We start from the raw sequence: 144,179 nt of genomic DNA on the forward strand, positions 1-144,179 counted from the left end.
TATCATGAAAGAGAAGAGGGAAAGAGAACTCAAGAATCCGAAGGGTAACACGACGATGGTAGAGAGGGAGTTGGAGATGGAGATGGGTTGAGGGAGAGAGTTTAACTCCAGCGTTATGCCAAGAGAGCTTCCGCTTTTGGAACTTCTGTGTGTGTGTGTCCTGAAAGTGAGGGAAGAGGGGTCTTTATACAGGCTCTCAAAGCCAAAATCACAAGCTAAGAATAGAGAAAAGCAAAGAGAGATAAGTTCGCACGCGTTCGCGACTGTATTTTTTAATTTATTTTTTATTTTTTTGGGACATTGATTTCGATGCACGATTTCGAGTCTCCAAGTTTAGAAAAAGCTTGGCTTCCAAGAAAAGAAGCTCTAAACTTGACTCTTTCTCTCTCTGTTTAAAAATACTCCTTCTTTCCTAAAAGTACTTCTCCTACTCCTTCTCTTCTAAAAGTATTCCTCATTTCCTAAAATTTACTCTCTCTTTCCCAAAATTGCTCTTTCTTTCTTAAGGTCAAGTCTTATCTTTAGATACAATCTTGAGAGTTAGGTTTCTCATATCAGCCTATTGTTTTCAAGTGAATAAGAGTCATAATTAATAGTTCTAGAGTTCGATTTTCAATCCGATCGTACCATTAGAATGCTCTTTGACTTAATAAAATGCAAACCTTAAATATTTGCAAAGTAAATGAAATATTTTTATTGAAAAATGTTGGGTACATTACAATCTCCCCAACTTAGGGATTCGAGATGTACTCATCTCGAGAAAAAATAAGGATACTTCTACTCTAATGGCTATCTCAATCATCATTATATCCAAAAGAGTGGTGTCGTTAGTCTACTTCAGTTATTACTCCTGCTCCATTGGTCAGACGTAGACAAGCGTTCCGATAATGTTCTATCTCTTCACATTCAAAGTATCAAATATTCAAGCGTGGAGGATCTTGTGCATTGGCCGCATAATCTCTTTGTGGTTATCTATCGTTGAATCTTTGATTCTGTTCAATGCTTCTTGTAATCCCTTGGTCCTTCATTAAAGGTTTGGCTCGTAGTAAAGAATCTTCTACAGTGGTAGGCTTCAAGGCTTCCAATTGCGAGCTAATTGGTTCTCTCAAACCTTGACAAAAGCGAGCTATATGCTTCTCTGTGGTCATTCACGGTGCGTAACGTCTAAGCCTTACAAACTTTGAGTAGTCCTCTTCCAAGGATAAGCTGTATTGTTTAAAGCTAAAGAACTTACTCACCTTTATCGCTTCATGGATAGGGGGTAAGTATCTTTCCTTCAGCGCTTGTTTGATTTCCCACAACCTCTGAGAGTTCTCCAACACTCCCATGTCACGACAATGTTTTTTTCACCATAATTTTGCTTCCTCTGAGAGGCAAAACATCCCTAGCATCGCTTGATTTGCATATGTCGTCCTTGCAACAGAGAAGTAATCATCCATAGCTTCAATCCATACTTCTGCATCTTTCTCAATATCAACACCCCGTCCTTTAAAAGAAGGTGGTTGCATGTTTGAGCAACAATTTCTTTTCTTAAGTTTCGTGTAAATAGCATCGTTCTGAGGGTTTTCCATTTTCCAACGTAGAGTTGATTTGAGGATTCCCCTGAGTGTACATCAATGTTTATAATAACTCAAATCAATAAGTATTTTTCAAACTTAGACTTATCCAGTCCACTAAAAGCTCAATCATATGACTTAACCAGTCATTACTTATCTGATTCATTAAAACTCAATGACATGACTTAACCGATCTTGACTTATTAAGTCCATCAAAACTCAATCACACGACTCAACCAGCCATGACTTATCCAGTCCATCAAAACTCAATCACATGACTTATTCAGTCATGAATTATCTCATTCACATGACTTAACCAGTCATGGGTCATTCAATCCACCAAAAAATTTCACTTTCATTACTTAACCAGTCAAACAATTTCTTTGTAGAAAACCAACTGAATATTCTATTCATAAAATCATCAAAATGTCATATAGGGGTCTATAAAAGATCTCTCCATGAGAAAACATAATAGAGGTTTCAACCATAACTATGGTATACATCAATCGGCATAATGTAATATCTCTGTGAGTTAGATAATGGATATAGAAAACCATATACATGAGGAAGCTTGAAGTAGCCAATTAAATCTTTTTAACATAGGCTCTGATACCAATTGTGAGGTCCCCAACCCCGAGAAGATTGGGGTGATTTGATCGATGGGCTTCCCTTATTCTCAAGTTTCATTGACAACACTCTACTCTGTTTTCACGTAGCAAAGATACGAGTAGCAGAAGAGAGGAAGTCCTCTATCCATAGTGATCATGGTTGTAAGCGTCAGACGCCACAAGCTAGATCGATAAATAAAGGATTCTAATGGAAGCTATTTCCTATAACATAGAGATGAGATCCCATTGACATATTGAAAATCCATAAACAATGCTTTTTTCCCCACGTTTAAGAGGCATGGCCGCCATTCATAAACCCTTAATAGATATGAGACGTAGTCTAAACTAAGTAGTAATCTTGTGAAAAGTACCCGACTAATCGAGTCCATAGCTTTAAGTGTTGGGGTATAAAGCCCAATGTGGTCGCCCAGGTAAGTGGGCGGGCCGCCAGGTATGTACACATATTATTTTGTTAAAACCTAATAAGAACTAACTATGCTCTACACATTACAATAGAGCGAGTTCACCATATCGTCGTGCTCTTCTTCTCGCACTCTCTCTCGTGTCGCACTTCCGCTCTTACTCCTTCAACTGGTATAAGAGCTTAGATCGAGGCTTGGGGCAGCATTGCAGGAAGCCAGAGTCACCTGCTCAGATTGGAGTGAGATTCGACAGGCGAATATTTCATTCTGAGGTTATCTCGGCCACCGTTCGGCTTCGACAAAGTTCTGCGCATGCCATTTTCGACTACGTGGTCTCGGCGACTGCAGGTGCTGAGGATATTTGCAGTTCCAGAGTGCTGATTTGTGGCTGTCTACACATCAAAGGATGGCTCAGGGTTCTTGGAGGCATGTCACATACAACACTGGCGCATCTACACACAGACTGTAGGCGACATCCACTAGTTCATTAGGTAGCTTGTGTTTGCTGCTTGATATTCCAGATTTCATCTTGACATTGCAGGTACTTCCACATGGGATGTATTCTCAGAGATGATGTATGTCTGTTGAGGGTTTGCTGGCTGTGAGTCACGCAGCAAACAACCACCACAGCAGTTACAACATACAGTGGGAAATTTGTGGATGTATGACTTTGTGGGAAGTCTATGTACTGTCAGATTTACTGCAGCCTTTGTTGAGGGTCGAGTGAGGTTTTATTGAGCTGGGGGATTCTCGAATTTTGAGATCCTTTGGGTGATACAGGTCTTGGAGAGATCCCTTGAGCACCCTTAGATAGACAGCTAGGATGTATTGACTGTGACTTAGACAGTTGGGATTGCATCTTTGCTATACTGCCGTTGAGGCGTTGTCGTAGTCTATGCTTACAGGAAAGTGAGAGACAGTATAGGTGCAGGACAGGTTTACCTGTAGCTTACAGTGCTAGAGAGACAGTGTTTTTTGAGCTGTTTTTGGTCTGTTTTTGAGTACACCATAGCCATTTTACAAAGGAGACTCTGCCGAAATTTTTGCAGAATCTGAAGCTTTCTTGGTTCATTTGACAGGTTGATATTGGTTCAGAGGTCAGTTTACAGGGGAAACTCTGCCGAATTTTTCCCAGGAAAGTAAACTACTATGAAGCGTAGCTATGGCTGGATCACATGACACTGCTCTTTAGAATATCAAGAAGCTGGATGGAACCAATTTCCCATTGTGGAAGAAGCAGATTTGGCACGTGTTGGTACAAAAGAAGCAGATAAAACCTATAAAGCTCAAGGGGATAAAACAAAAAGATATGGACGAAGATGAATGGAGCGAAATGGATGAATTGGCACTTTCTACCATTATGCTGACTTTGGCAGAAAGCGTTTACTTCAATGTAGTAGACAAGGTGTCGGCTTATGAAGCATGGACAAAGCTGAGTGATCTTTATGAGAAGCAGAGTGCAGCTTCACAGGTATACTGGCTTAAGAAGCTTGTTGACTTGAAGATGAAAGAAGGGACACCTATGTCCAATCATCTCGATGAATTCAACACCATCTACAGTTAGTTGTCAGCTCAAGGTGTCAAGTTTGATGAACCTGTTAGAGCTATGTTCTTGTTGATCACATTGTCGGAAAGTTGGGACACTTTTCGCACAGCTTTGAGTAATTCTGCACCTCCAGATGGGTTGACCATAGCAGGTGTAGAGGGCAGTCTGCTTACTGAAGAAACCAACAGAAAGACAATGGACAAAGGTAAAGGAACAGCCTTAGTTGTCAGGGGAAGGACCAAAGAAAAGGACAAAGGTGGAAAGAGGAATCGGCCTCATAGAAAGTCCCGCAGTGCTAAAGGCAAGAGTGACATAGAATGCTACCATTGTGGCAAGAAGGGTCACATGAAAAGAGACTGGAGAGAATGGAAAGCAGAAAAAGGCAAAGAGAAAGATGAAGACCATGGTGAGAAGAACAAGTCCTCAGTGAAGATTCAAGAAATAAATGTGACAAACACTGTTGCAGAGGATGACAGTCTAGTGTCAGGAGACATCTACTTCTTGAAGAATACAATGGAATCAACTCTTCTTATAGCATCTAATGGACATGCACTGAGTGACTGGATTATAGACTCAGAGGGCATCACTTCATGTGTCTCAAAACAAGGAGTGGTTTACCTCTTATGTGACCACTAAAGATCATGTTCGGCTAGGCAATTGGCAGACATGTGAGATCTTAGGTGTTGGAGATGTTCAACTGAAGTTTCAGAATGGCCCTTCTTTCACGCTGAAGAATGTGAGAGATATTCTCGCAATTACAAAGAGCTTGATCAGCACAGGTTTACTTGATGATGCTGGCTACGTGACCACTTTTGGACAGAACATGTGGAAGATATCCAAGGGTTCTATGACAGTAGCACATGGAGTAAAGTGAGGAGCACTTTACATGATTTATGTATCAAATGTCTCTAAAAATGTAATCAATGTAACCGAGCAGCCAAACGTTTCTTTGTGGCATAGACGGTTAGGACATATGTCCAAGAAGGGAATGGAAATATTGTCTCGTTCTAGTTATTTTCCTGGCTTTTCATTTAATGATTTTGAATTCTGTGAACATTGTCTGTATGATAAGCAAACACAGCAGCCACATAAGCATAGAAGCAGTAGAAGAGATACACAGTTGGCACTTGTTCATTATGATTTGTGTGGACCTATGCCTAACCTATCTTTAGGGGGAGCTTCTTACTTTATGACATTTATAGATGATTACTCGAGGAAAGTATGGGTTTACTTTCTCAAGCACAAGGATGAAGCGTTTATTGTTTTCAAAACGTTTGTGACACTTGTGGAGAATCAGAGTGGCAAGAAGCTTAAATGCTTACGCACTGACAATGGTGGAGAGTGTGTTTCAAAGGCCTTTCAGGACTTTTGTGAGTCAAAAGGTATAAAACGTGAACTAACTGCTCCTTACAATCCTCCTGAAAATGGTGTTGCTCAGAGGATGAATAGGACCATACAAGAGAACGTCAGAAGTATGTTGTCTAATGCACAACTGCCAAATGGGTTTTGGGCTAAAGCTGTATCAACAGCTGTTCATCTTATAAATAGATCTCCTAGTAAGGTTTTTCAGAAGGATTCAGTGCCAGAGATGGTATGGTCAGGCAAGGTGCCCTCATACAAGCATCTCAGAGTCTTTGGCTTTGAGGCATATACTCATGTTCCAAAGGAATTTAGGAACAAACTTGAGCCAAAGAGTAGAAAGTGCATCTTTCTAGGCTATGGTAATTCTGGTGAGATGGGGTACAGACTTTGGGATCCTGAATCCAGAAAGGTTATCTGCAACAATGATGTTCACTTTAATGAAGCCAAATATCATTCTAAACTAGAGAGTGTTGAGGAGATTAGAAGAGTTGTATTCCAAGAAGATGGACCTGCACGTGCAAGACAAAATGTCAGGGCTCAAGAGGAGCAAGGACAGGATAGAGTGGAAGCACAGGTTGTGGCTGAGCCTGAGCCACCTATTTTGCGTAAATTTGGACATATCTCACGACCTCCTGATCGGTTTGTTCCATCTATGAACTATGTCATGTTGACTGATTGCAATGAGGCTTCATGTTACAAGGAAGCAGTGCAAATGAAGGACTCCGAGAATTGGCAATTGGCCATGCAGTCAGAGATGACAGATCTGCATAAAAACCAGACATGGAAGCTAGTTAAATTACCACAAGGCAAAGAAGGCTCTACCTTGTTAATGGGTTTACAGGTATAAGATCACCACTCATGATAGTCAGCCAAAGTACAAAGCAAGGCTTGTTGCCAAGGGCTTTAAGCAAGAACATGGCATTGACTTTGATGAAGTCTTCTCTCCGGTGGTCAAGATGACTACATTGAGATGCTTTCTTGCATTGGTTGCCATATTAGATTTGGTGTTGCACCAAATGGATGTCAAGACAACGTTCTTGCATGGTGATTTAGATGTGGAAATTTACATGCAGCAGCCAGAAGGGTTTGTTGAGAAAGGAAAGGAAGATTTGGTATGCCAGTTGTTAAAGAGTCTTTATGGCTTAAAACAATCACCGAGGGCATGGTACCATAAGTTTTACAAGTTTATGCTTTCTCAAGGCTACAAACGTAGTGAGTTTGATCACTGTCTATATACAAAGAAGGCTAAGGATGGCAGTTGGCTGATCCTTATTTTGTATGTGGATGACATGTTGATTGCTGGCAAGCACTTGGAAGAAGTTTCAGCTTTGAAGTCAAAGATGGCAAAATCGTTTGACATGAAAGACATGGGTGAGGCAAGTCATATACTTGGTATGCGCATTGAGAGAGATAGATCAAAGAAGTTGATCTGGTTATCTCAAACAGAGTATATTGACAAGGTTTTGCAACATTTCAATATGCAGAAGGGAAAGGCATTGAGTGTTCCATTGCCACCATATGTGAAACTTAGCAAACAAGATTGTCCTGTGTCTGAGGAAGTATAGGCTGAAATGGATAAGATTCCATTTGCGTCTGCAGTGGGTAGTTTGATGTATGCAATGATTGCTACTCGCCCAGACATTGCATTTGTAGTTGGAGTAGTAAGTCGATACATGTCAAACCCAGGCAAGAAACATGGGGTGGCAGTGAAAGGAGTATTGAGATCCCTGAAAGCTACAAAGAGTATGCGTATATGCTATGGGAGTCAGGAGCTAAGTGTAAAGGTTTTTACAGACTCAGATTATGCAGGTGACTTAGACAACCGAAGATCTACGTCAGGGTATGTCTTTACATTGGCTGGTGGAGCACTATCATGGCATTCTAGATTACAAGATTGTGTTACTCAGTCTACTACAGAGGCTAAATATGTTGCAGCATCAGAGGCATGCCAAGAATCAATTTGGCTTAATCGACTAGTAACAGATTTGGGAATTAAAGAAGAGATGCATGTGTTATATTGTGATAGTCAGAGTGCTATACAATTGGCTCGCAAACCAGTTTATCACTCAAAGACAAAGCATGTGGATATGAAGTATCATTTCATCAGGGAAATGCTCGAGGATAAGAAAATTCAGCTTGTCAAAGTTCACACCACAAAAAATCCTGCTGATCTACTTACAATAGGACTTCCCTCAGAGAGCTTTGCGCACTTTCGCAAGCAATTGGGTGTAGGGTAGTACATCACTTCTCTACATCTCTTGTATATTAGCTTGTATAGTAGCTTCTCTCACACTTAAAGTACCACATGGGACTTTAAGTGGGAGGTTGTTTGGGTATAAAGCCCAATGTGGTCGCCCAGGTAAGTGGGCGGGCCCCCAGGTATGTACACATATTCTTTTGTTAAAACCTAATAAGAACTCACTATGCTCTACACATTACAACAGAGCGAGTTCACCATATTGTCGTGCTCTTCTTCTCGCACTCTCTCTCGCGTTGCACTTCCGCTCGTACTCCTTCATTAATAGGTACGTATATTTGGGAGATTAATTTTGCTTCCCCTGAGAGGCGAAACATCCATAGCATCGCTTGATTTGCATGTGTGGTCCTTGCAACAGAGAAGTAATTATCCATAGATTCAATCCATACTTGTGCATCTTTCTCAATATCTCCACACCGTCCTTTAAAAGAAGGTGGTTGCATTTGTTTGAGCAACAATTTCTTTTCTTGTAGTTCCGTGTAAATAGCATCATTCTGAGGGTTTTCCAACGTAGAATTGATTTGAGGATTCCCTTGAGTGTATAACAATGTTTATAATAACTCAAACAAATAGAGTATTTTTTAAACTTAAACTTATCCAATCGACTAAAATCTCAATCATATGACTTAACCAATCATTACTTATCCAAGTCATTAAAATTCAATCACATGACTTAACCAATCTTGACTTATTGAGTTAATCAAAACTCAATCACATGACTCAACCAGTCATCATGACTTATCGAGTCCATCAAAACTCAATCCATGACTTAACCAGCCCTCATGATTATCTCATTCACATGACTTAACCAGTCATGGGTCATTCAATCCACCAAAAAAGTTCACTTTCATGATTTAACCATTCAAACAATTTCTTTTTAGAAAAACAACTCAATCTTCTATTCATAAAATCATTAAAATGTCATATAGGGATCTACAAAAAATCTCTCCATGAGAAAACATAGTAGAGGTTTCAACCATAACTATGGTACACATCAATCTGCATAATGCAATATCTCTGCGAGTCGGATAATGAGTATAGAAAACCATATACACGAGGAAGCATGAAGTAGCCAATTAAATCTTTTTAACATAGGCTCTGATACCCATTGTGAGGTCCCCAACCCCGAGAAGCTTGGGGCGACTTGATAGATGAGCTTCCCTTATTCTCAAGTTCCGTTGATGACACCCTACTCCGTTTTCATGAAGCAGAGATACGAGCAGCAAAAGAGAGGAAGTCCTCTATCCATAGTGATTGTGGTTGTAAGGGTCATACATCGTAGGCCAGGTTGATAAATCAAGGATTCTAATGGAAGCTATTTACTACGACATAGAGATGAGATCCCATTGACATATTTAAAATCCATAAACAGAGCCTTTTTACCCACGTTTAAGAGGCACGGCCGCCATTCATAAACCCTGAATATGATATGAGATGTAGTGTAAACTAACTAGTAATCTTGTGAAAAGTACCCGACTAATCGGGTCCATAGCTTTCAAAGGCACGTATATTTGGGACATTTCGAATCTTGGCACAATGAGATGAGTCTCTAGTTTTTCTTCTCTTAATAAGAGGGAGTGGAGAGTTTCTCGACTAATCGAGACCACCCATCCTCGACTGGCAACCTGAGCCAGCCCCCACTTTTCACCCCACACTCACACTTTTTAGTTTATTTTCTAATTATTCCCACACTATTTTACATATACAAACAGTGTTCCTTAATTTATTCCAAACACAGTTTCTTTTATACAACCCTTCAAACAATACTAAAACAATCCAAACAAGGCCTAATAAAGACAGCCCTATAATTCAACAAAAATAACTTTTTAAATTTTTCATGAGTTGCCGCTACCCGCGGACTTTCTCTGTCTACCAATAGAGCCTTTGCAAAGGATTTATTCGCTTACTGCGAATTGCGCAACCTTTCCATGTTGCTAACCACCAGGCATCGATACCTCCGCTTAAGTTATGTTGGAGTAGATGATACCTTCTTTTGCACCTTCCTTGGAGGTGGAACGACATGAGCATCCTTCGAGCTTCGAGTCACTCACTTTGGGGCCATTGTATCATGAAAGAGAAAATGGAAAGAGAGAAAGATAACTCAAGAATCCGAAAGGAAACATGACAATGGTAGAGAGGGAGTTGGAGATGGACATGGGTTGAGGGAGAGAGAGTAACTCCGACGTGTTATGGCAAGAGAGCTTCCGCTTCTGGAACTTCGGTGTGTGTGTGTGTGTCCTGAAAGTGAGGAAAGAGGCATCTTTGTATAGGCTCTCAAAGCCAAAATCACGAGCTAAGAATAGAGAAAAGCAAAGAGAGATAAGTTCCCATATGTTCTGTGAGGTCCCCACCCCGTCGTATCAAACAATGGATCTGATGGTAAACCTGGTGGCCACTAGATCTATAGCGGAAGCAAACAAAATGGTTCAGGGTTCAACTAGCGGACGATCTCTCATCACAAAGTGAGTTGAGTTCGAGCCTACTAGCAACGAGATCTAGCTCCACCTCGCAGGGGAAGCGTACTTAACTATCTAGCGATCCTAAGACCCACCTTCCAAGAGGAGAGAAACCTCGAGTGCCTTTTTCCCCATGTTTCAAAGGCACGTACTCTCGAGATTTCACCGCTCTCGGGGCAATGAGTATTACTAATATCGAAGTAAGCACAATGGGGACAGAGAGTTCCCGACCAATCGGGACCACCCATCTCGTAGGCATTGGCAACCCGAGCCAAGCCCCCACTTTCCACCCCCACACTCACACTTCCTCGTGTGACCTAATTACTACCACAAAGGTTGTTCGACATAAATATTCCTTGTTTAATTCCGAATCACATGGTTCGTTAAAACAACCCTTCAACCAGTATTGCAAACAACACCAAGACAGAATTCTAGTAAAAATTCTACTCAAACTTATTCATAAAAATTCCAATGTTCTGGAGGTACAACATCCCCCCTCCAGCGAGAGTTCACTCCTCCCGTTGTCGCCTAGCTGCCCATACAACTAGGTATGTCCACCGCATAGAAAGCATGTCATGGACACTCCCACCGCATAGAAAGCAAGACGTGGGTTCCCACCGCATAGAAAGCAAGTCGTGGGTATCCACCGCATAAAAAGAAAGTCGTGGATTCAAGAGCCCTAACGAGGAACTCTGCCCCCTGTGATCAGTAGGGGGGTCAGAACTGATTCAACATTGGAAATAAAATGAACATGCCGAGCTAAATTTTTCCTAGCAGACATTCTTTCCTCTTGCAAACAGCATACCCATCAAACATTACCTTCCTACTTTAGAACTTAATGTATAATGATTTCAATACCGAGGTTTTCGTCGGATTTCTCCAACATGTTTGGGGATATGAGCATTCCTAACTAGCGTATGCAATGTTAATTTGAACAACTTGAATAAAAATATGATCTACCTCTTCCACTTCTTCATCGATGGCCCGTGAGATGGCCGGTATTTGTTCCTCCATGGGAGCCTTCCCCTTCCTGTTGACATTGCTCGTTCCTGCTTCGCGATCATGGGCACCACCGAAGCGCGTCCTCTTAACCGGGGCCATTTCTCACTACTTTAAATGATTAGCTTGGAGAAAGAGCTAAGGTTCACAAGCATCATAATAGTCCAATGGGTAGATTAGTGACATCAATTAATCCCTCCTATATGAGAGTCTAGATTTCTTTCATAAAGCAATCATTAAGGATGGCACATAATCCAATGGGAACCGGCTCTAAGATAATTATCCGGCTTACATGATCAATAATAATTAGGATTTCACTATTGGAATTACCAGAGAATTGGATTAAGTATGATTAAACTATTTCTTAGCAATTAGATGATGCAGATTTACCCTATGCATATGTGTGAGGAAAAACCAATTCTTAGAGACTTATTGACGGATTAATTTCTCCTTAATTACGTCTTAATGCATAAGAGAAATGAATTCAATTAAGCTATAATGTTAATGAGTGATTACAATAGTGATTCTCTTCAATCTGCACAAATACTAGCTTACCGATTAATTACTATGCTATCTAGAGAGAAAAGATTTTGATAATTATGCTCTAATCATTAATCGAGAGTGAAGAATGGCTGATAATTCAGCTATGGAATGATGATTACATAATAGAGTACGAATAAAGAGAGTTTAGTCATAGAGATTTTCGGCTAGGAATAGGCATAATGTACGAGAATTTTTTTTGGTGGTAGAGAAAGGGATTTTCAGATAGCATTAATTAAAATGTCGTTACCGTGATTAAGAGATGGTAATCTTCTCAATTTTCTGATCTAATCGAGCTTCTTGGGATGAAAATTCGGCAGCACCTCCCTCCTAGCTTCTTCTTCAATAGGTGTGTGATTCGGCAACACCTCCCCAATGTATGTGGGTGTGTGTGTATGCACTGTGTGTGTGTGTGTGATCATAAGTGTGTGTGTGTGTGTGTGTGTGTATGCAGGTCTTTAAATAGGCTCCTACAGGCTGAAAATCGATCTGGGTTGCTAAATGCATCTGGGAGCTTCTCTAGTTAAGCATGGCAAGTCCAGTTCTCTGCCCACCAAGTGTCAGGTTGGCTTGGTTAACTGGTTCTGAGACTGAGTTGCAGGCTTGGCAGCTTTCCCAAAACTCCCACAAAGTAAGAGGGCGCCCCCTAGCTGCTAAAGCTGATCTGGGGTGGCCTTGGACCTGTTCCCACACAGTCCCGGGCCCCCGATGCCTCCCCGGACAATTTTTAGCAAATTTGGTTCTAGGCTAAAACGGGTCATACGAATCGGATTTTGATGCCGTAAATTGCCATACGAAGCTCTAACTAAGGCGTACTGGCCCGAGTACCTGCCATATTTAGCAGCCCCTCGGGTTCAAAAATGCATTTTTTTCAAATTTGGGGTACGGGTGCAATTTTTCGAGACGATCAAAACTGGACGGGTCGGGCGACCAAAAACTTACTATTTTTGGAAATTTTTCACAAAAATTATTTTAATTCACATTTTGAAGCTTTATAACATTCTAAACATCATGGCACTGACAGAATCTGGAAAACTGCTAAAAATAGTAACTTATTCCACTGTATTCATTTCGTGGTACAAGGGTGCTCTTGTGATCGGGTCAGAGACCTTACAACCTCCCCAACGTGAAAAATTTGAGATGTCCTCATCTCAAGAATGAGTTTGGGTAATCTTTTAAGAGCGTCGATTCGTCCTCCCAAGTTGCATCTTCTTCAGGGTAATCCTTCCATTTTACTAGATGCTCCGTGATAGTTCTGTTGCGTAACTTTCTTTCCCTTGTTTCAAGTACATAGTCAGGTTGGAGCTCGAGAACTCCTTGTGCTGGCATGACTATCTGATCTGAGTCCAAGAATTGATCAGGATTGGGAATATAGGGTTTGAGTAAGCTGACATGGAATACATCATGAACCTTCAAGTTTGCAGGTAACTTTAGCTTGTAGGCCTGGTCACTTACAACCTTAACGATCTCAAATGGTCCACAATACCTTGGGCTTAGCTTCTTGTATCTGCCTAGCGATAAATTGCTTTTCTTAGGTCAGACTCGAAGAAAAACCTTATCTCCTTCCTTGAAAGTTCTATCTGTGCGGTTCTTATCTGCATAGTGCTTCTGCCTATCTTGAGCTGCCTGAATGTCCTGGCGAATGGCTCTAGTCTGTGCTTCCATATCTTCTAACATCTTTCTAGAGACTTCTACTCTGATGGTTGGATCTGAAAAGTTCAGTGGTGCTAAACAGTCCTGTCCATAAAGAGCTTTGAAAGGTGACATTCCAATGCTTCTTTGTTCGGAAGAGTTATAAGCATATTCTACCAAAGGTAGATATTGTAACCACTTCTTTGGTTCTTGCGAACAATAGGCTCTGAGAATTTCCTCAATGACTTGATTAACTCTTTCAGTTTGCCCATCTGTTTGTGGATGGTATGCTGTACTGAAAGCTAATTGTGACCCAATAGATTGGAAAAGAGAAGTCCAAAATTTTGATGTAAACTTGGCATCTCTATCACTGACAATACGCTTGGGTAGACCATGTAGCCTGAAAATCTCCTTGATGAATACCCGACTAATATCTGAAGCAGTAAAGGTTGTCTTTACAGGTATTAGATGAGCCACTTTTGTGAGCATGTCAACAACCACGAAAACAGAATCATAACCTCCTGTAGAAGGTAACCCTGTAACAAAATCCATACTGATGCATTCCCACTTCATCTGGGGTATGTCAAGAGGTTGAAGTTGCCTTGGTAATTTGATCCTTTCGGCCTTTATCCGTTGACAAGAAAGACATTGCCTCACATAGCGAAGTATGTCTCCTTTCATTCCAGACCAGAAATAACTCCTTCTAACGGCGTGAAGAGTTTTAGCATAGCCTGGGTGTCCGGATGTAGGGCTATCGTGTGCTTCATATAGAATGGCCTTCTTTAAAGCTGGGTCTCTGGGTACACAGACATAGCCTCCCATAAGAGAGTAATCTTTAGCTTCAGGCATCTTATTCTGCTGGACTAATGAAGCCATACGTTGGTACTCTGGATCTTCGAGGGATGCTTCTTTGATTCCATCCCAGATAGGGTTATTTGGAATAGAGATAGCTCCGAGAAACGATTTTCGGCTAAGACCATCTGCAACTGCGTTTTCCTTCCCTGGTCTATACTTTATGTCAAGGTCATATTCTTGTAATAGCTCTATCCATCGCCGTTGTCGCATATTGAGAATGGGTTGAGTAAAAATCCACTTTAAACTCTTGTGGTCTGTAACCAACTGAAACTTGCGTCCAAGAAGATAATTTCTCCATAACTTCAGTGCATGTATAACTGCTAAAAGTTCCAGATCATGAGTGGGATAATTCTTCTCATGATCCCTCAGCTTTCGCAAAGTATATGCCACCGGTCTTCCTTCTTGAGTAAGAACTCCGCCTAGAGCAGACTTACTAGCATCTGTCGCTACTTCAAATTCCTTACTGAAGTCTGGAAGCTTTAAAATAGGAGCTGAGACCAAGAATTCTTTTAGATTAGCAAAACTAGACTCGTGTTTGGTCTTCCAATCGATCCTCATTCCTTTCTTCAGGAGTTCCGTCAAAGGTGCAGCAATACGTGCATAATCCTTGACAAAAATCCTGTACCATCCCGTTATTCCAAGAAATCCCCTTACTTCGCTGACAGTGGATGGTTGAGGCCAGTCAACGATGTCCTTGACTTTGTCTGGGTCCACTGAAATCCCTTCAACCGAAATGACAAATCCAAGATAGTTGACCTTTGGTGAGCAAAAAGTGCACTTGCTCTCCTTAGCGTAAAGTTGGTGTTTCCGAAGAAGATCAAGTACTTTGCGAACATGTTCTTCGTGATCTGCCTTGTCTTTGGAATAGATCAGAATGTCATCAAAGAACACCAAGACAAAATCATCGAGGTAAGGTCTGAAAATATCCTGCATAAGTCGGTTGAAGCTTGCAGGAGCATTTGTTAGACCAAAAGACATTACTGTGAATTCGTAGTGCCCATACCTAGTATTGAAAGCTGTCTTCGGAATATTTGATTCTTTGATCCTGATTTGGTAATATCCTGACCTTAGATCTATCTTTGTAAATATTTTGGCGCTGTGGAGTCTATCCAAAAGTTCGTCAATCCTTGGAATTGGATACTTTTTCTTGACAGTTACCTGGTTCAGTCCACGATAGTCTATGCATAGCCTTAAGGTCCCATCCTTCTTCTTCTGAAAAAGAACTGGAGCACCCCAAGGAGAAGTACTGGGTCGAATGAATCCTTGCTCAATGAGTTGCCTAAGTTGTTCTTTGAGTTCGATGGCCTCCGGGAGTGACATTTTATAAGGTCTTTTTGAAATAGGTTCACACCCAGGGATAGTCTCAATCTCATGATCTACCTCTCTGTGTGGTGGAAGATTCGTAAGGTCTTCGGGGAATACATCATCATACTCTCTCAACCAGTTTGGTCGAAGTGAGGTATCTGATTGGTCCACCTTGTTGAGTTTAACTACATATATTTGCTGACCCTTCCTTAGTCCCTTCAAAAGTCTGCTGGCCTTAACTAGAGTAGCCTTAGGTCTCCCAAGAAAAATTTCGATGCGCGATTTTGAGTTTTCAAGTTTAGAAGAATCTTGGCTTCCAAGAAAAGAAGCTCTAAACTTGACTCCTCCTCTCTTTTCTAAAAATACTCCTTCTTTCCTAAAAGTACTCCTCCTACTCCTTCTCTTCTAAAATTACTCCTCCTTTCCTAAAATTACTCTCTCTTTCCTAAAATTGCTCTTTCTTTCTTAAGGTCAACTCTTATCTCTAAATACAATCTTGAGGCTTAAGTTTCCCATATCAACCTATTGTTTTCAAGTGAATAAGGGTCATAATTAATAGTTCTAGAGTTCAATTTTTGATCCGATCGTTCCATTAGAATGCTCTTTGACTTAATAAAATGAAAACCTTAAATATTTGGAAAGTAAATGAAATACTTTTATTGAAAAATATTGGGTACATTAACAAAAGGTAAGGGAACATGATGCCTTCATCTTGTTTGACCCTAGCTCTACTCACAACTTTATATCAATGGAGTTGGCCACTAAGTTGGGCATTCAAGCTTTCAAGATGGGAGATATTATAACTGTCAATGGAGCTTTCAAGGGACAGCAAGCCTTCGTTACTCCCTTGATTAGGAAGTTGAGGCTTCATGTCCAAAGCTGTGTCGAGAAGCAAGACTTTTTTATCTCTCCTCTTTAACATGAGGTTGTTATCCTAGGGGCACCATGGTTCAACCACATGGTTGCCAACATGAAGTTCCTTGAAAGAAGAATCTACTTCACCTACTACAGGGACAAGAGCATGTCTATAGATGTTATATCCTTGGTAAATACGCTTGCTTTTGTGTCAGGACAAGGGTCCTGCGGGGCAAGGCCCAACCTAGGGGGTCAGGGACCTAGGCCAAGGGCGGGTTGGACCACTGTGGACTGGGGATCCGCTTAGGGCAAGTGCTAGGAGCTAGCCTATATAAGGGGAGGTAGGGAGGAGGATCCCAGGTTCAGTTACCCTAGGTCTTATATTGGTATTAGAGCTCAGGGGAAGGGGGAGGAAGAAGAAGGAGGCAGGGCGATCACTTCTTGCCATGGATCTTCTCTCTCTCTCTCTCTCTCTCTCTCTCTCTCTCTCTCTCTCTCTCTCTCTTCATGGAAGCTCCGACACGAAGGGGACGAGTAGCAGACAAGATCGAAGCTCTAGAATTCATGTTCTTTATTTCTCGAAGCGTTCTTTCTCCCTCTCGAAATCGAGGTGTTCGTGGTATGTAGCCCCTGCAGACACGAAGGGGGGTAGGTTTTGGTGGGAAACGGTGCTTGTGGGGAAGGAGGCCGTCGGCGGACCTGCACCAAAACCCAAGATGTGGGTGTCTACGGCAGCGCAGGGGACTGTGCGGCAAGTTCCGTCACTGTGGGGCCACATGTTGCGCAACCCAACTCCTCGCATGGCTCAGTTTGTTGATGAGCGCAAGGCCGCCATCGCTGCCTGCCATACAGGGAGTTATTTTCGTTTTTTTTTTTTTTTTGGTTAATTCACATTTCTTGTTTACAGCAGGTGCCCTCATTTGGGGCACCCACATCGGATAAGGGTAGGGACATACTAGGAACCTCAGCTCTGGCTCATGAGGTGGTTATCAAAGGCATAAAAACATCTGATTTTTATTTTTTTTGGCTCGGCATGCATGTTGTTGATACTAAGCAGATTACCCGAGGAGATTGCTTTCAGAGTCCTAAAAAGGGCTTAAGCATTCATAATACACCTTCTTCTGTACAAGCGATTCCATGCGGTCATGATCCTCTGCAGGAGAATCGTTCAAGCCCATGCAAGGTGTATAAAGTGCCGAGGAATACACAGTGCAGCATGGCCAAAGTGGCCACATTCTCTAAGTTGCTTGAACGCAAGCTTTTTGGGCTTCTCTGGTTAGCCCTTGTCATCATCCCTCGCGGGGCTAATCAATTGAAGGAGATTCGAATCAAGGTTGCAGGAACCCGCATGCAAGGCATGCGAGTAGAAGAATTGCATGGTCTTCTTCTTGGAGATATGGCATGCGACGGACATCAGATTCAATTGGGCGTGTTATCATGATTTGGACTAAGGAGCAAGGCTCCAATAGAGCTATCTTGACAAGGGTTGCAAAGAATACCGATTTGGCATTGATTTAGCAAGCGAAGGGCAACGTCTACCAAGGATACCATGCACCAACGGCCAGGACGGCTCAACAAGTTTTGAATTTTATGTTTTTTGGGGTTCTTCTTGATGTCTATATAATTTTACACTGCAGGAGCCCTTCAGGATATTTGCATAAGTTAATTCTTGATCCAAGAATTACTCTTGTCCAATCACGATAGTGGTTGCAACGAATGTCGATGCATCGCACATTGCTTCTTTGTTGATTATTGACACGATTGTCTAGTAACCGAGCCAACTCAGGCATGCCCTGTGCCTTATAAGGCATCGATGATTGGCATGGCCGATTATTCTTTCAAATTCTAAGCATTAGGCAATTGGAAATGATGAAGTTGAATCGACAGTGACCGTGTCTACTGAACCAAACATTATTATCCGGCAAATCACTACTGGGTTTTCTTCTTGCTGGTGACTCATTTGATTCTTTCGGCAGCAAGCTTCGTCACTAAGTGTACGGGATAAGGTATGCAATTGATTTTTTTGGTTATGCAGCATCTGCTTGATAGCTACGATATGCCATAGACGTGCATATAATATGCATACACTTTAGGCTCACAAGCATGGCCTGTGAAAATTACTGTAATTACCAAAACGTGGATTTGTTTAAAGATTGGAATGAAGCATGGCAAAATTGCAATCTTTAAACAGACATGGATGGCCTTTTACGGCACCTGTTTTTGAAAGAAGCAAGGCTTCAATTTAAGACTCTTACATTAAGCTGTTTCCTGTTTGGGGTATGCTATGAGCACACGCCCTTGGGAAAGTTCTCCCTACGCCTACAGTATATTTCAGGCCAACTTTCTCTCGCGCAATGGAGATGAAGATCTACATTTGAGCGAGTTTTTCTTCCCACATCTCAAGACAACTGGTTACAGCAGGATGAACAGGTTAGACCATGTTTAGCATTCTTTATTTTTTTCCATGTTTATACATTTACATTGGAAACTAATGCTTGTGTACAAAGCAAAGTTCTTTGACAATTTTTCATGAAGCAAGGCTTCTCCCTTGTGCCAAGGTACTGCCCAATGACTTGGAATCACGAGCAGTGGCACACAAGATTGACAAACTGAAATAGGGAATACCACCTCACAAAATCCCTACCAGTTTAAACTATGCAAGGCACTAATGGTTTTGGCTCTCATGTTGTCGAGAAATTTGTGGTCTTGCCAGGAAAGCACCGGGCTTATGGCTGTGAGAGTTTGTGAGAGAACTCAACAAAACTATATGAAGGAGTTAAACCATAGATGCCATGAAGACTAGGGTTTGGAAAGAAGTGCAATCAAAGAAGACTCACTCTTTCTCTCTTGCACTCACACACACAAAGAAAGAACACAAAAAAGAATGTCAAAACAATACGAAGATGAAAACATCAAGGCTATGGTCATATCGTATCATGGGTAATATGAAAGGGTTAATAGATGAGTTAATGGCATTCAATCTTGGCTGACCAAATAGGCTACGAATTGTTCTTTGGAATTGTAGTTTTGTGCTTACCATAATATATATATTTTGTCTAGTGATTGGGATTAATTGTGTGTACAAATCCTCTTGGTTCATAGCAAGATAACTACGCTTACATCAAAAGAAAAATTATAGTGTATGAGAGGTAGTATGGTGGGATCCGGTGATAGAAGTATTTCATTGAGCCTTTCTGGGCCAAAGAGAAACACTATACGTTGTTGAAAGTGTATTTTACGGCTAATCCATACGTTAATTCTAATAGATTGTACAGAGTGAAAGCGATAGAAATTATCATCATGTGGGTTATTCATCTAGGATAGTATGTGAAAAATGTAGATATGAGAGAAGTGAAGAGATGAGAAGTTTCCCTCCCAAGCCCTATTCTTGCCCGTAGGCAATAAGGATACTGCGGGGAGAGATGTACGTGTAGCAAAGAGAACCTAAAATTTGTAGAGAGGATGAATTACTAAGAGTGAGAGAGATAGATTTGGTTAAGGAGATAATATTAGATGTATATATATATATGTTGGATTAGAGATGAAAAAGAAAACAATAAGAAATCAAGAAAACATCAATGTATAACACATCTTACTTGACAAACCCTTTGGCACCATTATTGATGGAGAGAAAAGAAGAGGGGAGAACTCCACTTTGATTGATACGCCAAGTGCAAGACCTTCTTTGATTAGAGTTGATCTTCCAAGGATAGCGTACAAGAATGGCTAGTCTTCCTCTAGGAGAAAGTGTAGGCTTGGGCTTATGTTAATGGCTAAGTACAATTAGGCATTACTACTCACTCCCTCAAGAATTCCTCTCATCAATGGCTTGAATGCTTGACTTCCCTTTCAAGGAAGAATAGGTCACCTTTTATAGGTGAAGGGAACTTTTACACAAGAAGAGAGGAGCCGGTGTGAATAGGAATTGGAAAAGTTGGAAATGAGCTGTCCCTGCATGATGTGGGCAGACTGGGGTCCAATATTTTGATCATATCTCCTCAACCGTGGCTCCAAAAAAAAAATAAAAAAAATGGACAGAAACTTCAGCTCATTAGCTACGATTTTCATTCTAAAATCATTTTCCAATTCGGATTGGAACCTTGTGTAAAAAATTCATCAAAATCGGGTCCATTTCTGGCAGCAAAAGTCTTCCCGTGGTCCCCTTAGCCTAGACTTTCATTTAATTCCAAAGGACACCTCATGCCATATGAAAGCATGAAATTGCTCCTTGACAAAGTTTTGTAATCATGCTTGCAATAATGCATTAAAATAAGTGTATCTTTGAAATCATGCCACCTAGTGTCCCACTAGGATTTGATTCCCTCCTAGTAGTTATTTAAAAAGAAATATAAGAAAAGTATAAAAAATACATAATATATATATATATTGGAGTTTACCCTAGATATAGGATCTAGATAGGGTGTGAGATGATAATGAGATAGTAGAAATAAAGAATCAATGCTTTTCGCCCCAAGTTAAAGAGGCGGAGCTATTGAGCTTTTCCCATAGTATTTTCTGATGGTAAAGTAAGGATAGGTTACCCTTGAGAAAAATAATAGGATGAGATAGAAGGCTTATTATTATACTTAAATATGCATATGTACATTATAGGAAAGATAATTATGTATCTAAAAAGTTACAAGATAGATCTTGTAGCATGCGTTCCCACTATGTACGTGTCACAACACGACAACGTTTGACGCCATCACTCTCGCCAAGGGCTTCACAATCTGTATGCATGGCATGCTAACTAGGTGGCATAAATTCCACCGCTTCAAAGATTACGCTTCCGCTATCACACCAGGCACTCTGTCACAGATATACTAAGTTCTGGATAGTTTAAATTTATGGTTTCTGTCAATGCACACTACCACTAAATGGAACCTAAATCTACGACATATTTCACACGCAAAGTGCCATTTTAAGTCATTTTTCTACAGTCACGACCCCATACATGGTAAGAGGGTCAAGCTGTGGCTTGTGTTTTCTATCCCCTCTCTCGATGAGAGCGTTGTACAGGCAAATGGTTGCATGCTCATAGGATAAGTTGCACATCAGGCATAAGATACCTAGGAGCACACATTCTGGCCACACACTCTAGAAATTGAAGGAAAGTTCCTCAGCCCAGCATGCTACTCTTCTCTCTCTTTTTCTTATTTCTCTCAAGAATAATGAAAACTTCCTAAGAAGCTTTTCATACAGGTTTTGTTTGAAGTCAGCATGAGCCAAGGTGCTCTAACTCTCAGCTAGGAATGGGCTAAGATGCCATTTACATTAGTTTTCATCGATTTATCGATTGAACACTAACTATCGTAAGAGCTAGGAGCCACACACAGGCTGGCTAAGAGCCATTGGCAGATCTTGGGTAAGATCCAACTATTGCCATTCCTTGGGTTATTGTTCTTAGGATCGAACATGTTTGCCCAGTGGAGTACACATCGAACATCTTGACGTTAATTGACGAGCAAGAGTCTCTTCATTTTGGAGGATTTCTTGCTCTATAGCACTACGAGTGTCTATGGCATCACAATTTTGGGGCATGATCCAGCGGGTGCTTACTAAATCACCCCATAGGCATTAAGGATCACAATTTGATCTGCATTGAGGATCACAGTTGATCTCTTCTAGTTATACTATCAAGAAAAGAATTTTGCAATCTACCAAACACGGTAGCAGACGGACACACTTTTCAAGTTGATTCCAATCATTCTGGACACGGTGGACTATGTTGGTTATCGTTATCTGCTAGTTGAGCAGTTTCCACAAAGAGTCTTACCAAGGGGTTTGACTACGTAGATTCTAATCCAAAGGCTTGGATTACAAAGGCAATACCCAGGTAGGGGACGTGCTCCTCTCCATTTCTATACAGGTAAGTGTACATTACGTTCAAATCTCCAGGTACGCATCTATTGATTTGGTGTTATTCCATTTTTCGTATGCTTTGCTCGATTTTTCAAGACGTATAAGTACGCTTGAATGTTACAGAGCCATGCCAAGGGCATGTCGGCACAAAGTATTTTGGGCCAAGTGTCCAATCTATCTTTCTGTCTTATGCTGTTACAAACCTACTTGTAGGGTTCAATTTGGCACATGTTGTCACATGGGATATGACATGGTCTAGGAATTCAAGGAGTTTGGTTTAGCAGAGCAGGATAATGAGGGTCCCTCTCGCTCTTGTCGTAGAGTATTTAGCGTTACCTCCACACACAAGTACATCTTGTACTTGAAGGATGTTCTTTTTTACACATCCTTACATGAGACATATTCCACATGTGGAGAATATGAGTCTCTGGACTGACATTGGCACCATTATTTCAATTATGTGTCACGACAAAGTCCCTAGGTGCTGGTCACATCTGTTTTCTAGACCATTTTTAGCACGACGTATCAGGAGCAATTTCGTGGCCAGAAATTGTCGGATACTTAGAATGACTTGTTAAGGTACAAGTACTGCTAAACAACATTACAGATGGTTGTTTATACATATAGCAAGGCTATAAGTTGTTAATGAAAAGTTTCATTGTCTGTACCTAGAAGTGATCAATGTTTCACCTTCTATTGTGACTCACACGTTTCAGCAAGGCTTGCAAAAGATTGCAACTAAAAGTATTTAGTCCTTTTAAGAACTATTTACATTCCTTTTAATGTGTGCTAGGGGCATCACCTTTGCCATCAGTATTGGCAAGGACCATTATGGATATACAGGTTCGGGTTAGTTTTTGCTAAATGCATGCACACTAGGTGTTATGGGCCCTAGTGTTTAGCAAAGGCTGATCTGGAACGGCATGCATATTCCTCAGGTTGTTGCTTATGAAGCATTTTGCACTCTATGTGCACTATCTCTATGAGATTACTTTTGGGTCTACTAAGGATTTCATCCCAGAACCATTTCTTGAAGAAGCATTAGAGCCACTAGATTGGGAACCCATCTTGGATACTCTCGATGTGTGCACTATTCAAGATGGTCCAAGAACGAAATTTTGTGATAAAGATGGCTTTGGTGTTGTCCCTTACTTTGCAGAGAGCATGATCTAGGAAAACAAAGAGAACCAGGTATCAACATGTTTTGAAGATGAGGAGCAAACAAAGGAATGTCGCAAACTAGAAGATGAAGAAGAAGACAAGTTCTATGACTTTGTAGAACACTTGGAGCTTCAAGAAGATGTCGACAACAAAACTCCGGACAACCCAATAGGTGACTTGAACGACACTTTAACTAATGCACGGTTTTATGATTATCGAGATAAAATATCCACGAACCAATGTTACTTCTACAAGAATAAAGTGCAGCAAAAGTGGATTCCAAAATCCCCGGTGGTGATGCAATCGCAACAAGCACCTCATATGTGGCTCCTCTACAGAAAAAAAAGACTTAGCCAAGAAGAAGATGACCATGGCCGAGCTAACAATGTGCTAATCAATTGGCTCGAAAAGTCCTTCTAGAAACAACAATCCAAGAGCAAACAAACAGTAACTTTCCATAACTAGCCAAAACACCAAGGGAAAGCATCAGATATCAACATTGCTGAGGATTGTTGGAATTAGGGTTGCATAGAAACACACACAACTTGGAGAAGACGAAGGAAGCTCAAGGCACACAATAGAGAGTGTATTACTTAGTGTGCAATGGAAAGATAGATAGCCCTAGAGTGATAGGCGTATATACAATGCTCGGGGGAAAAAACCTCCTAAAGGGGGAAAAAATGCCCCAGCGGTCCTAGTGTGTTCACACACATCACTACCACATGTATATGGTAACAAATCCCCCCTGGAGTCATGTGGTGAACGAGAGCTGGCACATGAGTAAAGGGAAGTGCCATGCCCTGAGGACAGGATCAATCCACAAAGGGGAGTAAGCCCAAAGCTTTGCGGAAAGCTTCAAGCTTCTCACGAGACAATGCCTTTGTGAAAAGATCTGCAAGGTTGTGCCTGTGTTGGCACATAAGCCAAGCTGATCTCTCCTGCTGAGAGCCTCTCCCTGACATAGTGGTAATGCACCTCAATGTGCTTTGTGCAAGCATGAAAAACTAGGTTCCTCGCAACTGCCAATGCGCTTTGACTGTCAGTGTAGATAGTGTTGGCAGTGTCCTGTCCAACACCCAATTCAACCATAAGGCATCTGAGCCATACACACTCAACCGCATCTGTGAAGACTGCCCTGTACTCAGCCTCACAACTTGAAGTGGCCACAGGAGGTTGCTTCTTGCTCAACCATGATATACATGAACTGCCAAGCATGAAACAAAAACCACTTGTGGACACTTCCATGTCAAAACAACTAGCCCAATTTGAGTATGGAAAAGCATGTAAGTCTAGCGGCAATAATCCCCCCTTGGGATAAAACAAGCCAGGATGTAAAGTGCCACTAAGGTAGCGGAAAATCCTCTTAACAGCCTGCCAATGCTTAGACCCTGGGCTATGCATAAATCTGCTGACCTCTGAGACTGCAAACTGACTATCGGGCCTCATGTTGCATACATAAATGAGGCAGCCAACAGCAGTTTGATAAAGAGTGACATCAGCAGGATCGCCAGCATCATGTAGACTCAAGTTCAAACCTGTTTCCATGGGAGTGGCAATAGGTTTGCAATTCTCAAGTCCAAACTTACATAGCAATGTCTCTATGTAACTTTTCTAACACAAGGCAATACCACCATCACACTACTTAATCTGTATACCCAAGTAATGATGCAATAGCCCCAAATCTTTCATTTTAAAGTATCATTCAAATCAGCCTTAAATTCAGCAATATGTCTCTCATTTGGTCCAGTGATCAGCAAATCATTGACATAAAGAACCACAATGAGAAATACATCACCCTCACGCTGTGAGGAGTTTTTTGGAGCAAGGGATTGCGCATATGTACAGACACATGCATGGTGCATCGAATAAAGGATTGCCCATTTTCCAGAGCCAGGTGGTTACATGGGGCCCACATGTGTACAGGTAGGACAGGGTGTACATAGTGCATCGATTTTCACTATCACCAGTACCAGTGTGTATTTTCTACAATAATGAGGAGTTGGTAGCGCGTAAAAATTCTCAAGGAAGCTATCTGCGGGCCAAAGACATGAGGTAAGCAGGTACGTCAGATGGCATCTAGTGGTGTCAGGAGGCCGAATGGGTTCAATACTTGCACGTGGATAAGTACGGATACAACGTGGGTGTTTTCTTGTGATAATTATGTAAAAAGGTCATCATGAGGACCATCTTTTGGGGCCACTTCACATGGTTGCGAGATGCATTATTGGAAAAAGCTGAGTGCCAGGTGTGCGGATGATGCAAAAAGGTGACAACTATGCACTGCCAGGTCAGGTTTCGGCCTGTTCGGGGTCCGTTTGAGGTCAACTAAAAGGCCAAGGGTGCCCAAGTAATAAAGCTAAGTGTGGGAACTGAAAAAATAGAGAGAAGACCAGAAAAAGAGTGGAGAGAAGAGGAGAAACAGCCGCAACTGTGTTTTTTGCTGTTTTGGAGCCTGTTTTGGCCCTGAACTGCTCATTTGAGGTCGGATTTGAGCACTTTGATAGTGTAGACTGGGGTTTTGGGCCGTTCTGGACGCGATGGCGATATCCATTTTGCCAAATTCCTCACCGTTTTTCTGATGTTTTGCCTGTGTAAGTTTCTCCTATGAGCGAATCTTCTGCTCCAGTTTGTGATTGTATCTGGCATATTTTACCCATATGGTGTGAGCTATTTGCCCATTGGTGTTGGCCCAAGATCATTTGTATCTAAACATCAGAAATTCTCCTCTTTTGAGCTGAGTTTTTGGGTGTGTGTGTGTGTGTGTCTCTGTGTTGAGTGGGCAAGTGGGAAGTCTCTCTCCTCTCACTCCATTGGTGTGTTCCTTGTCTCGGCCAGGTGGATTGTGTAAGCCGAGTGGTGCCCCATAGTGTGTGTGTGTATATCATTCCAAGAGTATGTGTCGGGTCAGTATAGAGACATTCTGTGTGTTTCCATCCCACTCACAACGCTTTACATACAATGTGGTTTTTGTTGGACTGTTACGAAAGCCTCGTTTGACCAAACGAGTGTCAGCTTTCTCATACCAAGCACGAGGAGATTGCTTCAACCCATACAAAGCCATCTTACATCTGCACACTTTGTCCTCTTGTCCTTTTATGACAAAACCGCGAGGCTGCGTTACATAAACTTCCTCAAATATGTCACCATTCAAGAAAGCTGTAACAATGTTTGATTGATGTACATCCCAACCAAAATGAGCTGCCAATGCACATAGAAAATGCACAGTAGTCATACGACAAGTGGGAGCAAAAGTCTCTTCATAATCTATGCCTTTTTGTTGTGCATAACCCTTTGCAACAAGTCGAGCCTTATGGCGATCGATCTCACCATCCAGCTTGTGTTTCAACTTGTAAACCCACTTCGTACCAATGGCCTTTTTGCCAGGAGGCAAATCACATAAAGTCCATGTGTCATTTTCTATAAGTGCATCATATTTTGATTGCATGGCAGCCATCCAATTTTTTGAATTCTGTGCTTCATCAAAAGGCAGAGGCTCCTCAACATCATGTAAGCTAGACACAGCCAAGCATAACAATCTGATGCATAAGATGCATGGTGAGAGCCTGAACGAGTACGACTAGACAAAGGTGCATCCAATTTACTGTCACGCAAAGTGTGCACCGACATTTTTGGCATACCTCTAGCCTGCTCATTTTCAGCCCTTTCCTCATCAAGTACATCATGTACATCTGCATCAGTAATAGGCTGATCTGTAACATTTTCACAAACCCTTATAGGCTATACATTTGCCTCATTGGAACTTACATTCGTATTTCCACCATTGAAAAGAGGCAACATAGTGTCATAAATGTCCTGTGAGCTTACATTGGTGTCTCTAGTACATGACAACAAGGGCTGAACAGAATCTTCCACAAACACTACATCCCGTGAAACTAGAATACTTTTTATTTGCGGATGATACAAGCTGTTACCTTTGCTTTCAACACTATAACCAACAAAATACATTTGAAAGACTTATCATCCTATTTTCTGCGCTATGTTTGTGGCACCAAAGCATATGCCAAACAACCAAAAACAGGCATGTGCTTCATATGGAGTAATGGACTGCAAAGCTTTCGTAGGACACCTGTTTAGTACATAAGTGGCACACATGATGGCGTCAAGCCAAAAAGAATGCGGCAAAGCTTGACTTTTGACCATACATCGTGCCATTTCCGTAAATGACCTGTTTTTCCTCTCAGCAACACCATTTTGGTGAGGTGTATAAGGCACTGTACATTGGTGTTTTATCCCACGACTAGCCAGAAATGCATTGAATTCATGAGACATATACTCCCCCCCTTGATCGAAACGGAGGGTGCCCATAGTACATTTCGAGACATTTTTCAGCCATGGCCAAAAATTATTTGAAGCACATAAAAACTTTGGACTTTGCTTTAAGCGGAAATACCCATGCATGCCTAGAGTAATTATCAATGAAAGTCACGAAGTAAAGGTAATTGCCCAAGGACGGAGTTTGCATGGGCCCACAAACAACACTATGCACAAGATGCAACGTGCATGTGGCCCGAACTGAACCATCCCTTGGAAACTTAGAACGCTGCATCTTATTCAAAATACAGCCTTCACAAACATGTTTGATAGGTGCTTCAAGAGGCAGCAAAGAAGCAACCATATTAGATTTCTGCAAACGAAGCAAACTGGAAACATTCAGATGACCAAACGTGCATGCCAAAGTTTTGCATCTGAAATAGCCCTTGAATCTACAACAACATTTACAAAATTTTATCCACACTTGTCATACAAAGTGAGATTATACAGCCCACGATACAAAAGTCCAGATGCAACAATTTCATCACCAAAGCTGAGATCATGAACTGTACATCCGTCATCCACAAATTTGACTACAAGTCCAGGTCTAGCAAGTGCGGAAACAGAAAGGAGATTCTTCTTGATCCCAGGTACATAAAGTGCATCAACAAGTGTGAAGGAGCTGCCATTTGTAGAAGTAAGCACAATCTTTCCAACTCCCTGAACTGAAAAAGAGGCATTGTTGGCACAAGTGATAGAATTCCCATGAGGGACAGACTCGAGAGAGGTGAACAATTCACGATGTGAGGTAATGTGCTTTGTAGCACCACTATCAAAATACCACACATGTGAATCTGCAGCAATTGACAAGCGTGCATCATGGACAGCAGGATTGTAAGTGCACTCTGTGCTAAAAGCCCATTCTGCATCAACGCTAGCATTAGAGTCTCCTTTTACAAAAGAATCAACAATGGCTGCATTTGTAGTGGAACCAACATTTGCAGTGGAACCACCCTCTTTCTTCTTAGCCTCTTTGGTCGTCAACTTAGTACACGACTTGATCAAGTGATCATTAGCTTTACAATAATGGCAACGCATCTTCTTTTTGCCCTTATCACTAGAATTGCCAGACAAAGTGATGCCAGCAGAAGCATTGGGAACAGAAGTTTTGCCACTCGGATTAGAACCATAAGAAGTGGATGCATTGCTGTTACCACCCTTTCTTTGAGAAGCAATAAAAGCCTGTTCAACTACACGCTGTCTAGTCCTGTTTTTTCTGGAAAATGACTCTTGCAACAGCAATGTGCATAATGCATCAAACTTGACAACTTCTGGATTTCCTTGCGTCATAAGTCTCCAAGTACTAGCAAAAGTCTAGTAAGAATCTGGTAAGGCATCAAGAACAGTCTGCACAAGGGAAATATCTAAAATGACTTCATGTGCAGAAATAAGTTGCTCATTGATATCCTTGATACCAGCAAGAAAAGTGTCCATATCATCTTCCTCATGCATAATCTTTGACTCCAGCTCTTTACGCAGCAAAGCAATTTTAGCCTCATTGTGGCTTGCATAAGGACCTGCTAAAATATCCCAAGCCTGTTTTGCAGATTTTGCTGAACGGATGTGAGGAACAATGGTGCACTTCATAGACAACACAATCAATGCATGAGCCTGCGCATCCTTTATATCCCAACGAGCTTGTTCTTCCATAGGCAAAACAACTCTAATAGCAGCAATCCTTGCAGCAAGACCTGCAACATCCTCAACATTGCCTACATCCTCAGAATGAGGACGTAGATCATTGCTCTGCACAATATTCCATACGCCCTTTGACACAAGAACGTGTTGCATCATGTAAGCCCACATAGGGTAATTGTCCCCATCCAACCTGTCCTCAGCAGCGAACATCTTGAACACATTTGTGTTGCTGTGAGCCATGGAAAATGCTGCACTTGATGTGAAAACTGTCCGAAAATAGGAGAAACGGAGCGGGAACAACACGTGCTATATACCACAAACAGTAGAAGACTGTAAGGCACCTGTTATGCAAAAATTTCCACTAACAAAAATTCTACACAAAATGAAAAAATAGCCTGTGCAGCACTGCTTGTAGTGGAAATGGAGGCCGAAATGAGCCCGAAATATTTACCGACCTGCGAACGCTCGCCAAACCTCATTGTAATCGGAGAAAGTGAGCAGGCGTGTGCTGTAGCAGCTGGCAACTAAGCCTGGGAGGACGTAACCTGCTCTGATACCAATTGTTGGAATTAGGGTTGCAGAGAAACACACAGCTTGGAGAAGATGAAGGAAGCTCAAGGCACACAATAGAGAGTGTATTACTTAGTGTGCAATGGAAAGATAGATAGTCCTAGAGTGATGGGCGTATATACAATGCTCGGGGCAAAAAAACCTCCTAAAGAGGATAAAAACGCCCCGGCGGTCCTAGTGTGTTAACACACATCACTACCACATGTATATGGTAACAAGGATAGTAGCGATAATGATGATTCTTATGACATCCCCCACCAAGAACTCAGGTCATCACTCACTAGCAACTTCCATAATAACCATGGAAGGCCAAAAGCAAAGAACAACAAGTGAGAGCCAAAGAGTTAGGCAAATGTGGATACCCAAGAGCCAACTGGACCAAAAGCAGGTATGGCTCAAGAAGATGAATATCTTTGATGAAAAATCACAAGTGTTGGACGGATACGCCGCGACGGACGTCAGCACAGCGAGAACTCACCTAACAAGTAATGTCAGCTAAGGACGAAGCTCGACCCGCAGGCGCGTGGAAGCAAGCATAAGGTGTCAACTTACACTCGACCGACTCCTAACTAGTTCCTACAGAGGCCCCTACCAATTGTCTAAGTCACAGTCTTCAAGAGAACAAAAGAGGATGCTTCCTACAACGCTTGCTAGAGCCGAACACCTATGAAACACTTTGGAAACACCACAGAACTTGAAGGAGACCCTACGAATACCTATAGGCCACTCTCCCTAAGGTCTGTGAACCAAAGTAAGGACCCAAAACACCCGGTGCAGAAACACGTAGGATGTCTGGCCGAAATCTGCAGGTCTTCGTTTCCGAAATCTGAAGTGCCTAATGTGTGGTTCTACTCAATGTGAACGTGTGGATATGCTGTAATGCAAAATCGGACAACGTATGCTCACCCAAACTGTTGGAATTAGGGTTGCAGAGAAACACACACAGCTTGGAGAAGACGAAGGAAGCTCAAGGCACACAATAGAGAGTGTGTTACTTAGTGTGTAATGGAAAGATAGATAGCCCTAGAGTGATGGGTGTATATACAATGCACAGGGAAAAAACCTCCTAAAGAGGGAAAAAATGCCCCGGCGGTCCTAGTGTGTTCACACACATCACTACCACATGTATATGGTAACAAATCCCCCCTGGAGTGATGCGGTGAACGAGAGCTGGCACATGAGTAAAGGGAAGTGCCATGCCCTGAGGACAGGATCAGTCCACAAAGGGGAGTAAGCCCAAAGCTTTGCGGAAAGCTTCAAGCTTCTCACGAGACAATGCCTTTGTGAAAAGATCTGCAAGGTTGTCCTGTGTTGGCACATAAGCCAAGCTGATCTCTCCTCCTGAGAGCCTCTCCCTGACATAGTGGTAATGCACCTCAATGTGCTTTGTGCGAGCATGAAAAACTGGGTTCCTCGCAATTGCCAATGCGCTCTGACTGTCAGTGTAGATAGTGTTGGCAGTGTCCTGTCCAACACCCAAGTCAGCCATAAGGCGTTTGAGCCATACACACTCAACCGTAGCTGTGAAGACTGCCCTGTACTCAGCCTCACAACTCAAAGTGGCCACAGTAGGTTGCTTCTTGCTCAACCATGATATACATGAACCGCTAAGCATGAAACAAAAACCACTTGTGGACACTCGCGTGTCAAAACAACCAGCCCAATCTGAGTCCGAAAAAGCATGTAAGTCTGGCGGCAATGATCCCCCCTTGGGATAAAACAAGCCAAGATGTAAAGTGCCACTAAGGTAGCGGAAAATCCTCTTGACAACCTGCCAATGCTTAGACCCTGGGCTATGCATAAATCTGCTGACCTGCGAGACTGCAAACTGAATATCTGGCCTCGTGTTGCATACATAAATGAGGCAGCCAACAGCAGTTTGGTAAAGAGTGACATCAGCAGGATCGCCAGCATCATGTAGACTCAAGTTCAAACCTGTTTCCATGGGAGTGGCAATAGGTTTGCAATCCTCAAGTCCAAACTTACATAGCAATGTCTCTATGTAACTTTTCTGACACAAGGCAATACCACCATCACACTGCTTAAACTGTATACCCAAGTAATGATGCAACAGCCCCAAATCTTTCATCTTGAAAGTAGCATTCAAATCAGCCTTAAATTCAGCAATATGTCTCTCATTTGGTCCAGTGATTAGCAAATCATCAACATAAAGAACCACAATGAGAAATACATCATCCTCACGCTTTACATACAATGTGCTTTCTGTTGGACTGTTACGAAAGCCTCGTGTAACCAAATGAGTGTCAGCTTTCTCATACCAAGCACGAGGAGATTGCTTCAACCCATACAAAGCCTTCTTACATTTGCACACTTTGTCCTCTTGTCCTTTTATGACAAAACCGCGAGGCTGCGTTACATAAACTTCCTCAAATATGTCACCATTCAAGAAAGCAGTAACAATGTCTGATTGATGTACATCCCAACCAAAATGAGCTGCCAATGCACATAGAAAACGTACAGCAGTCATACGACAAGTGGGAGCAAAAGTCTCTTCATAATCTATGCCTTTTTGTTGTGCATAACCCTTTGCAACAAGTCGAGCCTTATGGCGATCGATCTCACCATCCGGCTTGCGTTTCAACTTGTAAACCCACTTCCTACCAATGGCCTTTTTGCCAGGAGGCAAATCACATAAAGTCCATGTGTCATTCTCTATAAGTGCATCATATTCTGATTTCATGGCAGCAATCCAATTTTCTGAATTCTGTGCTTCATCAAAAGACAGAGGCTCCTCAACATCATGTAAACTAGACACAGCCAAAGCATAACAATCTGATGCATAAGATGCATGGCGAGAGCCTGAACGAGTACGACTAGATAAAGGTGCATCCAATTTACTGTCACGCAAAGTGTGCACCAGCCATTTTGGCATACCTCTAGCCTGCTCATTTTCAGCCCTTTCCTCATCAAGTACATCATGTACATCTGCATCAGTAATAGGCTGTTCTAAAACATTTTTAGAAACCCCCATAGGCTGTACATTTGCCTCATTGGAACTTACATTCGTATTTCCACCACTAAAAAGAGGCAACAAAGTGTCATAAATGTCCTGTGAGCTTACATTACTGTCTCTAGTACATGACAGCAAGGGCTGAACAGAATCTTCCACAAACACTACATCCCGTGAAACCAGAATACGTTTTGTTTGCGGATGATACAACCTGTAACCTTTGCTTTCAGCACTATAACCAACAAAAATACATTTGACAGCCTTATCATCCAATTTTCTGCGCTGCACTTGTGGCACCAAAGCATATGCCAAACAGCCAAAAACACGCATGTGCTCAATAGAAGGTTTTCTATCATGCCATGCTTCATATGGAGTAATAGACTGCAAAGCTTTCGTAGGACACCTGTTAAGTACATAAGTGGCACACATGATGGCCTCAAGCCAAAAAGAATGCGGCAAAGCTTGACTTTTGACCATACATCGTGCCATTTCCGTTAGTGACCTGTTTTTCCTCTCAGCAACACCATTTTGCTGAGGTGTATAAGGCACTGTACATTGGTGTTTTATCCCACGACTAGCCAGAAATGCATTAAATTCATGAGACATATACTCCCCCCCTCGATCAGAACGGAGGGTGCCCATAGTACATTTTGAGACATTTTCAGCCATAGCCAAAAATTGTTTGAAGCACATAAAAACTTCGGACTTCGCTTTAAGCGGAAATACCCATGCATGCCTGGAGTAATCATCAATGAAAGTCACGAAGTACAGGTAATTGCCCAAGGACGGAGTTTGCATGGGCCCACAAACATCACTATGCACAAGCTGCAACCTGCATGTGGCCCTAACTGAACCATCCTTTGGAAACTTAGAACGCTGCATTTTACCTAGAATACAGCCTTCACAAACATTTTTGACAGGTGCTTCAAGAGGCGGCAAAGAAGCAACCATATCAGATTTCTGCAAACGCAGCAAACTGGCAAAATTCAGATGACCAAAACGTGCATGCCAAAGTTTTGCATCTGAAATAGCCCTTGAATCTGCAACAGCATTTGCAAAATTTTGTCCACACTTGTCATACAAAGTGAGCTTATACAGCCCACGGCACAAAAGCCCAGATGCAACAATTTCATCACCAAAACTGAGATCATGAACTGTACATCTGTCATCCACAAATTTGACTACAAGTCCAAGTCTAGCAAGTGCGGATACAGACAAGAGATTCTTCTTGATCCCAGGTACATAAAGTGCATCAACAAGTGTGAAGGAACTGCCATTAGCAGCAGTGAGCACAATCTTTCCAACTCCCTGAACTGGATAAGAGGCGTTGTTGGCACAAGTGACTGAATTCCCATGAGGGACAGACTCGAGAGAGGTAAACAATTCACGATGTGAGGTAATGTGCTTTGTAGCACCACTGTCGAAATACCACACATGTGAATCTGCAGCAACTGACAAGCATGCATCATGGACAACAGGATTGTAAGTGCACTCTGCGCTAAAAGCCCATTCTGCATCAACATCAGCATCACAATCTCCTTTCACAGAAGACTCAACAATGGCTGCATTTGTAGTGGAACCACCCTCTTTCTTCTTAGCCTCTTTGGCCTTCAACTTAGGACACGACTTGATCAAGTGATCATTGGCTTTACAATAATGGCAACGCATCTTCTTTTTGCCCTTATCACCAGAATTGCCAGACGAAGTGCTGCCAGCAGAAGCATTAGGAACAGAATTTTTGCCACTCGCAGCAGAACCATAAGAAGTGGCTGCATTACTGTTACCACCCTTTCTTTGAGAAGCAATAAAAGCCTATTCAACTGCACGCTGCCTAGTCCTGTTTTTTCTAGAAAGTGACTCTTGCAATAGCAATGTGCATAATGCATCAAACTTGACAACTTCAGGATTTCCTTGGGTCATGAGTCTCCAAGTACTAGCAAAAGTCTGGTAGGAATCTGGTAAGGCATCAAGAACAGTCTGCACAAGGGAACTGTCTGAAATGACTTCACCTGCAAAAATGAGTTGCTCATTGATATGCTTGACACTAGCAAGGAAAGTGTCCATATCATCTTCCTCATGCATAATCTTCGACTCTAGCTCTTTACGCAGCAAAGCAATTTTAGCTTCATTGCGGCTTGCATAAAGACCTGCTAGAATATCCCAAGCCTGTTTTGCAGATTTTGCTGAACGGATGTGAGGAATAATGGTGCGCTTCACAGACAACGCAATCAATGCATGAGCCTGTGCATCCTTACCATCCCAACGAGCTTGTTCTGCCGTAGGCAAAACAACTCTAACAGCTGCAATCCTTGCAGCAAGACCTGCAACATCCTCAATATCGCCTACATCTTCAGAACCAGGACGTACATCAATGCCCTGCACAATGTTCCAGACATCTTTTTGACACAAGAACATGTTGCATCATATAAGCCCACATAGGGTAGTTGTCCCCATCCAACCTGTCCTCAGCAGCAAACATCTTGAACACATCTGTGTTGTTGTTGTCAGCCATGGTAAATGCTGCACCTGATGTGATAACTGCCCGAAAATAGGAGAAATGGAGCGGGAACAACTTGTGCTATATAGCACAAACCGTAGAAGACTATAAGGCACCTGTTATGCAGGAAACGGCACTGACAGAAAATCTGCACAAAATGACGAAATAGCCTGTGCAGTACTGCCTGTAGTGGAAACGGAGGCCGAAATGAGCCCAAATCAAAATTCTGAGCAGACCGAGCTCTTTGAGTTCTCCCAAAATATTTGTCGACCTGCGAACGCTCGCCAAAGCTCACTGAAATCGGAGAAAGTGAGAAGGCGTGAGCTGGAGCAGCTGGCGACTAAGCCCGGGAGGACGTGACCCTGCTCTGATACCAATTGTTGGAATTAGGGTTGCAGAGAAACACACATAGCTTGGAGAAGACGAAGGAAGCTCAAGGCACACAATAGAGAGTGTGTTACTTAGTGTGTAATGGAAAGATAGATAGCCCTAGAGTGATGGGCGTATATACAATGCACGGGGGAAAAAACCTCCTGAAGAGGAAAAAAATGCCCCGGCGGTCCTAGTGTGTTCACACACATCACTACCACATGTATATGGTAACAAACAACCGATGAAGCTCGTAGAAGAAGCTCCCGAAGCCGGACCGTATGCGTGCAATGTTGGTATCGACTTGTAGCTCTAGTCGGGGGCAACACGGTGCACTTCTCCGCACTCGATTCCGACCATCGTAGCACACGTAGCGTCAAGACAAAGCTCACACTCTCTCTCACGTACACAGTACGCTCACTCACAATCTTAAACTTGTTTAAAATGACAAAAGGTCCTTCATTAAGGTCAAAAAGTGATATATATACCTTACAACTTCTCAAACCCTAAAGTTCCAAAATCATCCATCTACGCCTTCTAACTATCAAAACTGGGATACAATCTGGAAATTTCTGTAAGTCCCAATATTTACAAGGTGAAAAACCGGGTTTTCCTCAATGAATGACTAATTACAAAAAATAATAATCCGCCGAGTAGTTAGATGCCGTGGGGTGTGTCCAGCTTCTAACATCCCCCCCCTCCTTGTTCATGTTGTCCCTGACATGGCCTTGAACTTTTTGCTTCACCTTATGGTCTCCCGCATCTTTAGCAGCGATTCGTACCGTGCATGTAGATTCAGCATTGTTGGGCCAAAGATGTCTGTATGCATGGTAAAGAACCCCGTGTAGAAAGATTCTTCAAATGCTTGGAGGTGATAAGATGGGAGAAACATGATTCTTTGATATAATGCATGTATCACCTCCTTGGAAGGTTGACCTGACATCTCATACGCACATCTGTATGTGTCCTGGAAGAAGAATATGCTGTCAGTCACCTGTCCTGGCTTGAAGGTTTCAAACACTGCTAGGATGGTCCTGCAGATCTTTCTCATCATGATGCATGTAAGGTCAGGTGAGCCAGTGAACAACTTTATGGCGCCCGTTAGGGTTTTCACCATGTATTGTACACTTATTCTCTCACCTGCCTTCACGCCGGGCAGCTTTGGGTAGTTCAGCCAAGTGGGTTGGCTTCTCTGTAAGATTTCGTGTGCTTTCCACGTCCTAACCCGTGGTAGAGGGAAGAAGCTGAGATTGTCCCTGATGTGTTTAGGTGCCTCTACCAAGTGTATTAGGTACTGCGGGTACTTGGTAAGGCAAGCTTTCCTCCACTTGGGCTGAGAGTCTACTATCAGCCTTACTCCTTCTGGCCTCGAGGTGTCTGCGTTGTAGAGAGGGGCCGTTGGTTCTTCTCTGATCCGTTGGTTTATTGTTGCCGCTTCATATTTAAGCAATGGATATGGGAGAGAGGGTTGTAGCCATTCACGCCTGAGATTGCTGGCGTCGATTTTTTGAATTGTCATTGATTTGAAAACCCTCTGTTCCCATTCCAAGGCCTCTTTGGTGCTATTTCTGAGCTCTGCCTCTATTGCTTTTCACAATTTTTCCTCTTCTTCTTGTGTTAGATCCTGGGGCTCTTGAGAGGAGCCTGCTATGCTTTCCTCTGGCATGGGTGTGTCCATAGGATCCAACACATTGTCGAGGTCAATCCCCTCATTGGCAGCTGGCCCTGAGCTCTCTGGTTCTGCTTGTTGTTGGCTTTTCAACTCCTCTATTTGCGTGAGGAGTGTATGCTTCTCCGCTTCTGCTTCACCGCCCATAGTCACGAGGAGGTCATTGAGTTCAGCATTTACTTTTTCTGCCTCCCCGAGCTTTATCTTGATGCTTGTCAATTCTTCTTGTAGGGCCTTTTGGCTGTCCTCCAATCTGGTTTGCATTGCAATAGAACCTTCAGCCATGATCACCCTCTGCTTCTTCTCGAGAGTCAACTGCTTTTGGAGTTCTTGCATTCGCTCTTCATACATTTGACTCTCCGAAATAATTTGAGTTGAGCTTGTAGCTCTAACTCGCACAGGTGATGCTCTCAGCCTCTGGATGGTTTTATCTTTGACTTTTAATTGGTCCTTGAGCTCAAGGACTTCATCTAGGCTTGCTTCTTGTTCTATTTCCGCCTTCTCCTTAGCATTCCTCAAGGCCTCTACTTCTTTTGTTTCTTCTGCTAGCTGGAGTGTCAGATTATCCCTTTCTTTTTCTGCATCTCGTATTGACTTGTTGAGTTGCAGGCACTCCTCTTCAGCTGCTTGCAATTTCTTTTCCGCTGCCTCATTTGCTTCTTCCTTTGTTTGGCAGTTTTGTAGAGCAGTGGCTAGGCTGGCCTGGAGGTCAGCTTCTATTTCTTTGTGTCCTTGGCTTTTTGCCTGCAGTAGATCTCTTTCCATTTTGGTCTTTACTTTAGTGGCTCTTAGAGTTATCAACTCTTCGTCTGATGCCACAGATTGTGCCCTTATTCTAGCTAGCATTGTCATCACCACATCCCAATCATTCGAGGGCGGGTGCAGGTCTACCGTGTCGGTAGCAATCTCCTTAAGTTCAACTAGCCGGATGCCTGGAAGCTGTTCTTCACTTCGTGTCCTTGCCAAGTCGAATGCGACTGTGGCGGCTTCTTCCTTTGAATAGCCTGCAGCTAGCAGGTCCAAAAATTCATAGTATGCTTCCTTGAGCTTTTTTTGTTCAGATGCAGGCTTGGCTTCTTCTTTGTGTTCAGGTTCTGTCCTGTGCTCTTGCTCTTCATCCTGGTGTTCTTCTTGCTTGTCTCCGGCCTTCTGATCTTCTGGAGGAGGGCTGCTAGGAGGTGGTGATGGCGGTGGGCTAGGTTTAGGGCTACCTGGTAAAGCTATAGGTTTGCCCTTGAAATCCCTATCTGCTTTCGTCTTTCTTTCTCTTTCCTTGTTTTCTTGTTCATCTAGCAACGTTTGCCGTATTTGCTCCACTTCTTCCTCGGTGAAAGGGATGTGTGGAATGTTTTCCGCCGCAGCATCAAGAATCTCAAAATTCTTGATATAGTCTTCGAAGCGGTCCCTCTGCACTCTTCTTGAGGATCCGGACATCGACTCAAGGGATGGCTTCCATAATTCGTTTAGATCGCCCTTGAGGGCTCTTTCAGCTCGGAAACTCTCCATTAGCCTCTCGAGTCTAGCCGCTTTTTGTGATCGAGTCTCTTTGGCTGGCACTTGAGCAGATTCTTTTTTTCCTTTCTTCTGCTCAGGTTGCTCCTCTTCCACTGGCTCCAGTCGTCTCTTCAACCTTGTAGCCACCCTTGGTGCTCGTTGTGGCTCGTCTTCTTTGTCTTCCTTTATCCTTAGCCAGTCATTCTGAGATGGGGGGTCATGCCACCTTCCCTTGGCATGTAGTGCTACATAAACTACCTTGGTTATCATCTCTCCTGGAACTATGTAGGTTGGCTTTTTGTTTCCCATCTTTACCAGGCTGTCTTGTATGTATGCCGCATAATTGATTATCTTTGGGGTGCCCTTCGTCATTGCCCAAGTAAAGGTTGTGGAAATTGCACGTGGTGGCATCCTGTACTTCTGCGGCCTCTTCGTGCACATGTGGAAGTATTGGTTGTACAATTGGCTCATGATCGCCACCTTTGGGTTGGCGATGTCTTCAAAAGTGTAATTAGCCTTTTTCTCTTTGTACACCTTTACTTCATCCCTTCTCTTTGTCACACTGTCTCCCTGATTGGAGAGATCTAGTGCATGGGCGACAACCCTTTCCGTAATAATGATCTCTGTGTTGGGTCTGCCGTGCAAATCCGTCACCTTGGCCACTCCATCTTCTCTAATGATGGTAACAAACTCCCATACTCTTTTGACGTCCACCCCTGCTGGGATTGCTTCAAAATAGTTATGGAGGTCAATTTTCTCCAAGTAGCCGGCCATTTTGCTCCGGACAAATTCATTGAGCTCCCTTGGCAGCATTGGCAGCTCTATTATATTTCCGTCATTGTCCTTGAATACTCCTTGGTAGATTTTTAGGTCGTTTGACTCTAGTAGATCTTCCTTTATCCAGGTGCTTGTAGGCTTTAATGTTCCCTGTGGAATGACAAATGGTTCCACCTCGTCTAGATAGTCTTTGATTGTCATTCTCTTCTTCTTTGCCGGGGACTTCGAGGCTGCCATATACCCTGTTGTACTCAGCAATCCAAAGTTTAGTGTTTTTTTTTCATATCAGCTGCTAAACTGAGTTTTACCTATCCAAATGACTTGAAAATTGAAATCATAGCTCAAAAGGAACTTGTGAAGCTGTGCATGTGCTCACAATGCAAATTTGACCAAAAAAATCCATCTAGACATCCTACACGTAGGATGTCTTTTTCTTCAGAACTGGTTCATACTTGACTTGTAGGTAGTGTAAGGCTCATGGAACATGGTTATAAGCTTGAATTTGAATTTGGATGTCAAAAAGTGGATTTTTGGGCTGATTTAGGCTTTAAGTCACAATTTTGGTAGATTGTCCATCATAGGAAGCAATTGATGTCCAAATGGGTTGAAACTTGGTATATGGGCTCAATGCATCATGGTATTAGCTCCTATGATGTCATTTCTTGCACAGAAGTCTAAATCTAAGCTTAAGACATCCTACGCGTAGGATGTCTTTTTCTTCTGAAATGCATGAAACTTGATCAGTGGGTTGTCCTTGACCTGTGGAACATAGCCATGTTCTTGGATTTGTATTTGAATAATATTTGATGTCTGTAGGGCTCTATGAGGTGTTTTTGGGCTCAAAAAATGTATCTTGAAGGTGTTGGGGGTCAAAAGTGATTAGAAGGGCTTCAAGCTTGACATATGGGCTCTTGTTGATGAGGTTATTACTTCTGAAATGACAAAACTTCTCCTTCATGCCCAAAAGGTCCATTAGACATCCTACGCGTAGGATGTCTTTTTCTTCATTTTTGCTCCCAGACCACACAGAAAGTTAGCTGATGTGTATGTGAATGTGTTGTGCAAATTTCATGAGATTTGGAAAAGATTTGGTAGGTTAATGGCCCTTTAGTGCCTTTATGCCCTATCTTTGCATTTTTCCATGCATATGAGGTCCAATCTCTTCCAAAGGTGATGAAATTTGGTGTAGGGCTTGTGAATGTCATTCTGAACATGTGCATGCCAAGAATTGTTGGGTTTTGTGCCAAGAATTGCCCTTGAGACATCCTACGTGTAGGATGTCTTCTGGTGATTTTTCTCTTGTTAGTGCTCCCAGTGCTTGCCCTTTTCTCCCCTAAGTCCCTTTTAAGTCTAATTTCAACAAAAAAGTCAATTGGGTAAGTCAAAACTCCCTGTGTGGACTTCAAACTGAGCCGTTTTCTGACTTTTGGAGTGCTTTTTGGCGATGAAATTCCTCGATGTTGGTCTTCATAGCTTCCAAATCCTTTGGGGATCCTTGCCGTATGATTTTTGTCGACTTTGGCTTCACCGGAGCTTCATTTGGCAATTTGTCGCTCTAGAAGCACCCGTGGAGGCGTTTACATACCTTTGATGATTTGTGGTGGTCCACCACCATAGGACTTGGTTGTTGATGGTCTAGGAAAGCCGCTCGTGAAGTTTGGTGGCAAACGGACTTGCGGTTTGACCACAAGTGCATTTTGACGCTTTGTCTGTCTGATGTCGTTTCTGAGGTTTAGTGCCGCTTCGGGTCACTTTTTGGTCATGCGGATCATATGGACTTGTCGAGCATGTCGATATGCTCCTACCCGTAAATTTTGGTAGCATTTGATCGCCGTTTCGCCGATTTCCCATTTGGTGGCCTCTTGCGGGTATCTGGGAATTAGGGTTTTTCCCGATGTTTTCCCACTGCCATTGGCTATCCAGGAAGGGTCTCCTAGACTAGGGTAAGCTGCTGATGAAGTCTTGTTCCTTTCGGGTTAGCCGTTAGGCCGCCATTTCTACTTGTAGGTCTCTACCGCTCGCTTTGTGTGTGACCTCTACGCTAGTTTTCGCGACAGAATGACAAACATGCGCAAAAAGCTCAAGGTGGTGAGCCTACCTCTCATGTCTAGAGCTGGTCGGGTAGACGTGCACGTCGTAGAAGCTGCTGGAAGGTCGATCCGCTCTAGGTGGCAGAAGCTCTCTCCACAAGGTCAATAGTGAGAATGAGCTAAAAATAGGGTGAAAAATTCTTATAATGGAGGTCCCCGAACCATTTTTCATGAAATTTGACATGTGCTCCTATCTTTCTGCAAGATGTGGTTTAGGCTCAAAAAATTCTTGATTTGGACTCCATTGCTCTGTTTACCAAAAATTTGTCATTTCGGTCAAAACCTGGCCAAAACACACTTTCCGCTTCAGTCTCATAATTGCACCCCCACTGTACCGTAGGTTGTTCTTTAGTCACTGGTCATCCCCATATTTTTTGTTTTTCATTACGACTGTTTTTCACCTGCTTTTTGTATTTTTGAAGTTTTTCTACCAAAAATTAGCAAAATTAAAAGGAAAATAGCAAATCAAACCCAGAAAATCCCCATAATTCATAATAGATCACAAACATCACCGCAACACATTATAAACACTCTCATGCAATTTTTGTGGCCAGATTTCTCCGTTTTACCAATATTTTGCTTGAAAAATGGCTATTTCTACATATATACACACACCTAGGGGCTTAATTTGGCGTTTAACCCCATATTCCTGTAGCTTCATGCTGTATAAGGGCATATATACTTGGGTTACTCCAGAAAATTTCGCAATCAAACGTCAACCTTGAAAATAGTCAAAAATTGTGCCCTTATTTGCTATTTCTGTTATTGGTTCCGCATTGAGAATGCCTCCCCCCCTCCTAGTCGGAGTCCTCCTGGACGACAAGGTTTCACCTCGGAGTATGTGCCGTGCATAGGTTGAAAAAGTCGTGCTAATGTGTGGCCGATTAATGTGGCCCTATTTTATGCATTCTCGGTCAATGCATGGAAAAATTAATGCTGTGTAAGAGAAGGGAATAAGCAAGATGCTTATTGGCATTCGCCGTCGAGGTTTCCTGTTTTCTTGGCAAGTAGCAGCTGTAACTCTACTGCTCTTTGTTTAATGGTCTTTTTGGTCAGAGGCAACTGCGTTGCCGACACTGTTGATGGAGTCGTAGCTATTTCGGAGGATGTGTTAGCTATGGGCCGTATGGCCTTGGCTTTCCATCGGTAGTGTGGTGCGGCCAACTTTGCCCCTTGTTGGTTTGTCATCGGCACCCACTTATATTTGTTTGCCCGGTTGACCTGTAGATGTTTACTTTCCATCGTTGCTTGTACCGTAGGTATTTGCTTTGTCTTTTGCTTTGGTATCCAAATGTGAGTGACATGAGGGTTTTGGCTAAGCATTTTCTTTGGAATCTATATCTGCTTGGTTACCCTGGTTTTTGGTTGCACCATCTGCTTTGTTAGAATTCGGTTGTCACATTGGGTTTTCCCCCTCATGGCGTTTCTATCTTTCCGCATCCATTCTTGTTTACCTTGTTGTGGTAGTCTAGATTTTTGCAGTGTAGTCGGTGATTTCAGCTGTCTGTGATGAGCATGGTTGGCCGTTAGCTGGTAGTTGGTCTCAGGTTTCGTGTTGATCGTTGAGGGTATTTGTTCTTTGGTATTTGTTTCCAGTGATTGCATGGCTTGCATTTGATCCGGATGTTCCTTTTGAGCAAAAGCTACCACTTGCTGTTCGTTTTCGTGCTGGATTTTGACCGCCTGTGCTTTCCAGTCTATTGGACATTGTATGCTTTTTGCCAAGGTTGCCCTAGCAGCATTGGTTGTTGTGTGCTTTCATCTGTCACCACATAGAATTTGTGTGGGTGATGTAACTGTATATGCAATATAATCCACCCTAATGTTTTCAATGGATGTGATGTGCTACTTTCCAGCACTTGGGGAGTAGGATGAAGTTGATCTGCGACTTGGAGCTGTTGGTATAATCCGTAAGAGATCAAATTTGCTTGAGCACCCGAATCGAGCAAGGCTGGTGATTCAACTTGATCATTGCCCACCTTGACTGTAATTATTGGCTCGACTGTGTCTTCTTCCAAGTTCATGAGTCGAATGGCATTGATTCTCAATGGTGGTTTACTTTGTTGTTGTTGTCGCAGAAGCCGTCTTTTTGCAATGCGTTCTTGTGCTTCGGTTTGAGCTTCCTCCCGTACTCTCTCTTTTTCTTTCATTCTTTGCTTTCCTTGATGAATTTGTTGGAGCATCTCCTGTGTGAGTGGAAGGTGATATCTCCTTAGTCGACACCCACTAATCGAGTTTGGCATTTCTTCACCTGCTAATGTAGCAAGCTTGACGGCCCCACTTTGTGATAGATCATGAATCACAAATGGTCCCATCCCTTGCTTTTTCAGTTTCTTGGCATGTTGCTTCAATGTATAAACAAGTACGTAATCTCCTGTTTTAAACTCTTTGGTATGCACATGTTTATCAAAAAACTCCTTTTGCCTTCTCTTTTTAGCATAGATCGAAGCGACCGCTTGTAAGCGGAGTTCATCTAGCTTTTCAAGATCATTAATTCTTGAAGAGAGTTCATGCCCTGTCCATTCCAAGTTTGTTGCTACGCGTAGAGTTGGGATTAAAAACTCTATGGGTAGTATAGCGTTTAGCCCAAACACCATGTTGTATGGTGTTGTTCCTATTGAGGTTTTGTAAGCTACCCTGTATGCCCATAGTGTTGAGTGTAGCTGCTGATCCCAGTCGGTCCTTGAATGTGACACTATTTTAGTGAGGACCGTGCATAGTGTTTTATTTGTGGCCTCCGCTTGCCCATTGGCCTGTGGATGGTATGGTGCTGATTTTCAATGTATGACCATGAAATCCTCTAGTAGATATTCAATGACTTCATTGAGGAAGTGTGTTCCACGGTCACTGACAATTTCTATCGGTAACCGGTAACGTACAAAAACATTCTCATACAAAAATTGAGCCGTGGTGCGTGCATCAGCTTTTTGTGTTGCTTTGGCTTTGACCCACTTTGTGAGATAATCCGTAGCCACAATGATATATTGGGTATGGGTGTGATATGCAGGGGGTGATATAGGTCCCACAAAATCAATTCCCCACTTTGCAAATGCCCTTGCCCCCATCATTGGCCTTAATGGCATCTCATCTCTTTTGATTGGTACCTTGGTGCGTTGACATGCATCACAACGTTTAACAAACTCTTCGGCATCCATTTGCAATGTAGGCCACCAGATTCCTGCAGTTAAGACAATTTTCGCCGTCTTATCGCCCGAAAAATGGCCTCTACTTACTCCGCTATGTGCATGTTCCAGAATCAGCAGGTATTCGCTTTCACTTGCACAGATTCGGAGTTGGTTGTCATTGCCCCGTTTATAGAGTTGATTTCCAATTAACTGAAAGTCACGAGCTTCCAGCTCTATAGCTTTCTCCCGTGCTCTTGTAGTGTTCTCAGGGAATGTCCTGGTGGTTAAAAAGTCAATGATATATTGACTCCATGCAGGTGCTATGTTCACCCGAAACAATGTTGCGTGATCCACTGGTCGCTTGGCACTACATACTGTACAATTGGTAACGTAAGAATGTGTATCCGCATACATAGTTGGCCAATAAACTCCTAATTGTTTCAGTCTTTGGTGTGTTTTCACTGTTGAACAATGAAATGCACAACCCTGGACATGAGCCTCTTCCAGGTAGCACTTGAATTCTTCCGGATTTATACATAATCATAGGATTAGGTCAGATTCAAGATGATACAGCCGTCCTGCTATCAACTGGAAGTTTTTTGTTTGTAGAATTGTTCGTTGTTTGTTTCTACATCCTGTATTATCAAACTCACTTCCAAAGGATAGAATGCTAACTATTTCCTGAGACCATTTGGGTACCATTTCGATGTTGAAAAGATAAGCATCTGGTATGTCATCATCTACCCCTTGAGGGGCTTCCCCGTTGTGTATTCTTGAAAGATGATCAGCTCACAGATGAGTTTTCCCCTTTTTGACCACCACTGTGAAGTCAAATTCTAGCAATATAAGAAACCAACGTATGATTCTCCCTGTATTGCAAGGTTTATTTACTAGTTATAAAAGAGCTTGATGATCCGTGAAGAACACAAATTTGTTTGCAAGCAAATAATGCCGAAATTTCTTCACAGCATAAATCATTCCTAACCCTTCCCTTTCGGTGGTTGTGTAGTTGTTTTCTGCACTGTTTAACTGTCAGCTCGCATAGAAAACTGGAAAATCCATTGTTCTGTCTCCAGGTTGAGCTAGAATGCTACCAATGGCATACGCCGAAGCATTAATGTGCACATGGAATATCTTGTCCCAATCTGGTGCCTTTAGCACAGGTGCGGATATAAGGTTTTCTTTCAGCCTTTGGAATGAAGTCTCACACTCATTGGTCCATTCGAAATTGACTAGCAAATGATACAAAGGTTGTGCGATAACCGCATACATGTATATGAATCTTCGATAATATCCACAGTGCCCCATGAAGGATTGCACTTGTTTTGCATTAGTAGGCCTGGGTAGGTCTACAATGACTTTGACTTTGTCGTGGTCTGTGGTTATGCCGTTTCTTGAGACAATGTGCCCTAAGATTTGTCCTTTCTTAACCATAAATACACACTTTTCTGGGTTTAGACAGATTCGATATGTTCTGCACTTTTCAAAGAATTTTTGCAAATGGTCAATATGTTCTTCTCGCAGAAGAGAGTGTACACATAGGTCATCCATGTAAATTTCTAAGAATATTCTTAGGTATTCCTTGAAAGCGTGAGTCATTAACCTCTGGAAAGTGGCTGGTGCATTTGTTAGGCCAAATGGCATAACTCGATATGCATAAATCCCCCATTCTGTGGCAAAAGCTGTTTTGTGTTGATCCTCCCTTGCTATTGCCAATTGGTTGTATCCTGAAAACCCATCCAGAAAGGAATAAGCCCGTTTCCCGGCCACTCGCTCAAGGACATGTTTTGTAATTGGCAAGGGATAATTATCCCTTACGGTTGCCGCATTCACCTTTTTGAGGTTTACACACACTCGCAGTTTTCCATTCTTCTTGGGAACGACCACAATGGGTGAAACCCAGTCTGTATGTTCAATTTCATAGATGAACTCTGCGTCCATCAGCTTATCAATCTCTTCTTTGATTCGTTTGGCAAATGTGTCATTATATGTATAAGGACGTTGTTTGCTAGGTTTTGCATCTGATTTTAAAGGAATTGTATGTTGGCATATTAATGGATCAACTCCTTTAAGGTCTTTATAGGACCAAGCAAACACATCTTTATATTTCGTTAGAAGTTGTGTAAGCTGTGCTTCCTCCTCAGGCTCTAAATCATTAGCTATATAGACCGGCTGAGGCTTTTCACCTGGTTCTGTGAGGTCTATTCTTTTTGCGTTTTCAGGCCCGTCGTAAGATTCTTGGTTGGTTCTCTCCCTGATTGGTGGTGTCAAGATGATTTTTCTTTCCTGGATAGTAAATTTCCTATAGTGAGGTGGTACGTTCATGTTGCCCTTTTCTGACTCCCCTTTACCATCACTATCCTCTTCAGTGGTCCAGATCTCCCTCAAAGACCGTTTCAGTTCTTGGTATTTCTGTTTACGCTCTAGTTTGGCCCACTCTTGGTATTTTTTTGGTTCTTTTTTGTTTTTTTAGATTTTTGTGATTTTGTTTGAGCCCGAGCTTTTCTTTCCCGATTCGCTTGTTCTTGCATTCGTTCTTTTTGATTTTCTGAGAATTTTCCTGATATTTGATCTTTCACACAATCCTCTACTTTTATAAGCATCAAATAGTGAGTTTTTCCTTTTATCCTGGGCATCAGGTTCTGTCTCACTTTATTTTCGGCTCTTTTCTTCCTATAGCGTTCTTGGCGTCTAGGGTGTTGATTAGCAAAATCATAAAACTTGATATTCTCTGCTTCATTCCCACGCTCACTGGAGGTGTCCGAACACTCATTATTTGCCTCATCATTTACTTCCACTTGCTCAGAAGAGTTGTCAAACTCTTCTTGTTCTGGAGGTGCTACCGTCTCTTTTTCTGGCATCACGCTTACCATGTAATAGGGTAGCACATCGTAACCATCCTTATCGTAAAATTTTGTTGTTGGACTGTCGGTAATGGTACATACATCTAACGTTGCCAGTATGTGTTCCCATTCTAGAGGCTCCAAGGCATCTTGAGGGAATGGCTCTGGAATATACTCTTTGTCTTCAATTGCTCTTTCTAAGATGCAATCCTCTTTTCTTAAGCTTCCACAATGTGAAGCTCCGCACATCCATAGCTCTTTTGGTTGCCCCAACCATGCTGGTAGTTCTGATCCTGCTATTGTAGCCGAATCAAACTCTTCCATAGGTGTTTGGTTTACATCCTTGTAACTATGGTCTTTCAAGTGTATTTTAGTTGTCGTCTCGCCATGTCTGAGGTATATGTGGTGATAGCCGTTTTTCGACTCTCTGTGATTGCCATAGTGAGTTATCCCCCCCTATCAAATCACTCAAACACTGTGGTTACCCTCACCCTTTCACTGTATATAGGTGCGTGTGAGTTAGGGGACTTTTCCCATATCTCCTTATTGAAATAAAAAACCCTCAATTAGCTAGGCATTGGGCTAGTTGAGCCAAAAAAATAAAAAATATAAAAAATATAAGTATATTATGGCCCATGCGTATGTAAATATTTCTTTGTATATAGGGCCTAAATAAAAGTTTTTTTCATAATTATTTTGGTATTTATTTAAATATTTTTACCTAGGTGTGTGTTATTTATGCTCTGTACATTGCCTCACCATTACCACAATTTTTCTTACCATTTTTCATACTCTTTATTCCATATAGAAATATTTTCATGTAAGCTTCTCTTATATTTGGTGTAACTCCACCCCAATAAAAATCCAAAAACACTAGTTTTATTTATGTGTATATTTTTTCACTATTGTGATTTTTCCCTTCCTACATCTATTTTGTTTTTTTTCTAAAAAATTAGAACACCAAAAATATTTATCTTTTTATGGTAGCCTCATAATGAGAGAGATTTCTTTTGACCCCTTTAAATTTTTTCCACTTATATTATTTATATTTGACATGTACATATTTTTTAGACCCCTCAATATTTGATTTTCTTAGTTGTACTATTCACTTATATCATGATCTCAACAATATCTTCAATTATAGACCTACCAAATAAGATCAAGGGTAGATGGCATGCATACATGCACTATGGAGGGCTCACTCTTGGAGGTATTCAAAAGAATCATCCAAAGAAGGACCCCACAAGGACCTTGTGCAGTGGAAAAAAACGGTCGGTTTTGCTGAATTTTTGAAGTTCACTTGCTCTCCGAATTTGAAAAGGTAATACACACAAAAGTTGTAGCTCATGGGCTGAACGTTTGCCTCAAATTTTTTCATATTTTTTTGAGCTATGAGCTGTGAGCTGTGAGCTGTGAGCTACGATTTTATTAGTGGACCCCAGTTTTCCCATGCTATGCAGCCACACTCTCTCTTCCACTTTATCATTTTCCTCTTTCACACACACTTCTCCACTCATCATCCCCACCTCTCTCACCACTCCTCTCTGCACCCTACTCACCTTCTCCTCAACCTTGAAGAATAAGAGAAACCATGGTGAACTCATACCTCCCGCACACAATTCCATTCCAAAATTGACCACCTAGTTTCATTTTTCCTCCTCCAAATTACCCATATCTATCAAAAAAACCACAGAATTCAACCTCTTCTCTTAAAAGACAGCATCATGGTGGTTGATTACTCAGCTTCAATTACCTTGTCTCTCAAGGAAGGTCAAGAGTGGAGAAAAAATGTACCGTCAAAGCTAGTGGACCGTCAACAAGCGTTAAAATTGGCCCTACTCAAGACACTTGGAGCATCAACCTTGTAAGAAATCCACCTTTTCTTACCTCTTAAGAGTTTTTCTTCCTTATTTGTATCCTACATGGATACTCCCATTTTAAATATCCAATTCCATTTGTAAATTAATACTAACTCTACTAACACTAACCCACTATGAAAAGTCCTATCACCTCCATTTCTCTCCTCTCTCTTTCCCCACCAACTTCTTGATAATTCCAAGCAAAAGAAATTAGATAAATTGTTGAAAATCTAACCCAACCATGGTTAGAGGAGTAACCCTAGCCTTCAAAATTGCTATAAAAGGAGGGTGTAGCTAGCACAAAAAGGGGGGAGAAGAAAGAGCACTATGCTATAGCTTGAGAAGCCAAGCTCAACCTCTTGAGAAGGAGCTCTTGAGTGGAATCTCATTGGCATTAGGCATATGTATGTGTTGTATTAGGGGTGATTAGCAAGGGAACTCTATGCCATTGTAAGAGAGAGTGATCATTAAATTGAGAGTAGGAAATCTATCATTTCTCCTACTAGAGTAAGCCCAACATTTGCTGAATCAAGGAGGGTGAATTTGGACTAAGCATGGATACCTTGTCTCCCTTCCAACGTGAAGTCATGGACAATAATGATGTGTAAGTGTCTTGGTGTTTTATGTAAGTTCTTGATAGCTTGTCTCTGGGTACTGTTATCAATTTAGCCATAAATCCCACATGCTGTAAGAGGGCGACAGGGTGGAGAGGACTCCCCTGGCCTTAAGACAGTGATTGGGGTGGCTTTTTTCTTGTGATGTGTTGTGGTGTAATTTACTCAGGCTATGTTGAACAAATACTAATCTCACTTTAATTGGTCATGACAGATTTGTAAGAAGGGATTAGTGCAACAAGCACCCCCTTCCCCCTTCTCTCTCTTTCTTACATATATATATATTTATGTTTGCTTGATCATTAACGATACACTTCAAAGAAGCCCGAGCACCATCTTCCCCCTTCTCTCTCTTTCTTACATATATATATATATTTATGTTTGCTTGATCATTAACGATACACTTCAAAGAAGCCCGAGCACCATCTCTCTCTCTCTCTCTCTCTCTTTTTCCTTAAAACTCTACTTTCACCTTATTCACCATCAATAATTCTCTCTTTTGAGCCCACACCCATGACTCAAGCAGACAAAGAAGGCCCACAATGTTTTGATATTAAAAAAAAATCATAATCCTTATTTGTTAGCTTGTAAATTAGGATTTCCAATAATCTTAATGAGGGGTCTCCAACCTATAAATAGGCCCCTCTCCTTCTTGTAAAACAACCTCCAACATCTCACATAGCACCCCAACACTCTATGCGTGAGGAGAGACTTAGGTGTAGCAACCACTTGTGAGCTTCACTCTTGGTGTGAGAGAAACCTTCAAGCTACACATTGCAAGTGAGAGAGCGTGAGTTCCTCAAAACCACTATTGTATATGCTCCTTCATCATCAATAAATTGAGGTTTGGTGCATCAAAGGCGTGATTTGACGTTCAAATCTTCGTCCTTCCATTTGTGCAATACGGTTTGGTGAATTCAAGGTGACTTGTGTATTTGAGTTTTTATCGGTTGATCTTGATTTTAGAAAGTGTTTTAGTGTGTTTTTTCATTGCCAGTTTTGTGTCCATTGTAAGAGGGTATTGTGGTGAGAGGTCTCCCACACCCTAAGACAGTGTGTGTGTGTTTTGGCAATGTTTAGCAATCACTAAGCATTGAGTGAGTTTTATACAAGTTCTACGATAGCATCATAACGAACCATCTCCATTTGCAAGTCACAAATAAGGTATTACGTAAGATCCTTTTCTCTCTTTCTTCCCTTTGCTCTAGCTCTCTCTGGTCCAGTTTGTGTGCGTCTTGGTGTGAGGTTGTTTATGTGTGTTGTGTGGTGCATCTTCTTGGTTGTGTCAAAATCTCTCTTGCGTCCTAGTTCGCATACCATAACTAGGTGGTGCCCCTATCTTGTTTGGGTTTGGCTGTGGGTTTGTTGTTGTGTTGTGCTTGTGGTTGCCCCAGCCCCAATTGAGCAGCACGGGAGCCTTGAGGGGTGTTTAGAGGTCGCCTCTCTTGTTGCCCGCCCTGGACCGCCTCAATTTTGGTGCCCCCACAGAGGAACGGCTTGTGTATGTTTTGTGAAGGCTCAACCTTTAACATAATCAAGTAGCTTGCACGAATCACGAGAATTTGTATGATCCCTTCATTCCCATTGCAAGGCGAAAGGTACACATAATTGTTAGTACTAAGTTGCAATTTCAACGAGTAATTCGTAGAATTTTAGGTCCTCTTAGGTTGATAGAGATAAACGCATCAGTAAATCCTTTTATTTTGCCTCTCATTAGGTACGACCTTAGTTTGGACGTCTATATTTTTGTTTTGTTTTGAGAATTAGGTCATGCATAGACCATGGATAATGGCCCAGGAATACAGGTTTTTCCCTTTCATTTCACTCCACACATTAGAGTAAACATTGCAATTAGTAGAAAAATCCATTTTCAACAACGTATGGTATTCATGTTTGGTGCCCAAAGAGTAGGAGAAATTCTCGCGTCACCAAACCCTGTCATTCTACCTGTTATTGATTATCATAGGTCATTTGATGTGAATATTTTTATTTTGTTGTAGAATGGATTGCAATTTAGAAAATATTATTGTGTAAATCTTTTAAAGAAAGAAAAAACAAAAACGCGTCACTTTGAAATCAATTCAATGGAGAGCCAACGCCAAATGTCTGGATATCCTCTTTTCTTTGGAGAGCTTGGAGAGGATGCAGAATTATTTCTAGCGAATTTCAAGATGTCTTGCCATATCAAGAGGATAGTAACTGATCAAGAACGTGTAGAAATGTTTATGGTGGTCCTTAGGAAAGATGCTAGCACTTGGTTTGACTCTTTGCCTGAGGAAGTTAAAGGGAATTACACGGAAGTTTTGAATCGTTTCAAGAAATACTTCTTTGATCCCCAAAACACTCAGAAATTATGGCAAGACATTGTTTCTCATAAGCAAAAAGACTTAGATGACTACTACTTGTACAAGCAACAGTTCCTACGTCTTTGGGCTCTATGGATACGAAATGTTGCTAACCCTGGTGATGGTGCAGAATTTCTAAAGAAGGAGAGGTTCATAGCCGGACTCTTTCCTGACCTTAAGGTAAAAATTGAGGCGGGTACACCTGCTACCTTTGATGCAGCTGAAACTAGGGCTGCTGAGAAATATAGGAAACTCAAGTGCTTAAGGGGGGAGGTTCCAATAGAAGGTCTTAGACCCAAAGGTAAGTCACAAGCATCAACATCTAAGGAGCTTCCTGAGGTAACGGCGGAAGTGATTGAGAAGTTAAATGAATCTTTAAGCAGCTTGTCAATTCACCTCGCACAAGCAGTAGGTCCAAAGGGACAAGCAAAGAAGTCTGAAGAGCGAGACCCACGACCTAGGAGAGTCTTGCAATGTTGGAATTGCGGTGAGTCTGGACATGGGATGTATAATTGTCCTTGGCCCCGTGGGGAGCCAGGGAGACCTAACTTGAATTACCCAGTGATGAATGCAGGTGAAGGAACTAGTCAGCAACCACGGCTTATACAAAGGCCAAATGGAGCAAGACCACCTCCACAAGGAGAGGAAGGAGTTCCACCTTTGCCAGACCCAAACGTGCATGTGGTAGAGGTGACAAATTCAAATGAGGTTGACATAGAAGCCAATGGCATTAAGCGTGGCCGAGGAAAAGGTAAGGAGAAAGAAGGAGTTACATCACAAAGCGACCATGGACGAGAAAAGAAGGCAAAGGAGACCAAGGAAGCTAAGAGGACTCGACGTCGTATCAACCTCCAAGACTTTCCTCTTGGACATGGAATGGCTCCATACAACCTGTTGGAAGACATGAGAGGTAAGGGTCCTGATATCTCATGGCTTCAATTTCTTGCATTATGTCCACAAGTTAGGAGGGATTTAACAAGGGCAGTTAGCACTAGGACAAAGGTAAAAGAGAGTGTGCCTGTTGTAAAAATTGCACAAGCTAAAATGAATGAGGACATTACACCTGTGCTAGATTGTTACATAAAAGGGAGATTGGTTAGGAAAGGTCTAGTGGATGGGGGTGCACAAATTTGCATCATGACAGAGGGACTCATGCAAAAACTAGGCATGCACATCCATGAGACACCTGAAATTAAGGTCAAGATGGCAAACAATAGCAAGGCTAGGTGCGTAGGCATTTGTAAAAATGTTTTTGTGGAGGCCTTTGGCATTAAGAAGGCAGTGGATTTCTATGTCATGTCTACCAAAGGAAATGGTTACCCATTTATCCTAGGGAGACCATGGCTAATGAAAATGCGAGCTTTGCAGGATTGGGAGAGTGGAAAGATAATTTGCAGGAACGACAATCATAAGAAGGTTGTCTTTGACATGAAGGAGCAACGCCAAGAGGAGCTCCATGAAGAATCATCTCAAAGTGAGACGGAAGAAGGTTGGACCGATAACACTTCAGAAGAAGAAAGTAGCGGCAGCATTACTGAAGAGGAGTTGTCCATCGAAGTCATGGGGGTAAGGTTTAAGCCAACCAACCAAGAGACCTCTTGTCAAGGTTTGGAGGAGGTAGGTTCCCAAGAGAACCAAAAAGTGAAAGATGAAAGAATGCTAGAAGGTATGCTATCTACAACACTTACAAAGGATGAAAAAGAGGAGTTCAAATGTGTGCTAAGGAAATTTCCTAGGCTTTTTGCTAAAGACTACACCGATGTGCGTGGAGTAGATGCTGTTCAACACAAAATTGAGTTGAAGCCAGAGGCCACACCTAAAGCTCAGAAGCTACGAAGGCTAGGAGTTATAAAGGAGCAGGCTCTACTCAAGGAGGTAAGAAAGCTTCTAGCAGCAGGTTTCATTTATCCAGTGGAGAATTCAGAGTGGGTCTCTCCTGTCGTTGTCACTCCTAAGAAAAATGGCAAGTGGAGGGTGTGTGTGGATTACCGTCCACTGAATGAGGCAACAAAAAGAGATCACTTTCCCCTCCCATTTCAGGATGAGATTCTAAATGAGGTAGCTGGTCATGAGAAGTACACTGTGTGCGATGGTTACTCAGGTTACCTTCAAATAGGGATTGCATTGGAGGATCAATTGAAAACAACCTTTATCACTCCTTGGGGTTGTTATGCTTTTAGAGTCATGCCATTTGGTCTGACAAATGCTCCTGCAACATTCCAACGTTTCATGAATATGGTGTTTCAAGCATTCTTTGGAAAGTCAATTAGGGTGTTCATTGATGATTTCTGTATTTATAGCTCAAAATCATTGCATCTACAAAGGGTAGAAGAAGGTTTAAAGAAGCTCTACGACATGGGAGGTCAATTCAACCCCGACAAGTGCCATATAGGTGAGGATGAAGTAATCTTGCTTGGTCATAAAGTTTCTTACAAAGGCATTGAAGTGGATCCTTCAAAGGCAAAGGATCTTATTGAGCTACCATCACCCAAGAGTCTTAAGGAGGTCATCTCATTCATTCAAAAGGTGAAGTATATGTCACGCTTCATTCACTTAGCCTCGGAGTTACTTCACCCTTTGCAAAAGTTGACACAACAAGTAGAATTTGCATGGTCTGATGAGCTTGAAGAGTAGTTTTGTAATATTAAAGCCATTTTGTCAGAGCTACCAACACTCATGCCTCCTTGTTGGGAGTACACATTCTTTGTTAGCTCTAGTGCTGGGAAAGAAACAATTGGTGCAGTTTTGTTACAACAAGATCCCTATAGTACCAGGATGCGGCCCATCTACTTTGCTAGTAGGGTCATGAATGCTTTAGAGAGAGGCTACACGGAGCCAGAACTCATGATGCTTTCTCTCATGTTTGCGATAAGGAAGTTTAGATCCTACTTGCTCCCAAAACCTTTTGTAATCCTCACCACAGAGAATTTGTTCCCTTGGGTGTCATCTCAAATGAATCTTAGTACTAGGATCTCAAAGTGGATTATGGAGTTGCAAGAGTTTCAATACTCTTTCAAGGTAGAAGATAGTGTGCGTGCACAATTGGCAGGGATTCTCACTTATAGGGTGCATGAAAAGGAGATTAAGGTGCCTGAAGTAAAGACCCTACCATTGCCACCACCAAAAAGTATTCCTAATGCTTTTACCTTGTTCTTTGATGGAGCTTTTCGTCGAGCCACAGGAAAAGCAGGGGGAGGGTTAGTGTTGCTAAACCCAAGTGGAGAGGTGGTCATGAAAGAGAAGTTCAATCTACTAAGTTCAGCTAGCAACAATGAAGCAGAATATGACACACTACTTCATGGTTTAAAAATATGCATTGGCCATGGTATACAACGTCTCATGGTAAAAGGGGATGCACTTCTCATTGTGAAGCAGATTTATGCATCTGGGCATGCAAAAATGAAAGACTAAGGGCCAAAGTTCATACCATCCGTAGGTTATTTAATCAATTTGAGGAGGTGCAATTATATCATATTCCTAGGAAACAAAATGGAGATGCTGATTTACTTGCACAACAAGCCGTTGCATGTGTAAAGAAAGAAGTGCAGGTCATCATGGTGGTGGCTGCTGTGAAGCAACCGGGGTACCAGGGATTGGAGTCATTGGCTCCCATCATTGGCTACATTTTGGAGGGTGAGTTTCCACCAGACTTCACAAAAGCTCAGAAGAGGAGACTCATGAAGAAGGCAAGCATGTATCTCTTCCTAGAAGGCTCCCTCTATCAAAGAGGGAAGGATAAAGTGTGCAGAAGAGTACCAACTATCACGGAAATTCCAGCCATTCTAAAAGGTTTGCATGAAGAGGCATGTGGTGGTCATTTTTCCCAAGAATTAACTGTGAAGAAGATTTTGCTTGCGGGGTATGTTTGGCCAAGTCTACATGTGGATGTCCAACATTGGTGTAAAAGTTGTCACAATTGTCAGGTAAATGGGAATAGAAGATTGATTTATGGTCCAAGGCAAATCGTGCTTGCAAATGGACCCTTTGAAAAGTGGGACATTGATGCTATGGGTCCTCTGCCTAGGACAAAAAATGGTAAACTCTACATTCTAGTGGCTGTAGACTATATGACTAGGTGGGTGGAAGCACAAAGTGTGGCAAAGGTAAATGAGAGGACAGTGAGCAAATTCGTCTACACTCACATTTGTTGTAGATTTGACACACCTTTGGAGATTGTTTCTGATAATGGTCCAGGGTTTAGAAAGGCATTGCTCACAGAAGTCTGTGAAGAACTTCGCATTCTACATCGTCACAGTATATCCTACTATCCCCAATCAAAAGGTTTGGTAGAAAAAGCTAATGGTGTCATTGCAGGCATCATTAGAAAGATGGTGAAAAACAAGACAAAGTTGTGGGATGACTTCTTGGATGGTGCCTTGTGGGCGTATCGAACCACATATAGGGAAGCCACGGAGTTCACACCATTTCACTTGGTCTATGGTCAAGAGGCTTTACAGCCAATTGAACTAAACATTCCAACAATGTGACTTCATGGAAAATCAGCACAAGATGATCAAGAAGCATGGATGGATCGACTTCTTACCTTAGCTGAGCTTGAGTGGAAAAGAGAAGCAGCATACGAGTGCTATAAGAGGAAAGCCACACAGACAAAGGAGAAGTGTTGAGATGTCGAGCTCTACACCTTGAGCTGGCATCCACTACGGGTCTTGGCCGCTTACGGCATTTACTCACTGGCGCGTTAGGTGACCGACACGGAGGATCTCTGCCAGTGATTCTACAGCTGGACTACACTTATAGTGCCAGCCTAGTACGCTTCTAGCGAGTTCACACTTAGTGACCGCATGTACATATGTGCTACTTTTCAGCTTTAGCACTTAGTCATTTCGTAATCTCTTTTCTGTGAAGAAGAAGAAGAAGCTTTCCATCTCTGTGTGCTTTGTGCTTGTCTTGTGTAGCTCTCTTGCATCCTCATTCTTTACATGGTATCAGAGCCTGGTGCAGGCAAGAGAGGCTAAGAGAGCAAGAGCATCACAATCCCTTCGTTCTGAACAGGTCTCCAAAGTGCAGTATACAGAGATTTACTGTACAAGTACAGTGGTTGTATGTACGCTTGATTGTGGACACTCGTTGAGTGTAGAAAGCGTTACAAGAACCACGATAGCAGGTTCAGCAGATTTGCAGGTTTTTGCAGATTGCAGCTATTTTGTCTTAGTGCTTCAAGATGTCTGACGGTTTCAGTCAGATTGTTACTGAGAAGCTTGAGAAAAATAACTACCCTGCATGGAAGTTCAGAATAACAAATTTCCTAAAAGGAAAAGGTTATTGGGACTATGTAGAAGGAGACAATGAAAAGGAACCAGAGATTCCCGAGGCAAATGCTACAGCAGAACAAAGGAAAGCTTTGAGGGACTGGCAACAAGGCCAGAGCAAAGTGATGTATTGGCTTTCTATGAGCATCACAGATGGCATGATGGGCTATCTACAGGATGATGAAACCCCCGCCATTGCATGGAAAAACTTAGGCAGAGTGTTCGAGGTGAACACCAAGGCCAGGAAGCTTCAACTAAAGTCGGAGCTAAATCAGGTTAAGAGGAACAACCTCTCCATCAATGATTATGCTTTGAAGATCAAGAGTATCATTGAGGCTCTTGGATCTATTAAAGTCTCAGTGGAAGACGATGACATTGTCTGTGCATGCTTGGATGGTCTAGGAGATGAGTATGTACATTTTAGGTCTTCCATGAATACAAGAGACGACATCCCCGTGTTCCAAGATTTGATTTCTATGCTTATTCTTGAGGAGAAGAACCTTGACACATCTTCTTCTCATGGCAGAAATAATTCTGAACAGGCCTTCTATTCTAACTCCAACAGAGGTAGAGGTAGAGGTCGTGGTCGAGGCCCAAGGGGTTGCAGGGGCCAATTTCTGGAAGGTCAATCAAATCAAAACAATACAGGTGGCAGGGGAAACTAGTCTCAAGGCAGGGGGAGTCAAAGAGGTCGTGGTGCAGGATCAAGCAGGCAGCAACATACTCCAGATAGTAGAGAATGTTGGACTTGTGGTGAAAGAGGTCACATGTCACGTGACTGTCCAAAAGGAGAGTACTTCTCCAATGATTTTTTAGATTTTCTGCGAATGCATGGTATACACAGGCAGTTTACATGCAGATATACTCCACAGCAGAATGGGGTCGCAGAAAGGAAAAACAGGCACATTGGAGAGGTTGCACGTGCATTGATGAATGAGAAGAACATGCCTCATCATTTCTGGGCTGAAGCTGTAAATACAGCTGTGTACATTATGAACAGGACACCTACAGCTGCGGTGCATGATGTAACACCTGAGGAAAAGTTTACAGGTACAAAGCCTGATTTGGCACACTTGAAAGTGTTTGGCTGCATAGCTTACGTGCATGTACCAGATGAGTTGCGTAGGAAATTGGATCCTAAAGCAGAGAAATGTATTCTTGTGGGATATTCCCTTGAACAAAAGGGGTACAGGTGCTACAATCCTACTACACGAGAATTACGAGTGAGTAGAGATGTAGTCTTTGATGAGATGAGTAGCTGGTACAGTAATGCACATGGCACTATTGGGGCTGATGTAAAAGATGATGTGGTTGTACAAAATGTGAGGCCACAGTCACAGGTTTTGAGTGGACCACAAGAGTCCTCTTCTCGTGGCTCTGTTGAGAAACCATGGAATGGTAGACTACGTACGCAGGTTACTCCACCAACAGGTACAGGGAATGTATCACGAAAAGGAAAGGAAAAGGTTGATGAACCTCCCTTTATGGTTGATGCATCATCAGGTTTTTCACATGTAGACATGGATTCAGATGGTTCTGAACAAAGTCTTGATGAGGAATTTGGAATTCCGGCTGTCAGGACACCTAGTGTAAGGAAAGTACAAGAAGATGCTAGAGGGCAAAGGAGTGACCCAGGACCGCGTAGATCTAATAGAGTCAGAAATCCACTTCAGAAATTGACTTATGATGGGTATCTAGCGCATCACCAAGCCTACATGGCTAAGGTGATACAGGATGTGGAGCCCACATGTTTTGAGGATGCAGTTGGAAATGTGCATTGGGATGATGCAATGAATGAAGAGATGGCTGCATTGGAAGCAAATGACACATGGGAGTTGGTGCCATTGCCAAGTGGCAAGAAAGCTATTGGCTGTAAATGGGTGTATAAAACCAAGCATAAGGCTGATGGTAACATTGAGTGTCACAAGGCAAGGCTGGTCGCAAAGGGTTATGCACAGACGTATGGCATAGACTATGAGGAGACCTTTGCTCCAGTGGCAAAGATGACGACAGTGAGAGCTGTCATAGCAGTGGCTGCATCTAGAGGATGGATTATGCATCAAATGGATGTAAAGAATGCCTTCTTGAATGGTGAGTTGCAAGAGGAAGTGTATATGGATCAGCCACCTGGTTATGTCGATCCAGGTTACCCAGATTATGTATGCAGACTTCTCAAAGCTTTGTATGGTTTGAAGCAGGGCTCTAGAGCATGGTATGACAGGATTGCCAAGTATCTTGTTAGTATTGGTTTTAGGAGAGCTCATGCTGATCATTCACTCTATGTACGTGAGAGTGATGTGGGGATTGTGGTCATTACCATATATGTAGATGACCTTATTATTGTTGGTGACAATGCTATGGAGATTGACCATGTGAAGGGTCTTCTCAAACAGGAGTTTGAAATGAAAGATTTAGGCGAGTTGCGCTACTTTCTTGGCATTGAAGTGATCAGAACTCCAGAGGGTGTATGGCTATCACAGAGACAGTATGCTTTGGGCATGTTGTCAAAGTATGGTATGGCTGATTGTAAGCCAATTTCTATTCCCTTGGATGTGAATGCAAAGCTGAGTGCAGAGAAGGGTGATGTTGTTGAGGATGTCAACATGTACAGGAAGATTGTGGGTAGTCTAATCTACTTGACTATCACGAGGCCAGACTTGAGCTACACAGTAGGCTTGGAGAGTCAGTTCATGCAACTTCCGAGGAAGCCACATTTGGATGGAGTACGACGCACACTTAGGTATGTGCAAGGTACTCTTGACTACGCATTGTTCTATGCAGCAGATGCACCATTAGCATTGTATGGGTATACAGATGCAGATTGGGCAGGTAGCATTGTTGATAGGAGATCTACGAGTGGCTTCATGTTCTCTTTTGGGAGTGCTGCTGCTACTTGGAGCAGCAAAAAGCAACCTACGGTTGCTTTATCGAGCACAGAGGCCGAGTACAGAGGTGCAGCAGTTGCGGCGTGCGAGGTAGCTTGGCTACGCACATTACTTCAGGACTTGGGAGTGCAGGTGGACCAGCAGATTTTCATCCATTGTGACAACCTCAGCAGCATGCAGTTGGCTAGAAACCCAGTGTTCCATGCCAGGACCAAACACATAGAGGTCCATTACCACTACGTTCGAGAGCGAGTGTTGGCGGGCGACATCGACTTGGTCTACGTCAGCACAGAGGAGTAGATAGCCGATATCTTTACCAAGGCCCTCGGAGCTGAGAAGCTTCGATGTTTTCGGACTATGCTTGGACTCTGCGACATGCAGAGCTCGAGGGGGAGTGTTGAGATGTCGAGCTCTACACCTTGAGCTGGCATCCACTACGGGTCTTGGCCGCTTACGGCATTTACTCACTGGCACGTTAGGTGACCGACACGGAGGATCTCTGCCAGTGATTCTACACCTGGACTACACTTATAGTGCCAGCCTAGTACGCTTCTAGCGAGTTCACACTTAGTGACCGCATGTACATATGTGCTACTTTTCAGCTTTAGCACTTAGTCATTTTGTACTCTCTTTTCTGTGAAGAGGAAGAAGAAGCTTTCCATCTCTGTGTGCTTTGTGCTTGTCTTGTGTAGCTCTCTTGCATCCTCATTCTTTACAAGAAGCTTGACAAGAAACTGAAGGACAAAGGCATCAATGAAGGAGATCTTGTGCTAAGGTATGACAATCGACTCGATAATCGTTTTGATGCCAAATTTGAAACAAGATGGCAGGGGCCATACATAGTCAAGAAGGCTTTCAATTCAAGTTACTATCAACTTATGGACTTGAATGGGAAAGAGCACTCCAGGAAGGTAAACGGCTATCGCTTGAAGCCTTACTTGAGTCGCCTTCTACCAAAGGATCTACCAGAGCAAAAGGCAACTATCTCATGTAAGTATTGTTCCATGAAGCATGAGTGTAACATGAACTAAAATTCCAAGGGGCCAAACAATAAAGATCTTGTCAAGGACTCTGAAGCACTCTCTTTGGAAAAGATTCTTTATGATGGTACATGAATATACCATCATCCTGGGGGAGGGCTCATGATAGCCGTTTTTCGGCTCTCTGTGATTGCCATAGTGAGTTATCCCCCCCTATCAAATCACTCAAACACTGTGGTTACCCTCACCCTTTCACTGTATATAGGTGCGTGTGAGTTAGGGGACTTTTCCCATATCTCCTTACTGAAAAAAAAAACCCTCAATTAGCTAGTCATTGGGCTAGTTGAGCCAAAAAAATAAAAAATATAAGTATATTATGGCCCATGCATATGTAAATATTTCTTTGTATATAGGGCCTAAATAAAAGATTTTTTCATAATTATTTTGGTATTTATTTAAATATTTTTACCTAGGTGTGTGTTATTTATGCTCTGTACATTGCCTCACCATTACCACAATTTTTCTTACCATTTTTCATACTCTTTATTCCATATAGAAATATTTTCATGTAAGCTTCTCTTATATTTGGTGTAACTCCACCCCAATAAAAATCCAAAAACACTAGTTTTATTTATGTGTATATTTTTTCACTATTGTGATTTTTCCCTTCCTACATCTATTTTGTTTTTTTTCTAAAAAATTAGAACACCAAAAATATTTATCTTTTTATGGTAGCCTCATAATGAGAAAGATTTCTTTTGACCCCTTTAAATTTTTTCCACTTATATTATTTATATTTGACATGCACATATTTTTTAGACCCCTCAATATTTGATTTTCTTAGTTATACTATTCACTTATATCATGATCTCAACAATATCTTCAATTATAGACCTACCAAATAAGGTCAAGGGTAGATGGCATGCATACATGCACTATGGAGGGCTCACTCTTGGAGGTATTCAAAAGAATCATCCAAAGAAGGACCCCACAAGGACCTTGTGCAGTGGAAAAAAACGGTTGGTTTTGCTGAATTTTTAAAGTTCACTTGCTCTCCGAATTTGAAAAGGTAATACAAACAAAAGTTGTAGCTCATGGGCTGAACTTTTGCCTCAAAGTTTTTCATATTTTTTTGAGCTACGAGCTGTGAGCTATGATTTTATTAGTGGACCCCAGTTTTCCCATGCTATGCAGCCACACTCTCTCTTCCACTTTATCATTTTCCTCTTTCACACACACTTCTCCACTCATCATCCCCACCTCTCTCACCACTCCTCTCTGCACCCTACTCACCTTCTCCTCAACCTTGAAGAATAAGAGAAACCATGGTGAACTCATACCTCCCACACACAATTCCATTCCAAAATTGACCACCTAGTCTCATTTTTCCTCCTCCAAATTACCCATATCTATAAAAAAAACCACAGAATTCAACCTCTTCTCTTAAAAGACAGCATCATGGTGGTTGATTACTCAGCTTCAATTACCTTGTCTCTCAAGGAAGGTCAAGAGTGGAGAAAAAATGTACCGTCAAAGCTAGTGGAACGTCAACAAGCGTCAAAATTGGCCCTACTCAAGACACTTGGAGCATCAACCTTGTAAGAAATCCACCTTTTCTTACCTCTTAAGAGTTTTTCTTCCTTATTTGTATCCTACATGGATACTCCCATTGTAAATATCCAATTCCATTTGTAAATTAATACTAACTCTACTAACACTAAACCACTATGAAAAGTCCTATCACCTCCATTTCTCTCCTCTCTCTTTCCCCACCAACTTCTTGATAATTCCAAGCAAAAGAAATTAGATAAATTGTTGAAAATCTAACCCAACCATGGTTAGAGGAGTAACCCTAGCCTTCAAAATTTCTATAAAAGGAGGGTGTAGCTAGCACAAAAAGGGGGGAGAAGAAAGAGCACTATGCTATAGCTTGAGAAGCCAAGCTCAACCTCTTGAGAAGGAGCTCTTGAGTGGAATCTCATTGGCATTAGGCATATGTATGTGTTGTATTAGGGGTGATTAGCAAGGGAACTCTATGCCATTGTAAGAGAGAGTGATCATTAAATTGAGAGTAGGAAATCTATCATTTCTCCTACTAGAGTAAGCCCAACATTTGCTGAATCAAGGAGGGTGAATTTGGACTAAGCATGGATACCTTGTCTCCCTTCCAACGTGAAGTCATGGACAATAATGATGTGTAAGTGTCTTGGTGTTTTATGTATGTTCTTGATAGCTTGTCTCCGGGTACTGTTATCAATTTAGCCATAAATCCCACATGCTGTAAGAGGGCGACAGGGTGGAGAGGACTCCCCTGGCCTTAAGACAGTGATTGGGGTGGCTTTTTTCTTGTGATGTGTTGTGGTGTAATTTACTCAGAGTATGTTGAACAAATACTAATCTCACTTTGATTGGTCATGACAGATTTGTAAGAAGGCATTAGGGCAACAAGCACGCCCTTCCCCCTTCTCTCTCTTTCTTACATATATATATTTATGTTTGCTTGATCATTAACGATACACTTCAAAGCAGCCCGAGCACCATCTCTCTCTCTCTCCCTCTCTCTCTCCTTTTCCTTAAAACTCTACTTTCACCTTATTCACCATCAATAATGCTCTCTTTTGAGCCCACACCCATGAATCAAGCAGACAAAGAAGGCCCACAATGTTTTGATATTAAAAAAAAATCATAATCCTTATTTGTTAGCTTGTAAATTAGGATTTCCAATAATCTTAATGAGGGGTCTCCAACCTATAAATAGGCCCCTCTCCTTCTTGTAAAACAACCTCCAACATCTCACATAGCACCCCAACACTCTATGCGTGAGGAGAGACTTAGGTGTAGCAACCACTTGTGAGCTTCACTCTTGGTGTGAGAGAAGCCTTCAAGCTACACATTGCAAGTGAGAGAGCGTGAGTTCCTCAAAACCACTATTGTATATGCTCCTTCATCATCAATAAATTGAGGTTTGGTGCATCAAAGGCGTGATTTGACGTTCAAGTCTTCGTCCTTCCATTTGTGCAATACGGTTTGGTGAATTCAAGGTGACTTGTGTATTTGAGTTTTTATCGGTTGATCTTGATTTTAGAAAGTGTTTTAGTGTGTTTTTTCATTGCCAGTTTTGTGTCCATTGTAAGAGGGTATTGTGGTGAGAGGTCTCCCACACCCTAAGACAGTGTGTGTGTGTTTTGGCAATGTTTAGCAATCACTAAGCATTGAGTGAGTTTTATACAAGTTCTACGATAGCATCATAACGAACCATCTCCATTTGCAAGTCACAAATAAGGTATTACGTAAGATCCTTTTCTCTCTCTCTTTCCTTTGCTCTAGCTCTCTCTGGTCCAGTTTGTGTGTGTCTTGGTGTGAGTTTGTTTGTGTGTGTTGTGTGGTGCATCTTCTTGGTTGTGCCAAAATCTCTCTTGCGTCCTAGTTCGCATACCATAACTAGGTGGTGCCCCTATCTTGTTTGGGTTTGGCTGTGGGTTTGTTGTTGTGTTGTGCTTGTGGTTGCCCCAGCCCCAATTGAGCAGCACGGGAGCCTTGAGGGGTGTTTAGAGGTCGCCTCTCTTGTTGCCCGCCCCGGACCGCCTCAGTGGTCATAACCCCAATCTTGGACCATCTTCAGTTGTCACATGAATGGTCGTCCCAAGATTATCTCATAATTGTTCTTTTTGTCAAAATCGACTATTGCAAATGTATGCTCATACTCGATCCCGCACGAAGTGACAATTACCTTTTCCAAGAGTCCGAGAGGCTTCTCCATGAAACCATCTGCCAACTGCAGCTTCATTCAGGTAGCCCTCAGAGCTGGTTTTTCCCATTTTTTCCAGACTTCCTTCGTGGCGATAGCAACTCCCGCTCCACTGTCAAGAATAGCTTTGGAAACCACTCCTTGGAATTCTACAGGTAGCGTTGTGTTTCCGTCTTCTCCCTCACAATATTCTCCAACCTTATTCAATGGTACCGGCCTAGTGTTTAGATTAGGCCTGTCGAACTCCCTGATTCCTTCTTGTAGTTTCAAGGTGGGGTTTTTTACTCCAAATTTTTCCAGGAATTTTCCTACTGTGGTCCACATGTTTGGCCTTAGCTTTAGGAGTTCTGCTAACGTGATTGTGCATGCCACCGGGGTGGCTAACAGCTCAATCAATCCTTGTGAGTCCATCACCTTGTTAGAAGAAAATCTTTGAGATAGAATTGCCCTCACTTACGACTTAGCTTCGTATTCTCCTAGGTAAGAGGGTAAAGTTCTCAAAGAGTCTGGTTGGCTGTGTCCCGAACTAATAGATCCTCGGTCTCCCCCTTGTGAATGCACCTCAAAGTTTATTTGTGATCTTGCCTCAAATTATTCAATAGAAGGTAGGATCACATTCTTTCCTTTTCTCGTTGTCGTGCTGTGACACGTACATAGTGGGAACGCATGCTACAAGAGTTATCTTGTATTTTTTTAGATACATAATTATATTTCCTATAGTGTATATATGCATATTTAAGTATAATAATAAGCCTTCTATCTCATCCTATTATTTTTCTCAAGGGTAACCTATCCTTACTTTACCATCAGAAAATACTATGGGAAAAGCATCAATAACTCCGCCTCTTTAACTTGGGGCAAAAAGCATTGATTCTTTATTTCTACTATTTCATTATCATCTCACACCCTAGCTAGATTCTATATCTAGGGTAAAATCCAATATATATATATTCTATGTATTTTTTATATACTTTTCTTATATTTCTTTTTAAATAGCTACTAGGAGAGAATTCTCACTAGGTGGCATGATTTCAAAGATACACTTATTTTAATGCATTATTGCAAGCATGATTACAAAACTTTTTCAAGGAGAAATGTCATGCTTTCATCTGGCATGAGGTGTCCTTTGGAATAAAATGAAAGTCTAGGCTAAGGAGACCACATGAAGACTTTTGCTGCCATAAATGGACCCTATTTTGATGAAATTTTTACACAAGGTTCCAATCCGAATTGGAAAACGATTTTAAAATGAAAATCGTAGCTAATGAGATGAAGTTTTTGCCCATATTTTTACTTTTTTATTTGGAGCAACGGTTGAGGAGATATGATCAAAATACTGGACCACAGTCTGCCCACATCATGCAAGGACAACTCATTTTCAACTTTTCCAATTCATGTTCACACTGGCTCCTCTCTTCTTGTGTAAACCCTTGTGGATACCCTTCACCTATAAAAGGGGACCTCTTCTTCCTTGGAAAGAACTCAAGCATTCAAGCCATTGATGAGAGGAATTCTTGAGGGAGTGAGTAGTAATGCCTAATTGTACTTAGCCATTAACATAAGCCCAAGCCTACACTTTTTCCTAGAGGGAGACTAGCCATTCTTGCAACAAGCTAACCTTGGAATATCAACTCTAATCAAAGAAGGTCTTGCACTTGGTGTATCAATCAAAGTGGAATTATCCACTCTTCTTCTCTCTCCCATCAATAATGGTGCCGAAGGGTTTCAAGTAAGATGTGTTCTACATTGATGTTTTCTTGATTTCTTGTTGTTTTCATTTTCATCTCTAATCCAACATATACATATATATGTATCTAATCTCATCTCCTTAACCAAACCTATCTCTCTCATTCTTAGTAATTCATCCTCTCTAGGTTCTCTTTGCTACAGGTACATCTCTCCCCGCAGTATCCTTATTGCCTACGGGCAAGAATAGGGCTTGGGAGGGAAACTTCTCATCTCTTCACTTCTCTCATATCTACATTTCTCACATACTATCCTAGATGAATAACCCACATGATGATCATTTCTATCGCTTTCACTTTGTACGATCTATTAGAATTAACGTATGGATTAGCCATAAAATACACTTTCAACAACGTATAGTGTTTCTCTTTGGCCCTGAAAGGCTCAATGAAATACTTCTATCACCGGATCCCATCATACTACCTCTCATAGACTATAATTTTTCTTTTGATGTAAGCGTAGTTATCTTGCTATGAACCAAGAGGATTTGTACACACAATTAATCCCAATCACTAGACAAAATATATATATTATGGTAAGCACAAAACTACAATTCCAAAGAACAATTCGTAGCCTATTTGGTCAGCTAAGATTAAATGCCATTAACTCATCCATTAACCCTTTCATATTACCCATGATACGATATGACCATAGCCTTGATGTTTTCATCTTCGTATTGTTTTGACATTCTCTTTTGCGTTCTTTCTTTGTGTGTGTGAATGCAAGAGAGAAAGAGTGAGTCTTCTTTGATTGCACTTCTTTCCAAACCCTAGTTTTCATGGCATCTATGGTTTAACTCCTTCATATAGTTTTTGTTGAGTTCTCTCACAAACTCTCACAGCCATAAGCCCGGTGCTTTCCTGGCAAGACTGCAAATTTCTCGACATCGTGCTATTCATGTGGTCATTCATTCTATTAGCCTCGTTGGCCTCTCTGATTTTCTTCCACAGATCATCTAGACCATTACCGTCCTTTCCCATCTCTGCTGATATTCTAGGACGGACCCCGTCACTTGCCCCTTCGGTGGTATTGGGCACTATGATAGGCTCTCCTCTGGACTCATATTCATTAGTGAGTCTTTCCTTTGTTTCCTCATGTTTCTCTATTGTTGGTTGGATAGGGGTTGGAACTGGCACATCATGGCAATTTTCCGGTTTTCCCAACAGGTCTTCCATCAATGATTGAGCCGTCTCGATCATCTTTTTACACATATCCAACCTTTGTTTTTCTATTTCCGCATATGGATATGTCATCCATCTTTGCTCCTGGGTCTGGTTTTTTTTAAGCCGAGCTTCATAAGCTGTTTACTTTGTCTGCTAGCACAGATCCTCCTGATCCTGCACTTTTGGGCTCAGCTATTTCCTTTGGTGCTATGGCAGCTGTGGTGTGTGAGCTTAGGCTGGCTAGATCTTCTAACCGCTCCAACCTGTTCTTTGTATGTTTCAACTCATCGGATAGGGCGGTTTGCTCTCGTTCTTTCCTGGCTTTCCTACGCGCCTTTCTTGCCTTCCAAGTGCTTCTCGGATTTTTCGTTTCTGAACTTTGGGCATCCGTCTTTGGTTCTTCTATTATGGGTTTATTCGTCCTTCTTTGGGCTTGGGCCCGTGTCACCGCCTGAACAGGTATGACTGTTTCACTTTCTGATACTCCACTAGAAGGTACTGTTTCCAACAGGTTCAAGGTGGTTTTTGCTCCTTTACTCGGGTTTTTAGGGCCATCAGGAATCAAATGAGTAATTCCACATTCTGGGCAATACGCATTGACTCTAATGATTTCATCATGGGGACAGTCTCTCAGCCAATGGTCTCCGCCACACTTGTAACAAGGGCCCTTGGGTTGTTGAGGTGCTCCTTGAGCTCCCCATTGCTGGTAAGTCTGTCTCTGTCCGCCCATGCCTCCATTGGCTATGAACAAAAATGTTTGTTCATCTAAGCTATATCTTCCTTCTCCTGCGGCCTGTATAGCAGTTGGAGGTCCTTGATTTCCCATCATGCTCCATGGATCTGGTGTCAAGGGTTCCTCCGGTGGATAATAGATAGAGTTCGCCGCGTATCCATTGGGATCCTCATAGTATGCATGCATAGGCACCAAAGCCTTTTCTTCTGGTTCAGTTACCGTTGGGGTGTATCTTACACCAACTGGTCGTAATCCTGGTAGGGGTGGTTGTTGCCCCAACACCGGTTGTGGTCTCTCTACACCTACAGGTCCTGGCAAGTTGCCTGCTTGATATCTAGGTGGAACTTGAGGGGAAGCTACAGGAGCTTGGGGAGCATAAGGTCTCTCCGTCACATATCCCTTGTTATAGTAACATTCCTCGGTCCCATGGTTTGTCCATTTTTGTTCAATAGCACACCACTTGGGCGGTTTAGCCTGGGGTTTGGCGTACAAGATGATCTTTTTTGCACTTCATCTACAAGCTGTTCTTGGTTTACCGCTATTTCTCCTTTTAGTGTTGTCTTGGAGGACTTGCTCCCACTTTGCTGTGAAGATGAATCGTCATCAAGGTCCTTGAACTCCCCTTCTTTGTAAACCGCACAATTGTCCACAAGGTACAAGGCTTCCTTGGTCAACTCATTCAACGTAGTGCTCCTCTTCATATGTAAGTCTTTTTTGAGATCTGCATTCCTTAGTCCTTGGATGAATATCAGCATAAGTCTGGACTGAGTTGGCAGTTCTTCAACAGGACAGAACTTAACATATCTCTTTAGTCTTAGGGCTGCCTTCCGTACAGATTCTCCATCTTTTTGTTTGAATTTATGGATTTGTGAGACGGTATTATGAGCTATTCCCCTTTGAGAGAATTCCTCAATAAACTCGTCAAACACTTCCTCCATCGACTCAAAGTCTCTACGCTCTACAGAGTCAAACCAAGTTGCAGCATCATCCTCTAGGGTTAATCCAAACCCTGCGAATTGGGTAGGAAAGTCTAACACCTCTTCAGCTCTAATCACACGTACAAAGGCTGCTACATGATCTCTTGGGTCTCTATTTCCTGTGTATTTCGTGTTTACCCATTTTTGCACTTGAGAAGGTCTAATTCTGCGATGGTCTACAAACCTCATCATGGGATCACCCCTTCCAAGTCTATACCCCTCCTCAAGCCTTCTGTAATAGGCTGGTTCCTCGCCCAACGGTGCTCCTAAGCCATAATTTCTAAAGGTTCTCGTCGGAGGTGGTCCTTCTCTTTGAACTCGTTCCATGGGTGGTCCTCCAAGTTCGGTCGACCCTTGTGTCTTTGGCTCACTCTCTGCTTGATACCTTGAATAGTGTGGTGGTTCTTGCAAATCTCTGAGCCCTCGAGCCGCCAGATAACCCTCTCGGTTTCTGTCTGGTTCCATTGTTGCACTTTGTCTAAGCCATGCCTGCAATGATGGCTGGTTTACTGGTTGGTCTTGGTTGTTGAATGCTCGCGGTCTGGGGGAATGTGATGTAGCATCATACTCATCTGAGAATGGATTCGTTGACTTGCTTGGGGTGTGGACGGCTCTCTGCATTTCCTCAGGGGCATATGCTGATGCTCCTGGACCTGTTGCTCTTTCTACTTCCTCTGGGAGAATACGTTGGTATTCTCGCCCATATCTATCAACAAAAACTATGCCCTTCCCTGTAGCAGTTTCATAAGAGAATAAGTAAAGAACTTTTTCTTTGCTTAGTTCGTCTACGTATGGTTCTTTACTCCGAAAGTAAGAGACAATACCCTTGCTCTCGTGTTTGTAGATTCCCACATTCTCGTTATAAGTTGGAACCCTGATTGTTTTCTTATCGTACATGAAAATGGCTCCATGCCGATCAATGTTTGGTGGAGGCTCTTGAGTTTCTAAAATCATTTTCCCTTCAGCCACGTTGTCTCCATATCTGTTGTAATCTTTAGGGTTGCTAACTATTAAATAGTGGTTTCCCTTTTTGTCTCGGAATCTATCTCCATCATCATACACGTGGATTATCTCCAATCTTTGTGCTTGCCTCTCTTCAATACAAATGCACTTGTGACCTCGATAGTCAGAATAGACTAGGGCTCCTCTTGAGTTTGTTCCCTCCAAGAAGATCACAGTAAGCCTGGAATCATTCGAAGGATTTTGGGAGGTACTTCCTCCTCGCAAAGGTTCCTCATAGGCGAAACTTCCTGGCTGTTGGCTCCCCATCATGAAGAAATATTTGTCTGACGACGTGTCAGTATCACTACCTTCCTCAATAATCGGTGCTAGTGGATCTAACCTTGCCTCAGTTACACTCTCTTCAGTGGACACTACGCTAACTTGGTCACCTGCCACTTTCTGGTCTCTAACAATGTATCTTCCTGATCTTAAATTCATCAAACTTATCAATGCAACTTATCACAAGTTCAACCACTAACCTGGCAATGGATCAGTTTCTGCATAACGTCTTGCTTTGTTGCTGAATATACCTGTACACAAGAGTTTTAATTTCGGCAATTGGATCAACGCATTTATCTGCTGGAGGTGATCTTAGTAATGATTGGTATAATTGGAGAGTTAATCTCAACCACTACTGTATTCTATACACTGTTGATGTTCCTGATTAGGTTGCTAATCTGAAACAGTACCCTTCCTTGATGTTGGCCAATTTATGTGAAAAAGCTTGAATTCAGTATTTGCTTTGTCAAATGGGCAATCATGGTCCAATTTTACCTCTGAAAGAAGTTCTAGAGCCCTTAAGCCAAATAGAACCTCATTGTCTAGGCCAAGTCAAATTTTCTCTCCAGAATGCCCCAATAGACATCCTACGCGTAGGATGTCTCATGCTGCATTTAGCCTGGATTTTTGCACTGTATTTTCCCCTTGTTGTGCTGAGCTTACAGCTGTTTTTACTTTTTGATTTGGACTTCTAGAAGCTGGTCAATGAGTCATAAATCTGTTCCGACGGCCTGATGATGGTGTTGATTAGTCTAATCAACTCCAAATTGGACCAAAATTGACTAGCAGGATTGCCTTAGGCTATATAACCCCTTACGATGCTCAAAGTCCAATTATGGCTTCACTTTCTTGCATTAGACATACTACGCGTAGAATGTCTTTTTCTTCAAAATGGATTTAAACTCAAGACTTCAGCTCTTATTGAGCTGCTGATCATCTTGGTATACTCAGATTTCAGTTTGGAGTCCTAAATCACTCAGTAGACATACTACGCATAGAATGTCTTTTTCTTCAAAATGGCTTTAAACTCAAGACTTCAGCTCTTATTGAGCTACTGATCATCTTGGTATACTCAGATTTCAGTTTGGAGTCCTAAATCACTCAGTAGACATACTACGCGTAGAATGTCTTTTTGGCCTGCTTGACCCTAGATTTGTTCCACAGCTTCCCCCTGATGTCAGTATCCCAGTGGTATGCTTAGATCTTAGTTTGGATGTCAAAAGTCTCAAACTTTTGCTGTTTTTCTTCTTTCAGTCAAAAGTGCTAAAGTCCACTTTGAACCCAATTTTCTTACCCGAATGAGGTGAAGACCCTTTCAGTCACTCAATATATCATGCAAGGCACACTCATGCAGCCATCTTAAGGTTTTGGTTTCAAGTTGATGCTTTTGCACTAATTGGGTAGGATGTCTAGCAATTTCAGTCTATCTAGCCTTATCCTGTCAAGAGATGGCCAAATTTCCCCTTTGCAGTTGAAATTAGGGTAAACCCTACCTTCAGAACACACTGGTCACCTCAAAATTCCAAAATTCCTCCCAGATTGGCCTGTAGACATACTACGCGTAGAATGTCTCCTGGCTTAAAATTAAAGTTTTTCATGACAGGAATGCTGCTGATGCTCTTTAGGCCTATCAGAAACACGCACAGTATTCTTTGGACTTCGATTAGGCTTTCAACCACACTTTTGCGTCTTTTTGCGTCTTTTACAAACTTGTAATGATTCTACCAAGCAAGTATACATGCATGAAATGCTCTAGATCTGAATCATGATGTTCTACTTACTCTACTCCTACCTACCATGAATAAATGGTGATAATTGGTGTTTTTGGTTGCCTTTTGGCCTCTCCGGACTCTCAAGCTCTCTTCACACCGCTTCTTCCACTCCCTGTTCCTACTTTAGAACTCGACTACTAACTAAAAAACTTTCTAAGTGTACCTCCTCTACCTCAGTCGAAGGATCTAGGCCAGACACACGCTTTTTCTAAACTCCCTCTAAGACCTAGAGAGTCCTCCACCCTCTGATCCTATCTAAATGTAAAGCGGGACTCTTGGCAAGCCAAAAATCCCAATCCTCAAGGATTAGTCTCGGTCACCTACCTAAGGTTTTCGTCCCCGGCAGCGGCGCCAATGTTGGACGGATACGCCACGACGGACGTCAGCACAGCGAGAAATCACCTAACAAGTAATGTCAGCTAAGGACGAAGCTCGACCCGCAGGCGCGTGGAAGCAAGCATAAGGTGTCAACTTACACTCGACCGACTCCTAACTAGTTCCTACAGAGGCCCCTACCAATTGTCTAAGTCACAGTCTTCAAGAGAACAAAAGAGGATGCTTCCTACAACGCTTGCTAGAGCTGAACACCTATCAAACACTTCGGAAACACCACAGAACTTGAAGGAGACCCTACGAATACCATAGGCCACTCTCCCTAAGGTCTCTGAACCAAAGTCAGGACCCAAAACACCCGGTGCAGAAACACGTAGGATGTCTGGCCGAAATCTGCAGGTCTTCGTTTCCAAAATCTGAAGTGCCTAATGTGTGGTTCTACTCAATGTGAACGTGTGGATATGGTGCAATGCAAAATCGGACAACGTGTGCTCACCCAAACAACCGATGAAGCTCGTAGAAGAAGCTCTCGAAGCTGGACCGTATGCGCGCAATGTTGGTATCGGCTCGTAGCTCTAGTCGGGGGCAACACGCTACACTTCTCCGCACTCGATTCCGACCACCGTAGCACACGTAGCGTCAAGACAAAGCTCACACTCTCTCTCACGTACACAGTACGCTCACTCACAAACTTAAACTTGTTTAAAATGACAAAAGGTCCTTCATTAAGGTCAAAAAGTGATATATATACCTTACAACTTCTCAAACCCTAAAGTTCCAAAATCATCCATCTACTCCTTCTAAGTATCAAAACTGGGATACAATCTGGAAACTTCTGTAAGTCCCAATATTTACAAGGTGAAAAACCGGGTTTTCCTCAATGAATGACTAATTACAAAAAATAATAATCCGCCGAGTAGTTAGATGTCGTTGGGTGTGTCCAGCTTCTAACAACAAGGTTCAACACCAAAAGGAAAACAATTGAAGTGTGCAAGAATGACTAAGAAAATCACAAATTTGCAAGCTTTCGCAACTCAGATTTGGGTTCCAAAGAAGTTGATTCATGCACAAAGAGGTCAGGAGTTTACTTGGATTCCAAAGCGGTTAAAGTACCAACTCCCAAAGTATAAATCCCATCTCGAATCAAGCGTACAAGGGCTGAAGCAAAGACCACTCCTGACTCACACAAAGACAAGGTGGATGCCAAAGAAGTCTCTTCAAACAAAAATGAAACAGGGACAAGTATGGGTTCCCAAATGAGGATTATCAGTGAAACAAATGGTAATCACAAAGAAGTGGGTCCCAAAGGAAACCAATAAAACTACTCTCACTACACTGCCACTTGAATTCTTTCAATTCCTCCTATGGTTATAGTATAGTTAAAAGAGAGCAAGTCACTCACTTCACCACTGCATGATGCACAAGGCTTATGGATCAGGAGATAAAGTGAATGCGTAGGAAAAGCTCGGAAGCAAAATAACCAGAGGCAACCAAAGAGGAAGTCCAAATCTCAAACAAGTATAATTTCACTTTTTCAATTAAAAAACCCTTTATGTAAGTACATTTTTTGTAAATGTACCTAATTGTAAAACCTTTATTTTGTTTTCCCGTGCTATCTTACATGGTTCCTAGTGGATGCCCCGTGAGGCTAAGCAAGCATACATATGGATACCGAAGGTCAAGATAGAACCCACTGCTGAGGAACAATGCCAAATATGACAACCAACAACAAGGCCAAAGTGGATCCTAAAGAAGCATCAAGCAGATAAGTAAGCCTTAAAAAAATCTCTACAACTTTCAATCAAGCAAATGGCACAGGAGCTTCAAATACCATCAAATTTCTTAGAATAGGAAGCCTCGCCATCAAATGCCAATAAGAAAATTGCTTATACCCATATCTTGCACATCATAAATTTTTTCCATGCATTGACTGTATATGCATAATAGGGCTGCATTACAAGGCTTGCATTGACACAATTTTTTATTTCCCAAGCATAGCACATACCCTTGATGATACCCTATTGTGCACAGGAGGACTCCAAATAGGAGGGGGAAGGAATTCTCTGAAGGAGTACGAGCGGAAGTGCAACGCGAGAGAGAGTGCGAGAAGAAGAGCACGACGATATGGTGAACTCGCTCTGTTGTAATGTACAGAGCATAGTTAATTCTTATTAGGTTTTTACAAAAGAATATGTGTACATACCTGGCGGCCCGCCCAATGACCTGGGCAACCACATTGGGCTTTATACCCCAACAACCTCCCACTTAAAGTCCAATGTGGTACTTTAAGTGTGAGAGAAGCTACTATACAAGCTAATATACAAGAGATGTAGAGAAGTGATGTACTACCCTACACCTAATTGCTTGTGAAGATGCGCAAAGCTCTCTGAGGGAAGTCCTTTTGTAAGTAGATCAACAGGATTTTCTGTGGTGTGAACTTTGACAAGCTGAATTTGCTTATCCTCGAGCATTTCCCTGATGAAGTGATACTTCACATCCACATGCTTTGTCTTTGAGTGATAAACTGGATTGCGAGCCAATTGTATAGCACTATGACTATCACAATATAACACAGACATCTCTTCTTTGATTCCCAAATCTGTTACTAGTCGATTAAGCCAAATTGATTCTTTGCATGCCTCTGATGCTGCAACATATGCAACCTCTGTAGTAGACTGAGTAACACAATCTTGTAATCTAGAACGCCATGATACTGCTCCACCGGCCAATGTAAAGACATACCCTGACGTAGACCTTCGGTTGTCTAAGTCACCTGCATAATCTGAGTCTGTAAAACCCTTTACACTTAGCTCCTGACTCCCATAGCATATACGCATACTCTTTGTAGCTTTCAGGTATCGCAATATTCCTTTCACTGCCTCCCAATGTTTCTTGCCTGGGTTTGACATGTATCGACTTACTACTCCCACTGCAAATGCAATGTCTGGGCGAGTAGCAATCATTGCATACATCAAACTGCCCATTGCAGACGCATATGAAATCTTATCCATTTCAGCATGTTCTTCCTCAGACACAGGACAATCTTGGTTGCTAAGTTTCACATATGGTGGCAATGGAACACTCAATGCCTTTCCCTTCTCCATATTGAAACGTTGCAAAACCTTGTCAATATACTCTGTTTGAGCTAACCAAATCAACTTCTTTGATCTGTCTCTCTCAATGCGCATACCAAGTATATGACTTGCCTCACCCATGTCTTTCATGTCAAACGATTTTGCCATCTTTGACTTCAAAGCTGAAATTTCTTCCAAGTGCTTGCCAGCAATCAACATGTCATCCACATACAAAATAAGGATCAGCCAACTGCCATCCTTAGCCTTCTTTATATATAGACAGTGATCGAACTCACTACGTTTGTAGCCTTGAGAAAGCATAAACTTGTGGAACTTATGGTACCGTGCCCTTGGTGATTGTTTTAAGCCATAAAGACTCTTTAACAACTGGCATACCAAATCTTCCTTGCCTTTCTCAACAAACTCTTCTGGCTACTGCATGTAAATTTCCACATCTAAATCACCATGCAAGAACGCTGTCGTGACATCCATTTGGTGCAACACCAAATCTAATATGGCAACCAATGCAAGAAAGCATCTCAATGTAGTCATCTTGACCACCGGAGAGAAGACTTCATCAAAGTCAATGCCTTGTTCTTGCTTAAAGCCCTTGGCAACAAGCCTTGCTTTGTACTTTGGCTGGCTATCATGAGTGGTGATCTTATACCTGTAAACCCATTTACAAGGTAGAGCCTTTTTGCCCTGTGGTAATTTAACTAGCTTCCATGTCTGGTTTTTATGCAGAGTTGTCATCTCTGACTGCATGGCCAATTGCCAATTCTCGGAGTCCTTCATTTGCATTGCTTCCTTGTAACATGAAGGCTCATTGCAATCAGTCAACATGACATAGTTCATAGATGGAACAAACCTATCAGGAGGTTGCGTGATACGTTCAAATCTATGCACAATAGGTGGTTCAGGCTCAACCACAACCTGTGGTTCCACTCTATCCTGTCCTTGCTCCTCTTGAGCCCTAACATTTTGTCTTGCACGTGCAGGTCCATCTTCTTGGAAGACAACTCTTCTAATCTCCTCAACCCTCTCTGGTTTAGAATGATATTTGGCTTCATTAAAGTGAACATCATTGCTGCGGATAACCTTTCTGGATTCAGGATCCCAAAGTCTGTACCCCATCTCACCAGAGTTACCATAGCCTAGAAAGATGCACTTTCTACTCTTTGGCTCAAGTTTGTTCCTAAATTCCTTTGGAACATGAGTATATGCCTCACAACCAAAGACTCTGAGATGCTTGTATGAGGGCATTTTGCCTGACCATACCATCTCTGCCACTGAATCCTTCTGCAAAACCTTGCTAGGAGATCTATTTATAAGATGAACAGCTGTTGATACAGCTTCAGCCCAAAACCCATTTGACAATTGTGCATTAGACAACATACTTCTGACCTTCTCTTGTATGGTCCTATTCATCCTGTCAACAACACCATTTTGAGGAGGATTGTAAGGAGCAGTAAGTTCACGTTTTATACCTTTTGACTCACAAAAGTCCTGAAAGGCCTTTGAAACATACTCTCCACCATTGTCAGTGCGTAAGCATTTAAGCTTCTTGCCACTCTGATTCTCCACAAGTGTCACAAATGTTTTGAAAACAGTAAACGCTTCATCCTTGTGCTTGAGAAAGTAAACCCATAATTTCCTCGAGTAATCATATATAAATGTTATAAAGTAAGAAGCTCCCCCTAGAGATAGGTTAGGCATAGGTCCACACAAATCACTATGAACAAGTGCCAACTGTGTATCTCTTCTACTGCTTCTATGCTTATGTGGTTGCTGTGTTTGCTTACCATACAGAAAATGTTCCCATAATTCAAAATCATTAAATGAAAATCCAGGCAAATAACCATAACGAGACAAGATTTCCATTCCCTTCTTGGACATATGTCCTAACCGGCAATGCCACAAAGAAACGTTCGGCTGCTCGGTTACATTGATTACATGTTTAGAGACATTTGATACATAAATCATGTAAAGTCCTCCAGACTTTACTCCATGTGCTACTGTCATAGAACCCTTGGATATCTTCCACATGTTTTGTCCAAAAGTGGTGACGTAGCCAGCATCATCAAGTAAACCTGTGCTGATCAAGCTCTTTGTAATAGCGGGAACATGTCTCACATTTTTCAGCGTGAAAGAAGAGCCATTCTGAAACTTCAATTGAACATCTCCAACACCTAAGATCTCACATGTCTGCCCATTGCCTAGCCGAACATGATCTTTAGTGGTCACATAAGAGGTAAACCACTCCTTGTTTGGAGACACATGAAGTGATGCCCCTGAGTCTATAATCCAATCACTCAGTGCATGTCCATCAGATGCTGTAAGAAGAGCTGAGTCCATTGTATTCTTCAAGAAGTAGATGTCTCTTGACGCTAGACTGTCATCCTCTGCAACAGTGTTTGTCACATTTATTTCTTGAATCTTCACTGAGGACTTGTTCTTCTCACCATGGTCTTCTGCTTTCTCTTTGCATTTTTCTGCTTTCCATTCTCTGCAGTCTCTTTTCATGTGACCCTTCTTGCCACAATGGTAGCATTCTATGTCACTCTTGCCTTTAGCACTGTGGGACTTGCTACAAGACTGATCCCTCTTTCCATCTCTGTACTTTTCTTTGGTCCTTCCCTTGACAACTAAGGCTGTTCCTTTGCCTTTGTCCATTGTCTTTCTGTTGGTTTCTTCAGTAAGCAGACTGCCTTCTACACCTACTATGGTCAAACCATCTGGAGGTGCAGAATTACTCAAAGATGTGCAAAAAGTGTCCCAACTTTCCGGCAATGTGATCAATAGGAACATAGCTCTAACAGGTTCATCAAACTTGACACCTTGAGCTGACAACTGACTGTAGATGGTGTTGAATTCATTCAGATGATTGGACATAGGGGTCCCTTATTTCATCTTCAAGTCAACAAGCTTCTTAAGCCAGTATACCTGTGAAGCTGCACTCTGCTTCTCATAAAGATCACTCAGCTTTGTCCATGCTTGATAAGCCGACATCTCGTCTGCTACATTGAAGTAAACGCTTTCTGCCAAAGTCAGCATAATGGTAGAAAGTGCCAATTCATCCATTTCGCTCCATTCATCTACGTCCATATCTTCTGGTTTTATCCCCTTGAGCTTTAATCGTTTTATCTGCTTCTTTTGTACCAACACGTGCTAAATCTGCTTCTTCCACAATGGGAAATTGGTTCCATCCAACTTCTTGATATTGTAAAGAGCAGTGTCCTATGATCCAGCCATAGCTACGCTTCACAGTAGTTTACTTTCCTGGGAAAAATTCGGCAGAGTTTCCCCTGTAAACTGACCTCTGAACCAATATCAACCTCTCAAATGAACCAAGAAAGCTTCAGATTCTGCATAAATTTTGGCAGAGTCTCCTTTGTAAAATGGCTTTGGTGTACTAAAAAAACAGACCAAAAAATAGCTCAAAAAACCACTGTCTCTCTAACACTGTAAGCTATGGGTAAACCTGTCCTGCACCTGTACTGTCTCTCACTGTCTTGTCACTGTCCTGTAAGCATAGACTGCGACAATGCCTCAATGGTAGTAAAGCAAATATGCAATCCCAACTGTCTAACTCACAGTCAATACATCCTAGCTGCCTATCTAAGGGTGTTTGAGGGATCGCTCCAAGACCTGTATCACCGAAAGGATCTCAACATTCGAGAATCCCCCAGCTCAATAAAACCTCACTCGACCCTCAACAAAGGCTGCAGTAAATCTGACAATACATAGACTTCCCACAAAGTCATACATCCACAAATTTCCCACTGTATGTTGTAACCGCGGCGGCGGTTGTTTGCTGCGTGACTCACATCCAGCAAACCCTCAACAGACATACATCATCTCTGACAATACATCCCATGTGGAAGTACCTGCAATGTTAGGATGAAATCTGGAATATCAAGCAACAAACACAAGCTACCTAATGAACTAATGGATGTCGCCTACAGTCTTTGTGTAGATGCGCCCGTGTCGTATGTGACACACCTCCAAGAACTGTGAGCCATCCTTCGATGTGTAGACAACCACAAATCAGCACTCTCGAAGTGCAAATATCCTCAATACCTGCAGTTGTAGGCTGAAACCCCAAATTTGCAGAGTCGGATGTGCACCCGTCGAGACCACGTAGTCGAAAATGGCCTGCGCAGAACTTTGTCGAAGCCGAACGGTGGTTGAGATGACCTCAGAATGAAATTCTGAGAACACCAATTCCTTCGGGTTGTCCCACAGGATTTGGGGCCGTGTCTTCGCCTATCGAATCTCACTCCAATCTGAGCAGGTGACTCTAGCTTCCTGCAGTGCTGCCCCAAGCCTTGATGTGAGCTTTGATACCAGTTGAAGGAGTACGAGCGAAAGTGCGACGCGAGAGAGAGTGCGAGAAGAAGAGCACGACGATATGGTGAACTCGCTCTGTTGTAATATACAGAGCATAGTGAGTTCTTATTAGGTTTTTACAAAAGAATATGTGTACATACCTGGCGGCCCGCCCACTTACCTTGGCGACCACATTGGGCTTTATACCCCACCATTCTCAATGTGGACCTAATATTATGAATATAAGAGGGCAATGTTTTGTGAGCTGCATTGAATTTTTGCATTTGATTGTGATAATTTTTTGACAAAATTCAGAGTATATGCCCTTATAATAGCATTATAGGAGGAGTACGGGAACAAAATCCATATATGATCCCCTAGAGACATGTGTACAATGTACATAGCATTTAGAATTCTATTAGAATGATTTTGCTTTTTTTTAAGTTGATTTTTTGTTTTATTTAGTTATTTTTTGAGATTTTCTTGAGAAAAACATGAAAAAAATCCATAATCCAAATGAAGAAAAGACTAAGAAGATGCCTGAGCAGTACAAAGAGAAGAAGCTACAGAAAAATGCTAAAACTTCATGTGGTATGTCTCAAAAGCCATACACACAAGGCTATAATGTCAGAGGTAAGAAAAGAATGCTGATCAGTCTTCAACAAAAATATGAGGCCAAAAATGACTCAGAATGGTCATAAAACTTGGGAATGACTGACAAGGACAAAGAAAGTTGCTGCTGGGACTAAACAAAATCACCCATCAAGTATAAAGTTGCCTATCAGACACTTCACGTGACTACAAGGCCATATACTAGAAGTAGATAATTATACTATAAATCTTCTATCTTGTATGTGACTTAATGAAGCCTAGCAAACAAAAGGGACTAACAGTACTGGCAAAAAAAGGGGGGACATAAATGACAATTCACTTATCTATCACGATAGATGTCTGCAAGAGTAAGTAGGGTCAAACCAAAATTTGGTCATCATCATTGGTGTTGGGGTATAGGCGTCTGTGCCTTGCCCGGCCGCCCAGAGTCTTGGCGCCCATTGACTTGTATACCTTATACATAGCATAAGTGTATAGGGGGACTGCTCACTCTTTGGAGTCTCCCCACCCACACCGTGTGTGTGTCTCCTTCTCTGTCTCTCACTCTCCGTCTGTGGTGCTCCCCGATCCCCTTCAATTGGTATCAGAGCTATGGTGACCGCGGAGAGCACGACGACTTTGAGAGATTCGAGGCGATAGCTCGCTCTCTCTCGACGGTAGAGAGATTAAGAAAGCAGAAGACTTGCTGTGAGAATGCAATGGGAGCTTGTGAGCTCAATTGAGAGTGATGTATGCTCTTGTGGAAGCTCACTGGTTTTCACAGAATACTTTGGCAGTGATTTTGTGCTTGGATTCATGGTCTTTGCGGATGGTTTGCATATGGTTATGGCGCATGGTTGATGCCCATTATACATGCATTTTGGCGAGCACTTTCAAGTGCCGGTGAGCTCTCTTGAGAGCATTGTTTTCGCATTGATCAAGTTTCCGGATTGCAAATCTTTTGGCGCTTGCTTATGCGCGGTCACTCCGTTGATGTACGTTGAGTGCGGATTGCCATTGTATGTGAAAATGTGGAGCCATTTTGGCATTCTTACTCATTGGCATTGAGTAGTGTTATGGTTTATGGTAGAGATTGTACTTGAGTTTTTGCTCAGTTTTCAGGGGAAATTCTGTCCGATTTTTCCCAGATTCTCGCCATAGTTTGTGATCGAGTGTTTACTCTCACTTTCACAGGTTTTGTCAGTTTGGACACAATTTTGTGTTTTTGTATCCACTCTCGTAAGAGTGAGTTGTGTATCTTTCTTTGCTTGAGACAGTGGTTTGCTCTCGGGTGGGAGAGTCTTGTGATCTCGAGCATTGTTTGCCATAGTTTTGCAGAGCTTATGCATGTATGTTGAGTGTAGTTTGATGCGCATTGATTGCTCATTGTATTGAGCTTGCAGGACAATGGTTATTTTGTGTTGATAGCCATTGTGCGTCGAAACTCTGGCGAAATTTTCCCAGGAGTTTTATGCGTATCATTTATGCGATCTAGATAGAGATTGCAGGTTGCACTCAGCATTTGCGTGCAGTGTTCTCTACAGGTGGGAGATTTGTGCGTGTGTATGCATCGATACCGCACAGTGTGGGCTTGGTGATTAGCTCACAGATTGCAGTGTGATACTAGAGCATGCGAGGCTTGTATTGACATTGCGCGAGCTCTATTTTGGAGTGTGTCTCACAGGTTTTACATTGTGTTTCTGGCCATATTTGTAGACAATTTCCAGGTGTTGTTGGTGAGGTGGTTTTGCTTTCTAGTTTGCTACATTGTGCTCATGGCAGAGACAGGTGATTGATCAGATTGTGACCTCTCACAGATGCGCGTGTTTGATGGGTCAGACTTTGCGGCATGGAGAGAGTGTATGCCTGATGCATTGACACAGCGAGGGTTGCATCGACCATTGAGTGATGATGCAGGTAGACCTTCAAACATGTCTGATGATCAGTGGCAGGATCTAGAGGAGATGGCAATATCTACACTCTCTTTGCACCTTGCGGAATCTGTATATGCTCTTGTTATGTATGAGACTACTTCGAGAGCACTTTGGCGTAGATTACATGATATGTATGATAGATCTGAGTCATCACGGACTCATGTGAGACATGTACATTCACGAGCACGCCGACAGGTGACATGTTGGTATTGTGGTTATTCTGGACACGTTAGACGACGCTGTTTTCGTCGTATGCGACATCGTAGGAGACATGGCAGTCTCAGAGATGTATGTAGTGATTCCATGGACTCAGTTGCTTTGACAGTTGAGGCACATGTAGTGTTAGAGTATACTAGTGACGGGGATGTCACTTTTACCTCGAGCTATGTACGAGATGCTATACATGTGGATAGTGCACTCCCTTCGCAGTGGTTGCTAGACGCAGATGCTATGTTTCATGTCACGCCGCATCGTGCATGGTTTTGTAGCTATTATAGCGGGATTCTTGGCAGTGTACGTTTGACCGATGGATCGGTGCATGCGATAGCACGTACAGGAGATGTGAGACTGTCATTACCGAGTGGTGCATCTTACTTGTTACGACATGTGCGCTATGTACCAGATTTGACAGTGAGTTTGATCTCGATTGGTCAGCTTAGAGATTGTGGATGTCAGATTTCGCTACGAGAGCGAGATTTTGTGATGCATTTGGGTTCGCTAGTGATTGCGAGAGGTGCCAGAAGTGGTACAGGTTACCCATTGTATGTGGATCACGCGAGAGACGGTGTTGTCTCTGTGATCACGTAGCCAAGTAGAGAGCGAGAGAGCAGGCGAGTCTCTTTTGCTCATGGGTTGCAGGGTACTTTGCATGGAGTGCAGAGTAGTGAGCTCGTTGTGCACACAGTTGGGGCACGACTTGAGCAGTCACACAGAGAGGTGACAGAGTCAGACATGCATGCTTTGCTAGTGACTGAGCAAAGCAGAGAGTCGGTTGTGCGAGATACTTCTATGCAGGATAGACAGGTAGAGCGGTCTTGCTCTAGTGAGTCACGACAGGAGGACGTTGTGCAAGAGTCTATGCATACGGAGTTAGAGCATGAGAGCTCTAGTGAGTCACAGCAGATTGAGTGGTCATGTTTGCAGTGGATGATTGCAGAGGAGACTGAGATGTCAGCGATTATGCAGTCATTCCTTTCTATGCTCGATAGTGAGCATGGGGATATAGTTGTGCAGGATATGTCTTCCAGCAGACACCTAGAGCAGCTGGTTTGCTATGAGGTTGCACGACAGGTTGATGCGTCTTTTCTGGACAGTCAGGAGATGCATTTGGCTGACACACCTTGTTAGTCAGAGATGCCTATTGCCAGGGATATATATGTTGATGCATGCTCCGTAGAGCTAGCAGGGCCCGCCAGCATTGCATCGGCATTCGGTGGTCTCATGTATGAGATGCTGATCTTGAGACCAGATATCGCAGCTGCAGTGGGAGCATTTGCATTTGGGGTTGTCAGTCGTCTGTTGACTGATGATGGAATAGTGCACGAGGGAGATATGCAGGTATTGCGTACATACTTGCAGTACGTGTGCGGTACGTCTCGTGGTGTATGGACTTACACGGGAGCAGGACAGCCGGATGCACATGATCACAGCCAGCCAGTGGGCATCGGTTGAGAGCGATTTTCTCTCACCTTTTGTAGTCTTTTGACTAGGTTCCCGAGCTTAAAGGCACATTCGCCTTTAAGTGGGAGGTTGTTGGGGTATAGGCGTCTGTGCCTTGCCCGACCGCCCAGAGTCTGGGCGCCCACTGACTTGTATACCTTATACATAACATAAGTTTATAGGGGGCTGCTCACTCTTTGGAGTCTCCCCACCCACATCGTGTGTATGTCTCCTTCTCTCTCTCTCACTCTCCGTCTGTGGTGCTCCCCGATCCCCTTCAATTGGTTCCACATGATTAGAGGATGCTCAGGGTATGATCGATTTCAAGTTTGACAGCCAGAAGGTGCCAGAGATGCCCATCAGCAGATTGAAATCCAAAAGGTTAGCTTGGAAAACCAAATGCAAGTCCAAATCAAGCCAAACTTTTTTAGTAGACTATGAATGTATAATACAAGCTAAAGGTGAAGAAAAATTGAAAATGGATAGAAGTCTAACACCTAGCCAAAGATGAATATTTTTCGTATCTCAAGACATGATAGCCATCTACATACCCTATACATCATGTATATGAAGTTTTGGGGACAAATGGACAATGATAGCTCATAGATGGCCATCTATCACGAATGATGTCGGATAAGGTCTTTGTGAAGCAAGTTACTAACTTGGGGAATTAACAGGGGTTTGTTAAGCTTTAATTAAGTCATGTATCAAGTAGAAGTAGTATAATGATTTACACATCACACAAAAGCAATGGAAAATGTGACTTTGATCACCTTGATGCAGGAACAAAGAAGTCCCCAATGAAGAGGAGCAGACACAAAAGGTAGACAATTGAAGAATTAAAGCCTTAAGTCGTTCCTGAAGTTATAGTTGAAGGTGCCACAAGAAGCGTGTGCGAGTACAAGTGCGAGAGCAAAGAGAGAGAGAGAGAGACCGTGGAGCGCACATCAATGTTATCCTATTGCAGCTCCTTATTCTGTTGTATTAAAAAATAAGTTTATACATGGGTTAAGTTAGTAGATGGGTTGGTAGTAAGTGGGATGTCTGGCCAGTTGGCCTGAATCCCAACAAACTCCCACTTGAAGGCCAATGCAGCCCAAGTGACCGGGTATGTACAACTGCAAAGCAATCTAGTGGCTTCAACCTATACCCATCAACTCACTGCAATATGTTGACGGGAGCAAAGCGAACCCCGAACCCCGAACCCCGAACCCCGACGGCGTTTAAAACGTCGGGGGTCGAATGGCGCGCCTCGAGCCTGTCCACGGTAAAGCGAACAGGGGGCACCACCTAGCTTTGAGTGGCTAGGACACAAACCACGATGATATGAACACCGCAAACTTACACACGGAGACGGAGAGAGGGGGAGAGAGAGAGAGAGAGAGAGAGAGAGAGAGAGAGAGAGAGAGAGAGAGAGAGAGAGAGAGAGAGAGAGAGAGAGAGAGAGAGAGAGAGAGAGAGAGAGAGAGAGAGAGATTTGCAAATGATGAAAACCCTCGGGGGTGTGAGGGAGAATTATTTCTGTAGTATTTACAAATGGCATGCCGTGGTGATAGAGAGGTAGGGAGAAAAGATGGTGCAACCTACTTGGTGCGCTCTCTAAGACGACTCAATGATTGTGAAGCTTTCTACCAAGAGCATGTATACGTGTGTGTATCGACCATTGGAGTCGAGGGGTGGATGCGGCTCCCTTCGCATGGTGCAACTCCCAAGGCAAACCCAACACACAAGCCCCCTCCCCGTGATGGTGATAGTGTCCGCTTCTCCCACTACACTCTACCAAGTGCTGACTTCTCATGAACTGCCCCCCCCGATAGTGACCTCTGAGTGCCAATTTATAGGTGTTGGCTGCTTGGATTATGGTAATCCTCGTGTGATTAGGGTAAGCTTAATCGGGGAGACAAAGCAAGTGGTGGGCCCGGTGTGGTTGACCATTGCTTTGTTTTGGGAGGTTATTGAAAGATGAGAATCTCTAGGTGGGCCTTTGTGACCATCACCTAGAGAGAGGAAATTTACAAAGTGGGAATTTTTACAATGGCTTGGGTGAAAACTGAAGAAATGATGAAAATACCCTATAAATTATTGAAAATGGCATTGTGGTTGCGTGTTGCCGGCGAATGGTGTGTTGCCGGTGTGTCGGTGTAGTGCGTACTTCTTTTCGGGGTCAGGTAGGGCATGCCTTCGGCGCATTTCCTCTTTTTGTTGTTGGTAGTGCATGATTTGGGTCCTCCTTCTTTTTCGTTGTTGTTGTAGATCTCCTTCGGTTTTTTTGTATTTGTAGTGCGTATATGCGTGTGTGTGTGTACGTATGTGCATGTCAACGAATGTGTGTGTGTATGTATGAGCGCGTAAGCGTGATTGTATGTATGTGTATTTGTATATGTATGTGCGTATTGGCGTGCGTGGTGATGGGGGGTAATATATGTAAAAAATATATATATTATTTTTTTGTTTTTCTTTCTCTGTATGGCGACGCAGAGGCGGGGGTGTGTGTGTGGTGTGTGTGTGTGTGTGAATGAGTGTGTGTATCGACTAATATGCGTGGGAACAGGGCCTTAATATTATTATGTATTTAATATACATATATATATATCTATATCTATATATATATATATATATATATATATATATATATATATATATATATATATATATATATATATATATATATATATATATATATATATGTATATATAGTTTTTTCTGTTGGTTGGCGGCCGGCTGCCTGCAGGTTACGCGAGGTGGATGGGGGGGGGGAGATGGGGTCAGAGAGAGGGTGTGGGTGTGTGCGGTGTGTGTGTGTGTGTGGTGTGTGTGTGTATTGTGTATAGAGAGAGAGAAAGAGTGAATTTACTCTGTACATGCGCCTTCGGACTGCGGATCAGCGAGAGGGAGAGAGAGAGTGAATAACCGCTGTGGGGTAAGGGTGCAGAGCGCGCGAGAGAGAAGAAGATGAGTGGGGAGAGAGAGAGAGTGTGAGGGAGGGAGAGGATGAGGCGGGTGTGTGTGTGGATAAGAGAGAGAGGGAGTTAGATATCCTATGCGCCTTCATAGGCGGGCTGAGAGCGAGCGGCTGAGAACGAGATAGGCCGGCTGGGGTTGTGCGCAGAACATGCGTGAGAGAGAGAGGGATGGGGTGAGAGGCTCGGGGCTGCCCTTGGGATCGACAGAGAGTGAGAGAGAGGGAGGCCTTTGCTTGCACCTTCACAGGCTTGTGTGTGTGTGTGAGAGAGAGAGAGCTTACTGCGGGCGGGCTGGGGTCGTAAAACAGAGAGCGAGAGAGAAGGGGTTTGGAGGTGGTGAGGGAGGGAGAGGATGAGGGTGTGTGGTGTGGGTGTGTATGTGTGTGTGGGCTCCGGATTCTTGTGCTGCGCCTTCGGGCTGAGAAGAGCGAGAGGGAGAGAGTTTACTGCGGGCGGGCTGTGATGAGTTCAAGAGGGAGAGAAAGGGGATGAGGTGGCATGGATAGGAGAGAGAGAGAGGGAATCCCATATGGCGGGTGACCACCGTGGGGGGGGGGGGGGGGGGGGGGGGGGGGAGAATATTAGTGGGCCAAGGGAGGGGGAATGAGAGGTGATGGGGGTGTGGATAAGAATATGGGAGAGCGGGAGTTCACATGCAGCTCGACACAGAGGGAACGCGAGAGGGAAAGCGGGGGGGGGGGGGGGGGGTCGGGGTGAGTGCTTGAGGCCGCTCCTAGCCGAAGGTGGCCAGTAAGGGGGTGTGTTGGTGAGAGAGAGAGAATATTAGTGAGAGGTATGTAGGGAAAATGAGAGAGAAAGAGGGGGGGGGGAAATATTTCATTCGATGCCCGCTAGGGAAATAAACTACGGGGAAAGAGAGAGGGGAGAGTGAAATCGAGGGCGGCCTGCCAGGCTGGGGTATAGACAAGCGGGAGTCTGAGGGTGATAAGGCCAGCCAATCGAAAGGGGGGGTGTGTGCCATGCCCGTAGAGGTGTCGTGAGGTTGACCAGGCGTTGCCGAGCCTTCCAACTGTGTGGCCAAGGCTCCGGTAGAGGAAAAATAATTTTTTTTTCTTTGATTTTCAAAAATAGACCATCATTAGCCCTCCCATCTGGCTAGAGGCATTCATGCTTCTAGCCCTCCCTTCACATCTTTAGCTGTGGAGTTAGAGGGTTCTCGCTCTTCTGTAATGTCTAGCATGAATTCTGCATCAAACCTAAGAAAATACCTTTTCAGTCTCCGTCCATTGACCCTAGTCTTGTGAATTCTCCCATCTGCTTCCATCAGATTATAGCTTCCATTGTCATAACGTTTCTTGATGATGAATGGCCCTTCCCATCTGGGTTGAAATTTTTTGTCCTTCCCAATGTCGAATGTGTTGTCGTATCTCAGCACTAGCATATCTTTTTCCAGTCCCTTTTCTTTAAGCCCTTGATTGAAAGTGAGCCGGCGTCGTTCTGCCTGCGCTGCATAGTGATTGATTGCTTCTTCCCTATCTAGTTGGAGTCTCTCCAGATCCAAGATGTGGTTTCGGAGATTTACAATCGGACGATGTACCTGGCTAGCCAAAACTCGTAAGTTGGCTATCTGTACCTCAATGGGAAGAATTGCCTCCTTTCCATAAACTAGATGGAAAGGGCTGAAACCTAGTGATGTTCGGAACGTTGTTCTGTAGGCCCAAAGAGCTGCCATGAGATGTTTATCCCAGTCCCCTGTGTGATTTTTCAACTGCTTTGTGATGATTTTACAAATCATTCCATTGACCTTCTCTACCAGACCATTGTATTGTGGATAGTATGGTGTGGAATGTCGGCGTGTGATGCCTAACTTCTTCATCATTTCTCCCACCAAATCACCTCTAAATCTTAGTCCTCTATCTGATATTATCTCAAGAGGAGTGCCAAAACGGCAACAGATATGCTAAAAAATGAACTTTGCTACCTCTTGGGTTGTAATGCAGGTGGTGGCTGTTGCTTCTACCCATTGGGTCATGTAGTCTACACCCACTATGATGTAGAGTTTACCTGATTGGGCCCTTGTTAAAGGACCGATTGCATATATTCCCCATTTCTCAAATAGACCATATGAGATGATAGGAGTTTGTGGCTCATAGGTTAATGTGCGATCACTAGCCACTTGACAAGCCTTACACGTTTTACACCAATGGTGTATTCCCTATTCAAGCTAGGCCAAGAGTATCCTGCTTGTAGAATCTTCCTGCTGTGATGTCTAGAGCAAAATGACCGCCGTAGATGCCATCATGGAAACTTGAAATTACCTCTGTGATCTCACTGGAGGTTGGCACCCGCCTGAGAATTTGATCCTTGCCCTTACAATACAAGTGGTCATTTACAAGGCGGTACCTAGTAGCCTTCCTTACTAGCCACTGTTTCTGGCCTTTGGTGTATCCTTCCGGACATTCTCCTGTATCTAAAAACTGATGATATCAGGCATAGCATCACAAACTTGAAAGAGGGGTAGCTTCAGTTTGATGGCCCCTACGGGAACGTCTTGTATTCTTTCTTTGGATAGAGCATCTGCCTCCTGATTTTTTGCCCTGGGGACATGAAATAGCTTCACTGCTTCAAACTTCTTTAGAAGATCCTTAACTTGACGGAGTTGACCAAGTAAAACTTGATTCTTACAAACCCAGGTGCCATTTATCTGCCTTATCAAAAGCAAAGTATCGCCAAACACATTTAGGCGCTGAATTCCTTGTGAAATACATTGTTCCAACCCAAGAATTAGGGCTGCATATTCTGCTTCATTGTTGGAGTGGGAGTGTAATAACTGCCCGATGGAGAATACTCTTTCTTGTTGCTCATTGAAAATGACTATGCCTGTTGCAAACTGATCCATTGTTCTCTTGTATGCTCCGTCAAAGAAAAGAGAGTGAGCTCTTTCTAGCCTAGGACTCTCTACCACTGGTGTTTCTTCCTTTGCTTCCGTGTTGACCTTCAGCTTCTTCTCATAATGGCAATGAGTGAGAATTCCCGCTAAACTAGCCCTGGTGGAGTTTTCTACTTGCATGGTGTAGTCAAACTCTTGTAATCTAATCAACCACTTTGAGATCCTAGATGAGACATCCATGTGTCGCATTACATATGGGAAAACCTCTTCCATTGTTAGGATTACAAAGGGTCTAGGCAGGAGATAGGAGCGGAACTTTGTGGTAGCAAACATTAGTGCCAGAACCATGTGTTCTACTTCGGTAAATCCCTTTTCTGATGGGGTCATGACACGACTAGAGAAGTAAATAGGACACATGAAAGAAGTTTTGGGGTCCTTTTGCATTAGCACGGCTCTGAGTGTATCACTTCCTACACTAGGGTTCACATAAAATGGCTTGTCCCACTTAGGAGGTGAAATAGTGGGAAGCTTAGCTAGGATTTGCTTTACCTCAGTAAACTGCTGCTCATTCTCTTCACTCCATGAGAAGACATCCCTCTGTATGAGTTGTTGTAGGGGAAGGACCACTTGAGATAGCAAGTGAATGAAACTGCTTAAGTATCTTACCTTCTGAAGGAAAGAAACCAGCTGCTTAGCGGTGGTGGGTGACGACAAAGATACCAGGGCTTGAATCTTGCTAGGGTCATCCTTGATCCCTTTTTCTGAAATTACATGACCAAGGAGACTGACTTTGCTTTCACCAATGTGACACTTATCCACGTTGAGCTGGCCACCCAAGGTTTGTAGCCTGGTTAAGCCATCATAGACTTTGCTTAAATGGAGGGCTCGTGAGCTATAGATGCAAAAATCATCTATGGAAACCCGCATTGATGTTCCAAAGTAGGGTTGGAAGACAAAGGTCACATAGCGCTAAAATGTGGCAGGAGCGTTAGTGAGGCCAAACGGCATCACTCTGTAGGCAAAACATCCCCAAGGTGTGATGAAGGCTGTCTTCTTCTAATCTTTCTCCACAATGCTAATCTGGAAGTATCCTGAGTAGCCATCGCACATTGTGTATCCTTCGTGACCTGCCACTTCATTGAGTATTTCATCCTGGAATGGGAGGGGAAAGTGATCCCCCTACTTAGCTCTAGATCTAGATGGTGCATCATCTTTTCACTCATGACGTATATTTGCACGCCACCATCTATGTAGACATTTGAGATTCGTTGCCCCTTGATGTGAGCGTCCATGGTTGGTAGGATGTCATCAAGATCCCTTCCAGAGATAGCCCCAGCTATCCTAGGCCTTGATTTCTTGGTGCTTACCATTTTTGTCCATTGCCTCCTCATCCTTGGTGCTAGGTGGAGTAATTGGGGCCAAAGTTATCTTCAGGCCTTGCAACACATCCTGAACTAAGTCATAGGGTTTTGCATACTCACCTAATGAGAAGTCCATGATTTCTATCTTCCATCGCGGTTTAGCTGCTTGCTTGCTAGACTCGACCTTCCCCTTCATCTTCTCTTCTCTTTGAGATACTTCTTTGTTCTTGGCAAGCTTCACTCCCATAGCATCCACTTTCCCTTTGTGCTTCTCTTGAATTGATTCTTCTACCTTTGCTTTCCCTTTAGCCTCCAAGCTAATAACACTCACCGCTTGGTTCACAACAAGTGGTGGGGGTAGTGGCGGAATGAGAGGTTGGGGTGGTGGTTGCTATTGTATAGGTGGTCAAAGGATTTGGACCGATGGGATCGGTCCTGGTTGCCTAGGTGGTGGTGGTCTTGCTCTTGGCGGAGAGATCTAATTCTGTCTCCCCCCTCTATTGAAATTCTGCCTCCTTGGGTGTGGGCAGTAGGACATTCCATGGCCATCTTCCCCGCAGTTGTAACTGTGGTACTCTTGGTTCTGCCTTCGTTGTCCTCTTCCTTGTTTTGGATTCCTTCCAGGTGCATGCCCTTGCTGCACCAGATGCTCATATAAACTCTCTAGTTGGGTGGTGATGCGATTCAGCAGGTCTTGCTGCTCTTCTGATGCCTCTTGCGGTTGGACTCTATGATTGGCTGTTGCAGTCACTGGGGTTGGTCGGGCTGAGATTGTTTCCTCTGACTCATTTACTCTTGCTTGCATGCGCAGCTTCTTGTATTTAAGGCGGGCTACTTCGACTGCCAACTCATATGTTGCAGGAAACCTTCCCTTCACCTTCTCTCTAAGCGGTGACCATAGACCAGCAATGAAACGGTCCTTCTTTAGGAAATTAGGCGCTCCTTTGCCTCCCTCCAGTGAGGCAACCCATCTCTCCCATAAGTCCACAAATTTGGACTTGTAGGTGGCATACTCCAGCAGACCTCCCTGCTTTAATTCTGTCAGTAGCTGCCATAGCTTCTTCGAGGTTGTGCCTCCACCAAACCTCTTTACAAAAGCATCCCTTAACACATCCCATGAATTCTTGGTAGCCTGGGGCAATGCATTATACCAGGACTTGGCCTCTACTTTCATCAGTAGAGGAAAAATTCTAAGTCGTGAAGCGTCGTCATCTTTGTTGGAGATGACACAAGCAATGTCAAAATCATCCAAAAAGTCGATGGTGAGATCTTCTCCCTTCTTTCCAATGAACGTGGGGAAAGAAACACTTGCCATGGTAGTGACTCAAGAAATTACAAACCCTTTTTATTTTATTTTATGAAATTACCTTAGCAACAGTAGTGGCTCATAGCGGCTTTTTTCAGGGTTGGGTGGATAGATTAAAACAGGGTAAAGAATGGATCCCAAAGCTAGAACAAAATAAAGATGCTTACATCAAAAGAGTGGTAGTAATCCAGGAGGGGCAAGATGATGGGATGTGGAGATCTGAGGATTTCATCAAGCATCTCAGCTCCGAATAAGAAAACAATCTTTTGCTGGTAGAATATCTTCCTATCAATATACACGTTTACATGCATGTGCTGCAAGAAACGAAAAGGAAATACTTCTGGCCTATTGTTATTATCCATGTCGGGTGTAGGGCAAGGATCTTGACCACTAGGGTTGTGTACCTCAGGTGTTGACAAGGTGACACCTTCACCATATGCTCCTACCTCTTGTAGTAGTCCGCGCAATCCTCCACATTAGGCTCAAAACAGACTGGGCGAGAAGAGTGTACCTCCATCGGCTTTCCATTCTGCATGCGGTGACGGCACTTGGGTGGTTGAACTTCATTTGAACTTTCTAGGCCTAGAGAGAGTGTAGGCCCACTTTTGTGCACCAAATGCTTCAGGCTTTTGGACTTAGACTTTGTGGTTCATGTAGTTGATGACTTCCCTCAAAGCATTAGAGAGAAAACACTTGGTGCTATAGAGAACCTGATTGTTGTGAGAGTGCCGCAGTTTTCAAAAGCAAACCTCACCGTTCTTTCTTCACTTCCTCTGTCAGCACTCATTGACTGAATGTTGTGGTTGACAGCAGTGATGGCACTCCATAGGCCTCCTACCCAGTGCTCTCAACTTTTGGTTAGAACCCAACATGTGATGGAGAATTTACCTCTTGAATACTTACGACACTGCAGCCTGGCAGTTGTACTTCAATGAAGGCTGCTAGTGCCTCCTTCTTCTCCTCTTCTTCCGTCCTCCAATTAGAAAATTCCTTCAGCCATTCGTCCATGATTGATGGCCTGCGTCACTTTCAGCATTGTAAACCGAAGGGTCTTAGAAGCCCTCCTCCGTAGGGGCACCAAATGACGGGGGCAAAGTGAGCCTCGAACCACGACGGCCTCTAAAATGCCGGGGCCGAATGGCGCACCTCGAGCCTGTCACGGTAAAGCAAATAGGGGGAACCACCTAGCTTTGAGCGGCTAGGACGCAAACCGCGATGATATGAACACCTCAAACTTACACACGGGGGGGGGGGGGGGGAGAGAGAGAGAGAGAGAGAGAGAGAGAGAGAGAGAGAGAGAGAGAGAGAGAGAGAGAGAGAGAGAGAGAGAGAGAGATAGATTTGCAAATGATGAAAACCGTCAGGGGTGTGAGGGAGAATTATTTCTGCAATATTTACAAATGGCATGCCGTGGTGATAGAGAGGTAGGGAGAAAAGATGGTGCAACCTACTGATAGCTATTTTTCGGCTCTCTGTAATTGCCATAGTGAGTTATCTCACCCTATCAAATCACTCAAACACTGTGGTTACCCTCACCCTTTCACTGTATATAGGTGCGTGTGAGTTAGGGGACTTTTCCCATATATCCTTACTGAAATAAAAAACCCTCAATTAGCTAGTCATTGGGCTAGTTGAGCCAAAAAAATAAAAAATATAAGTATATTATGGCCCATGCATATGTAAATATTTCTTTGTATATAGGGCCTAAATAAAAGATTTTTTCATAATTATTTTGGTATTTATTTAAATATTTCTACCTAGGTGTGTGTTATTTATGCTTTGTACATTGCCTCACCATTACCACAATTTTTCTTACCATTTTTCATACTCTTTATTCCATATAGAAATATTTTCATGTAAGCTTCTCTTATATTTGGTATAACTCCACCCCAACAAAAATAAAAAAAACTAATTTTATTTATGTGTATATTTTTTCACTATTGTGATTTTTCCCTTCCTACATCTATTTTGTTTTTTTTCTAAAAAATTAGAACACCAAAAATATTTATCTTTTTATGGTAGCCTCATAATGAGAGAGATTTATTTTGACCCCCTTATATTTTTTCCACTTATATTAGTTATATTTGACATGTACATATTTTTTAGACCCCTCAATATTTGATTTTCTTAGTTGTACTATTCACTTATATCATGATCTCAACAATATCTTCAATTATAGACCTACCAAATAAGGTCAAGGGTAGGTGGCATGCATACATGTACTATGGAGGGCTCACTCTTGGAGGTATTCAAAAGAATCATCCAAAGAAGGACCCCACAAGGACCTTGTGTAGTGGAAAAAAACGGTCGGTTTTGCTGAATTTTTAAAGTTCACTTGCTCTCCGAATTTGAAAAGGTGATACAAACAAAAGTTGTAGCTCGTGGGCTGAACTTTTGCCTCAAAGTTTTTCATATTTTTTTGAGCTACGAGCTGTGAGCTATGATTTTATTAGTGGACCCCAGTTTTCCCATGCTATGCAGCCACACTCTCTCTTCCACTTTATCATTTTCCTCTTTCACACACACTTCTCCACTCATCATCCCCACCTCTCTCACCACTCCTCTCTGCACCCTACTCACCTTCTCCTCAACCTTGAAGAATAAGAGAAACCATGGTGAACTCATACCTCCCACACACAATTCCATTCCAAAATTGACCACCTAGTCTCATTTTTCCTCCTCCAAATTACCCATATCTATAAAAAAAAACCACAAAATTCAGCCTCTTCTCTTAAAAGACAGCATCATGGTGGTTGATTACTCAGCTTCAATTACCTTGTCTCTCAAGGAAGGTCAAGAGTGGAGAAAAAATGTACCGTCAAAGCTAGTGGACCGTCAACAAGCGTCAAAATTGGCCCTACTCAAGACACTTGGAGCATCAACCTTGTAAGAAATCCACCTTTTCTTACCTCTTAAGAGTTTTTCTTCCTTATTTGTATCCTACATGGATACTCCCATTGTAAATATCCAATTCCATTTGTAAATTAATACTAACTCTACTAACACTAACCCACTATGAAAAGTCCTATCACCTCCATTTCTCTCCTCTCTCTTTCCCCACCAACTTCTTGATAATTCCAAGCAAAAGAAATTAGATAAATTGCTGAAAATCTAACCCAACCATGGTTAGAGGAGTAACCCTAGCCTTCAAAATTGCTATAAAAGGAGGGTGTAGCTAGCACAAAAAGGGGGGAGAAGAAAGAGCACTATGCTATATCTTGAGAAGCCAAGCTCAACCTCTTGAGAAGGAGCTCTTGAGTGGAATCTCATTGGAATTAGGCATGTGTATGTGTTGTATTAGGGGTGATTAGCAAGGGAACTCTATGCCATTGTAAGAGAGAGTGATCATTAAATTGAGAGTAGGAAATCTATCATTTCTCCTACTAGAGTAAGCCCAACATTTGCTGAATCAAGGAGGGTGAATTTGGACTAAGCATGGATACCTTGTCTCCCTTCCAACGTGAAGTCATGGACAATAATGATGTGTAAGTGTCTTGGTGTTTTATGTATGTTCTTGATAGCTTGTCTCCGGGTACCTTGTCTCCCTTCCAACGTGAAGTCATGGACAATAATGATGTGTAAGTGTCTTGGTGTTTTATTTAAGTTCTTGATAGCTTGTCTCTGGGTATTGTTATCAATTTAGCCATAAATCCCACATGCTGTAAGAGGGCGACAGGGTGGAGAGGACTCCCCTGGCCTTAAGACAGTGATTGGGGTGGCTTTTTTCTTGTGATGTGTTGTGGTGTAATTTACTCAGGCTATGTTGAACAAATACTAATCTCACTTTGATTGGTCATGACAGATTTGTAAGAAGACATTAGTGCAACAAGCACCCCCTTCCCCCTTCTCTCTCTTTCTTACATATATATATTTATGTTTGCTTGATCATTAACGATACACTTCAAAGCAGCCCGAGCACCATCTCTCTCTCTCTCTCTATCTCTCTCTCTCGTGTTTTAGTGTGTGAGAGTGTTCCATTGGTGTTAGGGTTAGTGTAAATTCCTTGCTTGCTTGTGGGTTGCTCTAACGATTCTCCTCTTTTGCGTCCTTGTTCGCTCTTAACCTAGGTGGTGCCCCTTGTGTAGTTGGGATTTGGCTGGGGGTTTGTTGTTTTGGTTTGTGTTGTGTTGTGCCCTAGCCCCATTGAGCAGCACGGGAGCCTTGAAGGGTGTCTAGAGGTTGCTCTTCTTGTTGCCCGCCCCGGACCGCTTCAAATTGGTGCCCCCACTGAGGAAAGGCTTGTGCATGTTTTGTGAAGGCTCAACCTTTAGCATAATCAAGTAGCTTGCATGAATCACGAGAATTTTTATGATCCCTTCATTCCGATTGCAAGGAAAAAGGTACACATAATTGTTAGTACTAAGTTGCAATTTCAGCGAGTTATTCGTAGAATTTTAGGTCCTCTTAGGTTGGTAGAGATAAACGCATCAGCAAATCCTTTTATTTTGCCTCTCATTAGGTACGACCTTAGTTTGGACGTCTATATTTTTGTTTTGTTTTAAGAAGTAGGTCATGCATAGACCATGGATAATGGCCCAAGAATACAGGTTTTCCCCTTTCATTTCACTCCACACATTAGAGTAAACATTGCAATTAGTAGAAAAATCCATTTTCAACAACGTATGGTATTCATGTTTGGTGCCCAAAGAGTAGGAGAAATTCTCGCATCACCAAACCTTGTCATTCTACCTCTTATTGATTATCATAGGTCATTTGATGTGAATATTTTTATTTTGTTGTAGAATAGATTGCAATTTAGAAAATATTATTGTGTAAATCTTTAAAGAAAGAAAAAACAAAAACGCGTCACTTTGAAATCAATTCAATGGAGAGCCAACGCTAAATGTTTGGATATCCTCTTTTCTTTGGAGAGCCTGGAGAGGATGCAGAATTATTTCTAGCGAATTTCAAGATGTCTTGCCGTATTCAGAGGATAGTAACTGATCAAGAACGTGTAGAAATGTTTGAGGTGGTCCTTAGGAAAGATGCTAGCACTTGGTTTGACTCTTTGCCTGAGGAAGTTAAAGGGAACTACACGAAAGTTTTGAATCGTTTCAAGAAATACTTCTTTGATCCCCAAAACACTCAGAAATTATGGCAAGACATTGTTTCTCATAAGCAAAAAGACTTAGATGACTACTACTTGTACAAGCAAGAGTTTCTACGTCTTTGGGCTCTATGGATACGAAATGTTGCTAACCCTGGTGATGGTGCAGAATTTCTAAAGAAGGAGAGGTTCATAGCCGGACTCTTTCCTGACCTTAAGGTAAAAGTTGAGGCGGGTGCACCTGCTACTTTTGATGCAGCCGAAACTAGGGCTACTGAGAAGTATAGGAAACTCAAGTGCTTAAGGGGAGAGGTTCCAATAGAAGGTCTTAGACCCAAAGGTAAGTCACAAGCATCAACATCTAGGGAGCTTCCTGAGGTAACGGCTGAAGTGATTGAGAAGTTAAATGAATCTTTAAGCAGCCTGTCAATTCACCTTGCACAAGCTGTAGGTGCAAAGGGACAAGCAAAGAAGTCAGAAGAGAGAGAGCCACGAACTAGGAGAGTCTTGCAATGTTGGAATTGCGGTGAGTCTGGACATGGGATGTATAATTGTCCTTGGCCCCGTGGGGAGCCAGGGAGACCTAACTTGAATTACCCAGTGATGAATGCAGGTGAAGGAACTAGTCAGCAACCACGGCTTATACAAAGGACAAATGGAGCAAGACCACCTCCACAAGGAGTGGAAGGAGTTCTACCTTTGCCAGACCCAAACGTGCATGTGGTAGAGGTGACAAATTCAAGAGAGGTTGACATGGAAGCAAATGGCATTAAGCGTGGCCGAGGGAAAGGTAAGGAGAAAGAAGGAGTTACATCACAAAGTGACCATGGACGAGAAAAGAAGGCAAAGGAGACCAAGGAGGCTAAGAGGACTCGATGTCGTATCAACCTCCAAGACTTCCCTCTTGGACATGGAATGGCTCCATACAACCTGTTGGAAGACATGAGAGGTAAGGGTCCTGATATCTCATGGCCTCAATTTCTTGCATTATGTCCACAAGTTAGGAGGGATTTAACAAGGGCAATTAGCACTAGGAGAACGGTAAAAGAGAGTGTGCCTGTTGTAAAAATTGCACAAGCTGAAATGAATGAGGACATTACACCTGTGCTAGATTGTTACATAAAAGGGAGATTGGTTAGGAAAGGTCTAGTGGATGGGGGTGCACAAATTTGCATCATGACAGAGGGACTCATGCAAAAACTAGGCATGGACATCCATGAGACACCTGAAATTAAGGTCAAGATGGCAAACAATAGCAAGGCTAGGTGCGTAGGCATTTGTAAAAATGTTTTTGTGGAGGCCTTTGGCATTAAGAAGGCAGTGGATTTCTATGTCATGTCTACCAAAGGAAATGGTTACCCATTTATCCTAGGGAGACCATGGCTAATGAAAATGCGAGCTTTGCAGGATTGGGAGAGTGGAAAGCTAATTTGCAGGAACGACAATCATAGGAAGGTTGTCTTTGACATGAAGGAGCAACGCCAAGAGGAGCTCCATGAAGAATCATCTCAAAGTGAGACGGAAGAAGGTTGGACCGATAGCACTTCAGAAGAAGAAAGTAGCGGCAGCATTACTGAAGAGGAGTCTTCCATCGAAGTCATGGGGGTAAGGTTTAAGCCAAGCAACCAAGAGACCTCTTGTCAAGGCTTGGAGGAGGTAGGTGCTCAAGAGAACGAAGTTGTTCAAGATGAAGGGATGCTGGAAGGTATGCTATCAACAACACTTACAAAGGATGAAAGAGAGGAGTTCAAATGTGTGCTAAGGAAGTTTCCTAGGCTTTTTGCTAAAGACTACACCGACGTGCGTGGGGTAGATGTTGTTCAACACAAGATTGAGTTAAAGCCTGAGGCCACACCTAAAGCTCAGAAGCTACGAAGGCTAGGAGTTATAAAGGAGCAGGCTCCACTCAAGGAGGTAAGAAAGCTTCTAGCAGTAGGTTTCATTTATCCAGTGGAGAATTCAGAGTGGGTCTCTCCTGTGGTTGTCACTCCTAAGAAAAATGGCAAGTGGAGGGTGTGTGTGGATTACCGTCCCCTCAATGAGGCAACAAAAAGAGATCACTTTCCCCTCCCATTCCAGGATGAGATACTAAATGAGGTAGCTGGTCATGAGAAGTACACTATGTGCAATGGTTACTCAGGTTACTTTCAAATAGGGATTGCATTGGAGGATCAATTGAAAACAACCTTTATCACTCCTTGGGGTTGTTATGCTTTTAGAGTCATGCCATTTGGTCTGACATATGCTCCTGCAACATTCCAACGTTTCATGAATATGGTGTTTCAAGCATTCTTTGGAAAGTCAATTAGGGTGTTCATTGATGATTTCTGTATTTATAGCTCAAAATCATTGCATCTACAAAGGGTAGAAGAAGGTTTAAAGAAGCTCTACGACATGGGAGGTCAACTCTACCCCGACAAGTTCCATATAGGTGAGGATGAAGTAATCTTGCTTGGTCATAAAGTTTCTTACAAAGGCATTGAAGTGGATCCTTCAAAGGCAAAGGCTCTTATTGAGCTACCATCACCCAAGAGTCTTAAGGAGGTCATCTCATTCATTCAAAAGGTGAAGTATATGTCACGCTTCATTCACTTAGCCTCGGAGTTACTTCACCCTTTGCAAAAGTTGACACAACAAGTAGAATTTGCATGGTCTGATGAGCTTGAAGAGTACTTTTGTAACATTAAAGCCATTTTGTCAGAGCTACGAACACTCATGCCTCCTTGTTGGGAGTACACATTCTTTGTTAGCTCTAGTGCTGGGAAAGAAACAATTGGTGCAGTTTTGTTACAACAAGATCCCTATAGTACCAGGATGCGGCCCATCTACTTTGCTAGTAGGGTCATGAATGCTTTAGAGAGAGGCTACACGGAGGCAGAACTCAAGATGCTTTCTCTCATGTTTGCGATAAGGAAGTTTAGATCCTACTTTCTCCCAAAACCTTTTGTAATCCTCACCGCAGAGAATTTGTTCCCTTGGGTGTCATCTCAAATGAATCTTAGTACTAGGATCTCAAAGTGGATTATGGAGTTGCAAGAGTTTCAATACTCTTTCAAGGTAGAAGATAGTGTGCGTGCACAATTGGCAGGGATTCTCACTTATAGGGTGCATGAAAAGGAGATTAAGGTGCCTGAAGTAAAGACCCTACCATTGCCACCACCAAAAAGTATTCCTAATGCTTTTACCTTGTTCTTTGATGGAGCTTTTCGTCGAGCCACAGGAAAAGCAGGGGGGGGGCTAGTGTTGCTCAACCCAAGTGGAGAGGTGGTCATGAAAGAGAGGTTCAATCTACCAAGTTCAGCTAGCAACAATGAAGCAGAATATGACACACTACTTCATGGTTTAAAAATATGCATTGGCCATGGTATACAACGTCTCATGGTAAAAGGGGATGCACTTCTCATTGTGAAGCAGATTTTAGGCATTTGGGCATGCAAAAATGAAAGACTAAGGGCCAAAGTTCATACCATCCGTAGGCTATTTAATCAATTTGAGGAGGTGCAATTATAATATTCCTAGGAAACAAAATGAAGATGCTGATTTACTTGCACAACAAGCCGTTGCATGTGTAAAGAAAGAAGTGCAGGTCATCATGGTGACGGCTGCTGTGAAGCAACCGAGGTACCAGGGATTGGAGTCATTGGCTCCCATCATTGGCTACATTTTGGAGGGTGAGTTTCCACCAGACTTCACAAAAGTTCAGAAGAGGAGACTCATGAAGAAGGCAAGCATGTATCTCTTCCTAGAAGGCTCCCTCTATCAAAGAGGGAAGGATAAAGTGTGCAGAAGAGTACCAACTATCGCGGAAATTCCAGCCATTCTAAAAGGTTTGCATGAAGAGGCATGTGGTGGTCATTTTTCCCAAGAATTAACTATGAAGAAGATTTTGCTTGCGGGGTATGTTTGGCCAAGTCTACATGTGGATGTCCAACATTGGTGTAAAAGTTGTCACAATTGTCAGGTAAATGGGAATAGAAGATTGATTTATGGTCCAAGGCAAATCGTGCTTGCAAATGGACCCTTTGAAAAGTGGGGCATTGATGCTATGGGTCCTCTGCCTAGGACAAAAAATGGTAAACTCTACATTCTAGTGACTGTAGACTATATGACTAGGTGGGTGGAAGCACAAAGTGTGGCAAAGGTAAATGAGAGGACAATGAGCAAATTTGTCTACACTCACATTTGTTGTAGATTTGGCACACCTTTGGAGATTGTTTCTGATAATGGTCCAGGGTTTAGAAAGGGATTGCTCACAGAAGTCTGTGAAGAACTTCACATTCTACATCGTCACAGTACACCCTACTATCCCCAATCAAATGGTTTGGTAGAAAAAGCTAATGGTGTCATTGCAGTCATCATTAGAAAGATGGTGAAAAACAAGACAAAGTTGTGGGATGACTTCTTGGATGGTGCCTTGTGGGCGTATCGAACCACATATAGGGAAGCCACGGAGTTCACACCATTTCACTTGGTCTATGGTCAAGAGGCTTTACAACCAATTGAACTAAACCTTCCAACAATGCGACTTCATGGAAAATCAGCACAAGATGATCAAGAAGCATGGATGGATCGACTTCTTACCTTAGCTGAGCTTGAGTGGAAAAGAGAAGCAGCATACGAGTGCTATAAGAGGAAAGCCACATAGACAAAGGAGAAGCTTGACAAGAAACTGAAGGACAAAGGCATCAATGAAGGAGATCTTGTGCTAAGGTATGACAATCGACTCGATAATCGTTTTGATGTCAAATTTGAAACAAGATGGCAGGGGCCATACATAGTCAAGAAGGCTTTCAATTCAAGTTACTATCAACTTATGGACTTGAATGGGAAAGAGCACTCCAGGAAGGTAAACGGCTATCGCTTGAAGCCTTACTTGAGTCGCCTTCTACCAAAGGATCTACCAGAGCAAAAGGCAACTATCCCATGTAAGTATTGTTCCATGAAGCATGAGTGTAACACAAACCAAAATTCCAAGGGGCCAAACAATGAAGATCTTGTCAAGGACTCTGAAGCACTCTCTTTGGAAAAGATTCTTTATGATGGTACATGAATATACCATCATCCTGGGGGAGGGCTAATGATAGCTGTTTTTCGGCTCTCTGTAATTGCCATAGTGAGTTATCTCACCCTATCAAATCACTCAAACACTGTGGTTACCCTCACCCTTTCACTGTATATAGGTGCGTGTGAGTTAGGGGACTTTTCCCATATCTCCTTACTGAAATAAAAAACCCTCAATTAGCTAGTCATTGGGCTAGTTGAGCCAAAAAAATAAAAAATATAAGTATATTATGGCCCATGCATATGTAAATATTTCTTTGTATATAGGGCCTAAAGAAAAGATTTTTTCATAATTATTTTGGTATTTATTTAAATATTTCTACCTAGGTGTGTGTTATTTATGCTCTGTACATTGCCTCACCATTACCACAATTTTTCTTATCATTTTTCATACTCTTTATTCCATATAGAAATATTTTCATGTAAGCTTCTCTTATATTTGGTGTAACTCCACCCCAACAAAAATCCAAAAAAACTAGTTTTATTTATGTGTATATTTTTTCACTATTGTGATTTTTCCCTTCCTACATCTATTTTGTTTTTTTTCTAAAAAATTAGAACACCAAAAATATTTATCTTTTTATGGTAGCCTCATAATGAGAGAGATTTCTTTTGACCCCCTTATATTTTTTCCACCTTTTCTTACCTCTTAAGAGTTTTTCTTCCTTATTTGTATCCTACATGGATACTCCCATTGTAAATATCCAATTCCATTTGTAAATTAATACTAACTCTACTAACACTAACCCACTATGAAAAGTCCTATCACCTCCATTTCTCTCCTCTCTCTTTCCCCACCAACTTCTTGATAATTCCAAGCAAAAGAAATTAGATAAATTGCTGAAAATCTAACCCAACCATGGTTAGAGGAGTAACCCTAGCCTTCAAAATTGCTATAAAAGGAGGGTGTAGCTAGCACAAAAAGGGGGGAGAAGAAAGAGCACTATGCTATAGCTTGAGAAGCCAAGCTCAACCTCTTGAGAAGGAGCTCTTGAGTGGAATCTCATTGGCATTAGGCATATGTATGTGTTGTATTAGGGGTGATTAGCAAGGGAACTCTATGCCATTGTAAGAGAGAGTGATCATTAAATTGAGAGTAGGAAATCTATCATTTCTCCTACTAGAGTAAGCCCAACATTTGCTGAATCAAGGAGAGTGAATTTGGACTAAGTATGGATACCTTGTCTCCCTTCCAACGTGAAGTCATGGACAATAATGATGTGTAAGTGTCTTGGTGTTTTATTTAAGTTCTTGATAGCTTTTCTCCGGGTATTGTTATCAATTTAGCCATAAATCCCACATGCTGTAAGAGGGCAACAGGGTGGAGAGGACTCCCCTGGCCTTAAGACAGTGATTGGGGTGGCTTTTTTCTTGTGATGTGTTGTGGTGTAATTTACTCAAGCTATGTTGAACAAATACTAATCTCACTTTGATTGGTCATGACATATTTGTAAGAAGACATTAGTGCAACAAGCACCCCCTTCCCCCTTCTCTCTCTTTCTTACATATATATATTTATGTTTGCTTGATCATTAACGATACACTTCAAAGCAGCCCGAGCACCATCTCTCTCTCTCTCTATCTCTCTCTCTCTCTCTCGTGTTTTAGTGTGTGAGAGTGTTCCATTGGTGTTAGGGTTAGTGTAAATTCCTTGCTTGTTTGTGGGTTGCTCTAACGATTCTCGTCTTTTACGTCCTAGTTCGCTCTTAAACTAGGTGGTGCCCCTTGTGTAGTTGGGATTTGGCTGGGGGTTTGTTGTTTTGGTTTGTGTTGTGTTGTGCCCTAGCCCCATTGAGCAGCACGGGAGCCTTGAAGGGTGTCTAGAGGTTGCTCTTCTTGTTGCCCGCCCCGGACCGCTTCACTACTTGGTGTGGTCTCTAAGACAACTCAATGATTGTGAAGCTTTCTACCAAGAGCGCGTATACGCGTGTGTATCGACCATTGGAGTCGAGGGGTGGATGTAGCTCCCTTCGCATGGTGCAATTCCCAAGGCAAACCCAACACACAAGCCCCCTCCCCGTGATGGTGATAGTGTCCACTCCTCCCACTACACTCTACCAAGTGCTGACTTCTCATGAACTGCCCCCCCCGATAGTGACCTCTCAGTGCCAATTTATAAGTGTTGGCTGCTTGGATTATGGCAATCCTGGTGTGATTAGGGTAAGCTTAATCGGGGAGACAAAGCAAGTGGTGGGCCCGGTGTGGTTGACCCTTGCTTTGTTTTGGGAGGTTATTAAAAGATGATAATCTCTAGGTGGGCCTTTGTGAACATCACCTACAGAGAGGAAATTTACAAAGTGGGAATTTTTACACTGGCTTGGTTGAAAACTGAAGAAATGATGAAAATACCCTATAAATTACTGAAAATGGCATCGTGGTTGCGTGTTACTTCTTTTCGGGGTCGGCCGGGGCATGCCTTCGGCGCATTTCCTCTTTTTGTTGTTGGCGATGCGTGATTTGGGTCCTCCTTCTTTTTCGTTGTCGTCGTAGATCTCCTTCGGTTTTTTTGTATTTGCAGTGCGTATATGCGTGTGTGTGTACGTATGTGCATGTGGACGGATGTGTGTGTGTGTATGTGTGAGTGCGTACGCGTGAGTGTATGTATGTGTATTTGTATATGTATGTGCGTATTGGCGTGGGTGGTGACGGGGGGTAATATATGTAAAATATATATATATTATTTTTCATTTTTCTTTCTCTGTATGGCGATGCAGAGGCGGGTGTGTGTGTGTGTGTGAATGTGTGTGTGTAGCAGCTAATATGCGTGGGAACGGGGCCTTAATGTTATTATGTATATAATGTATTATATATATATATATATTTTCTGTTGGTTGGCGGTCGACTGCCTGCAGGCTACGCGAGGTGGATGGGGGGGGAGATGGGGTCCGAGAGAGGGTGTGGGTGTGTGTGGTGTGTGTGTGTGTGTGTGTGTGTGTGGTGTGTGTGTGTATAGTGTGTATAGAGAGAGAGAGAGAGAGAGAGAGAGAGAGAGAGAGAGAGAGAGAGAGAGAGAGAGAGAGAGAGAGAGAGAGAGAGAGAGAGAGAGTGAATTTACTCTGTGCATGCGCCTTCGGGCTGCGGATCAGCGAGAGGGAGAGAGAGAGTGAATAACCGCTGTGGGCTCAGAGTGCAGAGCGCGAGAGAGAGAAAAAGATAAATGGGGAGAGAGAGAGAGTGTGAGGGAGGGAGAGGATGAGGCGGGTGTGTGTGTGTGGATAAGAGAGAGAGGGAGTTATATATCCTATGCGCCTTCACAAGCGTGCTGAGAGCGAGCGGCTGAGAACGAGATAGGCCGGTTGGGGCTGTGCGCAGAACGTGCGTGAGAGAGAGAGGGATGGGGTGAGAGGCTCGAGGCTGCCCTTGGGATTGACACAGAGCGAGAGAGAGGGAGGCCTTTTCTTGCGCCTTCACAGGAGAGAGAGAGAGAGAGAGAGAGAGAGAGAGAGAGAGAGAGAGAGAGAGAGAGAGAGAGAGAGAGAGAGAGAGAGAGAGAGAGAGAGAGAGAGAGAGAGAGAGAGAGAGAGAGAGAGAGAGAGAGAGAGAGAGAGAGAGAGAGAGAGAGAGAGAGAGAGAGAGAGAGAGAGAGAGAGAGAGAGAGAGAGAGAGAGAGAGAGAGAGAAGAGAGAGCTTACTACGGGCGAGCTGGGGCCGTAAAACAGAGAGTGAGAGAGAAGGGGGTTGGAGGTGGTGAGGGAGGGAGAGGATGAGGTGTGTGTGTGTGTGTGTGTGTGTGTGTGTGGTGTGGGTGTGTATGTGTGTGTGGGCTCCGGCTTCTTGCGCTGCGCCTTCGGGCTAAGAAGAGCAAGAGGGAGAGAGTTTACTATGGGCGGCTGTGACGAGTTCAAGAGGGAGAGAAAGGGACAAGGTGGAGTGGATAGGAGAGAGAGAGGGAATCCCATATGGCTGGTGCCCACCGTGGGGGGGGGAGTGAAGGGGGGGGGGGGGGGGGGGGGGGTGTCCTATTCTCTGTCTTGCATGGTGTCTCAAGGACGAGAGGAGGGGGGGAAGTCAATGGTGTGTGTGTTGGGGGGGGGGGGGGGGGGGGGGGGAAGGAGGGTGAGGATAGCGGGCCAAGGGGGGAAGGATGAGGCCGAGGGGAGGGTGAGGCGGGCGAGTGGGGAAGAGGGGGGGGGGGGAGAATATTGGCGGTCCAAGGGAGGGGGAATGAGAGCTGGCGGGGGTGTGGATAAGATATGGGAGAGTGGGAGTTCACATGCGGCTCGACACAAAGGGAACGCGAGAGGGAAAGCGAGGGGGGCGGTCGGGGTGAGTGCTCGAGGCCACTCCTAGCCGAGGGTGGCCAGTAAGGGGGTGTGTTGGTGAGAGAGAGAGAGAGGGAATATTAGTGAGAGGTATGTAGGGAAAATGAGAGAGAAAGAGGGGGGGGATATTTCATTCGATGCTCGCTGGGGAAATAAACTACGGAGAAAGAGAGAGGGGAGAGTGAAATCGAGGGCAGCTAGCCAGGCTGGGATATAGACAAGCGGGGGCCTGAGGGTGATAAGGCCGGCCAATCAAAAGGGGGGGGGGGGGGGGTGTGCCATGCCCGTAGAGGTGTTGTGAGGTTGACCAGGCGTTGCTGAGCCTTCCAACAGTGTCGCCAAGGCTTCGGTAGAGGAAAAATAAGTTTTTTTTCTTTTTTTTTCTTTGATTTTCAAAAATTGGCCATCAATGTAAACCACTCCAAAGCTAAGCCTTTCGTCAAAGCATCTACTGGGTTGTCGTGAGTGTGTACCTGGACCAAGAAATCTCTCACGAGATGATACCTGACTTCAATGTGTTTTGATTTGGAGTGAAACACGGGATTCCTTGCCAATGCAAGAGCACTCTGACTATCACAATATATCACTGGAGTCTCATCAATGCCAAGATTTTTGACCAAGCGAGATAACCATATAGCCTCTTTACTTGTATTCGACAATGCAATGTAATTTGCTTCCGTAGTGGAAGACGATGTACAATCTTGAAGACATGACCTCCAAGATACTGCTGCTCCAGCAAATATGAAAACATAGCCAGATGTTGATCTCCTATTGTCAACACAACCGGCATAGTCTGCATCCGCATAAACCATGATGGATGCATCACTGTTCCCGAAGCGTAAACACCTGCCAACCGTACCTTTGAGGTACCTAAGAATGTGCTTCACTGCTTCCCAATGCTTGCTGCCAGGATTTGTTATATATTGGCTCACCACTCCCACTGCAAAAGCAATGTTTGGTCTTGTGGCCACCATAGCATACATGAGATTGCCCACTGCCAAAGAATATGGTACCTTAGCCATTTGAGTTCGCTCAGCATCAGATTTGGGTGCATCTTCCTTGTTGAGTTTCAAGAATCCCTGCATTGGGGTACTCAATGCTTTCCCCCCCTACATATTGAAACGCTGCAAACTTTCTCAATGTATGTTTCCTGAGATAACTCAAGAATACGACGTTTGCGATCTGTTTTGATTTGCATGCCAAGAAAGTGTGTAGCATCCCCCAGATCTTTCATTGCAAAATGATTTCTAAGTGTTTTCTTCAAGTTGGCAATTACCGCAATGGATTTCCTAGCTATAAGCATGTCATCAACATACAAAACTAGAATGATCATCGAGCGATCATCTAGCTTTCTTGTGTACAAGCAGTGATCCTCTTCGCTCCTTTTATATCCTTAAGACCTCATACATGCATCAAATTTATGTACCACTACCTTGAACCCTGCTTTAAGCGATAAAGTGCCTTTTTGAGCTTACATACTAGCTCCTCACGAGATGCGTTCTCCTAAACAAACCCTTCAGGATGCTACATGTAAACATCCTCATCGAGATCCCCGTGAAGAAAGGCTATCTTCACATCCATTTGGACAAGTTCCATGTTCTCAATTGCTACAAGACCAAGTACGGTTCTAAGTGTTGTCATCTTGACCACATGCGAGAAGATTTCATCAAAATCGACTCCCTTTTGCTGTTTAAACCCTTTGGATACAAGTCTAGCCTTGTACTTTGGATTTGGACCACCTGATGTAAATTTATTCTTGTAAATCCATTTGGAAGGTAAAGCTTTTGCATCACTTGGCAGTTCTACCAATTTGCAAGTGTCATTAGCTAGAATAGAGTTATACTCAGATTGCATAGCCTGCTCCCACTTCACCATATCATCCGTCATCATGGCTTCTTGGTAGCAGCTTGGCTCACAGCAATCGGTCAACATGATGTAATCAAGACCTGGCTCAAAACGCGTAGGTGGATGAGAGACTCTAGTAGACCGTCTCACTCGTTGACCATTGCTATCCGCTCCCTCTGGAGCATTGCTAGTGGAAGGTACATCACTAGCCCGTTGAGTTGATTTCACTGTCTCTGGGGCAACATCCTCAAAAGTGACTCTCCAAATCTCTATTTCCTTGATAGGTTGTTTATGCATCTTCGACTCATTGAAGATCACATCTGAACTACGGATGACTCAACGAGATTCCGGGTGCCAAAGACGATATCCCATCTCTCCATCTGTACCATATCCAATGAAAATACATTTGTGTGACTTTGGCTCTAACTCGGCTCTAACTTCTGTCGAAGTTGTTTTGGCATGTGAGCATAAGCTTCACAACCAAAAACACGTAGATGGTCATAGTGGGGCTTACCTTTAGACCATAACTCTTCTGGAATCTCATAATTCAATGGTGTACTAGGTGAACGGTTTATAATGTGCACTGCGGTCAAGACGGGTTTTGCCGAAAAGCCTTGTGTGAGATTTGCCCTAGAAAGCATGGATGTGACTCTTTCTTGAATCATACGATTCATGCACTCAGCAACTCCATTTTGAGCTGGTGTGTATGGTGCAGTAAACTGCCTTTTAATCCCCCTTTTAGCACAAAAATTGTCAAACTCCTTGGAGACATACTCTCCACCGTTGTCAATCCGCAACCTCTTGCGTTTCTTGCCAGACTGATTCTCAACAAGTGCTAAGAATTTTTGGAACACAGGAAAAACTTGATCCTTATGTTTCAAAGGATATGCCCACACCTTTCGAGTAGAGTCATTTGTTAGTGCTGGACACACCCAACAGAGGATGATTTCCCGGCGGAATACTAATCTCCTTTGTAAATCATTCCTTAATTGATAAGAAACCGTCATTTCACCTTTGTAAATAGTGGGGCTTGCAGAAGCTTTCAAATTGTATCCCATTTTTGACATTTAGACTTAGTAAGTGGTTAAATTGGAACATTAGGGTTTGAGATTGTAAGGTATTTATACCACTTTTGACCTTAATGCAAAAAACCTTTTGTCATTTTTTATAAGTTTTGTCTGTGTGAGTTGAGCGTACTCTGTGTACGAGAGAGAGAGTGAGAGTTTTATCTTGACGCTACACGTGCATTGGTGGTCGAAATCAAGTGCGGAGAAGTGCAGCGTGTTGCCCCGGAAAGAGCTACGCGCCAACACCTACATTGCATGTGTACGGCCTGGTTTTGCGAGATCGACCCACAAGCTATATCTGGTGATTTGGTAAGCATACGTTGTCTGTTTTTGCATTTTAGCATATCCACACGTTCGCAATGAGTATAGCTATGCTGACGTCCGTCGCGGCGTATCCACCAACATTGGCGCCGCTGCCGGGGACGAAAATCCTAGGTAGGTGATCGAGACTAGTCCTTGACGATAGGGATTCTCTGGCTTGCTAGAGTCTTATTTTACATTTAGATAGGATCAGAGGGTGGTGGACTCTCAAGGTCTTAGGAGGAGTCTGGGGAGTGAGTGTCTGGCCTAAACCCTTCCACTTAGGTAGTATTAGGTAGGAGAGTAGGAGTTGGAGTGATAAAGGCGGTGAAAGGATAGCTTGAGAGTCCAGAGAGGCTAGGGAGCAACCGAGACACCAAAATCACCATCTCACATGATGAGTAGGAGTAGGGTAAGTAGGACATCATGATTTATGATCTGGAGCACTTCATGCATGTTATATTTGCTGTTAGGCTCATCAAAGAGCTGTAAAAGACGAAAAAGAGTGTTTAGAAGCTGAATTGAAGTTCAAAAGTTTCTGTGAGTATTTCTGAGAGAGATGCAGAGCATAGGGAGTACTTCTGTCAGAAAAAATTTAAATTTTAAGACAATAGACATCCTACGTGTAGCATGTCTCTAGGGGGTTTTTAGCAGGGAATTTGGGGAAACTGAGGTCACCTGTGTGTTCAGAGGGTGGGTTTCACCTTAGTAATATATAGACTTGAGTGTTTTTCCCTTATTGGATTGCCCAAAAGCTAAAAGGCGGACTCAGAAAACGTAAAAGTTCAGAAAAGGTTTAAGTTGAGAGAAATTTGCATACTTTTGCACTTGTAAGGCATATTGGCACCTTCTGAGAGCATAGGGAAGGCAAAGTAGCACTTTAGTCTGAGAAAAGGAGCAGTAGACATCCTACACGTAGGATGTCTCCAAGGTGTTATGGTAAGAATTTGAAAATTTGAGTTGACCAGTGTGTTTAGAAGGTAGCAATTACCCTATTTTCACCTGGAAGAGGGAACTTGACCATATCTTGACAGGATAAGGCCAAAATACGGAAATTGCCAGACCTATTACCCAAATTGGGCCCAAGGCTTTATTTTAAGACCAAAACCATAGGATGTCTTCATGAGCATGATCTACCTGATTTATTGAGTGCATGAGAAAGGTTTCATCTCAATTGGGAGAGAAAATTGGGGTTTAAGAAGACGGGAGCATTTTTTACTAAAAAAGGCTAGAATAGCTAAATTTGGGGTCTTTTGAAATCCAAACTAAAATCTAAGCATAGCATTGGGTTGCTGACATCAAGGGGAAGCTGTGGCTCAAGTTTGGAGTGAAATAGAGCACTTACACATCCTATGCGTAGTATGTGTTCACAGTGATTTAGCACTCCAAATACAACTGTGAGCATACCAGAGTGATCAACACCTTAAGGGGAGTCTGTGGTTTGAATTTGGAGAAATTTGAGCAGTTAGACATGCTACGTGTAGGATGTCTACTGCATGATATTGAAGTCGAAATCTGACTATAGGCATAGCAGGGTGTTGTATAGCGTGAGGCAAGTCTCCTAGTCAATTTTGGTCCAAATTGGAGTTGATTTGACTGGTTAGATCAACATCAGGTTGCTAGAACAATTTTTTGATCAGTTGACCAGCTTATAGGTGTCCAAATCAAAAAGTGAGAACAACTGTGGACTCAACACCTCAAGGGGAATCTATAGCAAATTTCAGCCAAAACAGAGCAGGTAGACATGTTACGTGTAGGATGTCTACAAGGGCTTATTAAAGTCAAAATCTGACTATAGACATAAAGTGATGTTTCGATTGACTTAAGAGTTCCAAAACTTCTTTCAAAAGTGAAATTGGAACTTGTTTGACCTTTTAACGGAGCAAGACATAATTAAGACTTTCCCTCTAGACTGACAAACATTCGGGTAAAGTACAATTCCAAATTAGCAGACCTAATCAAGAACATCCGAAGTGTATAGAGTACACTAGTGGTTGAGGTTAACCCTCCAGTTATACCAATCATTACTAAGACCACCTCTAGCGGTTAAATGATTTGATTCGATTGCTGAAATTAAACGCTCGTGTATAGGTATATTCAGCGGCAAGGCAAGAAGTTGTGCGGAAACTGATCCCTCGCCACGTGAGTGGTTGGATTTTTGATAAATTGCATTGCTAAGTTTGATGAATTTAAGATAAGGAAGACACATTCCTAGAGACAAAAAAGTGACAGGTTATCAGGGTAGCTTAGTGTCCACTGAGGAGAGTGTAACTCAGGCAAGGCTAGATCGATTAGCACCAATCATTGAGGAGGGTAGTGATACTAACACTTCATCAGATAAGTCCTTCTTCATGATGGGTAGTCAATAGCCAGGATGTTTCTCCAGTGAAGGACCAATGCTAGGAGGAAGTACCTCCCAAAACCCTTTGAACGATGCCAAGCTCACTATAATCTTCTTAGAAGGAACAAACTCTAGGGGAGCCCTAAATTATTCTGACTATTGGGGACGCAAGTGTATTTGTATAGAAGAAAGACCTTCTCAGAGATTCGAGATAATTCAAGTCTATGATGATGGAGATAGATTCCGAGACGAAAAGGGGAACCACTATCTGATAGTTAGTAACCTTGAGGATTACAACAGATATGGAGATAATGTGGCAAAAGGAAAAATGGTCTCAGAGGCTCAAGAGCCGCCTCCAAAAATTGATCGACCTAGAGCTCTTTTTATGTATGATAAAAAAACAACCAAGGTCTCTACCTATAATGAGAATGTGGGAATTTACAGGCATGAGAGTGAGGGAGTAGTCTTATTTTTGATGCAAAGAATCCTACTCAAATGAAGTAAGAAAAGACAAGGTTCTTTACTTATTCTCTTATGAAATTGCTATGGGGAAGGATATCATTTTTGTTGATAGGTACGGGCGAGAATACAAACGAATTCTCCCAGAGGAGGTAGAAAAGGTAACAGTTCCAGAAGAAGTACCAAGATCCACCTATACCCCTAGCAAGTCAACAAATCCATTTTCAAAAGAGTACGACGCAACATCACATTCTAACCGAGAGCAGACGTTCAACTACCAGAACCAACAAGCAACCCAACCATCATTGCAGGCATGGCTTCAACAAAGTGCGACATTAGAACAAGACCGAAACAGAGATGGTTATCCAGCCGCAAGAGAGCTAAGAAATTTACAAGAACCACCACTCTATTCACAATATCAAGGCGAGAGTAAGCCAAAAACTCAAGAGTTGGCAGAGCCCGGAAGACAACCCATAGAACGAGTTAGAAGAGATGAACCACCTCTTGCAAGAACCATCAGAAATTATGGCTTAGGGGCACCTCTGGGAGAGGAACCCTCCCACTACCGAAGGCCAGAGGAGGTGTATCGAGTAGGACGAGGAGAACCAATGATGAGATTTGTAGACCATCGTAGAATTATACCTTCTCAGGTGCAAAAATGGGTAAACAAGAAATACACGGGAAACAGAGATCCTAGGGATCATGTAGCAGCCTTTGTGCGTGTAATTAGAGCTAAAAAAGTATTGGACTTCCCTACTCAATTTGCAGGGTTCGGGCTTACCTTAGAAGAGGATGCCGCTACTTGGTTTGACTCTGTGGAGCATAGAGACTTTGAGTCTATGGAGGAGGTTTTCGATGAGTTTATTGAGGAATTCTCACAAAGGGGGATCGCTCATAATAAAGTCTCACAAATCCATAAATTCAAACAGAAAGAAGGGGAATCTGTGCGAAAGGCAGTTCTACAACTAAAAAGATATGTGAAGGTCTACCCTGTGGAAGAACTGCCAACTCAATCTAGACTTATGCTTATATTTATTCCAGGATTAAGGAACACAGATCTCTAGAAGGACCTACATATGAAGAGGAGCACGACGTTAAATGAGTTAACTAAGGAGGCTCTTTACCTTGTAGACAATTGTGCGGTCTACAAGGAGGGTGAATTCAAGGATCTCGATGACGATTCATCCTGACAACAAAGTGGAAGCAAGTCCGATAAGACAACACCAAAAGGAGAAGTAGCTGTAAGCCAGGAGCAACTTGTGGAGGAAGTGCTAAAATAAATTAATATGTATGCCAGGCCTCAGGCTAAACAACCGAAGTGGTGTGCTATTGAACAAAAATGAACAAACCATGTAACGGAGGAATGTTATTATAGCAAGGGATATGCTAGAGAGCGACCTTATGGTCCCCAAGCTCAGGTAGCATCTCCTCAACTTTCACTGATGCCTAGGTATCAAGCAGGCAACCTACCAGGACCTGTAGGTGTTGAGAGACCACAACCAGTATTGGGGCAATAACCACCCCTACCAGGATTACGACCTGTCGGCATAAGATACACACCAACGGTAAACAAACCAGAAGAGAAGGCTTTGGTACCTATGCATGAATATTACGAAGATTCCAATGGATATGCAACAAATCCTGTCTATTATCCACCGAAAGAACCCACAACGCTAGAACCTTGGAGCATGATTGGAAGTACGGGACCGCCAACAGCTGCACAGGCAGCAGGAGAAGGAAGATACAGCTTGGATGAACGAACACTGTTGTTCATAGACAACGGAGGCATGGGCAGGCAGAGGCATGCATACCAACAAAGAGGAGCTCAAGGAGTACCTCAACAGCTTAAGGGATCCTGCTACAAGTGTGGTGGAGACCATTGGCTAAGAGACTGTCCTCATGATGAAATCATTAGAGTCAACATGTATTGCACCGAGTGTGGAATTACTCACTTGATTCCTGATTGCCCTAAGAGCCCGAGCAAAGGAGCAAAAACTACTTTGAACATGCTGGAAGCAGTGCCTTCCAGTGGAGGGTCCGAAAACGAGACAGTAATATTTATTCAGGCAGTGACACGAGCACAAGCTCAACGAATGACAAACGAACCCATAATTGAAGAGCCAAAGACGGATGCCCCAAGTGCAGAAATGAAAAATCAGAGAAGCACTTGGAAAGCTAGAAAGGCGCGTATGAAAGCCACGAGAGAACGGGAGCAAACGGCTCTATCCGAGGAGTTAAAACACACAAAGCATAGATTAGAGCGGTTAGAGGATCTAACTAGTTTAAGCTCACACACTGCGGCAACAACAGGGCTTAAGGAAGTAAAGGAACCCCGAAGTGCAGGATCAACTGGTAGAAAAAGTAAATGAGCAGCTGGACGCACTTTTAAAAGCATATGAAGCTAGACTCAAAAACAACCAAACCCAAGAGCAAAGATGGATGACTTATCCATATGCAGAAATAGAAAAACAGAGGTTGGAAATGTGTCGAAAGATGATTGAAACAACCCAATCCTTGATAGAAAATCTGCTTGGTAAACCTGCAAGTTAGCACGAGGTACCAGCTCCAACCCCTATCAAACCAACTCTAGAGAAACAAGGAGACACGAAGGAGAGACTCACGACTGCCTCTGAGTCTAGGAGAGAACCTATCATAATGCCAAATACAACAGATGAGACAATTGATGGTTTCCAACCTAAAACATTGGTAGAAATGGGTAAGGATTGTAATAGTCTAGATGACCTTTGGAAGCAAATCCGAGAAGCAAATGAAGCTAACAGGGTGAGCCACCAAATAAATAGTACGAGAAAGGAGGAAAATGAGATCTTACCTCCCATTGAAGAATTTGAGGCAAGATCCAAATGAACTTTGATATTCATTCACAAGGGGGAGACCAGGGTTCAATTAGTTCGGGGCACAGCCAACCAGACTCGCTAAAAACTCTACCGTCCTACCTAGGGGAGTATGAAGCTAAGTCTGAGGTGAGAGCAATCCCATCCAAAGAATTTCTTCCAACAGAGTGATGGATTCACAAGGGTTGATTGAGTTATTGTCCACCCCTCTTGCATGCACAATCACGTTAGCCGAACTCCTGAGGTTACGACCAAACATGTGGACCACCGTAGGCAAATGCTTAGAGAATTTTGGAGTAAAAGACCCTACCTCGAAGCTTCAAGAAGGGATCAGAGAATTGGAGAAGCCTCAACTAAACACTAGGCCAGTACCTTTAAACAAGGTTGGAAAATATTACAAGGGAGAATATGGAAATACCACACTACCAGTAGAATTCCAGGGAGTAGTTTCCAAAGCTATTCTTGACAGTGGAGCATGAGTCGCTATTGCCACCAAAGAAATCTAGAAAAAATGGGAAAAACCGGCTTTGAGAGCTACCACAATGAAATTGCAACTGGCAGATGGGTTCATGGAAAAGCCTCTAGGACTTTTAGAAAAATTAATTGTCACCTCTTGCGGAATCGAGTATGAGCATACATTTGCAATAGTTAATTTCGACAAAAAGAACAATTACGAGATCATCTTGGGAAGACCATTCATGAGACAATTAAAGATGGTCCAGGATTGGGGTTAAGACCACATATACCTCAGACGTGGGGAGACTACAACCAAAATATACCTAAAAGACCATAGTTACAAGGATGTGAACCAGACACCAGTGGAAGAGTTTGATTCAGCTACATTGGCAGGATCCGAACTCCCAGCATGGTTAGGGCAGAAAAAAGCGCTATGGATGTTCGGAGCTTCACATTGTGGGAGCTTAAAAAGAGAGGAATGCGTCTTAGAAAGAGCTATTGAGGACAAGGATTACATTCCGGAACCTTTTCCCGAAGATGCCTTAGAACCTCTGGAATGGGAACACATACTAGCAACATTGGATGTCTGTACCATTACAGATAGCCCAACGACAAAATTTTGCGATAAGGATGGCTATGGTGTGCTACCCTATTACAATGTAAGCCTTATACCAGCAGGAGATGAGAATGTAGACTCACCAGAATAAGAAGAGTTTTATGACTCCTCTGAGCATCTAGATTAAGTAACGATGCAGATAACGAGTGTTCAGACAACTCAAGCGAGCGTGGGGAGACAACCGCAAATATCAAGTTTTATGATTTTGCAAATCAACACCCTAGACGCCAGGAACGCTATAGAAAAAAAAGAGCAGAAAACAAAATTAGAGAGAACCTGATGCTCAGGATAAAAGATAAAACTCACTATCTAATGCTTGTCAAGGCAGAGGACTGTGTAAAAGACCAAATATGAGGAAGATTCTCAAGAGTTCGAAGGGAAAGGACACATGAGGAAATAAAACAGGCACGGAAGACTAAAATAGAAACAAAATCAAGAAAATCTCAACAATCAAAACAGGAAAAGACAAAACATCCAGAGTGGACCAAAATGGAGCGTAAAAAGAAATACCAAGAGCTAAAACAGTCGTTACGAGAGGTATGGACTACTGAGGGAGAAAGTGATGGTAAGGAGGACTCAGAAAAAGAAAACATGAATGTACCATACACTATCAAAAATTCACCATCCTAGACAGAAAAATCATAATGAAACCACCAATAAGGGAAAGAATAAACCAGGAATCTTACGATGGGATGGAAAATGCAAAACGGATAGACCTCGCTGTGCCAGGCAAAGAGCCTCAGCCTGTCTATATAGCAAATGATTTAGAGCCTCAAGAAGAAGAAAGGCTAACACAACTTCTCAAGAAGTATAAAGATGTGTTTGCATGGTCCTGCAAAGACCTCAAAGGAGTTGATCCATCGATATGCCAACATACAATTCCTTTGAAATCAGATGCCAAACCTAGCAAACAACATCCTTACACATATAATGACACATTCGTAAAACGAATAGAAAAGGAGATTGACAAGCTGATGAATACTGAATTCATCTATGAAATCGAGCATATAGATTGGGTGTCACCCATAGTGGTTGTCCCCAAAAAGAACGGAAAGCTGCGTGTGTGTGTGAACCTCAAAAAAGTGAACGCAGCCACAATAAGGGATAATTATCCCTTGCCGATCACAGAACATGTGCTTGAGAGGGTGGCTGGAAAACGAGCTTATTCCTTTTTAGATGGGTTTTCGGGGTATAACCAATTGGCAATTGCAATAGAGGATCAACAGAAAACAACATTTGCCACAGAGTGGAGAATATATGCGTATAGAGTTATGTCTTTTGGCCTAAACAATGCCCTAGCTACCTTCCAAAGGCTAATGACTCATGTGTTCAAAGAATACCTGAGAATATTCTTAGAAATATATATGGATGATCTCTGTGTCCACTCTCATATACGAGAAGAACATATTGACCATTTACAAAAGGTATTTGAGAAGTGCAGAACATATCGAATCTATCTCAACTCGGAAAAGTGCATTTTTATGGTAAGGCAAGGTCGTATCTTACGACATATTGTCTCAAGAAATGACATAACCACTGACCTAGACAAAATTAGAGTCATAGTAGACTTGCCCAGGCCTACTAATGCCAGACAAGTACAATCCTTCATGGGATACTGCGGATATTATTGAAGATTCATATATATGTATGCAGTCATTGCACAACCTCTATATTGATTATTAGTCGGTTTCGACTGGACTGAGGAGTGTGAAACTTCATTCCAAAAGCTTAAGGAAAACCTTGTATAAGCACCTGTACTTAAAGCACCAGATTGGGAAAAGATATTCCATGTTCATATTGATGCATCTGCATACGCAATTGGGAGTATTCTGGCTCAACCTAGAGAAGGAACAATGGATTTCCCAGTTTGTTATGCGAGCCACAGCTAAATAGTGCAGAAAAGAACTACACCACCACTAAAAGAGAGGGATTAGGAATGATTTATGCTGTAAAGAAATTTCGGCATTACTTGCTTGCAAACAAATTTGTGTTCTTCACAGATCATCAAGCTCTTTTGTATCTAGTAAATAAACCATGCAATACTGGGAGAATTGTACGGTGGTTTATTATATTGCTAGCGTTTGACTTCACATTGGTAGTAAAAAAGGGTAAAACTCATCTATGGGTGGATCATCTTTCAAGGCTACAAAACGGGGAAGCTCCTGAAGCAGTAGACGATGACATACTTGATGCTTATCTTTTCAATATTGAAATGATACCCAAATGGTCTCAGGAAATTGTTAGAATTCTTTCCTTTGGAGGTAGATTTGATAACAAGGAAGACAGATCCAAACAACAAACATTTCGACAAACAAAAAATTTTCAGTTGATTTCAGGACGACTGTACCACCTAGGCTCGGACAAAATTCTACGATTATGTATAAATCTAGAGGAATTCGAGTGTTATCTTGAATAAGCACACATCCAAGATTGTGTATTTCATTGTTCAACAATGAAAACACACCAAAGATTGAAACACTTAGGAGTTTATTGGCCAACTATGTATGCTGACGCACATGCTTATGTTAACAATTGTGCTATATATAGTGCCAAACGATCGGTGGATCATGCGACATTGTTTCATGTAACTATTGCATCTGCATGGAGTCAATATATCATTGATTTCTTAACAACAAGGACATTTCCTGAAAACATAACAAAAGCACGAAAAAGGGCTATACGCTGGTGGCTCGAGACTATAATTTAATTGGAAATCAACTCTACAAGAGAGGAAAGAACAATGAACTTAGAATCTGTGCAAGTGAAAGTGAATACCTGCTGATTCTAGAACACGCACATGGAGGAATAAGTGGAGGCCATTTTTCAGCGGTAACATGGAAAAAATTGTCTTAACCGCAGGAATATGGTGGCCTACATTGCACATGGACACCGAGGAGTTTGTAAAACGTTGTGACGCATGTTAACGCACTAAGGTGCCGATAAAGAGAGAAGAGATGCCACTATGGCCAACGGGTATTTTTAAAATGGGGAATTGATTTTGTGCTGCCTATTTCACCCCCTGCATATCAGACCCATACTCAATATATCATTGTGGCTACGAACTATCTCACAAAATGGGCTGAAGCGAAAGCAACACAAAAAGCAGACGTAAGAACCACTGCACAATTTTTGTATGAGAATGTCTTTGTACGATATGGATTACCAATAGAAATTTTCAGTGATCGAGGAACACATTTTATTAATGAAGTCATTGAATACCTGTCAGAGGAATTCATGGTCATACATATAAAATCTGCTCCATACCATCCACAGGCAAATGGACAAGCCGAGGCCACAAATAAAACCCTATGAACTGTTTTGACTAAAATTGTATCAGAGTCAAGGATAGACTGGGATCAACAAATACACTCAACACTATGGGCATACAAGGTAGCTTACAAAACATCAATCGGAACCACACCATACAATATGGTGTTTAGTCTAAACGCTATATTACCCATAGAGTTTCCAACTCTACGAGTAGCAAAACACTTAGAATGGACAGGCCATGAGCTCTCTTCAAGAATAGATGATCTTGAAAAGCTAGACGAACTTGGACTGAGAGCTATAGCTTCGATCTATGCTAAAAAGAGAAGACAAAAAGAGTTTTTTGACAAGCATGTGCGTACGAAAGAGTTCAAAACAGGTGATTATGTACTTGTTTATACTTTGAAGCAACATGCCAAGAAACTTAAAAAGCGAGGGATGGGACCCTTTGTGATTAGTGACTTATCACAAAGTGGAGCTATCAAAATTGCTACATTGGCAGGAGAAGAAATTCCAAATTGGATTAGTGGGTGTTGCTTTAAAAAGTATCATTTACCACTAACACAGGATATGCTTCGACAAATCCATCAAGAAAAACAACGGATGAAGGAGAAACAGAGGGTACGAGAAGAAGCACAAGCAGAAGCAAAAGAACGCATTGCAAAAAGAAGGCTTTTACGACAACAACAACAAAGTGGATCATCGTGCGAGTAAATGCTATTCAATTAACGAATGTTGGTGAAGACACAGTGGAACCAATAATTGCTATCAAAGTGGGTAGCAATCAAGTTGAATCTACGGCATTGCTTGATTCCGGAGCTCAAGCAAATCTTATCTCTTACAATTATATAAATAGCTCAAGCTCGAAGATCAACTACATCCTACTCAACAAGCCCTGGAAAGTAGTACATCACATTCGCTAGGAACATTGGGCTGGACAATATTGCATGTACAAATACATCAATATGTTTACCCCCACAAGTATTATGTGGTTGAGGATGCGAGCACATTACACCCCATGTTTTTGGGACAACCTTGGCACAAAGAGTATAATGTGCAGATAGATTGGAATTCGGATACAGTCAAAATTCAGCATGCACAAGACCAACAGGTGGTAGCCTTTGCTTAGCTAACCCGGAAGAACCAGATAATAGCACCACCATCACTGGATAAAGAACAAAAAGGATGGGTGCCAATAAAGCACAACACGATACCCATGGAGAACAACCAGGAAAATGCCAACCATGTTCACTACAAAAATAAGACAACACAGACCACAGTGAATAGATCAAGGTTAGCAACATGCAAAAAGCAAGTATGGGTATGGAAGGATAGAGGCGACCTGGCATACAAACCACAATACAATAGCAAAAGTCAACAGAAGAACACGGTATGCTCAGTAACCACTTAAATGCGACACGCATTTGGATCCCCAAACTAGAGCAACAGAAACTCCCTTCAATACAAGCAAAACCAGCAGCCAAACAAACGACCTCGGAAATCAATCTGTGCGGATGCCGATCAACAGAAAATCCACCAAGACGAAAAAAGGCAATAAACCTATAAACGCATCCACAACAAAGCTACAAATGGCAAGCAAAAGATAAAAAGATGACGGCCAATTCACCCACAAAATTTTGTCTACGGAGACAACCACGGCCATATCGACAGTCGCAGCAATCCAAGAAACTTTTGCAAAGAAGATGATCAAACAAAGAGCTATAGAGTTATAACTTTTACTTGCAAAGAAAAACTGCCAACCAAATCAATTACAAACAGAAAACCTCGACTTCGAATGCCAATAAGAATCTTGCTTATTCCCTCTCCTCGTACAACATTAATTTTTCCATGCATTGACTGAGTATGCATCAAATAGGGCCACATTACAAGGCCGCGCATTAGCACAATTTTTAACCCATGCACTGCACATACCCCGAGGTGATGCCGTGTCATCCAGGAGGACTCCGACTAGGAGGGGGGGAGGCATTCTTAATGCGGACCCAATGAAGGTGAAAAGAGAAAAAAAAGGGGCATGTTTTTTGACTATTTTGAAGGGTTTTCGTTTGATTGGGAAATTTTCTGGACTAACCTAAGTACATATGCCCTTGTACAGCATGAATCTACTAGTATATGGGGCCAAGCGCCAAATTAGGCCTCTAGGTGTGTGTATATATATAAAAATAGCCATTGTTTGAGCAAAATATTGGTAAAACAGAGAAATCTGGCCATAAAAATTGCATGTGAGTGTACATAGTATTTTTTAGTGATGTTTTCGAGTTATTGTGATTTTTGGGGATTTTTTGGGTTTATTTTTCTATTTTCTTGTTAATTTTACTAATTATCGGTAGAAAAACTTCAAAAATACAAAAAGGAGGTGAAATATGGTCGTAATGAAAAACAAAAAATATGGGGATAATCAGTGACTATAGGAAAACCTATGGTACAATGGGGGTGCAATTATGTGAATGGAGCGGGAGGTGTGTTTTGGCTAGATTTTGACCGAAACGTCAAATTTCTCGGAAACTGGGTAAACGGAGTCCAAAGCAAGAACTTTTTGAGCCTAAATCGCATCTCGTAAGAAGTTAGGAGCACATGTCAAATTTCATAGAAAGTGGTCCGAGGACCCCCATTATAAGATTTTTTCACTTCACTTAGAGCTCATTTCTACTATTTCCTTCTTGAGAGAGACCTCTGGCCACCTAGAACGAACCGGACTTCCAGCTGCTTCTACGACATGCACGACCACCCGACAGGCTCCAGATATGAGAGGTAGGCTCAGAACCTTGAGCTTTTCGCGTGTGTTTGATGTTTTATCGCGAAAACTAGTGTAGGGTTCACACGGGGAACAGGCAGTAGAGACCTACAGGTAGAGGTAGCCACCTAACGGCTAACCCAAAAGCAATAAGGCTTCTAGGGGGTTTACCCTAGCATAGGACACCACTCTTGAATGCACAAAGGCGGCAAAAAACTAACGGGAAAAACCCTAACTTCTAGATCCCTGCAAGAGGCCACCAAGTGGTAAATCGGTGGAAAATCGCCCAAATGCTACCAAAACTCATGGGTATGAGCATCTCGATATGCTCTACAAGGCTATATAGCCCACATGGCCGTAAGGCGACCCGAAGTGGGACTAAACTTCAGAAACGGCATCGGACACACAAAGCGTCAACTGGCTCTCACGGCCAAACTGGATGTCCGTTTGCCACCAAACTTCACGAGCGGCTTTCCTAGACCATCAACAACCAAGTCCTATGGTGGTAGACCACCAAGTCATTGACGGCATGCAAACGCAAACATGGTCGCTTCCACAGCGACAAATCGCCAAACGGAGCTCCTGCGAAGCCAAAGCCAACAAAAACCATATGGCAAGGTTCCCCAAGGAACCATGAAGCTATGGAGACTGACATCAAGAAATTTCATCGCCGAAAAGCACTCCAAGAGTCAGAAAACGACTCAGAGGCTCCGAAAGCCAAACAGGGAGTTTCTATCTATCTTTTTGACTTTTTTATTGAAATAAGGTTTAAAGGGGACTCAGGGGGGCTAAGGGCATACACTAGTAGCACTTCTCCAAAAAAATTCATCAGGAGACATCCTACGCGTAGGATGTCTCAAGCCATGTTTGGGCACCAAACTCAATATCTCACCTCATACACAACTTCTATGTAGCTTATACATGCTAGCCATCAAGTTTCATCACATTTGGACAAAAGTTGACCTCATATGCAGCAAAAAACGGAAAGTCAGAGCATAGAGGCAATAAAGGGTCATAAACCTACCAAAACTAGTCCAAATACATGAAGCTTGCACAATATACTCATTATCACATTGCCAAGCTAACTGTGGAGTCAGATATGAAAAATAATGAAATAGACATCCTACGCATAGGATGTCTAAATGCCCTATTTGACCTCCAACTAGTGTTTTTGAGTTCCAGATATCTTTATAACATCTTCACAAGCTCATATATCAAATTTCAAGCCAGACCCATCACATTTGGCTCCCAAAACCTCAAAGATGCACTTTTCTGAGCCTAAAAACACTACACATGCTCCTAATAGCACCAATGCTTATCCAAATCAAAATCTAAGAGCAGGGCCATGTTCTACATGCTAAGGGCTACCCACAGAACCAAAATCAAGTCATTCTGAGAAAAGAGACATCCTACGCGTAGGATATCTCCAGGGTCATATTGACCTTCTGTGCAGGAATTGACATCATGGGAGTCTTTTACATGATATAAGAAGCCTATCTATCAAATTTCAATCCAATTGGATATCATTTGCCGATCCATATAGGACATCCTACCCTTTTGTGAGCCAAAAGCCTAAATCTGCTCAAAATTGCACTTTTTGATGTCCAAACCAGATTCCAAGTACATAGCCATGTTGCACAGGTGAAGGGCCACAAGCATGTCAAGTTTCATCAAAATCAAAGAAGGTAGACATCCTACGCGTAGGATGTCTACATGCTTATTTTTCAACCAAAAATCTAATGTGGGCACATGCCTGGTTTCCCTAGTCCCTTTTGAGTTCTTATTTCAATTTTCAAGTCATTTGGGCAGTCAGAACTCAGTTTATCAGCTAATCTGTAAAAAACGCTAAACTTTGGACTACTAAGTGCAACAGGATCCATGGCAGCCACAAAGTCGCCTGCAAAGAAGAAGAGGATGACTATCAAGGACTACTTAGAAGAAGTGAAGCCTTTTGTTATCCCAGAGGGAACCCTGAAGCCCACAAGCACTTGGATTCAAGATGACCTACTAGAAACCAATGATCTGAGAATCTACCAAGGAGTGTTTAAAGATTCGGAGGGAAATGCAGTAGAGCTACCCATGATCCCTCAAGAGCTAAATGAATTTGTCAGGAGCAAGATGGGGGACTACTTGGAGAAACTGGATCTACACAATTACTTTGAAGCCTTGCCAACAGGGATTGATATTAAAAGAGTGTGGGAATTTGTCACCACAATCAAAGAGAACGGCATAGCCAGAGTTATAAATCTTCAAGGCAAGCCTAATACGATGATTGTCATCACAGAGAAGGTGGTGGCAGCAGCACTTGACCTCTCTAACAAAGGAGATAGTGTGACTAAGAGGCGGGATGACATTAAGGTCTACTCAAAGAAGAAAAATAACTATACATTTGAAGATATTTCAAACCCGAGGTGGCCATCATGAGCCAATTATACAATCAATACTTCCACATGTGTACCAAGCGGCCATAGAAATACAGGATGCCACCTGGAGCTATTGCCACCACTTTCACTTGGGTGATGCAGAAGAGCCGCCCGAGGGAGATAAACTATGCTGCTTACATTCACGACAACCTTGTGAAAATGGGGACCAAAAATCCCACTTATATTGTGCCTGGTGAGTTGATAACCAAAGTCATCTATGGAGCATTGCATGCCAAGGGAAATTGGTCTCTACCTAGGCTCCCAAAATGATTGGCTCAAGCTGAAGGAAGACAAAGAAGAAGAACCTCCTAAGGCTCCAAGGTTAGCCACAAGGTTGAAGCGCCGTTTAGAGACAGTGCTAGAAGAGCCTCCACAGCCCAAGAAGGGAAAGAAAGAAACTCTACAGGTGCTAGTAAAGGAAACAAAGTCACAGAAAGAAGCAAGGCTGGAAAGATTAATGGGAAGTTTCAGAGCTGAGAGGATGCTAAAAGGGGATCTGAGAGAATTATCGAAGCCCTCATTTGAGGCTATGTCGGGATCTTCTCGAAGAACTCAAAGAGATCGCTTTGAAGATTATAAAGAGAATTTCGAGATCTTAGATGCTACAACTGAGAATATCCCCAAAATACCTTTTACCAAAGAAGAAGTTGATGATGTGAGACGACCGCTACTAGAAGAGCAGGAAGGCCAAGAAAAAGAGAGGAAAACAAAGGCTGATTGGGACTTCAAGAAGAAGCAACCAACCCCACAATCAAGCCGAGAATCCAGCCCTCCACCATCACCACCTCCTCCTAGTCCTCCTCAAACCCAACAAACTGAGGAGTTGGACAAATCTGATGGGCAACAAGACTCCAAGGAAGAGGAGAACAAAGAAGAAGAGCAGAAGGCAAAAATTGAACTAAAAGATGAGAAGCCAGATCCAGAAGAAAAAAATATAGAATATTCCTTGATCTACTAGCTGCTGGATACTGTTGAGAAGAGGCAGCTAATGCAGATTTTGAGTTGTCTAGCACTAGGCCCAAAGAATATATGTTGAGCCCTCGATTGGTGGAGTTGAAGGAAATGGCCACAGATATAACGGATTTACAGCCACAAGCCAATGATTGGGATGAAGTGATGCAAAGACTCACTGGGCTCAGAGTAAGGTCTATGGCCACTTAGAGTGAAATTAATAATCTCAAAGCAAATGAAGTTCAAATCAAAGCCGAGGTGGACTCGCTGCCAAAGCAGGACCACGAGAACACACAGACGCAAGCCAAGATGCAAGCTGATCTGGACGCGGCACTAAAAAGATGCCAAGAGCTAGAAAGTCAGAGTCAGGCAGCAGACCAAAATCTTCAAAGAGCAGAGGAGGAGTACAAGAAAATCAGCAAATCACACACGGATGCGGCGAAAGAAAGAGACAACTTGACACTAATGCTTGCTGATGAGTCCAAAGAAGTGAAGACTTTGAGGAATGATAAGGAGAAAGCTGAGCTAGAACATGAGGCCAGCCAGGACAAAGTTATAGAGCTGAAAGATCAAATAAAAGTGAAAGATCAGACAATCTAGAGGCTAAGGGCATCTCCGGGTAGAGTCAGAGCCGCTACCTCAACTAGCACTGCTTCAGAGAAGGATCTGTATGAAGAACAGATGAAAGAACTCGAAAAGGAGTTGACACTATAGAAGAAGCAAAAATTGATGCTAGCCGAGAGTTCCCTAGTGATGCAAAGCCGTTTGGAGGATGAGAACAAGGCCATGAAAGATGAGCTAGCAGCCCTGAAAAAGAAGATGGAAGAGGATTTAAAGATGATGAAAACTGAAAATGAAGACACCATGAAGAAGCTAGAAGAGGCTGAGAAAGCAATGCTGAATTGAACGACCTTTTAGTGACCATGGGGGATCAAGCTGAACAGGAAAAGAAAGCATATTAGAAGCAGATTGATGAGCTAAAAGGCAAACAACATACTGAAGAGCCACACTTGAGCACAGGGCCAACAACAATGGAAGGAATTGACATAGACAATGTGTCAGATCCAGTGGACGCAACAATGCAAGAGGACATCCTTGTGGGACCATCCCAAGAGCCCCGGGATCTGACACAAGAAGAAGAAGAAAATCTACAAAAGGCAATAGAAGCGGCAATAAAAGACACTACCAAAGAAGAAATGGAGTGGGAGCAGAGGGTATTGAAGTCTATGACCATTCAGAAATTAGATGCAAATGTCGTTCGACATGAATGGCTACAACCCTCTCTCCCATATCCTCTTCTAAAGTACGAAGCTGCTACAATAAACAAGAGGATTAAAGATGAGCCGATAGTGCCACTATACGAAGAAGATATCTCCAAACCAGAAGGTGTTAAGCTTATTGTGGACTCTCAGCCAAAATGGAGAAAGGCATGGCTAACTAAATACCCACAGTATTTAGTACATCAGGTAGAGGCGCCTAAAATAATCAGAGACAACCTTAGCTTTTGCCCTCTACCAAGGATGCGGACCTGGAAAGAACAAGAGCTGCTGAAGAAAAGCCCCCCCACATGGCTCAACTACCTAAAGCTGCCAGGCTTGAAGGCAGGTGAGAGAATGAGTGAGCAATACATGGTGAAAACCCTAACGGGCGCCATTAAATTGTTCACTGGCTCGCCTGACCTCTCTTGCATTATGCTCAGGAAAATCTGTAAAACCCTTCTGGCAGTTTTTGAGATCTTTAAACTTGGACAGGCAATAGACAACATATTCTTCTTCCAAGAAACATATAGATGTGCGTATGAACTGTCTGCTCAACCTTCCCATGAGGTGATACATGCCCTCTATCAACGAATAATGTTTTTGCCCTCGTACCATCTCCAGGCGTTTGAAGAAGCCTTCTACACCGGTTTCTTCACCATTGATACAGATATATTCGGCCCTACATTACTGGCCCCGCATACACGGTATGAGTCTGTTCTGAAGATGCGCGAAAGCCTCCACTGAAGAAGTAGCTCTACTGTCATGTCGGGGACGACATGATCTAGGAGGGGGGAAGTGTTAGCGGCTGGACACACCCAACGGAGGATGATTGCCCGGTGGAATACTAATCTCCTTTGTAAATCATTCCTTAATTGAGAAGAAACCATCATTTCACCTTTGTAAATAATGGGGCTTGCAGAAGCTTCCCAATTGTATTCCATTTTGGACATTTAGACTTAGTAAATGGTTAAATTGGAACATTAGGGTTTGAGATTGTAAGGTATTTATACCACTTTTGACCTTAATGCAAAAAACCTTTTGTCATTTTTTATAAGTTTTGTCTGTGTGAGTTGAGCGTACTCTGTGTACGAGAGAGAGTGAGAGTTTTATATTGACGCTACGCACGCACTGGTGGTAGGAATCAAGTGCAGAGAAGTGCAGCGTGTTGCCCCCGGAGAGAGCTACGCGTCAACACCTACATTGCGTGTGTACTGCCCGGTTTTGCGAGATCAACCTTGGAGTTATATCTGGTGATTTGATGAGCATACGTTGTCTGTTTTTGCATTTCAGCATATCCACGCGTTCGCAAGTAGTAGAGCTACACAGTAGACACTTTACTTTTTAGAAACGATGACCTGCAAAAACCTGTCAGACATCCGACGTGATTTTGCACCGGGTTAGGGTTTGGGTTTTGGGTCAAGGACCTTAGGGAGAGCAACCTATTGGTGTTAGTAGGGTTTCCTTCAAGTTTCATAGCGTTTCAAGAACGTTTGATGGGTATTTGGCTCTTGAAAGCGTTGTAGGAAATCTCCTCTTGTGTACTCTTGAAGGCTATAACTTAGACATTGGGTAGAGACCTCTGTAGGAAGTAGTCAATAGTCGGTCGAGTGTAGGTTGACACCCTATGCTTGCTTCCACGCGCCTGCGGGTCGAGCTTCGTCCTTAGCTGACAAATCTTGTTAGGTGAGTTCTCGCTGTGTTGACGTTCGTCGTGGTGTATCCGCCAACATCATCTACGAATGTCACAAAATAGCTCCCCCCCCCCCCCCCCCCCCCCCCCCCGAGGTTTGGTTGACATAGGACCACAAACATCACTTTGTACTAAATCTAGAGGTTCAACTCGCTTTGGACCCAATGGTAAGTGCACGGACCTAGTTTGTTTGCCATAGATATAATGCTCACAAACAGGAAAGTCAACATAAGACAAGAGAGGTAAGTAGCCAAAACGAGTCAGAGTTATCATTCCTTTTTGGCTAATATGACCTAGCCGACAATGCCACAACTTAGTAGACGACAGCTCGGCTATAGATATGTAATCATGACCAACATCTGACACACGCATGGAATACAAGCTACCATGCTTCTGACCTCTGAGTACAACAAGATCACCTTTGCATACTATCCACGAACCATTTCCAAACATGGTGTTGTAGCCCAAATCATCAAGCTGACCAACAGAAATCAAACTTTTAGTCAACTTGGGCACATGTCTGACGTTACATAAAGTAAAGTGCGTACCATTCCTTAGATGCAATTTGACATTTCCGACACCCTCAATGTCTAGTTCATAAGCATCACCAAGTCTCACTTTGCCACAAGAGTGAGAATAAGTAGAGAAATACTCTCTATGTGGTCACATGGAAACTCGCACCAGAATCTACTATCCAATTTTGTGCATACTGCGCATCTTCTGTAACAAGAGCCTCGATAGGTAAATCTGCTATGAAGACCAATACGTTAGAGGTAAATGGCATAACAACCACTGGAAGAGTCTCTACAATAGGAGCATTTGAAGACTCTAGCACATTGATCTCCTCTAACTTTGCTTTGACCTTGTTTGAATTATCACACTTAGAAGTGTTAGCCACTTGTTTATCCTTCTTACTTTGCTGCCATTTCCTGCAATCCTTCTTCACATGCCCTTTTTTATGGCAGTGATAGCACTCGACATTACGCATAGAACCCCGAGACTTACTGCATGAGCCCCCACGTTCCTTGCTTTTGGCACGACTTTGAGTGCGACCCCTCTGTCTATCACTAGCAACATACACCTTCTTGCCTTCGAGAGATTTCCCGCGAATCTCCTCGGTAAACAGACTCCCAAGGATGCCATTGTACACTAGACGGATACCAGGTGTTGAGTTGCTAATTGCAGTACATAACGTATCCCAAGACACTGGTAAACTGCATAGCAAGAAGATATATTTGATTTCCTCATCGAAGACCAAACCCTAAGTGGTTAGCTAAGTGAAAATGATATTGAACTCATTAATTTGAGTAGAAATAGTGCCCTCTTCCTTCATACAAAGTTCAAACAACTTCTTCATCAAGAAAAATTTATTAGTGGCACTTTTGTTCTCATAATTGGAACAAAACTTATCCCATACATCTGTAGCAGTCCTTTCTCCAACTATAGTAAAGTACACAAATTCGGCCAAATGCAAACGGAGGGTAGATTTGGGCTTAGCATCAAGTTTCTCCCACTCAACATATGTATACTTGCCCTCTGGGCGCTCCATGATAGGATCCAGCTAGCCTTTTTGTATAAGAACATCTTGAATTTTCTCTTTCCAGATAGCAAAATTTGTCCCATCAAATTTTTGGATATTGTAAATATCCTTTTCACCACTAGATGACATGGCTGCAAACTAAAGATATTATGGGCGGTAAACATTAGTAATTCTAGGAAAAATTCGGCAGAGTTTCCCTAGAAAAACTAACAGAATCTCAATCCAAAAGTGTCACAAGAGATCAGTAACGCATCAAAAGTAATGCTCTCAAAGCATAAGACAGACGCATCAACCACTAACTGTGCATAAAAAATCAAAAGCTGACCCAAGACTGCAAACATGGCGTCAAATGCACCTAGCCCTCTCTATACATGTCCTATGGGGAGGCCACGAAAAAGGGGTACTCCCGTAACCTGTATCACCGAAAGGATCTCAACTTTCGAGAGTCCCCCAACTCAAGAAAACCTCACGCTATCGACCCTCACAAAAGGTTATGCAGACAAGAAACCAGCCCAGTCTTAGAAAGGGCCTCCAAACCGAGTCTCAAAAACGGTTGGGATTGCCAAAAACAAGCCAAATCGGCTCCACAAAAGGTACATATGGCAGTTTTTGCAACTCAATGTACATCCACTGTCAACAATACTGCAAGGTGCAGTATATGCGCTCAAACATGCACCAAACAAAATGTGCAAGCAGTAAACAAATCCTTGTGGGGAGTAAAACCGCTCTCAAAAGAGCTCAAGCACTATAAAAAACGCCAAAACAATGCATATTTGCATCAAGTACTCCCACTAAAATCTGTGCTGATGCTAAACACTGCAATCTATAAGAAACCTGGATGTCCTATATGTATGCAAGAACCTGTGAGGAGATAGATTTCTTAAAAACACGAGACAATGTCGATGCCGAAAAGTGCTCCTAATCAGCCCATAAACACCATCTCAATAACACATAATAGCCATAAAACTGCTATATATCATCCCAAAATAGTCTCTAAACAACCTGCACCTGAGTCTTGTATCTGTAACTGTAGCAAAAGTGGAGTTGGAAAATAAAACTCCTAAAGCATAGCTCGGATGAAGCTTTCGACTACATGAACAGCTTCAAAAGGGGGGTAAAACCCTAGGATGAAACGCTCTCTAAATACTAAATTTTGCCGATGCCAAAATCGGAAACCTGTTTGCACCTTTGAAAGTGTGCGTGCATGCAGACACGAAAACGTTAAGCACAAACCTTGCTCTGATACCAGTTGAAGGTGCCACGGGAAGCGTGGGCGAGTGCAAGGCAAAAGCAGAGAGAGAGAGAGAGAGAGAGAGAGAGAGAGAGAGAGAGAGAGAGAGAGAGAGAGAGAGAGAGAGAGAGAGAGAGAGAGAGAGAGAGAGAGAGAGAGAGAGAGAGACCTGCTTTGGGTGGAGCGCACAACAATGTTATCCTGTTGTAGCTCCTTATTGTGTTGTATTAAAGAATAAGTGTATACATGGATCAAGTTAGTAGATGGGTTAGTAGTAAGTGGGATGTCCGGCCAATTGGCCTGAATCCCAACAATAGTAAGGTCGACAAATACTAGACATCAAAAGAGATTCTAGTAAGGAATTTACAGAGGCATCAAAAAGACAATGTACAAAAACAATGGAGCAAAAAAAACCAAAAACGTCAACAAAGACCACACCGACATTGACAATCAGGTCATGTAAGGGACAACATGAATTTGGAGGGGGGAGTGTTGATGGCTGGGTCAACAACACGACATAACTCAACAAAGCCTATTCTCTGAGAGTTATGGAATGCTGCGGATTATGGCCATAAACGTCATTCGTGATAAGTAGGTAGTCTAGCTGCAGAAACTGCGGTGCAATGGCACTTCTAGATGGTAAACACAAATCCATTTGACCCTCAAACTCTACTTTAGGTTTAACCTAAGGTAACCTTAGTATATAAGGTACCTACGTCATTTTGTAAAGACAATTTTTATCATAATCAAGTTTTAAGCTGCCGTTGACTGTGTGTGAGAGAGGAAGACAGAGAGAGCGTGAGCTTCATCTTGGAGCTACTCCCCGCTCGCTCATCACATTGTAGATCCGATTGCACCATCGGGCTAGCCTCGGCAAGAGCTATGCGACAACACCAAGCATTCCTCGCATTAGGAGAAACTTGGACACAATTTTAGGCCCTGTAAGAAACGCCAACTCATCATAGAGAGAGGTAATTATGAAAAATGCAAAAGTTTTCTTTTGGAATTCTATTTCTCATAGTACATACATAAAATTTTGCTCAATCACTTAAATGCATGCTCATACAAAATGCTTTTTGAGAGCCCAACTTAAGTGTACACAGAAATCCATGTCTGTGAATCTTAATGAGTGATGTGATGTGCGATGAGAGAAAACACATAAGAGTTGTTTTCAAAATACAAAAATAATACCATGGATGCATCCGGAACGTCCAAAAACCTTAGGATAGCTCTTTAAAATGCTTTAAAGAGATTGCGTTTTAAAAAGCTATCCTAAGGCTTTTGGACGTTTTTGATGCATCCATGGGCTCAAAAAATGCTATATCTTAATCCTAGGGCCTCATAAGGTCAAAACCAAGCGAATAGAGGTCCCAGAGACCCCTCAAGGGCCTCTATTTGCTTGGTTCTGACTCCTTCATAGTCTTAAATAGTACCTATCAATCACTATCAAGTACGATCTGTTCGAATTTAAATTGCGAGTACTTCATAAAAAGGTGATTGATAGTTGTGCGAGATGCACAAGTACAAGTACTTCACTTTATAGGATAGCAACAATGGGTCATAAAAAGGCGTTCGGCGCTTCTGCAAGATGTCATTATCAAGCACGTTACTTTTCTGATGATAGTGACGATTTCACCAAAACGGTTTTCATGGACATTTTCAAAATGAGAAAAAAGGTATTTTCAACGTAACGTTAGCCTTCTTCCTATTGGCTAAGGAGCATTCTCTCACTAGAGCTAAAAGGCCCGAAAATGAGTCGATTTCTTTCCTAATGCGAAATGGAACATACGCGCTCGCGCATCTACGAGCTACTCGTGGTTGTAATTATATCAAATGATGTTTGTTTTCTGCTGGTAAGTAGTCATTAGAATCGTAGCGACATAAGCTATACATAGGTACTCATAGATTTCAGTTTTGAACACTTCTAGAAGTTTTCTCTGTCTTTATACGCGTTTTCCCCAGAACTGAGTGTAGAGGCTTAGGGATAGGTGTATCCTAGTGAGGGGATGGTGTTCCCTAAGTTTCGTATGATTCTGGTATGATTTAGTGAGTTTCCTTCCATTGTGTGTATGCGGATAGGTGGTGTAGTTGAGAGCAGTTAGACTCTAGTTTGTGCTTTATTTGGCCTTCTAGAGTGTTGTATATGTAGGATGGTCTCAGCCTGACAAGATGAAGAGATTTCCTCCGTGTGCCTATCGTATCGTTTGTGTCCTCGATTGACATTATGTTGATCTAGTTTGGGTTGCATGCACTTTATGGGTGGTGTGAATTGCTCCCGCAACATCGGTGCCGGTGCCGAGGATACAAGGACTTAGGTAGGTATTCCTACTAAGACTCGTGTGATGGTTGCTTGCTTTAGTTTTGGCTAAAGAAAGCAATTTTCTTAAGTGGATCCGTATAGGTTATTTCGAGATCAAGTGGATAGCCACGAAGCGTGTGTCTTGCCGAGGGTCTACGACTAGGTAGATGTAGTTAGGATTTGTAGAATAGAGGAGTTGTTGGTGGTTGAGTGATTTGTGAGGTGATAAAAGCGTTTGCTAGTCCGTGTGTGGAATTGAAGCGTTTTTCTACTCATAGATGCAAAACCCCATATGATTTGTAGGAGTAGCTTTAGGTAAGTAATCTGATTTTGATCTAGAGCTATTCATCATTGATTTATTTGCTAAAGTGCTTGGTTACATTTGAAATCTCTGAAAAGTCTACTTTAGAGGAAAAAAAAGCAAAAAACAGCATTCTGTAGATTATTTTTCATGATTGATTGATGTTGAGCATATAAGAGGGCAAGTGCAAGGCTTTTGTGAACAAAAACTGGAATTTTGTAAACTTAGACTTTATACGCGTATAAAGTCTCAAGGGACATCTGGAGACCAAATTTTAAAAATCCGACTGCATCGATGTGTTTAGAAGGGGGGTTTTATCCCAAGTATACATTGAAACTAAGTTTTGACCAACTTTGGACACTCAAAAGACAAAAGACAAAGGACAAAGTGTTGGAAATGGGAAGAAGAGAAACTTGTGATTCTGAGGACATTTTTGCATGAAAATTGGTAGAAGTGCTTAAAAACTAGTGCTAGAGACTTGGGGATGCTTGTGGATGAATTCTGTCCAAAAAGTCATCAGCAGACATCATATGTGTATGATGTCTGAGGGGTGATTTTGGCAGCAATTTTGAACTTTTGACATTATACCCATCTTTTGCATGTTGTGCTGAGCACATACACCAAATTTCATATCATTTGGGCTTATAGATTAAAAACTGGGAGGATTTTACTCTTTCAAGGGATTTCCTCATGAAAAGTGATAATTTTGTGCTTTTGACATCCAAAAATTGATGTGAGCACAGAAAGAAGTGCAGGTCATCATGGTGGCAACAACTATCAAGCAACCGAGATAGCAGGGATTGGAGTCATTGGATTCATTATTGGCTACATTATGGAGGGCGAGTTTCCACAAGATTTCACAAAAGCTCAGAAGAGGAGACTCATGAAGAAGGCAAGTATTTATCTCTTCCTAGAAGGCTCCCTCTATCAAAGAGGGAAGGATCAAGTGTGCAGAAGAGTACCAAGTATTGAGGAAATTCCAGTCATTCTAAAAGGTTTGCATGAAGAAGCATGTGGTGGTCATTTTGCCCAAGAGTTAACTGTGAAGAAGATTTTGCTTGCTGGGTACGTTTGGCCAAGTCTGCATGTGGATGTCACACATTTGTGTAAAAGTTGTCACAATTATCAGATAAATGGAAATACGAAATTGGTCCATGGTCCAAGGCAGATTGTGCTTGCAAATGGACCCTTTAAAAAATGGGGCATTAATGCTATGGTCCTCTTTCTAAAACAAAAAATGGTAAACTCTACATTCTAGTGGCTGTAGATTACATGACTAGGTGGGTAGAGGCTCAAAGTGTGGCAAGGGTAAATGGAAAAACAATGAGCAGATTTGTCTACACTCACATTTTTTGTAGATTTGACACACCTTTGGAGATTATTTTTGATAATGGTCCAGGGTTCAGGAAGGGTTTACTCACGAAAGTTTGTGAAGGGCTTCACATTCTACATCATCATAGCACACCCTACTACCCACACTCAAATGGTTTGGTGGAGAAGGCTAATGGTTTCATTGCAAGCATCATCAGAAAGATGGTGCAAAACAGGACAAAGTTGTGGGATGACTTCTTGGATGGTGCCTTGTGGGTGTATCAAACCACATGTAGGGAGGCCACGGAGTTCACACCATTTCACTCGGTCTATGGTCAAGAGGCTTTGCAGCCTATTGAGCTCAACATTCTGACAATGCGACTTCATGGCAAAGCAGTACAAGATAATCAAGAAGCATGGATGGATTGACTTCTTACCTTAGTAGAACTTGAGTGGAAAAGAGAAGCTGCTTATGAGTGCTACAAAAGAAAAGCTACACAAGCAAAGGAGAAGCTTGACAAGAAACTAAAGGACAAAGGCATTAATGAAGGAGATCTTGTGCTAAGGTATGACAATCGACTTGACAATCATTTTGATGCCAAGTTTGAAACTAGATGGCAGGGACCGTACATAGTCAAGAAGGCTTTCAATTCAAGTTACTACCAGCTCATGGACCTGAATGGTAAAGACAACTCCAAGAAGGTAAATGGGTATCGTCTAAAGCCTTATTTGAGTCGCCTTCTACCTAGCAATTTACCAAAGATCTGTCAAAAGGCAACTATCTCATGTAAGTTTTGTTGCATGAAGCATGAGTGTAACTCGAGCCAAAATGCCAAGGGGCCAAACAATGAAAATCTTGTCAAGGACTCAGAAGCACTCTCTCTGCAAAAGATGCTTTGTGATGGCACATCAATATACCATCATTCTGGGGGAGGGCTAATGATCGGCTATTAAAAATTTCCATAGTGAGCTACCTCACCCTATCAAATCACTCAAACACTATGGTTATCCTCACCCTTTCACTGTACATAGGCGTGTGTGAGTTAAGGGACTTTCCCCATATCTCCTTAAAACCCTCAATTAGCTAGTCACTCGGCTAGTTGAGTAGAAAAAATAAAAATAATAAAAAAGAAAAGTAGATTATGGCCTTTTTGTGTGTAAATATTTCATTGTAAATATGGCCTAAATATAGAGATTTTTCATAATTATTTTGGTATTTTTATTTAACTATTTATACTTAGGTGTGTGTTTTATTAAACCTATGTATGCCTTCTTTCATCCTCTTGCACCATAAGTATAATTTTTTACGAACGTGTAGATACTCTAACCTCATATTTGTCTTTTATACAAATCACCCCCACATTTTCACCCTCACCCTTGTGAAAACAAAAAATCAATTTCTACTCCCTTAGTCACGTTCATTATATTATTTTCACTTACTTGTATACCTTTTTCTCTTTCATCCAAAATAATATAAAAGAGGGACCATATCATATGATTCCAATATATTTTACTATATGCATAATTCTTTCATTTTTTTAAAAAATTTCACTCATTATTCTAACACTATGTGCTCATTGAGCTAAATCCATGAATAGTCCACACACTAGTCCCATCATGTATATATTTCTTTATTCACCAATATTCCTCCTCCATGCATGTGTAAAGGTAACTTGAATGCTTTGTATCATGATAACAAAGGAGGGGTTTACTCTTGGATGCATTGTGCAAATTCAACAAAGGAGGGGCCACTAAAATACTTTTGTAGGCATAAAAAACAGGCATTTTGATGAGATTTTTGGCGCCTATCTCCGCTCGAAATTTGAAGAAAAGATCAATACTAAAATTTTTTTCATGATTTTTGGAGCTACTACCGGTGAAAGATTTTTTGAGTGGACCCCAATCTGCCCACTTTTCTCACAAAGTAACCCATAGTCTTCTCTCACCTCCTTTCCTACTTCCACACACACACACTCTCATTCCTCTCTATCCCTCACTCAAACCTGCAACTTTCATGGCTTCTTTCATCTTCTTCACCATTTCCATCTCTCCCTTATACCATAGCTCAAATTATTATGATCTCTACACTATTTCTCACTACTTTGAGCGTACCATTCTCCATCTTAGTTGTAGGGAGAGAGAGTGAGCTCTCTATACATCATTACTTGTGGTGTATATGAAAGCGTCTTGAGATATTTGTCACATTGCAAGGGAGTGAGTGATTTATAACTTCAAATCAAAGTTGTACCTACTCTTGCACATCAATTTAATCAATAAGTTGAGTGCAACCACGGTTTGAAACTCTCTTGAGTCTCTTCCATTCACGCTTGACAACCTCATCTGGTTTGGTTTAAGGTGACGCGTTTTCATTTTGAGATTCTTGTGTGGTATTTTCTTGTATGTGACTCAAGAGCTCTTGTGTTTGTTTTGTTGCTTGGGAAACATTATAAGAGGGTTGTACGGTGAGAGGATTCCCATTACCCTAAGATAATGTGTAGATTGCAACATCATCAAACTTAATTGTGTTTCTTGACTCTCCTCCAAGTTTTTTATACACCCATATCAATCAATAATATTGAAGCTAAATTCTTGCACGAAACTCTATGTGTGTGTGTGTGTGTTTGGTGTGTGTATTTGTAGCATTGTTATTAGTGATAGTGTACCCTTCCTTCTCGCTTATATTGCTTAGGGATTCTTCTTTGTTGCATTCTAGTTCGCTCTATAACTAGGTGGTGCCTCTTCACTTGTTTGGCTGTGGGTTTGTTGTTGTTGTTTCTTGCGTGTGGTTGCCCTAGCCCCAATTGAGCAGCACATGAACCTTGAGGGGTGTTTAGAGGTCACCTCTCTTGTTGCCCGCCCCGGACCACCTCAGCGTATGATGTCTTAGAGGCCATATCTGAGGTCAAAAGTTACATCTGAGTGTGCCCTTGTGATTTACAGCATTTAGGAAGCATATGGGCCAAATTTCATAAAATTTGGATTACTTTTGGGCTTGCAAAGACCATAAGACGCATCTAGGCAAGTGAATGCCTATATTGGCCATAACTTGCTTAAAAAGTTTCAAAATTCAGTTCTGAAACTTGTTGTGAGTTGCCAGCCTAGTGAGGATCCTCTGGAGTAAAACTCACTTCATCCTGACATGTTAGACTTTATACGCGTATAATGCCTAAAGGGGACTTTTGGAGACCAAAATTGAGATCTGAGCATACCAGGGTGTTAAGCACCACAAGACAAGCTCACTGACCAAATTTGGGCAAAATTTGAGCACATAGACTTTATACGCGTATAAGTCTCAAGGCCAGATTTGACAGTCAAATTTCACTTTTGACCACATAGGGGGTTGGGAAATAATGTGTTAAGCTTGCTTCATCTCATTTGTACACATACTTTTGCATTTGAAGAGATAATTACAGATACAAGCGGGTAAAGGTGAAAAAGTTGTGATTTTGAGCAATTTTGACATCCAAAATTTGTTGTAATTACATATTCTTGTTGTATGCATCAAGGAGTACCTTGGATAGAAACCTAAGTGAATTCTGAGCCAAATAACTTTATACACGTATAAAGTCTCATAGTCCAAATCTGGGTCAAATCAGACATTTGAGTATACCTCAGTGTCCTAGAGCATAAAATAAGTCCCTAGCCGAAATTTCATTGAATTTGGAGCTCATTTGGGCTTGCAAAGAGCAAAAGATAGAAAGCTGCAGATTCAGGCTTGTATTGGTCCTAGCTTGCTCAAAAAAATGTCCAAATTGAATCCTAAAACTTGTTGAGAGTTGCTTGAGTGATAAGGAATCAGTAGAACAAAAGTCATATCATTCTACCACAAAACACTTTATATGCGTATAATGTCTCAAGTGTCAAAATAAAGGTCAAATTCACAAATTGAAACTTGTAGTGGGTAGAGGACGTCAAGGAGAGCTCACAGACCAAATTTTGTCAAATTTTGAGCACATAGACTTCATACGCGTATGATGTCTCTAGCCCTAATTTGGAGGTGAAAACTCATAGTGAGCTTCTAGAAGTGTTAAGCATTGTAAAGTAAGCCTAGTGACCAAGTTTCAACAAATTTGGGTCACATTTGGTCAAGATACAAGCAAAAATCCTTGATCTTGAAACTCTTTTGAGTGCTATTTCAAGTGCACTTCACCAAAACTGCTCTAACTTTTGATAGACAACTCCAAATTGAGTAAGGTATAGCCAGGAGAAAATCTTGCAGGAATAGAACCCACCTAGATCCAAGTTTTCTAAATCGAAACTTTTTGGGTACCCAAAACTAGTATCCAGAGGTCAGAAGACCACCCAGACTTGAATTTTAGGGACTTGACAAAGGGCCAAAGATGCTTGTTAAAAGGACTACCTTGAGAGTATTGAGTGGGCCTACAGTAAGAAAGCTAATATCATCAGGATGGAAAGCCAATCTACCAATCCTTTTGTAGATATGACCAGAGGTATGGCAAGCCAAGATAGAAGTGTTGAAATGCCAATCTATCCATATTTTGACACAAACCCACACAATGCAGTAGAAAGAGGTGGATATTTGGTCAATGAAGGACCACCAACATCTCCACCAAGCACAAGAATTCCAAAAAGGGAGCCACCTAGATTCCCTTCTAGAGCGATAACAAGAGATGAAATGATCATAGAGATGGCAGATATGCCTCCTCAAGTGAATCTGCCTAATGGACCATGGCTGTACCAAGATGCAACCATAGAACATGACATTTATAAAGGTGGAATTATTGTCACAACAACAGGACCATATGTATCATCACCACCCCCTATAACTTACTCTATCCAAATTAGAGCAGAACCTTGAGAAGATATGATACTGAGAGTGACACATCTTCTCAAAGGAGTGATTCACCAAGAATCCAACCCACAATAAATCCAGAGGTATCTAGCAAGCAAATGAAGCTTATAGAAGTATTAGCTCAAAGACTTGCTCCTCTAGTCAAACCGACCTCCAAGAACCTCTATGGTGCAAAATTGAGAGAAAATGGACAAACCATACGAGAGAAGAGTGTTACTATGGAATGTAATATGCTAGGGAGAGGTATGTACAACCTATTCCAGTAGCACCTACTCCACCTAGATATGCTATGGAGAATGTGCCAGGTCCAATAGGAGTTTCAAGGCCACATCATGTCTTTAGACAACAACCTACACTACCAGGTGCTAGAATGCCTATAGACATGAGATACTTGCCAATTATGGAAGCATCTAACAAACAAGCATTAGTACTAGCTACAATGTGTTATGACAACCAAAGTAGGTAATTCCCTTCAAAGCGACACAAGATGAGAGAAACACAGGGAGTGGTGAGACTGGTACAACCTCCAATTCCTACGTTTCTACCTGAAGAAAGAAGATACAAGATGGACGAAAGGACATTGTGGTTTATTGTTGCTAATAGAGGCTTAGCAAGGTCAAAGCCTATTTACAACCGAGAGGAATTGGAAGAAGAAGCTCCTCAACCAGAGGGAGATTGTCACAAAAGCCATGACAACCACTTGGTCAAATAATGTCCTCAGATGGAGATCACTCAAGTGAATGCCTATTGTCATGAGTGTGGTGTCATTCACTTGATCCCCGACTGTCCAAAAAACCCAAACCAATTCAGAAAGATCACAACAAATGTCTTAGGAAATTTTCAACTACCCAAAAGCTTGGAAAATGAAAACGTTGTACCAATTCAGGTAGTTACCAGACTGCAAGCGCAAAAGGAAGCTGATAAGAACCTAGAGACAGAGAAAACAAAAACTGACGCGAGTCTAGAGATCGGTGAACCAAAAACGGATGCACCTAGTTAGAAAACCAAGAGCAAACAAAATAGTTGGAAATCTAGAAAGGCTAGGATGCAAGCACGTAGGAAACAAGAGTAAAAATCCCTGACTGAGAAGCTTACCCAAGTTGAAGAGAAGATAAGACAACATGAGGAAATGGTTGCATCTTCTCTTGCGGAGGCATCCCAACCTCCAACAGAACCATCAACGGAAAGTGAGCCAAAAAGTGCTATTTTGGGAGGATTAGTGTTGGTCGAGAAGGTTAATGAGCATTTAGAAGACCTCCTAAAAGACTATGAAACACGGCTAGAAAATAACCAAACCCAAGAACAGAGGTGGATGACATATCCATATGTGGAACTAGAAAAGGAAATGCTTGAAATGTTCAAGAAAATGATTCAAAAAGCCCAAGCCTTACTAGAACCACCGGTTGGAAAACCTGAGGGTGTGATCCTTGTCTCACCTACACCAATAAGCCCACCAAACTAGGAATGAAAAGAGCCAGATTCCAGTCACGAGTACAGACAAAAGCTCAAGGAGCCCTGCATCAGAACCAAGGATAGTGTTAAATACCACGGATAACTCTTTCGAGGGATTTCACATAACTATACCTGAGATTTGTAAAGAAATAAATGGTCTTCACGAATTGTGGAATCAAGTCAGAGAGGCCAATGAAGCAAGTGAAATAAGCAGACAAGTAAACAGGACAGATGATGAAAGAGGAGTGTCTCTTTTACCAATAGAGGAATTTGAGGCTAGATCTCAAATGAATCTAGAAGTGGAGTCCTATTGGGGAGACAAAGGATCTGTACAATCTATGGACAGTCAGCCCCATTCACGAAGAACACTACCGTCCTATACGGGAGAGTATGAGGCCAAGTCAGAGGTTGTTGTAGTCCCACCACAAAGATTGTCTCCCAACACGGTCATTGATTCAAAAGGACTGATAGACATTTTGTCGACACTAGTCACCTATATGATAACGTTAGCCGAGTTGCTCAGAATACGACCAAACATGTGGGCTACTGTGGGAAAATGCTTAGAAAAATTTGGTGGTAAAAAACCAATGACTCAAATCGAGGAAGGGATCAAAGAGCTAGAAATGCCTAAGGTAAACACCAGGGCAGTGCCGTTAAACAAGGTTGGAGAGTATTATGAAGGAGAAAATGGGAACATCACTCTTCCCATGGAATTCCAAGGTGTAAAAACCATGGCAATCCTTGATAGTGGAGTCGACGTTTCCATCGCAACAAAAGAGGTCTGGAAAAATTGGGGAAAACTAGCAATGAGGGCTACAAGGATGAAATTGCAGCTTGCAGAGGGACACATGGAAAGGCCCATAGGGCTGCTAGAAAAAGCAGTTGTTACTTCTTGTGGAATTGAATATGAGAAAACCTTTGCTATTGTTGACTTTGGTAAGAAGAACACCTATGATATCATTCTAAGAAAACCATTCATAAGACAACTGAAAATGGTCCAAGATTGGGGTTATGATCAT

Source organism: Adiantum capillus-veneris, chromosome 12, assembly GCF_014529385.1.
Source record: "Adiantum capillus-veneris isolate H3 chromosome 12, ASM1452938v2, whole genome shotgun sequence".
Classification (NCBI taxonomy): Eukaryota; Viridiplantae; Streptophyta; class Polypodiopsida; order Polypodiales; family Pteridaceae; genus Adiantum; species Adiantum capillus-veneris.